The sequence below is a fragment of the Anas acuta genome, chromosome 24 (assembly GCF_963932015.1).
Source record: "Anas acuta chromosome 24, bAnaAcu1.1, whole genome shotgun sequence".
NCBI lineage: Eukaryota > Metazoa > Chordata > Aves > Anseriformes > Anatidae > Anas > Anas acuta.
In genome coordinates, this window is record NC_089002.1 from 4,060,066 (window position 1) to 4,184,624 (window position 124,559).

The 124,559-nt window shown below is 55.1% G+C and overlaps 8 protein-coding genes across 39 annotated transcripts; 6 read left to right on the top strand and 2 right to left on the bottom strand.

Moving 5' to 3' along the window:
- The first annotated feature begins 2,330 nt into the window (after window positions 1–2,330).
- USP49 (ubiquitin specific peptidase 49) lies at window positions 2,331–35,931 on the top strand. Of its 17 annotated transcripts, none has more exons than XM_068659889.1 (10): window positions 2,632–2,720; window positions 11,922–12,005; window positions 17,735–17,787; window positions 18,466–18,511; window positions 19,428–19,572; window positions 20,388–21,798; window positions 23,599–23,803; window positions 25,456–25,564; window positions 26,304–26,509; window positions 27,298–35,931. In XM_068659889.1, exons 6-10 carry the CDS (start codon window positions 20,416–20,418, stop codon window positions 27,486–27,488), a joined length of 2,094 nt encoding a protein of 697 aa, XP_068515990.1. In that variant the 5' UTR covers window positions 2,632–2,720; window positions 11,922–12,005; window positions 17,735–17,787; window positions 18,466–18,511; window positions 19,428–19,572; window positions 20,388–20,415; the 3' UTR covers window positions 27,489–35,931. The 17 variants fall into 17 exon arrangements, with proteins under 17 accessions (XP_068515994.1, XP_068515992.1, XP_068516000.1 ...); XM_068659890.1 differs by lacking the exons at window positions 2,632–2,720; window positions 17,735–17,787 and adding exons at window positions 8,819–8,834; window positions 8,944–9,074; XM_068659893.1 differs by lacking the exons at window positions 2,632–2,720; window positions 17,735–17,787 and adding an exon at window positions 2,331–2,526.
- Window positions 35,932–35,936: 5 nt separating this feature from the next.
- TOMM6 (translocase of outer mitochondrial membrane 6) lies at window positions 35,937–37,130 on the bottom strand. The gene is made up of 3 exons (XM_068659927.1): window positions 36,972–37,130; window positions 36,757–36,858; window positions 35,937–36,272 (listed from the first exon to the last, which is right to left on the bottom strand). The coding sequence occupies exons 1-2, from the start codon at window positions 37,082–37,084 to the stop codon at window positions 36,762–36,764; spliced, it is 210 nt and encodes a 69-aa protein (XP_068516028.1). The 5' UTR covers window positions 37,085–37,130; the 3' UTR covers window positions 35,937–36,272; window positions 36,757–36,761.
- A 1,629-nt stretch (window positions 37,131–38,759) lies between these two features.
- Window positions 38,760–47,972, top strand: LOC137844011 (myristoylated alanine-rich C-kinase substrate-like). Of its 8 annotated transcripts, XM_068659909.1 has the most exons (14): window positions 38,760–39,365; window positions 41,432–41,897; window positions 43,265–43,345; window positions 43,593–43,697; window positions 44,438–44,602; window positions 44,697–44,776; window positions 44,914–45,050; window positions 45,175–45,317; window positions 45,407–45,526; window positions 45,750–45,869; window positions 45,986–46,150; window positions 46,387–46,506; window positions 47,079–47,186; window positions 47,431–47,972. In XM_068659909.1, the coding sequence occupies exons 3-14, from the start codon at window positions 43,295–43,297 to the stop codon at window positions 47,611–47,613; spliced, it is 1,497 nt and encodes a 498-aa protein (XP_068516010.1). In that variant the 5' UTR covers window positions 38,760–39,365; window positions 41,432–41,897; window positions 43,265–43,294; the 3' UTR covers window positions 47,614–47,972. The 8 variants fall into 8 exon arrangements, with proteins under 8 accessions (XP_068516010.1, XP_068516015.1, XP_068516012.1 ...); XM_068659914.1 differs by lacking the exon at window positions 38,760–39,365 and having other exon boundaries at window positions 39,669–41,897; window positions 46,028–46,150; XM_068659911.1 differs by lacking the exon at window positions 38,760–39,365 and having other exon boundaries at window positions 39,670–41,897; window positions 43,225–43,345.
- A 172-nt stretch (window positions 47,973–48,144) lies between these two features.
- PRICKLE4 (prickle planar cell polarity protein 4) lies at window positions 48,145–55,364 on the bottom strand. Of its 3 annotated transcripts, none has more exons than XM_068659904.1 (8): window positions 54,891–55,364; window positions 51,048–51,200; window positions 50,823–50,930; window positions 50,605–50,742; window positions 50,273–50,473; window positions 49,842–50,028; window positions 49,442–49,750; window positions 48,145–49,182 (listed from the first exon to the last, which is right to left on the bottom strand). In XM_068659904.1, the coding sequence occupies exons 2-8, from the start codon at window positions 51,195–51,197 to the stop codon at window positions 48,704–48,706; spliced, it is 1,572 nt and encodes a 523-aa protein (XP_068516005.1). In that variant the 5' UTR covers window positions 51,198–51,200; window positions 54,891–55,364; the 3' UTR covers window positions 48,145–48,703. The 3 variants fall into 3 exon arrangements, with proteins under 3 accessions (XP_068516005.1, XP_068516008.1, XP_068516007.1); XM_068659907.1 differs by lacking the exon at window positions 54,891–55,364 and adding an exon at window positions 54,852–54,862; XM_068659906.1 differs by lacking the exon at window positions 54,891–55,364 and adding an exon at window positions 53,826–54,435.
- A 1,696-nt stretch (window positions 55,365–57,060) lies between these two features.
- Window positions 57,061–70,387, top strand: FRS3 (fibroblast growth factor receptor substrate 3). Of its 3 annotated transcripts, none has more exons than XM_068659774.1 (7): window positions 57,061–57,324; window positions 59,223–59,355; window positions 59,587–59,675; window positions 60,196–60,382; window positions 62,347–62,508; window positions 62,908–63,065; window positions 63,862–70,387. In XM_068659774.1, exons 3-7 carry the CDS (start codon window positions 59,610–59,612, stop codon window positions 64,780–64,782), a joined length of 1,494 nt encoding a protein of 497 aa, XP_068515875.1. In that variant the 5' UTR covers window positions 57,061–57,324; window positions 59,223–59,355; window positions 59,587–59,609; the 3' UTR covers window positions 64,783–70,387. The 3 variants fall into 3 exon arrangements, with proteins under 3 accessions (XP_068515875.1, XP_068515877.1, XP_068515876.1); XM_068659776.1 differs by lacking the exon at window positions 57,061–57,324 and adding an exon at window positions 57,988–58,191; XM_068659775.1 differs by lacking the exon at window positions 57,061–57,324 and adding an exon at window positions 58,696–59,094.
- A 2,078-nt stretch (window positions 70,388–72,465) lies between these two features.
- Window positions 72,466–76,551, top strand: LOC137843952 (gastricsin-like). Its single transcript, XM_068659778.1, has 9 exons — window positions 72,466–72,730; window positions 73,225–73,378; window positions 73,952–74,069; window positions 74,269–74,387; window positions 74,692–74,891; window positions 75,151–75,270; window positions 75,553–75,700; window positions 75,943–76,041; window positions 76,225–76,551. Exons 1-9 carry the CDS (start codon window positions 72,675–72,677, stop codon window positions 76,378–76,380), a joined length of 1,170 nt encoding a protein of 389 aa, XP_068515879.1. The 5' UTR covers window positions 72,466–72,674; the 3' UTR covers window positions 76,381–76,551.
- Window positions 76,552–78,421: 1,870 nt separating this feature from the next.
- Window positions 78,422–82,554, top strand: LOC137843951 (pepsin B-like). Its single transcript, XM_068659777.1, has 9 exons — window positions 78,422–79,099; window positions 79,401–79,554; window positions 79,923–80,040; window positions 80,486–80,604; window positions 80,924–81,123; window positions 81,270–81,392; window positions 81,549–81,693; window positions 81,992–82,090; window positions 82,270–82,554. The coding sequence occupies exons 1-9, from the start codon at window positions 78,915–78,917 to the stop codon at window positions 82,435–82,437; spliced, it is 1,311 nt and encodes a 436-aa protein (XP_068515878.1). The 5' UTR covers window positions 78,422–78,914; the 3' UTR covers window positions 82,438–82,554.
- A 3,389-nt stretch (window positions 82,555–85,943) lies between these two features.
- Window positions 85,944–102,594, top strand: TFEB (transcription factor EB). 5 transcript variants are annotated; one of them, XM_068659841.1, is made up of 10 exons: window positions 86,022–86,104; window positions 96,694–96,909; window positions 96,990–97,237; window positions 97,315–97,569; window positions 97,657–97,737; window positions 98,856–98,976; window positions 99,226–99,282; window positions 99,731–99,806; window positions 99,986–100,133; window positions 100,428–102,594. In XM_068659841.1, the coding sequence occupies exons 3-10, from the start codon at window positions 97,043–97,045 to the stop codon at window positions 100,860–100,862; spliced, it is 1,368 nt and encodes a 455-aa protein (XP_068515942.1). In that variant the 5' UTR covers window positions 86,022–86,104; window positions 96,694–96,909; window positions 96,990–97,042; the 3' UTR covers window positions 100,863–102,594. The 5 variants fall into 5 exon arrangements, with proteins under 5 accessions (XP_068515940.1, XP_068515942.1, XP_068515943.1 ...); XM_068659839.1 differs by lacking the exon at window positions 96,694–96,909 and having other exon boundaries at window positions 85,944–86,104; XM_068659842.1 differs by lacking the exons at window positions 86,022–86,104; window positions 96,694–96,909 and adding an exon at window positions 89,231–89,376.
- The last annotated feature ends 21,965 nt before the right edge of the window (window positions 102,595–124,559 follow it).

A 124,559-nucleotide genomic window follows, 5' to 3' on the forward strand; every position in this document is an offset into this window, starting at 1 on the left:
CCTCTGTCCCTTTTTAAATCTTAAGGTTTAAAAAAAAAAAAATTCCTTTTAATGACCGGATTAGTCACGCTGAACGTTGCTAATGCTTTCCTAATTCCCAAAAGATGGTCTTAAAAATATAAAATGTGTGCTGGAATCTCTGGGGACTTCTGCTCTTATTAATACATTGTACTGTTCCTAGGGTAATAAAACCGGACCCCTTGAGCTACATTCTGCCTTCAATTACACCATTACAGCCATTGACGTCAGCAGGTTTCCACGCGTGTGAGGACGGCGAGGATTTAGCCCGTTATGGCTTAGCAAAAACGCCCATTGCTGGAGCTGCATGCTGTAAACAAGGGGATCAGCTGTCCCACACGAGGGGCTGCCTTTACTCTGGGGCTTTTTACTTTCTCGACAGACAAAATAACTGTGTTTTTCCCCGCCCCCCCCCAATCTTATTAGCTGCAGTAATCCTCCTCGTTCTGCCCCCCCCGCACCAATATGGCAGGTTAACGTGGCTTCGAACACGCTAGTCTGCATCTTAACAAGTCTTCAGGGGGCTTTCAATTGTGTTACATTAATGGATTGAGCCAGTGTAATTGAAAACCACCCTAATTTTGCCTGTCAAGGCATGGTCTGGAAGGTTGTTTTCCTGCTGCTCCCCAGTGTTTTCTCAGTGAATGTAAAATCTGGAGGGAGAGGCTGCCAAGCTCTATTCCCGTAGCCTCGTGGATCCTTTTTTTTTTTTTTTCTGCTTCTGCACCTCTCGAAATCACGGCCAGTGCTGTTGCTTTGAGTCAACTGAAGCCTGACCTGGAGGGGATCGGGGGTCCTGGGGATGTGGGTCTCACCCTTGCGTGCACACAGCCTCTGCCAGGAGGGGGAAAGCTCAGTGATGTTCCCGGGGTCACTGACGCTCCAGCGGTAGAGGCAGAGCCCAAGCCGCAGTGCTGCACTGGGGGTCTGTAGGGTTTTGCTTTGTTTCATGCTGTGGCATTTTTTACGAGGAAGAACTTCCATAGCAGCTGCACCCCGCTAGGCTTTACAAAGGGAGCGAGGACATAAAGGCCTCATTAATCTTCAGTTTTAATTCTTAGCAGGCATTACAGAATAAGGGCTCGTTCCAGCGGAGAGCCGTTGCTCAGAAGTGCGTGACTGTGGATTTCTTCGCAGGTACGGCTCAAAGCAGAGCGGGCACTGCTCAGAAAGGGAAGGTGTTGAGGAAGGATGACAAAAGCTCTGAGGAAGTGGAACTTGTGGGAAGGCTGCCTGGTGAAGGAGCTCACGAGGAGGCCATGGAGCGTCCTTGTGCCATGGCAGAAGGCAGCAGGCTCCCACCTGTCGCCGTAAATTGCAGTGCTTTGCCTCAACACCAACTGGGTTTGGGGAGAATGCTTTGTCTCCATGCAAAGGAATTAATTGCGTTTCATTTTTTTCTGGACTGTCATCCTGATCTTAGCACACAAGAAGGAGCAGCGTCCTCCTGTTGCCATGCCTTGGCAGGGGTTAGGTGTTCTTGCAGCCAAAAGCCTGTTGCAGCAGCTGCTGCACGCATTTCTTGTGACGTGCCTCAGGCGTTCCCTGGGACAATGGTGGCACTGTGACACCGCTGACCTGCGGGTTCCTACCCTCAGGGCCACCTCCAGGACCCCTCGCCTGTAGCCTTGTCCCAGCTCGGTGCTGCCCTCAGACCCTAGGGGTGACCTGCAGGCTCCAAAAAAAAGTGAGTTGTGCCTGTGGGTGACACCGAAGTGTGGCCGTCTCCTGCTGGGGACAGTTTGTGCTCCTGGCTTCAGTGCTGGTGTCCCTGATAAACCAGGTCACCATTCCTTTGGGGACAGAGTGTGCGTTTTGGGGGCCTCTGGGTGACCTCGGGGTAGGGCCAGCGTGGCTTGTTGGGACAACATGTGGGACAACAGGGTCTGTGGGACAAGTGTGTGTGACAACAGTGCTTTATTGTGACAACAGTGCTTTCTGGGTGACAACAGTGCTTTCTGTGGTCCTTCTGTGCTGCCTCACCCCCTGTCCCTGAGGGGGAAGACCCCCCAGAGCCCCCCCATCACCTCAGGACCCTGTCAGCCCCTAGATCCCACTGGGGGGCACCCTCTTGTGCCCCCCCAATCACCTCAGGAGCCATGGCAACCCCTGGAGCTCGTCAGGGGACACCCCCTTGTCCCCCCCCAATCACCTCAGGGTTATTACCCCAATCACCCCCCCACACACACACACACCGCGCTGCCCCTTTAAGAGCCCCTTTGTCTGCGGCACATCCTTATTTACCCTCGCGCGCCTCAACCAAACTGCAGCCCGCGATTCACAAAGCCCGCTACGTCACCGCCCGGGGCCGGGCCTAGGCGCTCCCCGCCCCTTAACGCTGCCCTCCCGCTACGCCACCGTAAGCCATTGAAGGGCTCTCCCTAGCGGCTACGCAACCCGCGTAAGCCCCGCCACAACACCCCGCGGGCTACGCAAACAGCGTCCGGCCGCGCCGTTAGCCCTCCCTACGGCGCTAAGGCTCTTACGGAAGCGGCGTACGCGGCGGTGGTGAATAGGGAAGGGAAGGAGGGAGGGGGAGAGAGAGGGGCAGAGCGCGGTGTGTGGCGTGCCCGCTAGCCAATGGCAGCGCGGGGCGGGGCGGGGCGGGCGGGGCGGGCGGCCAATGGGCGGGGAGGGGGCGTGGCCGGCGGCGGTCGGGGTGTCTCGCGCTGGGTGACAGCTCGCGCGTGCTGATGATGGCGGTAAATAAAGGGGGGGGGGGGCGAGACCCCCCCTGAGGGGGGGGGGGGAAGGGGGAAAGGTCCCCCCCTGGGGGGCTTGGTTCGGGTCCGGGGAGGGGTGGGGGGGGTCCTGAGTCCACCCCCTTTGTAATGGGGGGGTCTTGAAAGGGGAGTGGGGGGGTTTTGGGGGGCATTTTGGGGGGGATTTTGGGGTGGGGGGGGGAGCTGTGAGGGGAAGGGGGTGAGGGGAGTTCGTGGCCCCCCCCCCCTTCTGATGGGGGGGTGTTGGAGGGGAGGGGGCGTATGGGGGGGGCTTTTTTTGGTTGGGGGGGCTTTTTGGGGAGGGTCTTTTTTAGGGGGGGCAGCTGTGAGGAGCTCCTGACCCCCCCCCTCCTTCCAATGGGGGGGGTCCTGAAATGGAGGGGGCTACGTGGGGGGGTCTTGGGGGTGTTGTGAAGGGAGCTGGGGGGGGAAATGTGTGGAGAAAGGGGTGAGGGGGTGCCTGTGCCCCCCCCCCCCCGCATGGGGACACCCGAATATTTTGGGGGGGGGTTCCCCAACCTGCTGGGGGGGGGGCTGAGGGGGGCAGCGCCGCCGTCTTTGTCTGCGAGGGGGAGCCCCCCCGGGGGGGAGAAAAAAGGGGTTGGGGGGGCGGGCTTGAAGAGTCCCTTGGGAAGCCAGGAGTCGGGGGGGGAATGGGGAAAATGGGCAAGAATGGGTGTTTGGCTGAAAAACTGCGATTTTCTGTGCGCCCCCCCCCCCCCCAATCAGACCCTGCTCGTGCCCCCCCACAGGGAGAAAGAGCAGAGGTAAGAGCGACCCCCCTGCTGTGACCCCACAGCTCCCAAAGCCCCATTTTATCACGGTTTGGGGCTATTTCATGCCATTTGGGGCCATTTCATGCTATTTGGGGCCGGGGGGCAGCTGCAGAGCCCCCCCTGAAGTAGAGGAGCTGTGGGGTGCCCGGGATGAGCCCACCCGAGGTTGAACATCCCTGGCTGCACCTCGGGTGGGGGGAGAGACGCCAGGAGGGCACCCCATTATTTTGGGACGAGCCAAAAAATTCCTTCGGAGCTCGGATTTGCAACGAGCGCTCCTTCGAGCTCTTTTTTGGTGTCAAATCTTGCGGGATTTGCTCCTTTTTTACGGAGGAGACTCTCGTGGAGCCCTGACTGCACCCCAGCTAGTGGCAGCCGCTCCTGGGCCGAGCTGAAAAAATAGGGATGGGATTAAAAAAAGGGGTGGCGGGATTAAAAGGGGGAAGGCTGGACCCTAAAAGGGGGTGTGTGGAGGGGGAGAGGGGGCTGCGAGCCCCGAGGGGCTCCTGGAGGAATGGAGGCAAAGCGACCGCGGGGTCTGGAGGGGGGTGAGCACGGGTTGGGGATGGCTGGGGGAAACAAAAGCATTTGGTGGTGGTTTTAATTGCTCTGAGAACAGGAGAGGTGCAAATATTTGGAAGTTGTGAGCGGGGTTTGATATTCCCGAGCCCAGCACGCTTTCGTACACCACGCTGCGAGCTGCAAACGCGGGTTTGTTCTGCCCCTCGTCGCTTTTCCGATTAATAGGAGCGAGTTCGAAGTGAGAAGGGTGGTTGGAAATTGGCAGCTTCTCAGCTCTGGAACAGTCCTCGGGCCTTGCGCAAGTCGGATTTGTCACGAAGAATTTTGTTTTGTGTTTTCTTCAGGAACAATGCTTAGCAATAGGCGCACACACGCGACGGTTTGCAGGGAGGAATGACCACCAGCGAGTTAAAATCGGGGCTTGATTTTAGCTGCCGTGTGTCCGGGGGCTGCTGCTGAAGAACCTGTGGCCGCAGCTGCTGAGGAGGTTTGGGTTTTGCAGCTGACGAGACGTGCTGGAGGCCCCTGAGGATGGAGGAAAGGTGAATGAGCCTCGTGTGCCGTGGCTTGCGAAGCCAAACGCCGCCTGGGCTGCTGGCTGTGTGGCCCGGTGAGCTCCGAGGAGCAGCCAGGGGGTTCCTTGAGGCTCCTCAGAGCTTTCGTTTGCTTGTTTGTGTCTCCTCTGCTCCACCTCAGACCTTCCAGTTTGTTTTCCTCAGTGCTGACTGCGCTTACTGGTTCCTAGTTTCCTTCAAATCATTGTTTGGTTCGCAGCACCTAAGAGTGAGCCACAAGGAGTACTTTGCCCAGCGCTGAAAGTAGCGTAAGGACTACACATTTTAAGACCTTATTTTAACTTTTTTTTCTCCCTCTTGTTAGCTATCGCTCTCCTGAAATTTCTTAGGACTTGTGCTAGGACTCACAAAGCAAAACTTAGCTCAGTCCTCGGCCAGTAGAAGATGTTAGCTGCTAGATTTACACTAGGAAGTGGAAATGCTTCAAAATCCAGCTGCTCTCTTACAAGGTACGTGTGAATTCTTTCACACCCGTTTTTGATTTGCAGAAGTGTAAAAAGGTTTCTGAAGCTGACCTCAGCTCTGAGTCAAAGCAAAACTGAGGTTTTTCTCCTAAAGTTGTTAGAAACAGAGAGGTACGAAGCTCGTTTGCTTGAAAACTTTGCCGGTAACTTCATACAGTAATTCAGATCAAGTGGGAGAAAAGGAAGATTTATTAGCTCTGCAGCAATGGCTCGCTCTGAGCTGTGTTCTCTGACGTGCTGGGAAAGACTGTCCACCTGATGCTTCAATGCCGAGAGCAAATTCGGTGCAAGAATCCTCTCTAGTGGTTGAGACACAAAGTGCAAAACTTTTACTGCAACAACCTTTGTGGTTTTCGTCTTGAATATTTCATCAAGGCTTTTGGTTGTTGTTTTAATTTATTTTTTTTTTTCCCCTGTGGGGAATGAAACCTTCGGAGACGTTCTCGTCTCAGCAGCCTGGCGTTAATTGCTCTGTGGAGAAACACTTCACCTTCCCCAAACCCTTAACCGCAGCGAACAGGCTGCTTGCTTTCGGCATGCTGGACAGAAAGAAGCCCCCGCTGTGCTCACCAGTGTCAGGGACTGGACGACCATCCTCACCGGTGTGAAACCCTGAACGAATTACTGCTCGGGACAGCGTGAGCTGCAATAAGCAAATCCAACAGATTTCTTTACCAGAAGCCAATAGATTTGTAAAATCTAATTTCTAGATGAGAACGTCTTGGTTGCTTGCTCATATTTTTAAGCGTGCCAAGGCTAATGCTCTCCACTTTTCTTTTTATTAGAGTTGAGATCAAAGGGGGCTCGGGCGAGGCTGTTGAATCGTACGTAGCTTGCAAGCCGTGGAATTACAACCCCAGCACGCAGGCTGCGTCCTGCGGTGGGCTTCAGATCTCCAGGGCAGCTCTAGCACGGCGCTGGAACAAAACACCTTGACGAGGGAGTGAGGGGAGAGAGAGCACATAAACACAGGTGTGGTGACGCCGTCCTTTGCCAGCGTCATAGGGAGGTAATTCCTAGATGGTCTAGAGCTAGTCAGGATATCTGCAATAATTTATATCGCAGAATATCACAGAAAATGCAAATCTGTTACCCTACTTCGGGCTGTTTTTGCAGGATATCCCCTCGACTTCTTGCTCCAGTGTTGAGAAGTGATTTATTACTTTGAGCGGCCTTCAGATAGGTAGAAACAAAGTAAACTTGGCTGCTTTGTGCTAAGTGTTAATTAGCTTTCTGTTGCATGATGGTAATGAGCTTACATTAACTATTGCGCCTCCAACACGGTACAAAGATGGGGATGAAATCTCCGAGAAAATGGCAAACTCGTTGGGGCGCAGCTGGAGTGTAAAAGAGATTTTAAAGGAGGCTCGCTAGCTAGCTTCCCCTAATTGGGTAGTTATCGTGTAATTCACTGAGAATTCTGTCTTTTAAGAACTTTACTGAGAAAGCAGAAGAAAACGTAGGCAGGGATTCGAAAGACAGCAGCTCTTTCCTCCCCCCGCTGCATACGAACGTTTGGCTGGGTAATTCAGCCGCCTTTTCAAATGAGGAAGAAAATTGAAATATGTGGATCTGACAGCCCAGAGGTACTGGGAGTGCATTTGAAATGTATCTTTTGTAACGTGTCATTCGTGAGAAATGTACTCTTAAAAAAAAATCTGACTAAGGAGATTTTTTGTCTCCTGTTTTGTACCTTTCCTAACTGGAATGCAGAAGGGTGCTTTAGCCAAAAAAAAAAACAACACATCTTCAGACACAGGAATCCCTGCAGAAGACTGGAGTTACTAAATACCATGCTCTATCTCTGCCTTTAAAAGCAAGTTTGATCTATTAGGGTACACCTCAGTGTGCAGTGTATATATATCACAAAAAACTTTTACGCTCAACCCCTCACCAAGTGTACTGAAAAATAAACTTTGTCTTTTTTCCCTCCGGGTGAACCCAGCGGCGGTTTTGAAAGACCCAATTTAATGGAGAAAAGCTTTAGTGCATTTATGTCCTTTTCAGCCCTTTCAGTCAAACCATGGAAGATCAAGTCAAGAGTTATGGGCCACAGCTGTGTTCCTCCATTGAGACCTTCTATAGGACATCAGCTGAGCTGATTAAGAAATGGTGACCACAGCTACGTTCCCTTATTCGCTTTGAAAGGCAAATCCGTCCACTTGATTGAGAAGCATTGCCTTGCAACCATATTTTCCCATTCGCTTTCAGTGGGCGGCTTAGATTTGATTAAGAAATACTGTCCTATAATTACATTCGGTCTCTCTCTCATGCTATGAAAAGCCTCCGAAGACAATTCAAGGTTTTGAACTTTCAATAAAAATGGTAGGGAAGAGGGATCTTTGCAGCCTGTCTAGGTGGATATGCAGATGAAGCGATAAGTAGCTTTTAGCTTGAAATACTAAAAGAGTATCTTAAGGAGGGCAGTCGGTGCTGGCTTCTGTTTCTGTGCTGCTCCTGCTTTGTTCCCCAGTTTCCTGCAAGGGATCAGTGGCTCTAAGCTTGGTTCCGTTCCAATAAGTTGATGACAAATGTGCTTTCCTCTTATTCAAATAGCAAAACCGTATTTTAGATTAAACCCTTCCATTCTTTTGGTGTGATGGGACCAGGCTCGTCTCCTGCCTGGTGCTGAATCCAACTTTACCAACTCGTTTTAGGTAGTTTAGGATTTCACATTACGTCGTATGTTAAATGTGTTCCAGCTGAATAACGAGTGCCTTGTGTATTAAGAAAATTACATAGATTTGTGGCTGACTTCTAGCTCGAGCATTATCTGCATAAATATTGAACTGTAGTCTATCAGAACAGATAATTTTTTCATACATTGCACTTCAGCAAAAGCAATTTGTCATGAACGCCTTTTTCCCCTCTGCGTGCGGATCCGTATAACTCAGTCAAATGAGGAGCTAATGGCTTTTTTGACTAATTAGGATTTGCGTTTCTCTTCGCTGTGTTTTTTTATAGTTGGCAATAGTTGGTGGGTGGAGGAAGAGGGTTAAGAATTGTTTGAAGCAGACTGCAGGGCTGTGTTTTTGTGTCTATAGATATGCTGCTAGAGCAGGGTGGCACTCTCTGCCTTTGGGTGCTTAGGGTTGTGTTTTTGGGTTGTTTTGTGGTTTTTGTTTTTTTGCTCTACTCAGTAATGAACAGTGACAAATGAGACGTCCTAACTCCGAGATCGTGGCTGCTTTAGCGTGAGCCAGGCGGGTGCTTCATGATGAATTAACCAACAGACAAGCCAAGTTTCGGTTCGACAAAAAGAAAACCCCGTCATCTGTCGGGTTGTAGATCAGCGCTTGGCTGTTGGGGCAGGGAGCCCAAGGTGATCTGGTGTCTGTAGCTCGTCGGGGTGTAACGAGACCATATAATTATGGCATCACGCTCCTGGAGGAGCGATGCCTCCAGGTTTTTCACCCAGTGACCTTCTGTAGTAGTCACAGGGTTGATTTCTTCTTGGTTCTTCGGGGAAACTTTTTCTCTCCTCCCTGTCCCATCTAAATCTCCTGTCCTGGAAGTGTAGAAGGCAAAAGCGATGAGTTCAGGCAGCTCGTTGAACCAAGCTGGCTCCTGTTCTAATTAAACCAAGGGACTGATGGCTAAATATCTCCACCCTCTGCCAGGAAACAAAAGTACGGGGAGGCTGCTCCTCGCCTTCCTTACAGATGTTGCTGGAGGGAACGTCAGGAGGACGAGGAAGCTGAAAGCAAAACCCTGTTTAGATGTTGGCTCAGTTGTTTCTTCTGCCCTGTGTTGTTGGTGTGTAGTGAAACCGTTTGCTGGTGGCATGGAAATCTGAGTTGTCGCATTTGGAGTATTTCACATGAAAATAAGCCCTGCTTCAATACGTGCTTGATTCCTTCGGTAGAGAGGAGTCATTAGCTTGTTGCTGTATGCGAGTGCCTCGCTCCCGGTCTCCGTAGAATTGGCCGTGGCTCCTGCAGCTAGAGGAGTAAACGTGGAGGGAACAAAAGCATCGTGCTGAGTACAAAGGAGCAGGTTGGTCTGGATAGCTCTTTCCCTGAGGAGAACAAAGTTTTTTGTTTTTTTCTGAGCTCAAAAAACACACAAACAGGGAAAATCTGTTTTAATTTTTGGGAGAAGTATTCTAGACTTACAATAGTATTAATTATTCTGGGGGGAAAAAAAAACAAAAAACAAAACATGTAGAGCTCTGCTGTTCTTTTAAAAGCAAAAGCACAAAAGAAATAGTTGAATCAGCTAACTGTTTATTCGCTGGAGTTGTGAGAAAGAGCCCTTAGCTCGGGTTTAATGATGTTTAATCATTCTTTCCAAAATACAAAGGAGGTACTAAAAGCTGTTCAGCTAAGCTTTAAAGAACTAATAGCTATAACTCAGATCCAAAAGTGATTTAGTTCCAGAGGTAAGTCCGTAATCCTACCAGCCACGAGTTAATCTGTCATCAGACTAAGACTGGAAGCAAATCTATTTAACTAAGAATAGTTAATTCACCTGAATGGGAGCGGCGATGAGGATCCTCCTCACAATCGTGACTTTATTTTGGGAGAAAGGAATAGTCGTGACAGAGGTGACATGAACTAGTGGTTTGCGAAGATGGGCTGAAAAATTCTGCTTGAATTTTGTGCCGTGCTTTCTCTCAACTTTTCAGGGGGGTTTGGTAGCGTGGCTCCCAGACCTGTCATTTTGGATGCTAGAAATGAATGAATCCTTGAATAAGAAAAATCATTTCCTGCTTGTTATAAAACGGGAGGGTTTTAGGAACAGCTTTTTGGGACGTAGGACTGTGACATCAGAACCTAGCTCACCTCTCCCGCTTTCCTTTTCCTCTTGTCCTTTTGTTGTTTCATCTCAAGACAAATTGATGTGACGAACCCTGACCTTTCAGTACGATAATTTATTAAAATAACAGATGCTGTCGAATTGGGCCTTGGCGGATCTTCAATTCTTAGGGAAGATTAACAGTCTGATATTTCCCAAAGCAGGTTCCCGCTTCCTACCTTGTTCTGCTCGCTCGGCGTGCTGCGGGGGGGACAATGGCATCACCCCTTACACGCTGCCTGCGACTTCCAGGAGAGGATTGCAGCCAGAACAAGCTTCATAACCTGGCAAATCAGGAATAATTCCTTGAGGAGGGGGGAAAAAAGTGAAACGTTTCCGTATCTACCAGGAAAGAGAGGCTCAGAACTTGTGTGCTTGCTGGTGGGCTGGATGTGTGGAAAAATGAGAGAAAAACCATTTATTTCTTCATTTTGTTGGTTCCTCTCCGTCTCCTTTTGCACACCTAGGAAGGGGCACGCTGCCTGGATAGATTTTTCCAGGCTCATCGGCTGAGGCCGTGCAAATCTCCCCGATTCTTTGTTGACACGAAAACGGAGGAGACCTTGGGTCGAGGCTTGGTCAGGTCGGCAGCTTCTGGAGGCGAGGGGCAGCAGCACCTCCCCTGCCCTGCACCCTGCACGTGGGTGCTGGTGCTTAGTGAGCATCCCGGCCCTAATTTGTTGCTTAGGCAAATGAAAAACGAGCTCAAGTCGTTGCCTTTGGATCAATCGGTCGCTAAGATTTACTCCGCTTCCCAGTGAACAGCATTCCTTAAAATCCATAGCCAATTTTCGAGCTGCTGTTCCCTTTCGCTCACTGGGTTTTCCAAGACTTAATAGTAGTTGATTGGCGAGTGGAGGCAGAGGAAATGATGGAGAGAGGTGTGGGAACCCTTCGTTATTTTTGTCTTGTTTTAACCTCCGCTCTTCAGCCACATCGAGGACACCTTTTGGGCTTAAAACACAGCGAAACGCGCCCGTGGGCTGCAGTACTGATATTTAATACTATTTGCCTATTCATTATGGCTGGGGAGATAATAAGCCCCAGCCTGCTGGGGTTGTCTTGTGCTTTATTGCTTCAGTAGATGGCACTGACATGTTCGTTTGACTGATTGCTTTATGTGTTGTATCAGCTGCGATGTTGTTTTAGATTAGTTAATAGTCTGCCGAAGATTTTGCCAAGATGAATATGAATTGAAATGGGGGAGGAAGAGCAGCGGAGGACTACCCATAACTTACCAAGTATTCACTCCCTGCTATAATCCGTCTTTGTGTCTATCACAAAGAGATTCTCGAAGAGACTGTTAGCCTGCTTCTGAATACGAGGGCTGTTAAATTGATCTCTGCTGCAGCCATCGGTTTTGTGTGCGAGCGGTGCCAGGAGAATTCTCTTGACGTGCTGGAGCTATAAAACTTCGCCTCGTACCTGTGAGATGGAAGGGGTTGGGTTGGGTTTGGGTTGTTAAAATCGCGTGCGTTTTGCTGCAACGGCAGGAAGCAATTAGCAGTTTTTTGCAAAAGATCGGGGGGACGGAGCAAGGCACTCCAGGTCAAAACGTAAGCTCTGACCTTGCTAAAGGAGCTCTTTGCAGGCGGTGGGGAATTGCATTTAATTTTGGTGGTGGTGTTGTGAAGGTGGCTGGGAACTGGGTGGAATTCTCGCTCGAAAAGGTCGAGGGTGGTTGTGAAGTGTTTTTAATATCTGATGCCTGAACTATTGCTGTCAGCCTCAACTCTGAATGCTTTGTTTATGTGGGAATTGGTGATGAATGCGGTGTATACTGAATATGAAAAACAGTGTTTAAGGATTATGGTCAAAAGAAGTAAATGCTGTCTGCATTCTGATGAAAAATCAGCTTTTTGGCTGCATCACAGCAGGCCGTGATTAGAAGGAATGATAAGGTAGGGTAAGTGGGGACGCGAGAGAATGGCTCTTTATCTCCTCTCTTCCTGCTTTGTTAGGCCACGCTGAAATCTAACATGGCTCGTTTTGTTTAACTTGTGCCTTGTTAATTATTCTTAATCTGCCTTGTTCACTTGTGCACAGGTCCTGACCCGGGAATACGTCAGCACGTACTCCATCCATCCCAGCCGCCTCGCTAAACTTGAATACTTGCCGAATTGGTCAGTGGTAAGTGAGAAAGGAAACAAAAAGGCATCGCTTTGGGTACGAATCCTGCCACTTTGGGGCCGGTGGGGAGTACAAACTGTCGCCTGGATTTCCAAATAGTGAAAATGGGTGTAGCTCTGTTCGCTTGGCTTCAGCACCGCTGACTTTACGCCCATTACAGCTCTGGTATTGTCTGCTCTGGCAGAGAGAGAGGGCTTTTTTCATGAGTGATGTTCAGGGGCAAACACGTACCAAACTTTAAAACCCCGTGGCATGCCACTCTGATGTTGTCACAATTATGGAAATAGAATTCATTGTGAATTCATGGATTCTATAAAGCTGCTTGCTTGACTCATAAAGTGAAATTATTATTTTATATTGGGCAGTTAGCATCTCCTTGCAGACTGTTCTAATGCAAAACATTTTTTTCATGTTTTATTCTGATAATTCAAATTGTATGTATTTGCTGTAATTGCTTCAGGCTTATACAGATGTAACTACCAGTGGAAGGGCTGAGCTGACTCTTTCCCTTTTTGACTGTTTCACTAGGACTAAAGGAAACATCGTGAATTGTTTTAATGCAGAGTGCCTCTTTTATACAGTGTATCTGTATCGTGTTTCCCAGCTTATTAACACTTCAAAAAGCCAAACCAAAAATAAAACCTCAGGAGCCCATGGAAAGAAAAGGGAGGGGGGGTTTAATGTGTTGCAATAAATGTAGAAACATTAACTTCCAGAACACCATGAACTAAGAAGTATACAGCATTTTAATAATGCTTTTTAACATCCGCAGCCATTCTGTAGCAAGTTCCCATAGTTTCAGAGAGCTGTAGGACCTGGATCCTTTTTTCCTGTTCATTTTAAGGTGACCCCAAAGAATAAATTACTATCTTAAATCTAGGTTCAAAAGGTGATCATTCTTTTTATTCATCTCTTGTACTTGGACAAGAAACGGCGTGGGTTTGGCTTAATAAGAATATTCATTTTTCATCTTTTTAATATTTCCACTTAAATATTCATCCTTAAAATATTTTAATTTTTAAAAACTTCCAAGCTTCAACTTGTATGGCTGGGGAATTTGAATAGCTGTGCAAATTGGCGAGTTTCTGAGGAGGGCTGTATTAAAACGCTTTGCGAGCTGAAGAAACTCGCCTTGCCTTCGCCCTTTTGTGATTATTTTCAAACCATAAACTGCCAGATATATCCCTAGTGGATGCTGAGCTGTCTCCAGTTTAAGAGAATCTTCATCAGGAAGGAATGTAGATAGAAGACACATGCACATTTGAAACTATTTGTTGGCCTGTGTAAAATGGGAGCGATTGCTCTTCGAGGACACAGGCAGCGTGCGTTCTTCTGGTTTAGCTGTAAATTTCTTCTAGCCCCAGAAAAGCAGTTTGGTCTTTTTCTAACTTTCTGGTTCGAGCCTTTCTGGTAAAGGAAGTTTCTATCTGCAGAAACGGTGGTTGGGCTGGGATGTCCAAAGCAGCTCAGCAAGCACAGCAAGCAAAAAAGGCAGGGGGAGGTTCCTGTAGACTCCAGGCATTGCCTTGCTTTAGGAGCAGGGGCTGGGGGGCTTTGTACTTTCTGTTCAGGCTTCATCAGCTTGTTCACAGAAAATTTCAGTTTATATGAGGCCATAGATTTTAGAATGCCAGTCATGTTTAAAACAGCCTGTGGGACATTAAAACTTTTCCTGGAGTACTCAAAATTCCAGCGTTTTATGGGAAAAAGAAAATGTTTTCCCATCGCTGCTCCTTTCCCAGGGAAGCTCTGAGCACTGGATTGAACGCAGCTTTAACAATTTCTGTGATGCTTGGTGGTTAGATAGAACCTGTAAATGTTAACATTTTCTACAGGTGTGGTCTGTTGGGGAGCTGTATTTGGGGTAAATGTGTCCAGAATGGGTGGGTTCTGCCGCTGCCTGGTGTGGGATGGGTTTAATATCCAGTGTGCTGTGGGACTGGGACCTTAATGCCTCTGGTTTGGAAGTTTTGGGACGCTCACATCCACCAGCTGATGGAAATGCGAGCCAAGAGGTGTCATCCTGGTCAGGTATCCCCCTAAAACTACAGGAACTTCCTAGGGAGGATGGCTGAGCTTCCCCAAGGCGATGAATCCCCAGATTCTGGATTTGAGCCCGCAGCAACGCGTGCGCTCGCAGCAGCAGTTTAACATTGACATAGTTATAATTAACTTAAAGGACTAAGCAGAACTTTCCATGGAATTTGGCAGTGAAGTCCTGTTTTAGTCGAGCTCCCTTGTGGTTACAGCTTCGAACTGGAGCAGGGCTGCATGCGTGGTGCCGTGTGCTGGGCACGCGGTGTCTTTTGCACAAAATCCTCCGGGCTCATGGCAGCACGTGTGGGACACTGGCCACCTCCCAGACGGGGATGTGAGAGCTTCCAGAACTCCAGAAACTTGGGATTCGGATGGAGGAGTTCTTTTTCAGGGCTCTGGGAGGTTGCTGAGCTGCTGCCCTTGCAGCTGATGCTCCAGAGAAATAAAATCCGTGGGGTTTGCAGCTCGGGGCGAGCGCCCATCCTGCTCGTGGTGATCGCAGCCAGGACAGGAGGGAGGTGAGAGCAGCGACTGCTTTTGCTGTCACAGCTGAAGGCTCCTGTCACAGCTAGTCAGAGCCCTTATTTGTCTGCGTGTCTCTTAAGTTGTGGTTTATTCATGTATTCACAGTAGCTATTTAATTCACTGCTTTGCTTGCCTTTTCAAAGAAACCCCGTACACCTAATCATCTGTAAATTTTCCAAGCGTTACTTCTTTTTTTTTTTTTTTTTTTTTGTCAGTTGGGTTAATTTGCCTGTAACTAACTCGATAGTGTGTCATCTTGGATAGAGAGAAGCCAGCCACTGTAGGATATAAAGCTGACAATTTTTAATAAAACATGCTTTCAGTATAATTGAAAAAAAAAAATCTCTAGGGCTGCCGTTAATCTTCGGAGGCGCAATCTGAAAGCCTGAAACCAGCAGGGCTTGGACTGGAGGAGTAAAGGGAGAAACCCAAACCCGTTCTCATTCTGCCAAGTGGATGGCTCTTGGGAGAAGAAGTGGAGGGAGAGCTTGTGGAGTGTTTTCTGCTGTGCTGCCCGAGCTGGTAGCTGTGGACCGTGCCCAACTTCAGAAGGACAGACAAGACCTGCCCAGGTGATGGGGCCACGGAGCTCTTCCTTTTCTCTAAAGAAATACCAATTGCACGATGTTTCGGTGTGCAAGGTGCCATTTCTTGGCTCCCACAGGCTTTGGGAACCGAGCATGGGGTAGGAGTTTTGCTGTGAGCACGTGGAGGGCTTTTGCTGGCGGAGGAACGTGGCTGCCTTCAGCAGGGAGTTTTTTTCCCCAAATCCCGAGCAGCTCAGATGACATGTTTTCATTAGACATCTGGTTGAATAATTGGTTCCTCACAAATGGGTAGGTTAAAATAATCAGAGGAATAAAGTTTTTGAGTAATTGTATGCAATTTTTAGCTATATATTCTCTCTGATAACTCCTTAATTTGCATTTTCGAGTATTTGCAGCAGGCTAGAAGTTCCACTCTGAAGTTGTTTGGAGAAAATTGTTTGGGGGCAGGGGGCCTGGAAGGTTCTTGATTTTTGCACCGAAGATTTTTAAACTTCAGGGGTGAAATGCTGCGTATTTGTGTAGGATACCTAGTTCTGATGGAACCCCAGAATCTCTCAGGATGTTTTTCCTGCGGTGTTTTTAAACAAAACGAGAATCGCAAGAAAGGCAGGCGTGTTTTATTTAATGCGATAGCAATTCCCCGCGGACTGCTGAAATGCTGCTGTGTTTCACTCTTGCCACTCCCGGGAGAGGGATAAATGAATGAAAGAATCATTCAGTCTGAGCTTCCCACCTGTCTTTTAGAGATGACTTCCAGATTGCAGCTGAAGGATTTTTGTGCCGGTATTCCGGGCTCTTATTTGTTCTGGAGCCAAGCCTTGAACAAATGGGAAGCGCACCGAGTTTCCAAGGCTAAGCATCCAGCGCCTTTCCTGATCCATAAACTTTTTTTCTTTAACTTCACAGACATTTAGTTAGAAAAAGAAAGTAGCAAATGTCAACAGATCTGCGCAGATGGCTTTAATCAGTTTCCAAACGTGTAACAATGGTACAAAGGAATATAACAAAGTCATGTGTTTTATTTTAACACTCTCTTAGTGTTAAGATTTTCTGCTGCGTTTGGTTCTTGAAGTCATTGCAGGATCTTGCAATAAGCTTTCCCAGGCTTACGAGCCATACAGGTAAAGAAAGCAGGGTCTGACCCTGTGTTTAAATGTGTTTAAGTTATTTGCAAGGTGAGAATTTTTCAGATTGTCTCTGGAATGTTCCTGGTAGTCCAAGAGGAGCTGGCTAGTTGTAATGCAGCTCCACGCTCTTCGGGTACCACTGCTCCGTGAAAATCAATGAAATTGTTCCTCCTGCCCCCACCTCTTACCTGGAAAAGGTCCAGGCAGGCAGGAAGGGATGGCTCTAGCCATATAGCTTTCTCTTCAAATGAGATCCACCTTGATGGAAGAAATCGTAAAACCAAGAAAAAAAAATACAATTTATTACTATGATGTTATGTTGTGATTGCCAAGAGAGGAGTTCTCGTAGTTTCTTTCCAAGACCTTAAAATGCAAGATGTTAATTCACCATTATTACGCTGCCTGCCTGCTCATGGCTTATCCTAGACTGTCACATCAACCACAGAAACTTGGGATCGCTTTATCTTAAATGGCTCCAACTCTGTAATCTTGGCAGGGTTCCCCCCTCCCTGCCTTGTGCGACTCTGTACAGGTTCTGACTCATCTCTGTGTTTCCCTTTAATCAGGGCTTTTTAATTTCTCCTGCTAGCGCGATGTTTTTTATCCTTTCTAGGAGGTTGTGGCAAGCTGTTTGTTTACCTACATAAAACAGAGGAACAAATTTTGGGCTTAATTGTGTGCATGTGTCTTCCCCTGACTTATTTAGTAATCAGTTTGCGTGTGGGGTGGCAAGGCTGAACCTGCAGACGCTCCAGCTGCCATCAGTACGTGTTGCACAATGCCGGAGAGCCTCTTTTCATTATTTTTTTTTCATGGAAGGAGTCAAAAAACGTGAGTCTAATGTGCATCCGTAACGTGAAGGAGAAAATCTTAAATGTGGAGCGTGGCAGAGGCTCAGCGAGCAGCGCGGTGCTCGGGCAGGCTGCTCTCCCCGCACAGCTCGGGCATTAAAACCACAGCGAGGAGAAGCAGGGGATCTTATCTGACAACAGCCTTGGGAGGGGAAGTGGGAAAGATGCATAATTTGAGTCGTTTGGGTTAAACGAGCAGCGTTTATGTCTAACTCACAGAGCAGCCCAGCGTATGTGGGATTTTTTTTTAATAGGGTTTAGATTTGCGAGGGAAGTGTTTGGAGGTACCTAAAGAGAAACAGGTGGGGAACATCACAGGCAGCATCAAAGATGCTTTTGTCCTGAGAATAACTGAGCGAAGGTGTAACAAAGCTGCCTTGTTAAACCGACCAAAGTTGGTAAAATATCTGTCCTCTTTTCAGACAGGAAATCTTGCTGGCCCACACAGGAAAAGCAAAAGCAGTTGACAAAAGGCTTGTAATTTATATACTGACAGCCCAGTTCATTGTTAAACATGATTCTTTAATGCGCTGTATCTGGTGTGTGATTGATTTCCTTGTAGCCTGTTACCCAGCTGAAACTAGCAACATATCAGCCTTATTTCTTATTTCTTTTTTTTTTTTTTTTGCTTGGAAATTGAGGATAAATCCAGCGCCCTTTGGAAAATATTGTGTCCCGAGACCTTGCAGAGCTGGTGAGTGACTGCGCTGGGCAGCTGCTTCATCCATCTCTAGGAAATAACGTCCAGAAGGCCCATTTTTTGTTAGATGGAACAAATATCGGATATGCCTGCGAGACTCAAGGGTTAAATTCCCAACACTGTCGCATATGGCAGTGAGCAGAATCACAGATGTTGATGATACAACATAATTAGTATTCTTTTATGTAAATGAAGGCTGTCAATGTTACCATAGTGTCTATACTCTTTCAAGCTGGAATCTCTGCCACTTGGTCTCACCAAGGCTAGACGGGATTATTCCACGAATTTCTAGCAAGGCTTGAGCAGGAAAATGAAGAAGAAGGGGGAAAAGAGGTCTGGGAGGAAGGCGAGGGAAAGGTGAGCAGGAACGCATCCAACTTGGAAGGAGGAGACTGGACCCGTCCTTTGTTTGCTGTCTCATTTCCAAAAGTCTCTCCAGGTCCTGGGATTTCTGAGTGAATGAACACCGTCCAAGTGCGAGGTGTAGTGATTTTAACTATTGCAAATAACTGAAAGGGCTATTTAGACACTGGAAAAAAAATCACCGTGTTGAGATGAATTCTGAAGTGGCCACTTGAGCTTCAATCTGAAGACGAGGAGAGTTAAAGAACAGAAAAGCTTTGATTTTATATATATTATTTTATATATATATATTTTTTTTTTCTTTGACAGATTTCATCTTTAGCAGCGATATCAGTGGAAAGAGTTAGCAATTGAGGTAAATTTGCATCATTTTAGGACCATTAAAAATAAGTTTTCTTAGCCTGGTCAGAAAGGTTTTCTGTATGCCATTCAGAGGCAGTTGTTCCATATCTATCCTAAAGCTTTCGGAAGGTGTGCTGTTGCCTTTGTTATGCTAAACTCTGTCCCTTGTAAAGTGATTTTTTAACTAATTATTTTAAATACTTGATCTGACACTGTCTGTGACGTCTGTAACTACTTTGTGCATGTCATCACTGTCCCCTGTATCACTTTGTATTCTGTTGAAGTACTGTAGCCAGATATATATGAGCAAATAAATTAATTCTTTCTTGGATTGTTATACCAGATACATTTTTTTTTTTAGTCTTTTTTGCCTTTGGCAAAATGCAGGTTTTTCCTATTTTTTCTTTCCTCTATTTACTTGCAGTTTACACTTGACAACTAATCTTTTCTTCTTTTTTGTTGTTTGCAAAAAATCATTTAGAAATGAAATTTAATTCAGGACAGATTTTTTTTTAATCTCCTCCCCCCTTTCACCAAGTTATCGAAGCAGCCAAAATTGAAGTGATCCCAGGAGGTGCACGTTTTTACTCATTTTTTTTGCTCGGATTTTTTCCCTGCCATATGTTGGGTCAACCACTACAAAAGACTTAGGATGAAGAGGCTACGTGTGATCAGCAGACTTATAGATTATCAGAAATGAAAGCAGGAAAATGAAATTCCAAGTGCATCTTCCCTGTGATTATTTTTTTTTTAACGTCTAAGTATTTGGGTTCCTAAATGCATTTGTGCTTTGACTTTGAGGTAATTCTGTTCCCTAGAATAAATGTGTTTTCCGCAGTAGCTCTTGCACTGAGGGGACTAATTGCGTTCAAAAGCGACCTTGTTTGCTTTCTTAGTTTATGTGCATCACAAGAATATTTTCTCTCTAGGGTTTTGGAGCTGCGCTGCCTTACAATGAAGACTTAAGTAGTAATTAAATTCTCAAAGAACCACCAAGGCTCCTTTGGATGAAATGAGGATGTTCCAGGCTCTGGACGTCGTGTCGTGAAGGAAAGAATGTTTAGACATGACTCAGTGAGTAATGCGTGCGTGTGGGTGGGCCTGGGTGCTGTTTCAGTGCCCTGATGGCTTTCACTTGTATCAGGACTGCACAAAAGACACCACTGCTGGCACGAGGAGTGGCACTTCAGTTGTTCTCCTTGTACAACTGAATATCTTTTATAAAACACACGGACTCGTGTTCATGCAAACAAGTACGCATGCAGACGTTTCATTAGGTTTACTCTAACAAGATGTTATGCATTTCATTTTTTTCCCCCTGATGATTTTTAAACATTAAAAATGTTTGGGAGGGTGAGGGAGATCGGAGAATTTGAGGGTAGAATGTAAAGCCTGCAGACTTGAGATCGCATATAGACCAGGTCTGGTTATGGCCATTACCTGATATTTTGGTGGCTTCTGTGAAAAGTTGCTAACCTCCGTCTAGTTCCTGATGACATGCATTCCAATTCCAAATTCATTTTGTATGTATCAATTTCAAGAGGGCAGCTAAAGATCAAACGTGTGGACTGAATTAATGTTTTTCTCTCTGGAAGCGAGCCATTCGGGTTGGGTAGGGCACGCTGGCAGATGTCTGGGCCATCCTTAGTAGACGGATAGACAGTTTTGTTCTGCAGAGCTTGTCAATCCAATCTCTGTTGCTGATACTAAAAACTGCTCTTAAAAATATTGTGCACAGAAATAATGTAGTCGGTTGAAGGAAAACTGCAATTGGAATCGATGTGACACGACATCTGTATTTTTATAGGTCTTTACATCTGGTACAAAAAGAGAGTATTTTAAATATGGAAGTGGGTCTAAGATTTTTTTTTTTCTTTTTGCCTTCCAAGGTCAAAGCAGCGAAGACTTCTGTAAGAGATGGATAGATGCAAACATGTTGGGCGGCTACGACTCGCCCAGGACCATTCTATCCTGAACCCGCAGAAGTGGCACTGCATGGACTGCCAGACAACTGAATCTATCTGGGCTTGTCTGAAATGCTCCCATGTAGCCTGTGGGAGGTACATCGAGGAGCATGCACTTAAACACTTTGAAGAAACCCGACATCCATTGGCAATGGAAGTTAATGACCTGTACGTTTTTTGTTACCTTTGTGAAGATTACGTCTTGAATGATAACCCCGAGGGTGATCTGAAACTGCTAAGAAGTTCTCTGTCAGCGATTAAAAGTCAAAAACATGATCCGTCGACGAGAAGTGGCAGGACTTTGCGATCCATGGCTTTGGGAGAGGACATGTGCAACCATCAAAGGACCCTTCAGGGACAGTCTCAGATGCTTACAGCTCTCTGGCACAGGCGCCAGTCCTTGCTTACAAAGGCGCTGCGGACCTGGTTTGAGAAGAGCTCCAGAGGCCAGCAAAAATTACAACAGAAGAAACAAATGGAGGAGCTGGAGAGGAAAAAGGAGGCAGCGAGGCAGCGGCGGCAGGAGATGAAGAGGCAGCTTCTGGAGGAGCTGGCAAACACTCCTCCAAGGAAGAGTGCGAGGCTGTTGTCCCACGTGCACAGAGAGAACTTGATTCCAAGGAAATTCAGGGAGGTGGCGACCGCTTCCCCTACCTCAAGGCAGATGCAGAGCAGCAGATTCAATCAGTTTTATTCCATCCGGCGTAAGCCCCTGATGACTCCCGGGGTGACGGGTCTAAGGAACCTGGGAAACACGTGTTACATGAATTCGATTCTGCAAGTGCTAAGTCACCTCCAGAAATTTCGAGAATGTTTTTTGACGCTTGATCTCTGTGAAACAGAAGAACTCTTAGCCAAAACTGTGAATGGGAAGTCTAGGATGCCTGGCAAATTGGCAAATGGAGCCGCTGCTAATGAGTCAGGGAAGACTGACAAAGTGGGATCATATGGCACGCAGAGCTTGCCAGCTGGCTTAAATGGTGGCTCCTCGATAAGCAGGAGTTTAGAACTGATACAACCCAAGGAACCAAGTTCAAAGCACATCTCCCTCTGTCACGAATTGCACACCCTCTTCAGAGTGATGTGGTCTGGCAAGTGGGCGCTCGTGTCCCCGTTTGCCATGCTGCACTCTGTGTGGAGCCTGATCCCAGCGTTTCGGGGCTACGATCAGCAGGACGCTCAGGAATTTCTATGCGAGTTGTTGGATAAAGTTCAGCAGGAGCTGGAGTCGGAAGGAACGAAGCGCAGGATCCTCATCCCTTTCTCCCAGAGGAAGCTCACCAAGCAGGTCCTGAAGGTGGTGAACACCATTTTTCACGGGCAGTTGCTAAGTCAGGTATGCAGCTGGTGTTTTGCACAGAAATCAGTGGGAGCTGTTAGCAGCGAGAAACAATGGCTTTGTTTCTTGAGGAACCACCAGATACCGAGGAGTAATTGCTTAGGAGTGCCTCCTGAGAATGCAAACTGATTGCTGCTCAGGTTGTCAGTGGTTTCGATGCTTTTCATGTCTATTGTAGATTTAGTGGACGTTTGCCACTTGAGAATGACATCTGCACTAGCACAGAGGTTCTGAGCCCCTACTTTTAAGTTTTTATTGTGTTTTTAAAGCGTCTTTGTAGTTCTCCTCCCTTTATGGTTTTGTTTCTGTGACTAGAAAGAATACGATGAAGGACAGAGAGGGCAGTCAGCCTGCACTATAAAGAATAAGCTGTCTGTGACACTTCTTATTTGCAGGCCTTTGAAAGTCATCTTGAGATGCTGAGCATACTTAACATATGTTTCTGTAGGAGCTGAACGTGCCTGCCCTGTCACGCTGCTTGGTCTTTTATTCCTGTGCTGTTCCCTTGTCTGAAACGCATTACTCCCCACAAGGCTGACCCTGAAAGCACAGCGTGTTTGAAAGTCCTCCGCTGCCTTTGCTGTCCAGGAGAAATGAATGCTCACATAACTTGACACTTCAGGGCTTCCACGATCAGCCCCCGAGGCGTATGATGTGTGTGCATCCCCGGCAGTCTCTACGTGGTCTGTCTCAGTGCCAGCCTTGCTGTGCCTACCACTCCTAAGGACTCCCATGTGCGTTAAATACCAAAAGGTGTATTTTTGGAGCTAAAGCTCTGGATTTCCAGGGAAGGAATGCTTGAAGTCCTGGTTTGTTTGAATTGTCCCTGCATTGCATGAACTTCTTGTGTGCTGCTGAACTGAATGCTCTTTGTCCAGTTGTCTCTTGGCTCTGAAGGTGGTGCTTATGGCTAAGGTCAGTGTGCTAGGTAGGCCTGATACCAGCATGAAGATGTTCACAAATCAGCCTGAGCTATCTGTTGTTACGATATATATTATAACTTGTCAAGGTATTTATTCTCCCTGTGTACCTTGTGTTGAATTTTAAACCTCTCCAAGCACAGAAGACCTCCTTCCCCATCCGCTAGCTACACTGAGTACATCGTGAAGTTACTGGTGCCGTCAGAGGATGGAGGTGGATGGCTGCAAAGCCAGTGCAAAGTTGGGAGCTGGTTTTCTGCTGAGGAGTTTTCACAAGGATGCAAAATCTGGATCTGCTTTCTGGTTTTGTTACCTCCTCATCTTCTTGCTTGCTGCCTCTAAGATTAGTGAAAAACTTTTCTGCTGTTTGTATTTATAATACTCCAGAAAGACAGCAGAAGTGCACTTTAAATTTGTCCTTTCGTGCTCCATTCATGAATTATTTTTATAGAGTTAGCAGATGAAACAGAGGAATTACACACAGCACTTTAGAATGTGCAAGGACAATAGAGAAACGAGGGAAGGAAGATTGTGTGCTAATTGCTAACCCATACTGCTTGTAGTAGAAAACAGAGTGCTCGTTACCCAGCCGTGGAGTGGTGTTACACCTGTAATATCTTCTGAGGAAGTGAATCCCATCAAGGTGAATGTTATCTCCATTTCTGGAAAATTAAGAAAGCAGTCTAAATTATTTGCTGCAGACATTTCTAATCTGAAAAATAAATCTACGAAGGTTTCTCTTGACCTGCTGGCCATTTTTCTGGCTGTGAGGCTGTGCTCCTTGGGCGTAAGCTTGCCATTTAGATGTGAACATAAACGTCTGTCTGCAGGTGTACATGTACCTAACTTCATTTGTGTACCAACATTTCATCCCCAGGTCACCTGCATAACATGCAACTACAAATCCAACACCGTTGAGCCCTTTTGGGATCTTTCCCTGGAATTTCCTGAGCGCTATCACTCCATTGAGAAGGGGATCATCCCCGTTAACCAGACGGAGTGCATGCTGACCGAAATGTTGGCCAAGTTCACAGAGACTGAAGCTCTGGAAGGGAGGATATATGCATGCGACCAATGCAACAGTAAGTCTGCTGCTGTCTCTGCTGATTAGAAGCCCTGGGTTTTTATTTCTGAGAGGTTCCTGATGTATGTTTTGTGCCTGAAAACCTGTTGTGACCGATGCATACTCCTCCCTTGCATTGGAGGGGAAGGGGAAGGAAACTTAGAGCTTGGGGGGGATTGGATTGAGAGTCAAGAGGAGAAAACAATAAGGAATAATGGTCCTTACCTGCTGCATGGCAGGAAAGCTTTTGTAACAAGCTGTCTATCTGCTCTCTGCTCTTGATTGAATCATTTAACCAGAAGTCACAACTGCAGAGTTCTCGTGGTCTGCCACTAGGTTAGAGTTTCTCTCTCTTTGTAGGCGTTTTTGTCAAAATGCAGTGAAGTGACATTATTCTGAGAGTCTCAGGTTAATGTATTACCTGCTATATGAATGCGTGTGTTTTGCTGTGCTCAGCTAGAAGATGACTTCTGTAGCAGGTCTGAGTGTAAGGTCATTATATTTCTGAATGTAATTTTAGCCTCGTGTATAATCATGCAGCTCAGCTACTCTGATAAGCTGTTTGGATTTTCTTTTTTTTCATGTAGGTATTTATGGCAAATGTTTATTCCCTTGGGAGGAAAATGGCAATAATTTGACTTGCATTGCAACGAGGCAGCTGAAATAACAAGTATTTGTAGAGACCTCTTCGCTATCAACTTGTGAATCAGTTACCAAGCATCTTCCCAAAATGTTGGGAAATAACCATTGACTGAGATGTCCTTGAAACAAAGCCAAATATAATTTGGACAGATTCTGATTCACAAATAATGTTCACAAAGCGTCGTTGTGATTGAGCACAGCTTTTATCTTAATTCAGTTTTCTGTGATTTATTTTTTTTTTTGTGGAAGCCCAAATTTTAACAGTTGCTTCAGAGTTAAACAGTTAAAGAAACATTTAACCAGCTGAAAAAAAATCAGGGAAAGGCAAATAAATAGCTTGCATCTAGGTGCCAAAAACTATTGGGGGCAGTGCTTGTCAGACGCGATAGAGGAGGAGCAACCCATCTGTTCTGAGCTGGTGCAGCGAGGTGCAGAAATCTAATTAACAGGTACATTTCTTAGTGGAAACTGAAAGCCACCTGTCTTCCTGGTACGGTGGTGTGTCTGGTGTTCTGGAAAGAGTAATCACTGGGAAGAGGAATGTTTTTTCCCCTCTTCTCCAGTTTCTGTTCAGCCATCCCTTTTGCTTTGTGAGCGAGCAGCACTCCTCCTGGAGGTGGGACCTTGCTGGAAGCATTTTCCTCTAACTTGTATTAATATCCTGGAGCTAAGTTTGCTGGTGTAAGCTTTGTTGTAGTGCTCTAATAAATGGATTGAAGTTTTATTTTAAAAGAACAGAGTGTCAAGTAGTGTTATTTGTATGTTGGCAGCTCATCTGCTGAAACTGCTGCAACCCTAGATGTCAAAAAATACCTGAAGTGTTTTTAAGCATGGTTTTTGATCTTAGGAAGTTGTCTGTGAAGGAATGCATAAGAAGTGTTTACTCGTGTTTCTGTCCTGTGGGTGCATGTGAGATGGACTAGTGCTGCTGGAAGAAAAAGAGAGTTCATAATGGGTTCTCTTTCGCTCTCAATATAATTACACCATGATAATTACACCTTGCCTTGATATTTTATTTCTCTTTGGTAGGCAAACGGCGAAAGTCTTCTCCTAAACCTCTTGTTCTGAGTGAAGCTAAAAAGCAGTTAATGATCTACAGACTACCTCAGGTCCTCCGACTGCACCTTAAACGATTCAGGTGAGCGGGGCACGCTGCGGGGTGTCAGGCAGGTGCCTGCTGGCTTTTGGGAGAGAAGTGCTAAGTGGGGTCCAGCGACTTCTCTCCCTTTCTGGGAAATGCATGTCTATAATTGTTTTACCCACAGCAGGTGTGTAATGCTTGCTTCTAACTCTAAAACCAGTAGCCTGTTTGTAGCGTGTTTTCTGTTACGTGCAATGTAATGTGTTGTGAATTGTACTTAATGATATTTGTCCGATTTTGGAGACAGCTTGAAGCAGTGACTGTGAGATGGCTGAACTGATCTGTTGAGTGAAAGATTTGCTGAAGCTGGAACCCCTGTGATAGTCAAATATATGCATTATGTTAAATAAAACAGCAGGCAAAGTTCAAAATACGAAGTTTCTAAAACGGTTAGCGTAGGCAATTACGAGATGTGAGGTTTTTATATCTATATAGCTGAGCATTTTAGATGGCGTTTGGTTGTCACAGTAGATGTTCTGTTTTCTTTGTTTGGCTGTTACAAATCTCAACAATGCTGGAACTACAGCCAATGGGCATCAGTGACGATTCAGTTTTATGCATAAGATGACTGCAGTAGATTTTAAAGTGAAAACAGAAGGAGAAAATCGTGATGCCCTCTTGAAGGAAAGCTCTTTGAGCTGTTCCGCAGTGGCTATCGAGTGCATCTTCATTCCCACAGCCCTCTGCTGCTGCCCAGAAAGGTCCTGAGCCTTTGATTGTGCCCTTGTGTTTGCAGGTGGTCTGAACGCAATCACCGTGAGAAGATTGGGGTCCATGTCCTCTTTGACCAGGTACTAAACATGGAACCTTACTGCTGCAGGGACTCTCTCTCCTCTCTTGACAAAGAGACCTTTGTCTATGACCTCTCCGCTGTGGTGATGCATCATGGTAAAGGGTTTGGCTCAGGACACTACACAGCATATTGCTACAACACGGAGGGAGGTGCGTGTGCCTTATTTCGGGGGAAACAAATTCAAGAATCTCGGTTTTTATTCCATAGACATAGTGCATAGTAAAGCTTCATGATCGAGGTTGTTTGGAATCAGGTTTCCTGCCATTTGGTAGTTTGTTTCCCAGAATGTATTGCTAGTAGCATGCTTTTTTTTTTCTTTTTCTTTTTCTTTTTTTTTTTTTTTTTGGTGTAAAGACCACAGATTGCTGCTCTTGGCTTTGTGGCACTTCGGGATGCCTTTTATTGCTCACTGTTAACAGCATGAATGCTTCATTTTCTCACGGGATGTAACTCTGTGGAGCTGCTCCAGCTGGGTGTCTTTTCTCGGTATCCTTGGGATGGTGAGATAAACAGAAAGTGTTTTGAAACCGGACAGGGACTATTCATGAATAACATCCGCAGGGTTTTTGTGAATTTCCAGCAGTCTTTCTGCAGCTGAATCAGCATTGATTCTGCCTTTTAACTGATACAGAAAGAGGTACAAATTGTCTGTCTCCAGAGAACTCTTATTTTCCTAATTGAGTTTTTGGGCTATAATATGCAGTTGGTTAAATTATGATTCCATATTTCTAAACTGCGTTAACAGCACAGAAATGGTAAAAACGTTTCCCATTTTAGAAACTTCTTTCCAAGGTATCTGTAGGGCAAAAGGTAAAGATGCCTTTTGTCCTACATGGCCCTTTTTCTCTGTGGATGTCTCCTATGAACAGTTCCAAAATGCAGTCAGAAGAAGTGATGCCTCCCCTACTAATGTCCTCTTTCTCACTTTGATTCCTAGGTTTTTGGGTCCACTGCAATGACTCCAAACTGAATGTATGTAGCGTGGAGGAGGTGTGCAAAACCCAGGCCTACATTCTCTTTTACACTCAAAGAACAGTGCAGGACAAAGCAAGAATCTCAGAAAAACAACTCCAAGCTCAGGTGCTGTCCAAAAATAGTGATAAAGACAGAAGACTGACATTCCCATGATGGGAAGCTCTATAACTCAATCAACGGTCTCAGTTGTTTTTTGGTTTTTTGTTTTGTTTTTTTTTTTTTTTTTAAACCATTGGTGTTCACATCTTTCCTCTTTGTATGAAAAAAGGCTCACTGCAGGAAGGGGATCAGATCGTGGTGCTTGCCACCCAGGGTCTGGAGAAGTGTATCAAGCTGTGCAATTCTGATGCGTAAGATTGTAGTCAGAATCTTGGTTTTTAATGAATATTATTGTTAAATTATGCTCGTAAAACGAAAAGGGAGAGTTTGATGCTTTGTATCATTAGTTTCATATCAAAATAGATTTGAGTAACACGTGTAACATGGCACAACCAGGAAACAAAAGCATTCAACTGGCTTCCAAACACCTTCAGTACCTAGTAATGCTGACAAACCTCTAGAAGGAGCAGGTATCGTACCATCCCCTTTAATTGTCGTTCAGATTTCCAGGGTTTGAATCACACCCAGGTATTTATTTTTATGATTGTCGGATAAATGGTGTTGGCTGCCCTAAAAGCCATTCTTGCTGAAGAAATGTTTGACACTCTTCTACAAGAGAAAATATTCCCCAGACCTCAGCTATTTCTGCGATACTAATTTATTTGCTATCATTTAAGGGCAAACCTTATTCCTAAAAATGGCTTAAATGGCTGGCTATTTTTTTTTTTTCAGTGTTATGGGGGCTGTGTGCACACTTGATGGTTTATTCTCTAGGCTGAACTGAATAGGCAGCTAAATTCACTAGGAATGTGATTCTTGAAACAGTTCTGCTCTGGAGAATGTGTCTTTTGTTTTGTTTTAAACCAAACAAAGAAAACAACAAAAACACCCTGTAATAAGACGGGAATGTACCTGTGTGTGATCAGTCACATCTGTTTACAGTGGAAGCAAAAACGAAGCCTATACTACAGGTTTCTGCTGGCATAACTGTGCTGATCAGGTTATAAAGAATTCAAAGCCCTGACTTGCAGAGCTGTGACAGCAGAAGCAGTTAGAATAGAGGCAACTTACACTGGAAAACTGGCACTTTTTTTTTTTTTCTTGTAACAAGTGTGGCTTGTTTTCCTCAGGGGAACAGGATGAAGGTAATACCACAACAGTAGGAGACAGAGCTAGGTTCTGCTTCTGCTCCTGTAGTGGGAATATTCATGAACTCTGGTGGTTACACAAGGTCCAGAATAACTGAAGGCAGTGGGGTTGCACAGATGTCGTGCTGTCATGAGCAGAATTTAACCTGTGAAGTCTTTATTCCTGCTGGGGCATAAGGGGAAGGAATGTAGTTAACTGTCAAATTACATGTTGAGCTTGAAAGGCTACAATAATGTCTGTATCTTGTAATCATCTTGATTTTAGAATGTAGGGCCCTAGTTGACTTTTTATAGTCACTTCTCAGCCTACGGTTGGACCTCAGGTATTTTTATAATTTGGGGTTTGACTGCTCACGCTTCATGTTTTAAACAAAGCTGAATATGTAACTGCAAAGATACATGACATCTTTCAGTCTTGATGGTTGCTTTATTTTATTTTATTTTTTTGAAACGGTTATAGGTTGCTGTCATCTAAAATATGAGGCTCTTCAAAAAAAAATTGATTTTATTTTCAGGAAGAGAAGTTCTGAAAGCAGGTTTCTCTTCTTCCCTCTTCTACTTTTATCCTTGCCATCGTATGCCCATCAGACATAAATTAATGTACGTTATTCTTAGAGGGGGAGAATCGGAAAATTTCCCAAACACCATTCCTCTTTTTCCACTGCCGCTACTGCAACTTCTAATTTCCTGTCCTATGGGCAAATCGGTCCGTTTTACTTTGGCTGATATGTCACTTTAGCCATGCAGAGATGAGCACAGCAAACATGAACCTCCTCTTTTGTTAGAGCAGTGCCGCATTAGGTCTCCTCTGTCCTTAAAAATTCCCATTTCCTGAACATCTGAGGAACACGTGGCTTTCTGAGCCTACAAAAACTGGGTTTTGCCAATTATTCTGAATTGGGAGTTCACATGCTCATGTGTTTTTTTTGGAGACGAGTCAGTGTGAAACAGTCCTGTGGGAACTAACGGAAAACTTGAACTTCTGTTTCTCTAAATGTAGCATGGTCTGGAAGGATTTCCTATGAATGTCTGTATATCCTCGTATTTACTAGGTAGCATTATTTTTTGTGCTCCTAGTAAATAAAATTAATGCAAATGCAATAGGCCAGGCCGAGATAGAATAAAAGTAAGCGTGACCCCGCTGGATGTGCAGGAAGTTGCTTTGGCTTCAGCACAGGTGGAAGTTGGCATTCCTGAAGGAATGGAAATCACGTGCTCGTGATATTTTCAGATATGGGATACTTTCAGATATGTGATGGATTCTTTTCTGGAGCAAAACGTGCTGTGTGAAGACTACACGTCTTAGAAGGAAAATGAAAGGAAAAGGCGTTTGCCGTTGCCTTCTTAATCTCAGCGGTGGAAGGGAAAGCTGGAGGCTCACAGTTTTACTGTGACTACCAAATACTGTGCTCACCGTCCGAATCCCTTAGCCGTGCTGGCCCTGTTCATACACAGCCTGATTGGTACTGCAGTGAGCCGAGACTTCGCTGTGAATGCTCATCTTTTGACTGAGTGTTTTGCGTTAATATTTGGATTCAGGTAGGAATTGATACAGCTGTCAGCGAATAAGTTGCAGAGGGGGGCTGGGATTGTACCTTTGGGCATTGGTGCACCTGATTGCCCGAGCAGATTTTGTAGCACGTGCTGTTGACATCTTTTGACGTTAGTGGCCTCTCCGTGTGAGCCTCGTTGTGCTGAGACGTGGAGATCCTGCGGTCAGAAAAATGATTGCCCTGATAGGGAAGGAATGAATTATACTTCAAAGTAAACTTTGCTTTTTCCAACACTGTGAGGTTTCTGTAATATTTAGCTTTTATTTGGAAGCGATAGCGTATAGCATTTTTTATGCTGTTTGGTTTATATTTGTCTACTGCAGGCATCTTTGTATAAGCATAGCCCAACGCCCCCATCGTGGTGGACACTGTTTTATAGTGTCCTGCTTGCCAGAAATAATAATTGGCAGCTACTTCTTTACATTAGTAAGACAAACATACAACTTGCAATTACAACGAAGCTCACTTAAGTGAATGCCTGACAAAGTGCAGCCTGTGATGTAAACTTTGTCCCTCCTTTAAAGGTTTGGCTTCGAATCCTGCTAATACGGTGGTACACGTTTAGAAAAATTCCAAATGCAGGCTCTACTTCTGCAAACACCTACGCAAATGATGCAACTTAGCTCAGGTGTGGAGTTCAGCATCCAAAGTTTTGAGTCGCAAGCTGAGTGTAGGATTAGAATCTTTCTTGTGGTCCTGCTGGAAGTGGAATTGGTTTGTGTACGTACAGCGATTCCTGTACCAGGGCTCAGTCCTGTAACAAGGAGCCAGTTGCCTTGAGAGATGCTGAGAGCAAGTGCGGGGTTTGTGGCACCCTGCAGGTTATTTTTGGAGGGCAAAGGAAGCCACTGTCGGGCTCGTGAGCACGCAGCCTTTGGGGCAGGACTGTTCCCAGCACGTCCTTCTTCTGTTCAACTTGTAAGTAAATCGGTGTTTCTTAATTTTATGCTTTCAAGAATGAAGAATCTTAATGTATTCATGGCCAGGTGTGACACAACATCTGCTGTAGTCGTTAGAAAACACTTTATTTTAGCTAACTTCATTCCACTAGCGAGTTAATTGCGCAGATTTGCCTTTATGTTACCCCTTTGCTGCCTGCATGCCCAAGTTAAACTATGCATACCACAAAAACGGTTTCTCTGCAAAGCAGTGAAAAAAACAATTTTTCCCCATTAGTTCTGACCAGAACAATTCTACAATCTGGCTTTGGAGTTGTCAATGGGAGGCAGCAAATGGAAGAATGTGTGTTAAACGCTTGACATCAAACTTTTCTGGGTGGCAGCACCACTCCCATGTACTTAAGGACTTCCAGAAGGTTTTTTGAGCATAGGAATCAAATTGGAAGCAGTAAAAGCAGTAAGTGTGTCCTATGGACTCACTATCAGAAGTTATTTTGGTTTGTAAAAGCAAGGCTTCTAGCAAAAATATTGTCTTGGTGGCAATTTAGACACGCTTATGTTGACTGTGATGGCCCCAGGCCTGAGTATGCTTAATTGCACCTCAATGAGAGAGGCTAATGAACCTTCTGGCTGTTGCCCGATACCCCAGGATAAGCTACAGTGGAAATCAACAGTGCTGCAGAATGAGAGGTACTTCAGGAAGAGACAGTAAGTAGAGGGAGATTAGTTTCACCTGCCAATACAATTTTGTGAACTAATTTTGTATGATTCCTTAGATTTGGTGCCTTGTATCCGATAACGTTTTGCGTGGGACAGAAATGTTGGGAAATCGGTCCTTAATTCCTGACTGAAGCAGCAGATCTGTGTGATTTTTGTAAGTACTCTCAATATCGCTGACGTTTTTACATTTCATATCGGTATGGGAGTGGAAAAGTTTACCAGCAAGCTCAGAAGCTAGCGTTTTACTGTTACGTGTTTGAGATCTCTATTTTTGGAATAATTCAAGGAGCAACTTGTTCAAAGGCAGGTTAGATTTGGCCTCTTAATTTTTCTCATGTCATCTGGGCCCCTTGCAGCCAGGTCAGTGAGATGACATCCACCACATCATGTAACGTGGTGCAGGGAACACACACTCTGGTGGTTGTTTTTGGGTAGAGTAGCTGTAGCTTTGGAAAGGACCTTCTGTTACAAGCAGTGGTAATGGCTGGTTTAGAAAAGAAAGAATATACATGTAGTTCCCCTTGCCATGGCCGTGTTTGCACAGATTTCTTCTTAGCAGCCTAGCAAACATCTCTGCACCTGAGCAGACCTGTCGTGGTAATGCCTGGGTGAGTGAGTTACGCAAGATACCCCTTGTGTAAGGTGGCCAAGTGGCCCTTCTTCAGAGCAAGTGGTAAAACTCAAGCAGCAGCTCTGAATTCTGCCTTTTTGTGTGTTTAATCCCTTCAGCTGGTGTGAGATCAGATAGGATGGACTCAGGCAGAGAATTTATTGCCCGTGGGAAGATAAAACCTCAATTAAGTGTTTTTTTTTTTTTAATGTCTATTACATTAACATTGATACCTGCTTATTGCAGGGAGATAGATGGGAATGTGAAGCATTCTAACAAGCTTTTAAATTTGTAAAATCTACAGCACAAATGAATGATCTTAAGCTATGGATGTGGGTTACCTGTACCAACCTGTGATTGTATTAGTTCATTTAAGGGGTGTGCCTTGGGGCCACTCCTTCCATCGTGCGTATTTTATTTTCTGTGTGAGAGAGAGAATGGGTTCCGCTTGTTTAAAGGATAACTGCATGATGGGCCAAAACACCTCCAAAAGAGTTCTTAGGTCTTAAAAATGCTGTTTGCAATGTACGTTTCCAAAAGGGGGGAGGAAGGAAAAAAAAAAAGACTGGGCCAGTGGGCCCAAGACTGACTTTAACTTTAACCACTGTTCATTATTTATTGTTTTGAAGCATGTGCACGACACGGAGTGCAGTTACAGCAAAGTGCTCTCCCCTTTGGGTTCTTCTTGAACTGCCAGACTACTGATTTTGTGCAGGTTGGGGCAAGGAAAGGGGACGGGAGGAATGAAACAACCAGCAACGATAAAGCCAAGCTGAGTGCAGCAGTGAGCTGTGGTCTGCGTTCAGCAGAGACAGGAAGCATCTGATAAACAGATCTCGTGTGTCAGACGATTGCATATTTTGCAGGTGTAAGCATTAAAATCCAAATACAGTCTCATTAACAGCAAGCTCCCAGTTTTGGGGGCAAAAATTTCTCCTCTCAGTAATCTCACACTGGCAAACAAATGGTGCTTTTCCATTAAAAATTGCAGTTCCTAAGGAACAGTACCCCAAATCCTCAAGTTTTTTTTTTTTTTTTTTTTTTTTTAAAAAAAAGCTACCTGCTTAAAGCCCACAATGTCACTGTAAATGCTTCCATAACTGGAAGTGAGAAAGGAGGTGATGCAGTTGGTGACTGAACACAATTTGGTTTGTTCCATTTAGTCTTGATGCCATACTTTCAGTAGAGATGGCAGGTAGCGAATTTCCCTTTTCTTTCCCCCCCCTGCTAAACCTCCTGTTCTGGGCCCTGACTTGTCAAAGTACAACTAGAAAAGGCCTGCTTCAGTTCCTGCTATACAGACACTTTCCGTGTGAGCATCTCTTCGTGGGAGCGTGAGGCTTTTGAATGTTCCTCCTGCTGAAGAGGCACAGACACCCCTTCAGCACGGGCAGCGTTAAGTGTTACTTAGCCTTATTTCCTTAGATAACCACATCCATGCTGTGGGGATAACTTGTACTGCTACAGCTCCATCAGTAGGGTCAAATCAACGCCCCGTTTGCGGATAGATGAGGTTAAAGAATGTATTCTAATCTGGGCACGCCAGAGCCCTGCAGGTGAGCGATGCCACCACAGGCTTGTGGTGCACTGCTGAATAGGATCTGTAGGTAAGAAGTTGGGATGAGCACCCCTGGGGCTCCTTCTCCTTTCTGCATAGCTCTGTACCTCGGATTTGGGAGTATCTCGTAGCACGTGTCATCTTTGCTCTCCTTACATTTATTAAACGGAGGCACTAGGCCTGGCCCTGGTGGCTGTTTCCTACTGCTACGAGATGAGCTCCGCGTATCCATGTGCAGATCAAGTTTTCGCCTTATTTATCAGACAGTACAGAAACCTAGAGCCCATGTAAAAGAGGTCCTAGTTTTTCCTGCTTAATTTCAGCTTTGGTTAAGCAGTCACACCCTGAGCCACAGCCTCCTCAACATCCACTTAAATAAGCAGTTTGCAGCAAAGGAACAAGTGGCTAAGTTTGTTTCCAGTCCAACTCTTTGACAAATCTGTTTTTCCACAGAACAAACCTGGTTGCAATGTTCAGGATGGTTCCAGCAGCTGCTCAGAGCAGTGCTGAGCTCCTTCAGGTGTGGCAGGCACGGGTGGGATGCTGCCGGGGAGCCCCTGCTTCCACTAATACCCCGGAAGCTCCACTGTTGACTTAAGCAAGGGCAGAATTAATCTTCAGGCCTTTTAAAGTTAATCCTGCTCTAAGTTAAGATCCCTGGAAGGGTGCTGTTGGCAAAGGCTGGGCAGAGCACGAGTGTTTCTCTTTCAGGACGAAATCCCCTTGCAGCCCCTGTGAAAACAAGAGTAAAAAGCTGCCCTGCTTTCTTGGCTAAGGATCAAAGCTGGAGCTTGGGTGGGTTTCCTGATTTCTCAGTGACTTCTGGGGGGGGCTTTAGGTCAGAACAGCCTCAAGTTTCTGCTTCGAGTTTCTGCTGCTTATGTTGCTAATGACTTAAGCCGGTGTACGCCGTGCTGTGCTCATGAATGAGACCGCCTTTGCTTCAAGGACACTCCCAGGCAGCAGCGAGGGACAAGAGAATCCAATTAATGACCGAATGTTTCTGGCGCTCTGTCCAGCTGCCTCACAGCTCAGCGCGAACGCTCGAGGCACTGCTCCTAATCACGGGGTCAGCAGCTTTTATTTTAGTCAAGGTTTAAGACAACATCAAGTAAAAGCCTAATGTACTTAGCTGCATGAGCTCCCCCCTGCCTGAACCCCGGCCTCAGGAGGCGATTAGTGCGTTCTAAATCAAAACTCCGATTAACTAGAAAATGACCTAATGTTCTAATTAATCCCCTTTTCCTTCAGAAACTGTTCCTGCAGAACTCGGATTATCCAGACTTCACAAGTTTGTTTCTTTACAGGATGTAAGAAGTCCTGCTTTGAACGCAGCATTTTGGAACATCTGTGTCAGTAGTGGAAATAATTTTGGGCAGGTTAAAGGGGCAGTTCTCAGCCACAAAGCGCGGGGGCAGTGCTACTTGAAAGGAATGTCTTAAATTAAAAACCCGTGCACAACTGTCCAAAGAATGCGAAGCCATGGTGCAGTCACACTGCTGTAACGCTCAGGGCTGGGAAGTTATTTTGCTCTACGAGCAGCTTCTTGGAGCTGCAGTGTCCCCTGCCTGCTGAAATCACACCTGCAGCTCCCGGCAGCCTCACCTGGGGCTTTCACTGCCCCTTCAACAGCTTCACCACCCCCAGGCAGGAAAGGCAAGCCGTAGTTTCAGGCCACGGAATTAAAATGCTATGCAACACCAAATGGCTTTTTTTTCCCCCCCCAAAAAAAAGAATCCTAATTCTTTTAAACATCCCAGCTTTATCTCAGCCAGACATTACCCATGAAACCTTCCGGTGGTTAGAGTTTACCTAGGGCTTTTTACAGTTTTGTTTTTCCTTTGAATAAGTAGCTGATGGGTCCTGCTTACAGCCCAGGACTGGACTTGTTCCTTTGTCTTTTGGGTGTGAAATATAAATCATGTTTTTATGATTTTTTTGTAAATCTTTACTCTTTTTACACCTTGTTTTTGTAAGCTGAAGTTTCTTATTAAAAAAATGAAATTCCACTGGGTCGTGTCGTTATTCTACATACTTTAATATTAAATTAGGCATCTAGATGGTGATACAGAAGAAAATTCTGCGTGTGAGGGCTTCACATCTTTGAGGAGACTGTTCTCAATTCCTTGCGGAATGAATTGCTCAGGAATTCTCTCTTCCATACTTGAGTTTTTCCCCCTGTTGTCATTGCTTTGAGCAGGACACGTTGGACGTAGGAGTAGGAGCTCTGCAGAGAAGAACGGGAGCCGCTCCCGTGAGCGCATCAGAACTTGTAACTGCTACACACAGCGCCTGCGGTCCTGGCGAACGGGGAGGGTGAACTCCTTGGCTGGGCTGGTCTGATCCTTCCCTAGATGGGTAATTAAGCACAATCAAGGCTGGGTCAGGGTGCTTCACGTGAGTGGGGCTGGCTCAGGGTCCGCTCCTTGCAACTAAGTGCTAACCCAAAGACCTCCTGGCCCCCCTGACTCCCCTGGGATCCCCTTCCCAGCTCCCAGCCCCCTGATCCTCAGCAATCTCCTCCCAACACCCTTCACCCCTTCTCCTGACCACCTACAGCTCCCTCCTGCCTCCTCTTCACCCCCCTGCTGGCCCCGGACCCCTTGCAGCCCCCTCCCAGCCCCCTGACTCCATGCAGCTCCCTGCAGCCTCCTCCCAACCCCTTTAGCCACCCTCTCGACCACCTTCAGCCTCCCCCAGGGCCACCTGTAGCTCCCTCCTGATCCCTTTCAACCCCCAGCCCCCTTGCAGCCCCCTCCCAGCCCCCCCAACCCCATTCGGCCCCATCCCAAACCCCCCCCCCAGCTCCCTACAGCCCCCTCCCAGCCTCTCACCGCCGCTACGCCGCGGGCTGCGGGGCCATGAGGTCGATGTCCGTCAGGTTGCGGGCCACCCAGACGCCGGCGGCGAACAGCCCCAGGTTGAGCAGCAGGTTCCTGTGAGGGACAGCGCACGGGCAGCCCGCGGGGCCTCCTCACGGGGGCCTCCTCACGGGGGCTCTCTCTACCCCCCTCCTCCCCTTCTAAGACCCCCCACGGCCGAAACCAACCTTCGGAAGTCGTTCCTGTCGGCGGCGAAGCGCAGCAGCCCCCTCAGCCACCCGCCCAGGCCCTGCCGAGGGGCCGCCGGGCCGCCCGCCGCCACCGCGCCGCTCGCCGCCATCTTGTCACCGCCACAGCCCCCTCCCTCTGGCGGCGCTTCCGGTGCGCGGGAAGGGCGGGCGGGAGGGCAGGGAGGGGGGTGGAGCATGCGCAATGGCGGCCGCGTGCTGGGGCTTCGAGCAGGTTCTTGGGGGGGGGGGGAGGGGGGGAATGTCTGCGCCTCAGGGCGCTCCTCAGGGGATGTGCCTCGAAGGGCTGCTCCTGCAGCTCCTGCAGGTCCTGCTCAGGCTCCTCAAGGTTTTTTTTTTCCTCAGGGGGACTGAGTCTCATGAGGTGCCTCCTTAGGGGGCTGCTCCTCAGGGGAGGTGCCTCAAAGGGCTGCTCCTGCGCCTCAAGGGCTGCACCTCAGTGGGACTGAGTCTCGGGACATGCCTCAAATGGCTGCTCCTGCTCCTCAGGGGGCTGCTCCTCAAGGGGCTTCTCCTCAGGGGATGTACCGCAAATGTGAGGGGATGTACCTCAAATGCAGGCTGCTCCTGCACCTCACAGGACTGTGCCTCAAGGGGCTGCACATCAAAGGGTTGCACCTCAAGGGGGCTTCTCCTCATGAGACATCCCTCAAGGGGCTGCACCTCACAGGGCTTCTCCTCAGGGGACGTGCTTCAGGGGGCTGTGCCTCCGTGGGACTGAGTTTCAGGGGATGTGCCTCAAAGGGCTGCTCCTGCTCCTCAAGAGGCTGCGCCTCACAGGGCTTTTTATATTTTGGTATTTCTGGGATTACGCAGCACATCCTGGTATGTTCTGCGACTGCGCACTGGTGCTAGGGGGTCGTCTCTGTCCCTCTGGTGGTTGTGAAGATGAAGGCCGTGGTCTTCCTCGGTGTTGTGGTTCAACTTCTTTTCTTTTTTTTTTTTTTTTTGGTCATGTTGGCCCAGCGTGAGACAGGGAGGCAGGACGTTGATACACTAGCTTAGGGACTTATCAGGAGGTGGTTACATGAGCTTTGCAACAGTCTCTTTGAACAAAAGAGGGAACTGAGATGCAGAGAGAGGGAAGGGGAGGGGGTTCTCGTTTTGTTACATTAAGCAAAAGAATTTCATAATGTCTAGCCAAGCATTACACAGCTCCTTATTTCAGCAGGGAGCTTTCGCAGCTCCCGCTGCTCAAACAGAACCCCCCTCCCGTTCCCCTGTATCACAAGAACAAGGAGTTCTGCTCAAAGGGCGAGGGCAGTCAATGAACAAACATTTATTGTGTATGACACAAGGGCTGGTCCTGGAGGTGCTGCACCTCAAGGGATGTGCCTCAAAGGGCTGCTCCTGCGCCTCAAGGGTTGCCCGTCATGGGGCTCCCGTGTTGCTTTGGCAGCCCAGAGCCACCACAGCGTGCCCGGCCCGAGCTCTGCTGCCAGGCTGGGCTCTGCCCTGGTGGCTCTCACCTCCCTCCTGCTGCCCTCAGCTCCGGGGCCGGGGCAGCCGCCCCCCGTGTTCAGCCAGAGTAGAGAAATACTTGCGGGGGGGGCTCTGTTTTGGGTAGATAGTTACCTATTAGAGACATAAGGGGGTGGAGGACGCTGCCACCTGGAGTGCCGTCCCACTAGCAGACCTCTTTATGCATAGATTTTTTCTAATCACAAATTTCTAGTGGTCTTGATGACCACTTCCACCACTAGGCAAAAAAAAAAAAAAAAAAGCCTCGCCCAAGCACGTGTCCTGTTTGTGGCCAGCAAACACGTACCGCTGGGGATCGGGCACATCCACCCCGGCTCTGGCGTGGTGCCGGTGCAGCTGAAAATCAGCGGTGGCCCCAAAAATCAGCGGTGGCCCCGGCCACGCGTTTGTGCTGTGGAAAGTTAGGGCCTGGTGAATGCTGTCACCTCCCAGCTGAGCCAGGACCAGACAATTGAGGTGCCTGGGAAGCAGGTTTGCACGGCGGGTGATAAGGGCAGCCGTGCCGCTGCCCCGGGGCTTGCTGCCTGCAGGATGCGAGATAAGATAAGAGAAAAATGCGTCGAAAGCCGGGAGGGCTGCCTGAAACGCTGCGTGGGCTGGAAATGTGTCTGACTGGGAAATTTCCAGGCATGGCTGCTGTGCTTTGTAACGCGGGCTGCTGTGCTCCAAAGGGCACCGCTCGGCGTGAGCGTGGGCAGGACGGCGTGCCAGCGGTGCTGTTTGGAAAACATCTCTCCCCGTTTCCTCCGTCCCTCCCTGCGGGTTTCTGTTGCTTTGTACAACTTCTCATTCGCTTTGCTGAGCTGCCCAGCTCCCGGCTGCCTGCACACAGCTTCTGCAGGTTATCACCAGCGCCTGAAGTCCCTGAGGCTTCACAGTAGCTGGGCACAGGTTTGTGCAGGCTCCTCTGGCTCCGCCGTGCTGCCAGGCACTTCGTAAAAATTCCCTATTTCTTCTCGATTCCTCCCTGCTCGTTCACTGCTGTCTCAGTTCTGCCTCCTCCCACTCCTCCCTGCTTTCCTTAGCCCCTGGGGTCTGCCCTTTCACGAGCCTGCTCCACCACTCCCGGAGCTGCTGTTTCAGCCCTCGCAGCTGATTTGGAAAACTTTGTTGTCTGCCAGCTCCGCGGGGAACTTTCCCACCTCTGGGGCACTTGCAGTGGCTTTGGGCCATCCTCGTTGCGGGGGACACGAGCAGCCCATGCAGGCGACTGGCACCATTCAGTCTGCTGGGACTGCAAACCTTGTGAATTTGGGTACAGCCAGTTTAGGGCAGAAGCCAAAGGCTCAGCTCGGCAGCCGAAGTCACACAGCTACGGACAGAAGGATGGCCACGGAGGACAGAGGGAAAGGCACGACGTGCGGTGCTGAATTTGGGGATTTTTGCCTGCCTGGAGCAAACAGGGAGCAGTAGGATCAGCACTGCACCAGGGATTTGTGCCCTGCCCCGGCTCAGCCAAGCCGCAGCACAGCCTGGCACAGTCATGGTGCCCTCGGCAGGACCAGGAGGATATTGCAGCGCAGCACCCTCCTGCTCTCAGGAGGTGAGAAATCCTCTCAGCACATCTAATGATCTGCCACCACAGAACTGCCACTATTTTCCTTCCAAAGGCATCAGTTTTGGTGTTTCTGCAGTGCCCACGGTGTTCGCAGCCACCCGGGTTTCTTGTACGACCCTGGCACTGTCACTGAGCTCGCTGTAACTGCAGGCACCCCTGCTGCAATCTGCGGGCTCCTTCCTCGTTGACAGCAGGTTATAAACTTCCCAGGTAATGAAGATAGCCAAATACTATCAATAAACTCCTAATCTGATAAAGAGACCTGAGATTCTCCACAGAAAGATCCTGAGGATGAACAGGTACATCTCAACCTTTGATAAGAACTTGGAAGATGGCAAAACACATGGAGGGTCAGAAAGAGCATGCGCAGAGAAGAAAGGTGAATAGTTCAACCGAGAGGAAGACTTTTTACTTCAGCATGAAGACCACCAGGAAGACCACCAGATGGTGCTGCGCATGTGCAAGTAGGGAGGAGTCAAGGGAGGAGTCATTGAGGCTGATGCTGCAACTCGAAATGAATATGTATGAATTTATGTATCTCCAAGAATATAAATTTGCGGTCGGGATGTGATGGGATTTGAAGCCAGATTTGGGCACCTGCCCCTGGTTTCCAGCACTGAATAAATCACCTTCCTATAATCATGTTGTGGTTATGTGTCTGCTACGCTAACACCATGACTGACGGCTGTCGGCAGGGCAGGACGTTCACAGCCCAAACTGGGACGAGGTGAGCGCATCGAGCCCCAGCTTGAACCTGCTCCGGTCTTCCCAGTCCTCCCCTTCCACATCGCTCAGTGAGAAAGACGGAAAATGGCCACGAAGAAGCCTTGGGGGCTCTGCAAGGGATCGGACAAGCAACAGGAATCCTGAGCTGAATTTTGTGGTGCTCATCCTGGCTGAGGCAGCCTGCTCTTCGAGGGGACACCATCCCCATGGGCCCCAGGAGCTATTTATTTATCCTCCTCTTCGGGGACACCTGGGTGACCAGGAGGAGGACCTGGCTCTGGTGGGGAGACATGCACCAACCAAGGAGCTGCCGTTTCCCCTCCTGAGGGTGATGTGCTGCCCACAATTTGTCCACACGGCTGTACTCTTTTTCCCAAACCCCCGAGAGCTAATTGATCCACCCAGTTAGTTAATTGATTTATAGCTATTAGAGACTATAATTAACCGACCAGCTGTGCGTTATCTGCCCGGTGGGAGCAGCGCTGAGAGGCAGCCAGCTCCGATGGGCCACGAGCTGCCCCATCCCTGTTAGCAGCCCTGCTCCTTTGGCATCCCTGAAGGATTTTGCTCTGTTTCGGGCTTGGGGCTTTTCCATTTATCTCCTCCTTCCCTAACGTTTGGCTCAGCCGGCTCTCTCTGACTCTCCCTACTCCCCCGTATCTCCTCCTACAAGGTCACAAACTCGGATTTACGCTCGGAGTTCGCATGGCTGGGCAGACCAGTTTGGACCAGCTCGTTATCAACGCGTTCCCAGCCCCCAGCCAGAGCCACGGCTACGGGCAGAGCGGAGACGAAGCAGATGGTCGTTAAGCATCGGGAAAACCATGCGTCGGCCCGCGCCTGGCCCAGGTGCCTGCGCCTAGCACGGACAGATCTGCCTGGTGCTAACAACCTCGGGGACGCCACTCCCGGTGGAAATGCAGCCGGAGGGGGCTGAGGAGAGGCTGTAGGCTCCCCGGCGGAGCTGCTTTGTGCCTGGTAAAACCTCGGATCGCTGCCTGGTGCTGCGTGGGGGGCTGGCCATGCTGCCAGCAGACCCCAAACCCAGCGGCGGTGCCGGGAGGTGAGCAGTCCCCCGGTGCCACGGCGTCCCTGAGCGGCTCTCGGTGAACCTCTCGCTGCTCCCGGTGTCCTCAGAGGTGGGTGCGATGGCCCAGAGCCTCCTCTCGCCCTTCCCTTTCGCCTCCTCGGGCTGCACCGGAGCAGCCGTGCTGCTGGGGTTGCTCTGCTCCCCCCAAATCCCCCTGGCACAAGGCTGGGGGCATCCTGGGGACGGCGTGGCCCTGACCAAGCCAGCTGGAGGCAGGCGCTGGGGATGGGGAGGGGGTCTCGTGGTGGCTCTGTGCCCCCCGCAGGACCCCCAGAGATGGGGACGGGGCAGGAACGGGGGCTGCAGCGGGGGCTGGCGTGGCGATTTGTAAGGTTTTGCACCAAACCGTGCTGCGTTTGGTGAGGGAGAGGAGGGAAAGCGAGGAAATTGCCCGTCTCTGGTTATCAGAGGCCGGTTTGAGGACTGTTATGTGGGGGCTGTGCAGTCCTCAGGACATTTTGGGGGGGGGGGCTCTGCTGGTCCTGCTGAGCACCCCCTGCTGCTGGCTGTTTGTTCGCACCGGCAGCCGAGGGAAGCGCTCCGCAAACAGCAGAAGCTCCTGCAGGGCATCAGGCTGGCGTGTGGCCCCTCCCAGGAAATAAATGGTCAGGAGGGGGCCAAAGGAGGCTTCCTGGGGGAAAATCAGCACCCAGCTGCTGCGTGCTCAGCAAGGGGAGCTGCGGAGATCCCCCAGGGGAGGGAAGGGGGAGCACAAGCAGGGGGTCTCGGCTCCGCTGCCTCCGCTGCCCGCTGGCGCTGTGCTTCCAGGTGGTGAGCTCCCTTCTAGGGCCAGGTAAAACCTCAGTCTGGGGACAAAAGCATTATTTTATTGATTTCACTCTCCCTCCTCTCCTCGCTTGCTCCCTGGGATCGAGGGATCGGGGTCCGTGTCTTCGGTGACTCCTGACGTGAGGCTGCCTGCGTCCCCTGCGAGCCGGCTGCTTGGGGTCACGCCGGCTGCTGTAGGGTCAGAGCTGGCCCCTGCTCGCTCCGACGGCGTCCCGTGGGATAAACACCAAGCAGCCGCTGCTGCCTGCTGGGGGGGGGGGAAGCCTCAAACGCTGTTCCCAGTCTGCAGAGTGCCCGGCTGCACCCGCGAGCCTGAAGGAACAATAGTGGGGTGGTGCCACCGGGCGCCCTGACCCCTGCGCTTGGCACGGGGTGATGGAAACCTCGCCGCGAGCAGACAGAGCCCAGGCAGGGCAGGGCAAGCAGGGAGCGGAGCTGTGTGGTGCCAGGGAGCACTGCTGGCATGGGGGGCACCCGCGTCCCCTCCTGGGACGAGGAGCAGCCTCGCCCCAGCAGGAAGCTGTCCCCAAGCCGATGGTGACGTCCGTCCTGTGGGATGTGTTCCCCAAAAAGCTCTCCCTCCACAGCTGAGCGCCGCTGACCCTCCAGAGGGTCTTCTCCTTGCAGGGGCAGAGGCCAGGCCGACGTCCCAGCACGATGTTCTCCAACAGGTTCCACAGGAGGGGGTTCCAGGATGCTCCCTGGGAGGTAGGTGGTGGTGGTGGTTGTGGTGGGAGTGGAGGGGCTCCGTGGGGCTCCTCTCCGGGGTGCTGAGGGTGGCTGCGTGCTGCTCCAGCCTTTGGGATGCTGAGGAGCTGAGGGAGCATCACCACAGCCTGCGGGGGGGAACTGGGAAGACTGGGAATGGGCTGGGACCTCGGCTGGGTGGGCTCTGGGTTCAGCATCCCTCTGGTTTGGGGAGGGTCTCATCCTGCTCTCTGTGTCCTCTCTGCAGGAGGGGCCATGGCAGCCCAAACCCTACGGTGCCGGCCCCCAGGACAACCGGTACAAGCCGTCCTGGGAGCACCAGCCCTGGAGAGGCAGGCACAACAGGCACCCGGTAAGGGGTTTTCTTGGGGTTTGTGGGGTGCTCTTGGGGTTTGTGGGGTGCGGCTCCCCCCGAGCAATCACAGCGCAGTTTTCCATAGGTTGTAACCATCTGCCCTGATAGGGGCACAGGGCAGGGAGAGGGCCTCGTGAAGGCAGGGCAGTGTCTCTCCCAGACCCCAAGAACTACCCCCAGACTCATTTCTGGAGCATTTCCCAATATGACCCATTCCTGCCCGGGAAAGGGCTGCGCAGGACGCCTGAACCTGCCCAAAGAGGTGGGGGCTGAGCTTTAAAAACCCTGACACGAAAGCATCCGGGTGTGTGCCCACCACCTGAGAGCCTGAAGAGGCCAACTCGATACGGGATCCACAGCTGGTGATGTCTCTCTCTACTCCTCAACCCCTATATTTATTTATTTTTCCTTTATTTGGAACGTTTGTGCTTTTGCCCAGCATCTAATATTTCCTCGGCAAATTATCAGGCAAAGTTTAACCCTGTTGAAACCTCGAAAGACTCGGAACGTCTTGCCCTCCAACCCAGAGATTCAAACAAACTTATTTCCTCCCCGGCCAAGCAGGACGGGACAGGGTTCCCCTACAAATAGGGGGTGACCAAATTGAGGGAGCATGAGAAAGAAAGCTTGGGGCCATGGTGGGAAGGGGGAACCGGGGTAAAACCAAAACTCCTGCTGGAAAGCCCACGGCTACACGGCTGCCCCTGGTCCTCACCAGCAGTGTTTTGCCTTGGCAGCCCGGTCCCTGGAAGCCCTGGCCTTTCCCCGGCCCCGCCAACTTCTATAGGATGGATGGGGACAGGAGATGGAAACCCCAGGACAGTCCCCGTCCGCCACCCCCCTGGGACTACAGAGAGGAGCACCAAAGACAGGAGGAAAACTTCACCGAGGACTCGTACCCGGTGAGGGGAGGCGAGCAGAGGAGGGTTGGTGGGGCCGTGGCTGTGCCAGGCGTGGTGCCCCGGGATCCGTGCCTAAATCTGCCTCTCCCCACAGGTGCAGCCGCTGTTTGCCCCGGATTCCTTCACCTGGTCGGAGTTCCCCGGCAACGAGCACCCCTCCGCCGACTTCTCGTGGTGGGTGCCCGCACCGAGGGCAGGGGCTGGAGAAGGGGACGGATCTCACAGCAGGCTGCGGGGCCGGGTGGGAGGTTGCACCAGAGATCCCCGCCAGCCTAAATTCCCCCCCCCGGGGGCTGTGTTGAATCCTGCAGGGAGCAAGGGGCCTTCCAGGAAAGCTGCCCGCCCTGGCGTCCTCGTGGCCCAAGCCACAGACGCTGCCGTTACATTCGCCGTGTCCAGCAGGAGACGTTGGTGTACCACAGCCCGGCCCCTCCCCAGCTCCCCAAAGGTTCGTGCTGCCACCGTGGTGCCTGCCCGGGGATGCCCAGGACGCTGCCACGGTGCCAGCAGCATCTCCATGGTAAGGGTGAGGATTTGGTGAATTCCACCCCGTTGTCCTTCTTGCTCCGCAGGGAAGCAGGCATCCTCCAAATCCTCCCAGTCCTGCCCCCAGGAGAGCCAGCCAGGAGGCAAGGGAGATGCGCAGAGCCTTGCTGCTCCCCAGCCAGCTAGTGCTGGCAAGGACGGCATGCAAAGCGGGGAGAAGGTGGCTGAGGTGGGTTTTTACCTCCAGCACGCCCGTGTTTCACGGCCACGTGGCTCTCGTGGTGCTGCCGTGTCCCTGAGCAAGGTGATTTCCCCCAGGGCCTGCCGGCAGCCAGCGGAGAGGTGCTGGAGCCCTCCGGGCCAGCAGCCTCCCCGCAGAAGAGCCCAGCCGCTGATCCTCAGGCTGTGGAGCAGGAGCCAGCAGCAGGAGCAAAGCTGGTAGGAGTACGGGGCTGCTTGCACCCTCAGAGGATCCCTTCATCCCGTGTAACACCCCGCTTCTCTCACCCAGCCCTTTCTGCCTCGCTGGCTCTGACAGAACGTGGGAGGTTTTCCTGGCTTCTCTGGGGCTGCAAAGCTTTCCTTGGAGTTTTAGCACCCTGCCTGTCCCCTTCCCCGGGAGGGATGAACGTCCCTGCCTCACGCCATTCCCTGCACCCAGGTTGAGCCAGAAGACAGGCAGAAAGCTGCAGGCAGCCAGAGCCCGGGCCCCTCTGCTTTGAAAACGGAGCCAGCCCTGCCAGAGAACACCTGTACCAGGACGGAGGAGGACTTGGAGCAGGTACGAGCTGCTGCATCCATCTCCTCTTTCTGCCCTGCTGCAGTGCCATGGAGGGGGTGGGATTTTTGCGGTCCTCTCCACAAACCTTTTCCTATTTGCCTGGGCCATACTGACAGCCCTCTGTGGACTCTGAAGCGCACCTGAAACGCTTTGTGCAGGTAGAGCCGTGCAGCCAAAGCATCCCCGAGGCCGCAGCGGGTGCTGAGTCCCCACCCCACAGCACCTCAGCCCCTCAGGAGCCTGTGGAAACGGCCGGTGCTGCAGCGAGCCCAGGTGTGGAGGTACGTGCAGGGCTCTGCCCGCTCTCCTGGGCACGGCAGCAGCCTCCCGTGGTGGGACGGGTTTCAGGCCGTGGCTGCACTGCTCCGCAGCGTTTCCTCCTGCTGAGCTTTCCCTTCCTGAAGGCAGCAGCGTTTGCTTGGCTCCCGCTGCTCTCGCACAGCTGCTGCCTCCCTCCCCTGGGTGCTTTCTCTCCCGAGGGCTTCTCGGTGGACTTCATCCCTCTGAAAACTTGCAGGTCTCACCAGGAGCTGCTGAGGAGCCCGATGCACAGCAAAGCCAAGCCAGCTCCAACGTCTGCAGCGAGCCAGCAGCATCACCCAGGACAGGACACCCTCCTGGGGATGGGACGGAGCTGGTACGTGCGCAGCCCTGCCTTCTGTGCAGGAACGGTGCCCTCGTGTCCCTGGGAACCACCCGCAGTGAGGCTCAGGAGCACGGAGCTAACCCAGGAGCCCCAGGGGGAATTTTCTCGCTGGCCTTGCCAGCCCCAGGATTACGTGCTGGGGTTAAAGCGCCGCTTTGTCTGGGTGCAGCGCCCGTATCAGCCCCGCTGTCGGCCGTGCAGGAGACACCGATAAATCGGAGACGGTTTGGAGACGGGCCAAAAAAATAACTCGGGGATTGGGAGTGTGCTGGAGCGTGACCGACCCCAGGACTGGAGCTTTAACGAAGCAAATGAGTGTGGCAGAGTGGCTTAATTACTGCCTAATGGGGAAGAGAAATCAGCTGGAGGGGGCCCTTGGGTCTCAGAGGTGCTGCTGCCAGTGCTGTGCTGGGAGGGAAGGGGGTGACGAGGTGCCGGGGGTGCCCTCGTAGGGTGGCTGGTCCCCAGCAGCCCCAATTCGGTCCCAACCCCGCTCCTGTTCCGTTGCTCTCTCCTTTTCCCTTTCAAAGCATGCGACCTTCCCTCGTTTTTCCCCTGCGCAGGCTGCAGGCTGCCAGCCCTTGCTCTGCTCCATGCTCCCCGTGCCCTCCCCGGCCAGCACAGACCTGCGCTCCGCCGCTGTCCTTGCCAGGAAAGAGGAGATTGAGCTGGTGAGTCCTGGCAGGCACACGTGGGGTTTGGGGCTAGCCGAGGAGATGGGGACACCCCCGAGGTTCAAAATCCATGGGGAATGAGGTGACACCGGGTGCTGGGCAAACCATGGGGCAGCCCCGGGTGCTGTGGGAAGGGGCTGTCACCCCCGGGGGGGAAAAAGAACCTCCCCGAGAGGGCTTCGTGCAGCTTAGGGAGAGGTTTTGGGGTGCCCCCTGCTGCCCCTTTTGCCTCTTCCCGCAGTCGTACCAGCAGTTCAGCCTGACCATCGCCGTGGTGGCCACGATGCTGCTGCAGAAGGAGCCCTCCATGGAGGCAGCGCTGGGGCTGGCACTGAGGGCCAACCTGCGCCAGGTGCGCACCCACCACCTCCAGGAGCTGGAGGATTTCATCAACAGCTACGACTCCGGCACCCCCAGCCCCTAAACAGGGGGGAGAAGGTGTGGAGCCCCCCATGTCGGGGTTGGTGAGGTCCCTCCGTCCCTCCTGGAGGTGGAAAGGGGGTGTGGAGGTCAGGGGCCAGCCAGAAATTGGGGTTTGCAGGCAGGGAACAGGGTCGTGGGCAGGTTGTCCCCACCCCGAGCTGAATTTTCAAGAAAAGAGGGTTTTACTGAAGGGTGGCGGGAGGGAGAGCAGATGGGGCAGGGGGGACGGGAGGGCTCCCCCCTTCTCAGAGCTCCTTGCTCTCTTCTTGTGTTTTTTTGCTGCTCTGTTAAACCCTGGGCTTTGGTTTTGTTTTTTTTTTTATAAAAAAAATAATAAAAAAATGAGCTTTGATCCTTGCACCGCTGTTGTTCTGCTCCTGCTCTGCCGGGGTCAGTGTGCAGGGATTTGTGGTGGCCCCCCCAGCCTGACCCCACCCTGGGGACCCTCTCCTGGGGTCCGTGGTTCTCCAGCGGCACAGCCAACGCTGCCAAAACCTGGTGTGGGAAGGGAATCAGGCCAGGCACCATCGGCTCTCCTGCGTTCAGGTCTCAGCTGAGCTTTATTGGAGCACCGTCCCCTCCCCGTGGTGGCAGCACCCTACGGGACAGCATCAGCACCCCTCCAAAGAGTCCCTGCGGGTGAGAGACCCCCACCCGGCGTCAGGATCTGACCCCAGGGGCCAAATAAATCCCTCCTGTCCGAGTCAGGCAGAAGCCCCTGCCCTCATCCTAAGCCCCCAGCCGCCCTCCCGGCTGCGTTGCTGCTCTCCGAGGCTGCCAGCTTGGCTGGGACGGGAGCTGGCGAGCGCGCCCCGGTGCGGGCTGCTGCCTCCCTGCTCCCTACTCGCTTTACCTGTTCCTAATTGCGGGAGAGGCCGGCAGGAAGGGCAGGCTGTGCTTCGCCTGCGGCTACCGGTGAAAGGATCCCGGCGGCTTCTCCCCACCGGCTTTGGGCCGTGTCCAAAACGCGCTTGGAATGCACGGAGACCACGGCAGGGGGACGAGGACCCCCCCCTCCTCCCCTTCTTCCAGCTGCTGTCCTCCTGCTTAAATACCGTGCAAAGTGCTTCCCCCGGCGAGGCGCGGGGGCCCTAGGACACGCTGCAGTGCTTGCTGCTGCCCCGCGGCTTCGCCGTCCTGCCCCTGGCCTGCTCCGGGAGCTCCCTGCCCAGGGAGCTCATCCCGGGCTTGGGAATGGGCTTCCCGAAGAAGAAGCCTTCCTCTTCCGAGTCCGAGTCCGAAGATGAGGAGCATGTGGGGCACCAGGAGTCGTCCTCTTCCGTGATGTCCTGCAGGTCGGTGTCCTCCGGCCGTGGGCTGTGTAGGGCAGGGGACAGCCCCGCTTGGAGGGCTGGGTTTCCGTCACCTGCTGGTGTTCGGGCACCAGGATCCCCCGAAATTGGGGGGGCTGGGGCTCCGAGCCCCTTGGGCCCCTCTGTGCTGGGCTGGGGGCTGCTCCCTGACCCCTGCATCCTTGCGTGCGCCGCGTCCCGGCTCCTCTCCGTGGCTGCTTCGTGGTCCTGGAGGCTCCTGAAGGCAGGATGCAGGGAGGCCTGATCTGGAGACACCTCTGCAAGAAGGAAAAGCGAGGAAGGGTGAGGAAGGAGGGAGCCGAGCCCACCCTGGTTCAGCAGCGAGGGCTGCTCGGGGTGCAAGACAAGGCTGCTGCAACCCACCCGCAGCTCCCACTGCTGCTGCGGCCCCGATCGGTGCAGTGCTCACACCACGCGCCCCAAAAGCACCCCAGGGCTCTGCAGCAGCCGAGCAGAGCCTGGCTTTGCTTCCACCTCCCTCCCACCACCCTGAAAACGCCGCGCTCGGATCCCTACCGCCGCCTTCCACCCGTTTCCACTCGCTTCCACTCGAGGCGCTCCCCGGCGCGGGCCTGGCTGCGTGGCCGGCTCGGGAGAGGGGCGTCGAGTCGGGGGACGGGGCCGAGACGAAGGCCGAATCGGAGGAGTCGGAGGCGCTGGAGACCGCGTCCAGCCCCAGGCTGCAGCTCTCGGAGCAGAAGAGGCGCCCGTGGCGAGCGGTGAGGGGCTGCCCCCGCAGCGGCTTTCGGCACAGGCTGCAGCAGAAGCAGGGGGCTCGGGCGTGCCAGTGGAGCCCCTGGTGCGTGGCCTCCTCGCTGTCGACACCTGAGGGGTGGCCGCGGGTGAGCGAGGGGCTCTCCCCGCCACCACCTCCCCCCCCCAAAAAAAAAATCCATCAACCCCACCCTGCTCGTACCGATGGGGTCCCCGCAGGCCTGGCAGGGCTCGGCGAAGAGGCTGTCGAAGCAGCCGCGGCAGCAGGGCCGCCCGCTCCTCATCACGTAGCGCTGCCCGCACAGCGGCGCCTCGCACTCCAGGCAGCAGAAATGCTCCGGGTGCCAGCGCCGACCCTCTGCCTCGATGCACTCCTCCATGAAAATCAGCTGCAGGGGGAAAAAACCCGATCCTGTAGCAGCCGGACACAAAACCCGCTGCCCACTGCTTGCTTTTTGGGGGCTGAAGGACTTTGGGGCAGGCGTGGGGCTCCGCGCAGGGCTCGGGAAGGAATCCTTCTTCCTGCCCTGCAGCTCCTGGCCAAGCACGGAGCACTGGATGATGGAAAACAAAACAAAACAAAACAAAAAAACTAAAAAGGGAACTAAAAGCATCCTCCCCGCTGGCACCCACCTGGTCGCAGGAGGCGCAGCGGGGTCGGAAGAGCTCGGCGTGGTGCCGGCCGCAGTAAATCCTCCCGTCCTGCTGGAAGTAGATGAGATCCACCAGGGGCTGGCGGCAGAAGTGGCAGGAGAAGCAGGACGGGTGCCAGAAGTGGTCTCCCAGCCGGGACGCCGAAATCCCGGGGTCGCCTTTGTTCAGCCTCCGGCCGCACTGCAAGGTACGGAGAGGAGGAGGAGGGGGGACTCGGGGTCAGGCAGGATTTTTTTGGGGGGCTGGGGGTCAGGATTGCTTTTTGGGGGACGGTTTGGTGGCGTGCAGCCCCCCGGGGGACGACACCTCACCTCCTTGCAGGGACAGCCGTGGCAGGGACCTGGCACGGGACATTCCTGCCCCTGCCCCAGCGCCTCCCGTCTGCGGCGGGCGCTGAAGGCTCGGAGCTGCTTCCTCTCCTCCTCGGCGAGCCCGGGGCAGTACCGCTCCTGCACGGGGTAAAAGAGGTGAGGGACAGCGAGGAAATAAAACCCCGGGGAGGGCAGCAGCGAATAAATCCGTCTCTTACATCGCAGTCCTGAGGAGGCAGCTGCTGCAGGAGGGCTTTGACGCGGAGCCGGCTCCGGTCAGCGGGAGAGGCAGGATCCAGCGAGCGGCTCTCAAAGCACGCGGGGACCTGGGGACACGGCGCGGGGACACAAACGGGGGGATGATTGGGGGGGATGAAGCGGTTTCGCCCCTTTGGGGCAGAGCAGGAGCAAAGGGAGCCCCGCGAGGGCCAGGCGCTGCCCACCTTGGGGGGCGCGGGGTCTGCGGGGGGCTCCAGGTACTCTTCCAGGGCACAGCCGGAGTCGCTGTCGGACGAGGCTGGGGGGAGGCCGGTGGCGGTGCCGCAGGGGGGGGGCTCGTCCGGCTGGGGCCATGCGGGGCTCGGCAGGGACATGAGCTGTGGAGAGAGAGGAGAGGAGTTGGGGGAGACCCGCGGCACGGCGGGGAGAAGGGGGCTGGGTGGCCCCAGGAGGGGTCATCAAAGAGACCTCGAGACCCTTTGCTGAATGTCCACAGAGGGGCAAGGGCTTTGGGGGGGTCGTTCCCTTCTCGGCAAGGGTGAGAAACAAACCCACACCGAGGTGCTCACTGGTCTGGGGCTGTTGGTGTTGGGGTGAAGCTGCACAAGGGGGAGACTCTGGGTGTTTGTGCTCAGCCTGGAAGAGGTTTCGGGAAGCCCCGCTGCCTGTTTGCTCACCCACAGCAGGAGATTTTCCCTGGCTGCCCCCAGCCCTGTGCTGATCCCACGGCCGATCCCTGGTTTAGTGGCCTGTCCCCAAGCGGAGCAGTGGGAGGAGACCGAGGTCTAGCCCAATTCAGTGGAAAATAATTTATTCCCCCTGGGCTGCTATTGTTCTGCCCCAAGCTGCTGTTCCTGCCCGGGCAGCCGGCTCGCCCAGCCGCCACCGCCTGCCTGGCTAATGGGTCCGGGGTGGAAACCCGGCCGTCCCCATCCGTCCCCTCCTCCCCACGCGCCACTTGTCACCGCTCGCTTCCTTCCTGCCTCGGCTTTCCAAAACCAAGCGAGGCGCCGAGGCCGTGGCTCCATGCGTGCTCTGCAGGGCATCCCACGAGGGGGGGAGGTGGGAGGGATGGGGCCACGCTGCGCCCCTCTGCACCCCGAGTCCCCAACCGTGCCATCGCCACCTCGCTCGGGCACCCAGCAGGGACCTGCTTTCCGTGAGCTGGAGCTGTGCTTTGGTGACCCTCAAGCCACGCGGCCATGTGCTGGCAGGTGGCTCCAGGTCTCCTCGTGCCACAAAACCCAGCTCGTTCCTCCGCAGCGAGGTGGCACGTCCCTGCTGGGCGCTCCGGGACAGAAGCAGCGACCCCATTGCTGCTGCTCCCATAAAACAGCTTCAACACCCCCAGCTCTCAGCGCCTTCCTCCACGCAGCAGCTCAGGGCACCCAAAGGTGGCCGGCTCCGAGCTTCTGCTCCGGGCTCCAGCTGGGAGCTGGGGGGATCAGCCGGGTTGCTCAGGTTGCCTTGGTGCACAGCTCAATGATTAACGCGGCATCGGCCGGCCGATGCGATGGAACAGACGGGCTGCACCGAGGGCGAAGACGGTGTCTGAGCCAATTCTGCGTATTTACAGCCCAAAGAGAGCCCTGCCTTGGTGAGGACCTCTCTACGAGGGCTGCTGGTGGTGGATCAGGGAACAACCTGGTCTCTGGAGCTGCGATGGGGGATGGCCCCTGTCCCTGGGGTGCTGGCTAAGGACACCCGTGGGTCCAGCGTCCTGGATCTGCTGCTGCTTGGTCCCCGTTGGCAACACAGCCCTGCTCTCCCCATGAGACGTGGATGGCCATCTCAGGCTTTGCTTGGGTCATTAAGACTCCAAGCTGCCTTTGTCTAATCTCTTGGGGCTTTGTTGTCACCGGCCCCCTTTGATGCCCCGTGGAGGCAGCAGGGCGCATGGGGCTCCCCGTCCCGGGGCTGGCAGCGGGGTAAGGCTGGGGAGAACGGAGCGGGCAGGGCCGTGAATCAATGGGGCCGTGCTGGGGGAGCCCAGCCCAGCCCGGTTTGATGTGATTACGCCGGCTGGCAGCCGTCTGGGCTGCGAACGAGTCCCTGTAATTAGCCCCAGACGGTGACAGCGCTGCGCGCCTCCCATGCTAAGGAGCCAGGCAGCCCCGACAGGTCCGGCTCCTCTGCTCTGCTCCCGTCCCCTCTTCCTTCCTCGCCGCCGGCGGGCAGTCCTGCTATCGCCCTGCCCTGCCGGCCCGTGGAAGGATGCGGGATGCTCCCGGCGGGGCCACCAGCCCTGGCGTCAGGGGAGGTGGCAGGAGGGCGCGTTGGGGACCTGCTCCTCCCCGCCGGCACGGCGCGTCCCCCCAGCAGGGCCACGCGAGGGACCAGTCGGACGGGCTGAGAGCCGCCCCGTGGAGCTTCCACGGGCTTCAAAAGCCTCTGGTCCTGCCCCAGGAGTTCCTCCAGCCTGCACCCGCTCTAAAGGATGGGCGCTGTCCTTGCCATGCTCCCCTGCCTGCTCGGTGCCTTTTGGTGCCGGCACCGCCTGGCTCGGTGGCCCCGCAGCGCTCCCCGTCCTGCTCCAAGTCCATTTCTGTGCTCTTTGGGAAGCGCTTGCAGCTCCCTGGCTAAAAGAGGCTGAAACCCAGGGGAATTTTAATCCCCTTTGGGAGCAGCCCCAGTCCCCGGCTGGCCGTGGGAGTGCGTGTGGGCTGCCAGCCCTCTCCTGCCAAGGTCGCAGCGTTACCGTGCGGCGCAGCCACCCCGGCCCATTCGCATTCAGCGCAGCCTCCCGCTTCCCTGCCCGGCCAGGGGCTGCTCTGCATCCCTGCCACAGCCCTCGTTTTTTTCTGAAGCACTGCTCCCTTTTCCCCGACCCGCTTTCAGCCACCTCCGTCCTATTTTCCACCAAACACTCCCCGGCTCCCCAGCCCTGAGGAAAAGCATCTGCTGGCCATCACCAAAATAAAAAATAAAAAATAAAGGCCGGATCCCCTTTCAAGCGCCCCAACGCCCTGGCACGGCTCGGTGCGCCTCACCCCCACCATAACCTGTTTGTGCTTCTGCTCCCGTCAACACAGCTGCAGCGGAGGTGCGTGGCGATGGAGCTGCAGAGATGCGCTCGGGCTGAGATAAGCTGAGCTCTGGCCAGGCGAGCCGGAGCAGCTCGTCCTGCAGAGCAACCAAAACCAGGCTGCCCCAACCTGGTCCCCAAATCCCTCAGGAGCAGGATCGGTGCCTGGGTGCCTGGCACAGCCGTCCCCAGGGCTGGCAGCGAGGAGGGACAGAGACAGCGCACAGCCCAGGTGCTGTGGCACAGATCCCAGGGACCTCTCCTGCCCCGCCACCCGGCACGGTGCCATCCAAGTGACCGCAGGGGACCCCCGGTGTGTGGCTTGTTTGCTCGCAGGAGGAAGTGCTGCTGCTGCAGGGGGGTTTTAGGGATTTTTTTCCCCGTCCCAGCTCGGCAGGGAGCAGTGAGTAACCCATTAACCCGCTGCAATGCTCTCGCTCCTGTGTCCGCGGGGACGAACCGAACCCGGCTCCGCGCTCCCTGCCCCAGGTGGGTTTCATCCACCAGCAGAAAGCTCCACGGCCAGCCCCAAAACACCCCGCTCCCTCCAAGCCAGAGCAGAAGACATCAAAACCCCCCGTGGGGACCCTCAGCGGGTTCGGTGCCGGCAGACCCAGTGCCCCCCCAGCTCCTCGGGGCGAGCCCCCAGCCCCCTGCACCTGCGGGCTCCAGCCTGGGGACGGCGGCGCCTTGGTGGCTCCATCGCCACCGTCCCCTGCTCTCGGGGGGCTCTGCAGGGCTGTTTTCCCCAAAGACAAAGACCTCAGGGGTGGAGAGAGCTCCCTGCTCCCCGCCGCCTGTTTTTCCCGGAGAGGAACCAGCCAAAAAACCCCCCTCCCTCTCCTCTCCCGGCTCTCCCACCTTGCCTTTCCCCGCGCAACAATTCCCGGATGGGGAAATCGTCCCATTTCCCCTCGGTCCCGAAGCTTTTCTCCTCCAGCCCCGGCTCCCTCAGCCCCCGTATGGGGAAGAACCGCCCCGAGGGACCCCCTCGCCCACCCACCTGCCCCTTCCCCACCCCAGGGGACCCCTGCCCACCTACCTGCCCCTTCCCCACCGTGCTGGGCTCCGCCGTCCCGTCCAGCCCCGAGCACCCGAGCGGCTCCGACGCAGGCGAGGGAAGGGAGCCTGGGCTGGGCAAACTTCGCAAAGCGAAAGGAAAACATCCAAGCCGAGCGAGGGAAACTAATTTTTTTTCTTTTTTTTTTTCCTTTTTTTTTTTTTTTTTTTAATCTGCCTGCCCAGGAAACTGGATCTGTGTCAGCTGGGGTCCTAATTACAGGCTTTTTAGCCTAAACCTACAGAGGCAGCCAATGGCAGGGAATCGGAGCAGCGGGCGGGGAGGGGAAGAGCAAAGGCTTGGAGAAATGGGGGGAGGGAGGGAGGAGGTTTAACCCTACAGGGCAGCGAGCCGCGGATGACATCTGTTTTTCTCGCCACCTCTCATTTTCCGAGCGTCCGCGCCCTTCCCGCGGCTCGCTTCAGCCCGGGTTGCCGTCGGGGCGCCTTTCATGCGCGGTGATTTGGGTTTTCCTGCCTACATCAGAAAGAGCCGGAGCTTCATGAAAGAGGGCGAGCGGCGTGACGGCCCCAATTTGGGAGGCGTAACCCACACCTCCCAATTTTCTTCTCCCCTGACCCTCTCCAAAAGCCGCTCGCGTGGCTTCGGCTGCGCCCGTGGCACCCGGGCAAAGAGCGGGGCGAATTTGTAAAAATTGAAAAATTGATGGAAAATGCCCCGGAGATGGGGCCAGGCTCCATGGCACACATGGTGGTGTCGGTGTGGGGTTTTGGCGCTGTCCCACAGCATTTTGGGGTTTTTGGGGCTCCGTGAAATCCCCCCGGGGATGGGAAAGCAGCGGGGAAAAGGGAACGGGGTCAGAGGGGACGCGGGGAGGTCGATGTGCTGCTTGGGGCCACCTCGCTCGTGGCCTTATCGCACCCGTTGGTGGACTTTGCACACTGGGGGGGCCCCCGCGGCTGCCCCCGCCTGCCCCCTCCGCGCTAACGAGCAAAGTCCTCGTTAGCAGCGCAAGGGGGCCGCGACCTCGGCTCCGGCTCCAGCCAGGCCCTGGCCCTGGCAGCGCCACGAGGTGCCCCTGGGTTTGGGGTGTGCCGGGGGCTGTGGGGTCTGGTGGGGGAGTCACTGTGTGGGGCACTGCCCGGTGCTCCCACTGACCCCCCCAAACCCTCTCCTGCCCTACTGTCCCCATAAACCCCTAATGACCCTTATAAGCCACTATTATGCCCCCCAAGCCCCTATTGCCCCCCATAAGCCCCTATTGCACCCCTATTGCCCCTTATAAGCCTCTGTTATGTCCCCATCAGACCCTATTGCCTCCTTACAACACCTATTACCCTCCTACAGGCCCTTTTGCCCCCTAACTTACTATTGCCCCCTATAAGCACCCATTGCCCCCCAACTCACTATTGCCCCCCTATTACCCTCTCCATAAGCCCCTATTAACCCCCATAAGCCCCCATTGCCCCCCTACAACCCTCCATAAACCCCTATTATGCCCCCAGAAGACCCTATTGCCCCCATATAACCCCTATTGTCCCCTATAACTCCCTATTGCCCCATATAAGCCCCTGTTACCCCCATAAACCCCCATTACCCCCTCCATAAGCCCCTATTAACCCCCTATAAGCCCCTATTGCCCCCCATTACCCTCTCCATAAGCCCCTACTGCCCCCTTATAACCCCTATTGTCCCCCTATAAGCCCCCATTGCCCCCCTATAAGCACCCATAAACCCCTATTACCCCCTCCATAAGCCCCTATTAACCCCCATAAGTCCCGATTGCCCTCCTACAACCCTCCATAAGCCCCTTTTGCCCCCTATAGGCCCCTTTTCCCCCCCGATAAGCCCCCATCGCCCCCCTATTACCCCCAAAAACCCCTATCACCCCCTCCATAGGCCCCTATTATGCCCCCATAAGCCCCTATTGCCCCCCTACAACTCCCTATTGCCCCCAATAAGCCCACATAAACCCCCATTACCCCCTCCATAAGCCCCTATTAACCCCCCTATCACCCCCATTGCCCCCTCAGGCCCCTCAATTCCCCTCACACCCCCTCCCCTCCCCCCTCCCCTCCCCATAGCCCCGCCCCCTCCCCTTTAGCCCCGCCCCTCCCGCAGCGCCGCGTCCCTCGCGCGCCCCCCAGCGGCCTCTCCCCCCCCCCCCTTCCCACCCCCTCCCATCTTTGGTCCTCCCAGCGGGCGACGCTCTAGGCGGCGGCCGCTCAACTCGCTGCTCCCGGAGGACCCCGGCCCGGGCCTGGCGGTGGGGGGGGAGCGGAGGCGGTGGCGGGGCCCGGCCCGGTCCCGGTCCGCAGCCAAGGCCCGGGGGGGGGCCGGGCAGGGGCCGGGCCGGGCCGGGGGGAGTGCGGCAGGAGGCAGCGGGGAGCGGCGCCGAGCTCCGGGCGCGGGCCTCGCCTCGGCTCCCGGACGGCGGAACCGGGCAGCGCCTCAGGTAGAGAGCGGCTCCGTGAGGCGCTGGGGGAGGCCCCCAGGGGGTCTTGGGCCTACCCCGGGGGTCCCGAGACCACTCTGGGGGCCTGAATCCCCCCCCCGGGGGACCTAAGCCCATCCCGGGGGTCTTGAGCCCATCTTGGGGTCCTGAATCCTTCCCCCTGGGGGTCTTTCCCACCCCCCCAGGGGTCCTGAGACCACCCTGGGGATCCTGAGCCCATCCCGGGGGTCCTGAGCCCCCTCACCCCGGGGTCCTACGCCCTTCCCGGGGGTCTAGAGCCCCCCCCGGTGGTCCTGAGCCGCCCCCAGAGTCTTGAGCCCGTCCCTGGGGTCCTGAATCCCTCCCTGGGGGTCTTTCCCACACCCCCCCAGGGGTCCTGACACCACCCTGGGGGTCCTGAGCCCCCTTCCCCCGGGATCCTGCGCTCCCCCTCATAAGTCTTGGCCCCCCCCTAGGGTTCCTGAGCCGCCCCCCCTAGCCCTCCACCCCCTCCCCTCCATGCTGCCCCTGCACTGCCCCTTGCCCCCCTCCCCAACTCCCCAGTTTCCCCCTTGCCCCCCCAGTTGGGGGCTTCATGGGCTGGGGGCAGGTGCATTGTCCCCAGGCTGGGGTCTGCCCGAGGGCTGGGGAGGGTTTGGGGTCGGCAGCTGGGACCTCCTTGGAGGTCTGACAATTAATTTTTGTTCGTTATCAGGCCCCCAGCCAGGAGCCCCTGTAGGAAAGAGAGCTGGGTGTTGGGGGAACTGGAGGGGAATGGAGAAGAAGGAGGCAAAAATAACTCGTTTTCTACAGGATTTTATTTTTTTTTACTGATGATATGGGAGGAGGAGAGCAGAGGCTGTAGAGGACGAGGCCCCCGCTGACCGGGTTAGACGGAGCAGAGAGGAACCTGCTGCTAAATTATTGCTCAAATCTGGTGCTAAATTATTGCTCAAACCCTGGGGTCAGTCCCCGCTGGGTGCAGGGCTCGAGGTGCTGCTGCTCCTGGGGTGCCCGCAGGCAGCGAGGGGCAGGAGGCAGCCGCTGGGTTGGTGCCCGAGCTCCTCCTGCACACCCAAACCGTGGCCCTGCTGCCCCTCCGCAGGGTTTTGCGGGGTCTGGGTGCAGCAGGGAGCTCCCGAGGTGTTGGGGCTGAGGCAAAGTGACCCGGAGCTGCCCGGGAAGATCGCCCAGGTTGTGTTTTGGTGTCAAAACACAACCTGGGTCCGTTCAAATTGCACCAAAATTCCCGTTTTTTTTCCTCACTGCTAGGCGTGTCATTCCTGCGTGCTTCACGCTTGCACTTACTGTTAGCAGATAGCGGAGTTTTGGGGCATTTGTTGCTTTTTTTAGTCCAAAACAGACCCGCTGCTGTGTTTACTTGCTTTTAAGGCCACTTGTTCTCAGACCCTTGAGGGCTTCCCATCGGACGAAGACGCCTTCATGCTCCTAAGCAGCAGATGTGTGTGATCCCTCGTGTCCTCACCTCTCCTGCTTAGGGTCCCAAAGCCAAGAAGGAAAACGTCTCATTTTTAGGTTTTCTAGCTGGTATTTCTTCAGAAGTTCTGCGTTGAAAGCACTCGCTGCTCTCTGCCCGTTGGGATGTCGTCGAGCCTAGTGTCTGTGCTGAGTTCTTGATAAGTTTGTTAGAAAATTGGCACAGCTAGCAGAGCAGGATGATGTACACTCACCGTGCAAAGTGTGTTTGAACATCTGATGCCTGCTCTAAGCCTGCTGTGCATTTTAGGAGCAGCGAGTGCTGAGTTATTCCCCGTATTCATTCAAGTGCAGGTAGCTATTAAAAAACCAACACGTGCCTTCCTTTCCTCGGGATATTTGAGGATAAATTCAGTGACGCTTTCCTCCGTGCTTATTGTCCCCTGGTTTACTGATCTCCTTCACTTTAATTTCCTTTCCAGGGGGAAGATGGGGCAGTTTCCCTCGTGCTCTAGGTGACTGACACCTCCTTGCCATGAAGTCCCGAAGGAGATAGAGGGACAGTAGTGGGAATTTCTTCTCACCCTCCAAAAGCACCCAAACAGTTGCCTAATGGTAAGCAAGCTGCTGTTATTATTATTAGGCTTTTATTAGGCTTGTGTTACGTGGTGTCTAGTAATCGAGGAACACAAAGCTCTCAAAGCACCAACGTTTGAGATCCAGACATACCGAGCTGTGTGAAGAGGGGGGGAGGAAGACACAGGCTGTGAATGCTGCTTGTTGGGAGGGGGTGGGAGGAGTTGGCTTGGAAATGTGATTGTCTTCTGGTTTGTGGCCTTTCCCCAGGGATTACCTCTCCTGCTGACGTCATGGGGAGCTGCTGCAGTTGTCTGTGCAGAGACAGCATCCCAGACAACCACCCCAGCAAATTTAAGGTAGGTTTTGGACCCCAGCCCCATTGCAGAATCTGGCAGGGCTGGCTGCTAGCAAAGCCCAGCGTGGGTCGGGCTCCAGGCATGAAAGTAACGAAAAACTCTGCTCCTGCAGATAAGTCTTTCAGCTGATAAGATTTGCAAACATGCTGCTGATTTATTTTATTATTATTAAGCATCCTCTGCTGCAAATCCCTTTGTGTTTGCAGCAGAAATTTCCCCTGCGCTGAGACTCAGCCTGAGCAAGGAAATGGAGAGCTGGAGAGAAACCTTTTATTGCTCAGGGCTGTGTTCCAGTGGCTTTGTTGAGGCACATCAGCTGAACTGCCAAGCGCACAGTCTCCAGGGCTGCCGCCTTGGCGCCTGGTGCCAGCGATGAATTCATGCTCTCGGCCGAGATAAAGTCATCTCGGGAGCTGGAGGGGAATCCATGGGAATCAGAGGATCTTTGTGGGTGGCCATTTGCTTTTTAATGCTTGTCAACACCCTGAGCTTCCTGCTGAGCAGTGCCTGGCCTCCGCAGGTAACGAACGTGGACGATGAAGGCAACGAGCTGGGGTCTGGGATCATGGAGCTGACGCAGACGGAGCTCATCTTGCACACTCACAAGCGGGACGCGGTCCGGTGGCCCTACCTCTGCCTGCGCCGCTACGGCTACGACTCCAACCTCTTCTCCTTCGAGAGCGGCCGCCGCTGCCAGACGGGGCAGGGTGAGTGCTCGTCTCCTGGGGGAAGGAGCTCCAAGGTTTCTGCTCCCTGGCAGCCAGGCTGAGCCGATGCTCCCAAATTCCCCCATCTAACAAATCCACAGGTCCTTCTGCAGCCTCTGTTCCCCCAGAACACGACTGGGCATGCACATGCAGTCGATCCTCCCAATTAAAACACTTAATGAGAGCTCTGGTCATGGTCATAAATCTCATGGTCTCATTTTGCTAGTGTGCTTGCACTCGAGGTAATTAGTGAAACAGGACTGAACTCAAGCTTCCCTCGGATGGAACACATTTAATATCAAGGAGAGTATTAGTTACCCGGTCAGTTCCAAAGGATGCACAGCCGTGGTAGGAGGGGCTGCTGGACATGTTTCAGTGCTGGGAAGTGCTTTCTGCAAGACTAAAGCTTTGCCAAGCATCTTTTAGCTCTGGGACATCAGCTGCACCTTTCTCCAGCCCCCTCTTAGTACCCGATTATTTCACAGCGCTCTCAAGCGCCCCTCAGTAGCAGCAGTTGTTTAAACGCCGTTTGCTTTTCACCACAATCTCTCTGCTTTGGCGAGCGCTGTTCCTCCTGACTGCTTTGTATTTTGTGTCTGGCAGCGCTCCGTAATGTAGAGGGGAAGGGACTGGTGCGTTTTGCTGATTTTATGCACGGGGATGCTGTGCATAGAAGAGGGAAGTGAGTCACCCAGGACTGTGTGCCAAGTCATCAGCACCGGGCGCAGACTCCAGTTTTACTCTGGTGCCTCCGAGTTCCCCCACCAGTCTGTCTCTTGCTTTTAAAGAGCTGAGCGTTTTCCTGGCATATGCATCCCAGGAGGGGAGGGGAAAAAAAAAAGTTTGTTTCCTCGTTCTATTAACGTGTTGGTAAACTCCTTATCCACAAGGACTCTGCACGACTGTTCGTGTTTGGTGTCTGTGGAGCACTGCACAAATCTGTAGTGCCGTATGCTCCTTCAGATTTATGGAAGTGGAGCTTTCCTCCCCTGGCATCGCGTGCCAGCCATGGGAACTGCTTGTCTGTGGTCGTCTGTTTTGCCTTTTCCAGCATCAGGGATTAGAATTCTGCTGTCGGTGCTTTTGGGTTTTATTTAGAGCGGTGATAAAGCTGTTTGCTCTTCGTATCCTAGGACGTTTTTAGCAGACACACACTTACTCATCGGTCTGAATGCAGCCAGAAGTGAGAGGGATGGCACTGTGCTGTGATGAGTTCTCCCTTCCTTGTAGGATTTCTTCTGCTGCATTAATTTTATTTGGAGGATTGCTTCCTGGTGCCGCTTCCCATCTTATATAAGGCAGAAATTGCTGTTTTTTTGTGTTTTTTTTTGTTGTTTTTTTTTTTGGCCAGAATGTTTTAAACATTATTCTTTGGAGTAGCAGCAGCTGTTGCCATGCCGTCCTCGTTGCTATGGCTTCTGTGCGTGCGTGTGCGTGCCAGCTTGGGATTGGCTTGCTCTGCACACACCAGCTCTGGTTTGGGCTGCTCGTTTGGGGAGACACTTCTCAATTTGATGCATTTCTGAAATGTGACGTGCTCGGCCCTCCCTCCTGCACACACCCCACAGGGCCCAGCTCAGCCTCGACCAGTCACTGGACAGACTTTCCCATGGCAGTGAGAATTGGCCAGGGTGCCAAGCGAGTTAAAATAGAAGATGAGAGCTGAAACAAGAGTGGTTAGCCGTCCCTTTTCACACCTCTGCTCATCTAGGGTTGGGTGCCATAAGATAATTGAAGCACTCGTTGTTTTTCTTGTAAGAACGCACCATTTGGTGCGATGATGCTTTAATTCAACGAGTTACCAGTAGGTCTCCCGTGAGTGGTGAGTTGCAGGGGTTGATTCTGTCAAACTCAGCAAAAGAAACCCAAATTTCCCCTTCGTTTAGAGTGCAGAATTATGTCTTCTCTGATTAAAGCAGGATTGCTTTCTTCCTTTTCTGACCCTCCTCCTCGCTACTCCGCAGGGATTTTTGCCTTCAAGTGTTCCAGAGCGGAGGAGATCTTTAACCTGCTCCAGGACCTGATGCAGTGTAACAGCATCAACGTCGTGGAGGAGCCGGTTGTCATCACCAGGAACACTCACCCCACCGAGCGGGAGCTCTCCCGGACCCCCCAGGCACCCAGCAGTAAGGCTCCTTCGGGCTGCGGGGAGAAGCGGGCGCAGAGACGCGGGTGATGGCTGAAATGGCTCGTGCCAAAGTGCCCCTGGCAGGGCACGGAGATCTCTCGAGCGCTGCCTCACTGCTGGCCTGTGTCTTTGTGCCCGTGTGCGCCCCGTGTAGTGGGTTTATTTTAAGGCCCCACTTGTCTGCAATGTGGTGTTTTGTTCCCAGGGAAATGGCAACAAAAAAACAAACCCCTTGGGTAGTCAGCCAGGTTGTCACCCTTTGGTTGGTTTTTGTCTTCCCCAGACCAGCTGATTCTGATTTAGAGAGTGCAGTGCAGAGGCCAGCTTGCTGTGAGAACACAGTCAACTCATTTTTTTTTGTATCAAACTGATGCTCTATGTCTTTGTTCTTCCCCAGGTCTGGGTTACACCGTCCCAGGATTTCCCAATGGATTTCACAGCTTCTCTGGAGAACCCCTGTCCTACTCAGCAGCCCGCCACCCCTCCGTGAGCAGCCTGAGGCATTCCTCCGTGGGTGAAGACTCCACTCATGCCCTCATTGGGCCTGACGAGCAGGTAAACACAGATGCCCTAAATTCTGCTGTTTGCGAGCAATGAGCTCGATTTGCTTCTAGTCCTGTGCAATTCTTGGTTTCTCTTATTCCTGCTCAAGGTCCTTACTCAAGGGCCCTCAGGGGTCCTTGTCTCTTCGCCATCCTTTTTCTCTTTTGCTTCATTTTGGTCTCAGAGACTTCTGCTCTGATGCTTCATTAAAACAGGCACTCCACTGAGGTGGGCTGATGGGCTTCCTTGTTCCCCATCTGTTCACTACTTGACAATTATTTAACAGCAGCACTTAGCTTGTGAGTCTCATATTTCCTTATCCACCAGCTATCGCTGCAACCCCTAAACCGATCTGTAAATGTGTGCCTGAGTTCAGGTTTGTTTATTTTTTGACGCTCAGCTCTTTATTCTCAGCTTTAGAAATTATGATTTTCCCTCCGTAATTTATCTTGTCTCAGCCACTCTCAGAGAAGCCTGTGTAGGGCTGAGTGCTGCCGTATATCCCGTGTAAGGAGCTGAAGGAAACGTTTTTCAGGTGGCTTTGTTTCTTGTTCTGTACCATGTGCATCCAGTGTGAAATAGATGATGTGTATCTGCTGCAGTCGGACTCCTTTTTTTTCTCTCCCTCGGCGCACAAATCCAGAAATGACTTATGCTTTTCTTCCCCAAATCTTTCCAATATCTGATTTATTTTTTTTTCATCTCCTTCATCATCACTTTTTCCCATCGCTTTCTCAGCTCCTGGCAGCTGCTTCGCCCTCGCCTCTTCTCTTCTCCTTTCACTGTCCCTCTGCTTCTCTCCTTGCAGTCCCACACCTACGTGAACACGGCCAATGGTGATCAGGAGCCGAGGGGCCGACACTGTATGCACTCCTTGCCTGAAGCCCACCCTCCTTTCCCTCATAGGAACCGCAGCTGCTCCCTCGAAGACCGCAACCCCCAGGTCTTTCTGCAGCCAGGGGAGGTGAAATTCGTCTTGGGCCCCGCGCCCAACTACAGGCGCATCTCTCGGCACCCCCAGGAGTGCAGGACCCACTTCTGCGCCCCCAACAACAACAACAACGAGTGCGAGGGTGAGTGTCCCTCACCCCAGTGCGTCTACGAAAACGTCAACGGCTTGCTGCCCCCCGCCACCTCGTCCCTCTGCCGGGCCGGCCGCTTGAAAGTCCCCCGGGAGGACGCGGGCTCGGCCGGCTGCTCGCAGCGCAGAGCTGCCTTGCTGCACTACGAGAACTTGCCCTCGCTGCCTCCGGTGTGGGAGTGCCAGCCGCTCCGGCGGGGCGAGGAGGACGCCGGGGACGTGCTGACGCCTTCCCCTAACGGCTACCCCGAGGCTGGCGAGGAGGATCCCCTGCAGAACTACATGAACTCGGAGAGCGCCGCGCTGCACGGGGGCAGCAGCCTGCGGCGAGGCAGCTTCTTACCCAAACCCCGTCGGGGCTGCGTGCCCAACGTCTTCAGCTTCGATTTCCCCCGGCCCCGGCTGGAGCAGCCGCGGCAGCTCAACTACATCCAGGTGGAGCTGGAGGCTGAGCCTCGAAAAGGGCATGCGAAGCCCCCAGCCCCCTGTGCCGCGCCTCCCGCTGCCCACGAAGCCCGCCGGACGGACTCGTACGCCATCATTGACCTCAAAAAGACAGCAGCCATGTCCAATTTGCAAAGGGCCCTGCCGAGGGACGACGGGACTTCACGCAAAACCCGACATAACAGCACTGACCTGCCTCTGTGAGGGGGGCTGCCGAGCGCTGTGTTGTGGCTTTGGTCCCTGCCCTTCGGTGTGGCTTCCATTCGCCATCGCCCTCTGCTTCCCCGTTACCCCGTTTCCTGGTGTCATGGGATGGGTCCTACAGCTGATGTCAAGGCTAGTTTGTCCGTCCGTCTTCCCCTCCCCGTCTCTCCCGTGTAGTTTGTTTTCTAAAGCCTTACGGGATGTGGGAAGCTGCTGTTGGAGGTGAACGGAGGGGCAGGAGGTGGCAGCAGGAGGTGCTGTGCGGGCACCACCTTGGGCAGGGCTAACTCTGACCTCCCGGCAGCTCCGTGGGCAGTGCAGGTGGTCCCAAAAACGAGGTGCTGGGGGAGCTCCACAGCAAATCAAGCTCATCTCCCGTGGATTTCACACCTTGCAGCTCCGGGGGCAGCAAGCTCTGTGGTCAGGCCACTCCAGAGTTGGTTCTTGCCTTGTGCTTTCCATGGTCCCCGACACCATGGGAGCTCACGCTGCAGTCTTTCCCCCCTCACCTTGCTCCTTCCTCCCTCTGCACTGTTTCCTTGAAGCTCGCAGAAGCTTCTCATCCTTCTGGCCCTTTCCCAGATTCGATTTAAATTGGGCGACTCTAGAAATTAGTAGAGGAGGAGACACAGCCATGGACACAGACACTGTGATCACACAAACCTCATTTCCTGAAGACACCCTGCTTAAAAAGAGGAGGGGAAGACTGCAAGGATGAGAGATTGCAGGTTTGCGATAGAAGCCTTCAACTGTACCGTACACTGTTTTGATTTTTAAGGGTTCTTTTTTGGTGGCTGTTCAGAAGTGCTGTTGACTTGCCGATTAATTTATTCGTTTATTTATTTATTTATTAAATGCTCTTTTGCCTTCCCAGTGGTAAATTGCCAAAAACCGGTGCCAATACAAACCGTACTTGCTCCACGCGCTGTGCCTGGGGTCTCTGATGAGAGCTGGTGGCTTTGCTGAGCTGTGGCCGGGGAAAAGAGCAGTCAGGAATCTTTTTTTTTATTATTATTTTTTAAATTTTATATTTTTTAACTGGGATTTGCTGCCGCAGGGTGGGTGGGTGGGAGGGAAGCAGTGGGGGAGACGTGGGAGCGCGAGCAGAGCTGCGAGGCAGCCGAGCTTGGAGTCGTATCAAAGACGTTTCCACCACCCACGTGCCTGGCTGGGCCCATGAGAAATATTTGATCTGCGTTTCCAGCGAGCGTGCCGCGCGTTTCCTCCAACTGCAGCCTTGGGAAGGGCTAAGTTTCAGCTCTCGGGTAAACTCGTGGCCTTTGATGTTGGGTTTTTCTGTTGACGCCGGGGCTGAGCTCGAGCTGAGCTGTCAGGCCGCCCTTTGAGGTCCCGTGTAGGGTCTGTGCTCCTCTCTGGGTGGGGACGTGCCACCGCCCCTCTGCGTGGCGACCTGCTGCAGCTCAGTCCCTCCCCGGGTCACTTTGTCATTGCGAGCTGCTTCTAAGCACTTGGGGTTGCTTTGCAGGCCCACGTTTCTGCTCTCTGCATTCATCTTCTTCCTTGGGATGTGAGCTGAGGGGTGGAGTGCTTGTTTGCTGAGCCTCGCCGTGTCCTTGTTCCTAAAGCTTTTTGATTTGAAGTCAGAGAGCCTCTGGTGTGAAAGGGGCCAGGACCTGGTCAGCCAGCCATATAACCTGCAAGGTCCACGGGCTCAATTTCCATACTTCTGAAGCTCAGCCTGGTTTTCGTGCTGCAATGTCATGCCGAAACGGGACCCTTTTGGAATCAGAAAGGCATCAAATGCCGGGCGGTGCCGTGCCTGCGTCTGCACAGCACGGATTCCTCAACTTCTTCATTGCACTAGAGATTCAAAGTGCACCACATGCTTCAATTCAGTGATTTTTCCTTTTTTTTGGGAGGTTCTCATGCTTGTTGTATGCTCTTTTCTCCACCCCAACCCTCGAGTGATTTATAACCGAAAGGAAACCCAAGTCATATATTTTTATACGTATGCCAAGTGACTTTATGTGGAGGGAAAAGGACAAGTAATGTATTCCCCTAAACCTATCAAACTTCCATTTGAGGAAGTGAGAGAAGAAATTGTTTCACTCGATGTATTAAAGTTAACTGCATTAAGCCTTAACCAAACTACTTAAATAATTCTAATTATTTTTCTAATTTCTACATGAGAAGTGTCTAACCTGTCAGCGTCGCCCCCGGGACAGCTCCAGCGGCTCTGACCCCGCAGCGCGGTGCTCTGGGAGCCTCCACATGAACCTGCCTTCACAGCATCACTGCCCGGCTGGGAAATACAAAATACTCCCCGATTTCACCCAGAAAGGTTAAAAAGGATGAAATGCTTCACATTTATGCGGAGCACGGTGGCAGGGCCAGGTTTGCAGGCTGGGTGTGCGCTGTTGGGTGAGAGCTCATGTGTGGCTCAGCCTTGGGGCACCTGCTGGTGGCACCTCCTGCTCCCTGTGGTGTCCCCTGACCTGGCTGCGTGTCCCCAATGGCTGGGACGTGCCTGGAGGTGTCGGGACGAGCACGGCTGCGTTGCTGGGGGCTCCTCGCCGCGGTCCCCCGAAGGGCCGGGCTGCTGTTTACGTGGCTCGAATTAGCTTCGGATTGGGGAAAGCTGCCCTTGCTGTTTGGGTTGCTGCCATTCACATCCTCCTGATGAGCTGTGCTGTCTGCCCTGTGCCTCCTGCCCTCCTCCAGCAATCCCCAAGCTCCCCTACCTCATGAGGACATCAGAAGCAGCGAGGAGAGCCTTGGGCAGCAGCTGAGTGCGTGCGCAGCACACCCCTTACCGCCGGTCCCCGCCAGCATCCCGCACCCCCTTTACAGCTGCACCTATTTCGAGGAGGAAGGAAAAAAGAGCTGCATTTTCTCATCGTTAAGGAAGACCTGATGCTGGCTGCTCTCAGAGAATCGTAACCCAGTGGGCACCTCGCTTCTCCATCCTCTGCTTCACGCTGCGCTATCGCCACCTCCCCGGAAAGCCTCGGGGATGAAAAGCTGCTCGCAGCCCGTTTGCAGGGGGTTGTTTAATGTTTAAGCAACTCGGTAGGAAACTTCATGTGGGCAACCAGGAAACCGGTCGTTCATGGCTTTCAGGGTGTGCATCAGGTCCGCGTGCAACTCATTTTTCTCATTTTTCTTCGCTTTTGTGGAAAACTTCACCAGAGCAATATCTGCGTTAAGTGACCCAGACCCTTTCGTAACTTAAACCTCAATTTTGCAGGCGGTGTGGAGGTGCGAGAACAGACCAGAATTGTTTGAACACTGAGGCAGAAGTTCTAGGGGCACTGGGAGCAGAAATGTCACTGGTTTGGGTTTCTCCCTGGGATTTCCACCTGTGTGGAGCTCTCCAGTGTCGCAGCTTCCTCTAGTGGTCAGACCTGAAACGGTTGCAGAGTTAAAATCGGTACGAGGTCGGAAGGCTGGGGCGTTTGGTGTTTTTTTTTCATTCCTTCAGTTTGATTTGAGCATTGGGCAGTAGGGATCCCTCCTGAGAGCCCTTTGGAGTCATTCCTCCTTACGGTTTTCTTTTGGTTGAAAATTCTGAAATGTGCTGTCTCTTTATTTTGCAAGGATGGATCTTGCAGGTCTTGCTTTGAGCCTTACGTGCGAGTTCGCTGCGCTTTCCCAAGGAGTGCACGGACACGTGCGTGCTCACCTGGATGGGAAACAAACCAGGGATTGCCAACGACTCCTCCTGTCCCACCAGCCATGGTTCTCCCCCCGCAGGGAAGATGTTCTCCGCGGAGCAGAACTCCTCACCCTTTGTGGTTGCGTCCCCAGATCTGGATTTAAGATTGCATGATCCATTCTGCGCGCTGTGCCTCCAGCTGGTGCTGCCGAGTTGTCTGAAAGGAAAGGAACAAGCAGGTGTACGGCTGAAGCCTTCTCCAGCACCGGACCCTGAAGCTGAGCGAAGCCCTGAGATTGTTTAATTCCCAGCTTGGTTCTGCAAAGATCCCTCGCCTGGTGCCCCTCGTGCCCGGCTGTTCCATCCGTGGATGGGAACCTGGAAAAGGGGCGGTGTGCAGGCAGCTCCTGGGTTTGCTGAGACTTTCTTTGGTTCCTCAGAGGAGGTTTAGGCAACCAAACGCAGCTGGTGTGGCTCCTGCTGGAGGCTGCGGTGCTGCTTTGCTGTCTTCTTGCGTGTAGGATCGAGGTCCAGGGGACGGCTGTGGAAGCAGCTGTCTGCTGTGCAGCGATGATTTGACTGACTTAACCTTTATAAGTGATTCTTGTTTGAGCTCTGAGTTAATCAACCAGAGTTTCTCCCCTGATATTTCTTCCCCGGTGACTGCATAAAGAGCTCTTCTACCCTTCCCTTTCCCAGGAACCTGCTGGGAGGTGTGTAGCTTCCCATGGCTCCCAGTTGTTTATTGTGGGAGGGTTTTTCGTTTTCTTTTCTAATTTTAACCCGTTTTATGTGCCTGCTTTCCCCTTGAGAAAAGGTGGCCTGATTATTTGTGAGCTGGATCTGCCTTACAGGGAGGGGGGGTGGCGAAGGAGAGGCTGGCTTGTGAGGGTTAAGGGATCAATATTTCTGCAGATTTTGATTGTCTCAGTACTAAGTGTCACTTTTCTTACCTAAGCCATGCTGTCCTCCGGGACAAAACCCAAACCCAGCTTCAGCTCCTGCTGTCTTTCTTTCCAGCGAGCGATTACCGACCAAATACCTCCGATCCCCAGGACCCTGTCTCGCACCAGCAGGGCTCCCACCTCGGGTTCTGCCCCGCGTTTCCTTTCCCCGTGCCTCAGTTTCACCGTGGCAAAACGGGGAAGGCGGCGGCGACCTCCTTGGTGTGCTGATGCCTGTGAGATCCGAGGGAGAGCGTTGCGGCAGGGCTTGGTACTCCAGCTGTATGTTCTCTTAGCCATTTTCTCCCCAAATCCTTCCCCTGTCCCTCCACGTTACGCTGCTCAGCCCTCGTGGGTCGTTATTTTGACTGTGAAATAACATTAACGAGCGATTGTTAATGAACGTTGTTGCCTCATCGTGGTCCAAATTCAGCTTCCAGGGGGCTGCAGCCAGTCTTGCTGGGAAGTTTCTCTTTCCCCCAAACGTGGCTCCTGGTGAAATGCTGCGCGCAGGTAGCAGAACAGGTTCAGATTCCTGTTACCAAACAGGACCAAAGGTTGAATACATTAGGGGAAATCCCGAGAGCTTTGAAGTTGCCAATTACGAGCCGGGGTGTAGAAAAAAGTTAATTCTTCAGAAGGGGCCTGATTTGTTTTCTCTTCCCTAAGTGAATGTGATTTTTCAAGTTGAAAGACCCAGATGCATCCGTGTTATCTCGAGCTCTTCTCCCACGTGGCTCTCCGTGTTGTTCCTTGTTACTGCTGTCTCTGATACCGAACATTTTCGATGCGGCAGAAAAACGAAGGTGCTCCGGGGCTCCGGCCACCGGGGCCTGGGTGGATCTTAGCGGAGGGGTTGATCCCGCTGTGTAATTGCTTCTTCGGGTTATTCCTATGGGCATCCATTCGGTCCCTCTTTATATTTCATCCGGGTGTAACCGTAAAGGCGAAGAACAGTAGCAGTGCTGTGTGACCCGAGGAGTGCTCATGTCTTACCTTAACGTGCACTACGAATGTATACAGAATAAACAGAATATGACGATTAGCCGCTGGTTGTGTCCTTTTTATTTAACATCGACTGCTTGGAGGGGGGACGGGATGGATGAAGTCAACCTTCTCCTGCCCGTGGCCTCTCCAAGCCCACCTCGTGTCCTGCAATTTGCCCTTTTCACCCTTTTTGGGCCCGCAGCATGGCTGTGGCACGCCCAATGTCTTCAGGACCAGTTGTCCTGGTGCAGCTCAATCCAGGCTTCTGGCAGCGTTTGCTTTCCAGGTCTCCTTCCCGTGATGGAATTACCTCAGCGCTGCTTTTACCTTAAGCATCTCTTCTGCTGTCTCCCAATTTTTTTGGCTTTGGACACCTCACCAGCTGCGGAGCAGAGCGGAGCAGGCTGAAACTCTGCATGACCCATGTGTAACCTGGGATGTGCCACCAGGATCGCACAAAAAGGCAATCCCCCCACCCCCAAACACAATTTTATGAACTCCAATTTTAAAAGGCTGGGAGTTTTCCATCCAAATTCTGCTTTTTGAGCCTTCAGGGCGCTCGCTTTTGAGTTTTGCAGATAGACGTAGGTGTTCAACCTGTTTTTTGTTTTTTTTGGGAGCTTGATCTTTGAGAAGAAAGGAACAAAGCAGCTATTTCGACCTAAAAGCGGCTATAATGAACTCGGTCACGGTTCTAAGAGGGAAATTACCCACCTCTGAGCGATTCCTGTCGGTGGTAACCCACCCCCAGCCAACCTCTTCACTAAAACCACATTTTTTAAAGGTGACCGTAAATGATGCATCTCCCATCGTCACCAGGCACAGCCGGGTGCCTTGTCCCTGCTCTTGTGGACTCCAAAGGTGAGACGCAGGTTGAATAAAAGAGCAATTAGCTCCCCGTGGAAGGTTTGGTCACCTCATGTCGCCGGTCAGTCGTGTCCTTTTTGTCCCCCTGTTTTTTTGGCCAGGGGGAGAACAGTTGCTGCTGTTTGTGCCAATCCTCGGTGATAAGATAATGTTTGAGTTAAAAGATATTTTGTCCTTCTGATAATAAGCCAGAACACGAAATATTTGGCACGTGATGTGTTCCTAAACTGAACTGCTGAGGGGGAGAGGGCTGATGGTGCAGACAGCTCCCCATGACCCTATTCTTTCTCCTTTTGCCCCAACACCTCTCCTGCCCCGGGGGGGGTAAATGTGTGTCCCAGGGTGGAGCAGCTCCTGCTTACTGCTGCTGGTGGTCAAAAACATCCTCTCGGACAGCTTGAAGAAACTAGAAAGGAAGCAATTCAGAGTGGCCTTTAGGAACAGGAAAAAAAAATAGGGCAAAATGCAATAAATTTGGGAAATAAAATGAGAAACTTGTGCCCAGGCAGAATCCTTTATCCTAACCTCTGCTGGCTGGTGGCCAGGGGTTCCCCCTGTGGGATAACTCCAGAGCTTCACGTTTGTTTGAGCAGGGGACTGAGCTCGGTGCAGAAATGTTTGGCCGAGGCTCCGAAACCACCGAGTCTTCTGCGGGATCTTTTTTTTTAGGGCACAGCCATCGCTGGCGGGTCCTCGTGGACCTGGCTTCCATCGAGACAAGCGTCAGGAGGAAAGCACGAAGGTGCCTTGGGTTCTGCCACCGCTTGGTGCAGGGCGGGTTTGTCCAAATTATAGCAAAGAAGAGAGAGTTGTGGGGTAACGTGCACAGCTTAACCCCTCGGTGCATGGAAATCCCTCCTGAAAGCTCTTCCCCAGCAGGAGCCCAGTTAAAAACCACTAATGGGGCCCTCTGTGTCGTCCTAAGAGCGCAATCCTTCGTGCATGGAGTCTCCTCTGCAAGCCCGTGGGTTTCTCTCGTCCAGGGTCATTTTGGGACTTTGTAAAGTACTAGAGGTAAGAGCGGGAATGGAAACAGGAGATAACACAACTGCTGATAACCCATGTTAATCTTTCCAGCCTCTTCCTGGAAACCCTTTTTCATTTCTCTTTCAAGGAAGTCTTTGATAGCCCTATCGAATCCAAAAGGAGTTGAGTAGCCGCGAACTGGACTCTTGCAGGTTTGGATTATTCCCAAGAAGTTGTTCTTATCGGCTTTTTTTTCTTTTTTTTCACCATTGTTTTTCAAAAAATAGCTTGTAGGTACAATGGCAGTAGCCACTGGTGTTTGACTTCAGAGTTTTCAAAATATTCCTTAGCGCTATGGGAAAGTCTCATGCAAATATTTTGGGTGCGCTGATAAACCTCAGGCATGCGTGGGACCCTGATGCAGGGAGATAGCGAGCGTTTGGGGGTATATAAGGGTGTGCTGTGGGGCTTCAAAGGTCTCCTCGGAAGCTGCCAGCAAGGGGAAGATCACCATGAAGTGGCTGCTCCTTGCCCTGGTGTGCCTGCACCTCTCCGAGGGGCTGCTGAGGTGAGCGCAGAGGAAACTCGGTCGTGGTTCAGGATCAGGGTCGTAATAGGATGGGGGCAAAGTCAGGAAGGGCGGCGGTGGGAAATCTGTTGGGGGTCTTAGGTTTTATCTGGGGCCAGCGCTTAGTATTGTGGAGAACTCCTTAGACCATGGTCATATTGGGTTGGCTTTCACATTAAAAAATAATCGTAAATTGTATTTCACAGTGCAGCTCGCTGTATCCCAAGAAGTCATGGCCAAGGCAGGCCTGATGGCAAACTCATTTTTCATTAGTTGAAGGGATCAGGATCCAAAGGCCAGGACTCTTCCCGTGGCCAGGACTGGGTCACCTCCCTCCAGGGATGTGCTGATCAGAGCAAATCTGCCCGTGGGAGATGGGGCAGGCAGGGGATGGAGGCAGAAAAGATGGATAGAGGAATAAAATTGAAGGAGCTGGAGAGGTGGAGGCTTGTTTTGCCCCACACTGACCTGGTGATTTTGCTCCTTGCGTGCAGGATTCCTCTGAAGAAAGGCAAGTCCATACGGGAAGCCATGAAGGAGAAGGGGGTGCTCCACGAGTACCTGCAGCAGCACCGCTACCACGACCCTGCCTACAAGTTCTTCAGCAGCTTCTCCAGCATCTACGAGCCCCTGTCCAACAGCATGGAGGTGAGCATCCACTCATTGCTTAAATTAAGGGAGAGGAGAGACGGGAAAACCGAAATGAGAAAAGAGACGTTTGGGAAGTTCCTCGTAGGACCTTGAAGCTCAATATTTATTTCGGCAGCTGCTCTTGTGGCTGTGTAGGGAAGGAGGAAACATTTCTGTTAGTGCGCATGGAGCTGCTCAGCTGTGTGCTGATTTCTGTTTTGGAAACACACCCAGAGCAGCTCGTGGGGCACTGAGAGAAGGCTCCGTGCGCCCTGAGCAGCTCCCAAACACAGCTGCTGCCACCGCCTCTGTGCCACCGGGAGCTGTGCTTGGGGGGAGAGCCCGAGCCAAGAGCGATGCTGTGCTCCGGGCTAAATGTGCGCGGCTGTTTTAACCCCCCCTTGCTGGGAGCGAGGCGGTGTCAATGGTCAGGGGAGCAGAGCACTGACCCTGGCAGACCCTCCAGCCCCATGGAGCGGTGCTGGAAACCCCTGTCCCAAAATGCCAGCGGGGCTGAGTTTTATCAAGCGCACCTCATGGTGCTGTTTGTTGGCTGAGGATGGGATGCAAGGAGTGTCCCCTTTCCTCCAGATGTCCTACTACGGGGAGATCAGCATCGGGACCCCTCCCCAGAACTTCCTGGTGCTCTTCGACACCGGCTCCTCCAACCTCTGGGTGCCCTCCACCCTGTGCCAGAGCCAGGCCTGCAGTGAGTAGCTCCTGGGTGGTAAAAAAATAAGGCTGAGGGTGGGCGATCCCTTTGGATCCTAGACTTCAGAGGTCCTAGCCAAGTCAGGGGGATGCTTCTTTTGGCCACTGTTGTATTTAGGGCTTGCCTTACTGCTTGTTTTATCAAAAGCAGCCCCTGGCTGGAGCCGTCACCCTTCTGCTTTGCTCTCCCAATCCAGCCAACCACAACCTGTTCAACCCCAACGAGTCCTCCACGTTTTCAACCCAGGACGAGTACTTCTCCCTGCAGTACGGGACGGGCAGCCTCACCGGCATCTTCGGCTACGACACGGTCACAGTGAGTGACACCGCGGCGGGGGGGGGGAACGAGGGGCGCCCCAGTTCCCCGTGCGCCCTTGGGATGAGAGTGCGGACCCGGAAAAAAAGCAGGTTGATTGCTTCTGGGGTTTTCCCTCGGGAGCAAAAAGGGGAAAATTTATGGCTTGGCTCTAACAGTCTCTTATTGTGCGTAACACATGGTATTTGTACTGCTTTTGGCTCGCCGCCCCGCTGCGTAGCCCAGTGTCCTGCTGCCTCCTGGGGTCCCGCTGCCCTGGGCTGTGCTCTCAGGTGAGCTCTGCCCCTTTTCTCTCCCCCCCTAGATCCAAGGCCTGTCCATCACCAACCAGGAGTTCGGCCTGAGTGAGACCGAGCCTGGCACCAACTTTGTGTACGCCCCGTTCGATGGCATCCTGGGGCTGGCCTTCCCTTCCCTTTCTGCCGGCGGTGCCACCACGGTGATGCAGGGCATGCTGCAGCAAAGCCTGCTGGATTCCCCCGTCTTCAGCTTCTACCTGAGCGGGTAAGGATGCACCCCTTCCCCTTTTTTCCTTCCATTTTGTGCAGCCTTCGTGCCCTCCAGGAATATTCCCTTTATTTTTGTTGTTGCAAATCTCATGAAACCTTCAGGGGGGGCTGGAAATCCGCGCTTTGTTCCTGCTCTCCTCCCTGTTCAACCTTTTCCCCTCCCTGTTCCTCTTGCTGGCACGCACCAGGCTAGCAGAAGGTGGCCACCGATGGCTGCAAACACCCGAATGTGTCCCTGTGCCTTCCTCCCGCAGGCAGGAGGGCAGCCAGGGCGGAGAGCTCGTCTTCGGAGGCGTCGACCCCAACCTGTACACGGGGCAGATCACCTGGACCCCCGTCACCCAGGCCGGCTACTGGCAGATCGGGATCGAAGAGTAAGATGCTGCTTTCTCCAGCTTCCTCTTGCTTCTCTTAGATCTGCAGCCACCAGGGGAACCTTTCTGCCATCGCTGGTGGCTTCGAAGATTTCAGCTTTTGGGCGTTTTGGGGCTCTGGGGTCTCATCTTCACTCTGCTTATGTGTAACCAGAGAAAAACATCCTTTAATGGTGCAGGTTGTGGAGGCAGAATTCAATCATTTCTCGTGCTCCTGTCCTGTGTCCATCCTGCAGCAGGTCAGGGCGCATTTCACGAGCACTTTGCCTTCTCCTCCCGCAGCTTCTCCATCGGTGGGCAGAGCAGCGGGTGGTGTAGCCAGGGCTGCCAGGGAATCGTCGACACGGGAACCTCGCTCCTCACCGTCCCCACTCAGGTCTTCACCCAGCTGATGCAGTACATCGGGGCTCAGGCTGACGGCGATGGCCAGGTGAGAGCAGGCTGGGCAACAGGAGGGCTGGATAAGTTGGGTGCATCTGGCACAAGCAGGCAGTTGGGTTGGAGGGGCATCGGAAATCCCGTTTTACCTCTAATTTTGGTGGAGGAAATGATGGATCTGATAAAATCTGCCTTCCTGGGTTTGGGGGTAGCAGCTTGTGCCTGTCAGCCGTGTCCCAGCAGATGCACGGAGCCCCCCGGCTACAAACCAGCCCTGGTTTTCTCTTTCCCTAGTACGTGGCGAGCTGCAGCAACATCGGGAGCATGCCCACCCTCACCTTTGTCATCAGCGGCACCAGCTTCCCCCTGCCTCCCTCCGCCTACATGCTCCAGGTACAGCATCCTAAACCCCATCCTAAACCCCAGTGCTGCTCCCGGTGGGCTCTGAGCCCCAAGGGATGAGGCAGAGCAGGGGGCTGGAGGGGGGCACGGTGGTCACAGCCTTGCTGAGAGACCCCCGTGGGTAGGGAGAGCTCGGAGCTGGCGTTTTCCAGCACGGATCTTTCCTCCCACCAGAGCAACAGCGGCTACTGCACCGTCGGGATCGAGTCCACCTACCTGCCCTCCCAGAACGGGCAGCCGCTGTGGATTCTCGGCGACGTCTTCCTGAGGTCCTACTACTCCATCTACGACATGGGCAACAACCAAGTGGGCTTCGCCACTGCTGTGTGAGCGGCCCCGGGGCCACCGCTGACCCCGTTGCTGCTCGCCCTGGCCCCACGTCCCAGCTCCTCGCGCCTCCATGTGCTGGAGCATCTCCTTCCCTGCAAAACCCCCTTAGACGTCTCTGTTGGAAATTGCTTTCTTTCCAAAGGGCACTACAAAGAAATAAAAGTCCGTAAAAGTAAGATAAAGCACGTGTGCTTTTCTTTTTTATTATTTTTTATTTTTTTTTTCTCATAATGTGTATTTTCCTGTTCTTGGTACAAACGAGCCTGAGAATATTCTCATATTCATATGAGAATATGAGAATATGAATATGAACTCTCATATTCAATGAGAGCAGATGAAAACAACCAACTGCTGCAGGCAGACTCCACGTTAAACCAAGCACAAGGGCACGAGGGCCCTTGTTATTTAGCTACAAGAATCTTAGGAAGCGGCCAGGCGTTAGGCAAACGAACATCTCAGGCTTGAAATGCTTGGGGTGGCCAGGACACCTGCTGATGGCTCCTCTCTTGCTGTTCTTGCACTGTCAGGGCTGTGGATTTCTGCTGTCTGCTCTGCAAGGAGCTGGCAGGGCTCGTGGCTGAGCTGGGATGTTACACCTGCGCTTTTGGAAAGGAAACCAGAAGTGAGAAGAGGGACGTGGTCAGATCCTGCTGAGAGGAGATGCCCCGTGCCCAGCAGTGCAGGTGAGAGCTGCCCCGTGCAAGGACACACGGCCACCGATGTCAGAAGCTGCAACCCCCTGATTTGCCTAAATCCCTCAGCAAACAAACCCCATCTAACACTTTTGGGGTCAAAAAGTGCCAAAAGCAGAATGTTTGTGCGTGCTGTAGAGGGCACCTTATTCCTTTGTCTGGTGGCAAGCCCGAGTCCCCGTGGGGACCTGCAGATAACACTCGGTATATTGACGTTTTGATAACCGATCTTTGCTTTCAGCCAGAATTTGCCTTTTATCCAATCTTAATAAGTTGATCTTTCTATCAATCCTGCTGGCAAACAAGATAATTGCTTTACTACAGTCTCAATATCCAGCAAAGGACACGCGCTTCCCTGTGCTCCCGGGAGAGTGAAATACGTGCACAGCACCGACACAGGATGAGCGCCGCGGCAGATAACGGAGGGCAGCGAGGAGCCGGGCTGCTCGGCGCAGGGTCCTGGGGGGGCACGGGGTGCTGAGCTGTGGGGTCATCCCCTCCAGGCTGGGTTTGTCTTGGCCAGGCCCTGCTGTGGCTCCTGGAGGGGTCCTGGTGCTGCAGGCGAGTCTGCAGGATGGCACAGGGGCAGGGCGAGGATGTGAGTTGTGTTCAGATGGAACCTGCTCAACACAAATTGTTTTTTTTTTAGCAGGGGGGGATGCTGGATGTCACGGAGAGTGGTTATGTAGCTGCGGGATTCCCCACCTGGTTATCCCCCAGGATGCTTTAATGGGGTAAAGCATCGTGCTCAGCAGCTGCCCGCATGCTTCTGGGCAGAGTCACAAAAAGACGCAGGGTTCAGCTGCCCCCATGGGGACCGACTGCCCTGGGGTGACATTCCGGTGTCACCCGGTCACGTACCGCCACCCGTGCTCCTGTAGGAAGTCCCATAGGTGCGGCTTTATCCAAAACTTCTCAGCTTTCCCGCTGCTAGAAAATATTTAGGTGAAAACCCCAAACGCTTCGGTCCATTTGCTCTGGTTGTTGGCCGTTTGGGAGATCCGTGTTTGCGGGTCTCTTTTTTCACAGGAAAAAAAAATAACAATTAAAAAAAAAAAAGCAAACCAGCAATTTCCTGACCTTCAGTGCCGGGGTGAGGACCCCACGTGTGAAGCTGCATCTTCATGCCCCGGAGCTCTCCCTCCGCAGGGTGTTAGCTGTCCCCGAGGCAGGTAGCACAGCACCTGCTTTTCAACCCAGGATGAAGCCCATCCATTGTTCCTTATATATATATCTATATAATTTTTTAAGTGATTTTTGTCCTAACCAGTGTGAAAGTGGATGGAAACCGGCTGGACTTGGGCAGTGGAGGACTCTGAAGCTGCTGAAGGAGCGGAGAAGGACGGAGCAGGAGGCAGAAGGGCGCTGAGGCCACCTAGGAGGGGGCAGGAGAAGGAACCTGGTGGGCTCACCGAGCCCCTGGGTGGGCAGCAGAGCAGCACAGGTCTGCGACCAGCTCTGGAAAAGCCTCGGCTCCAGCACCCGCTGCTCCTCCACGCCAGAAGCTCCTCGTGGCAGAGCCGGGTCTGCCGGGGTGGCTGAAAGGGAGGCAAAAGAGCCCCGAGGTTCCTCCCCGCGCTGCGAGCTGTGAGCGCCTTTGTTTTGGGCAAGGTGGAACAGGTTTGAGAGAAAACGGCTCCAGCGTGCTGACTTTTTGATAACTCCTCTCCCCGCTGCGATAAGAAGTGGCCCCTTAACCGCTGGCGATGCTTTGATGTGGCCACTGAAGGCGCGAGTCGCTCTGTTCTCATCTGGGCGCCTCGCTAAGGACACAAAATTCCCCAGCTCCTCGTGGCCCCAAATACAAAGAAACCCTTCAAGCCGGGGTTACGGGTTCTGCTAATGGAAAACAGAGGTCAGCAGATAAGGGGGGGGGTCACTGCTGGCTGTTATAAAGCCGGGGAGCCCGGGTGGCTCACCCAGCTGCTGCAGCCTGCGGAGGGGATGCGCGGAGCCGGGGGTGCCCGCACCATGAAGTGGCTCGTCCTGGCCGTGCTGTGCCTCCAGCTCTCGGAGGGGGTGGTGAGGTGGGTCTGGGGGAGCGGGAAGAGCTCAGCAAGCAGAGCCCGGCTGGGTTTGTAGCCCCCGTGTGCTGTGCTACCCGAGGATAAGGTGTTTTCGTGCACATCTGGCCTCGTGCCTCGCCGTAAGCCATCGTCCTGCACCAGCACCAGCCCAGGATGCGCCCCTGGCTAGGAGGGGACCCTGGAGAAGCACCCAGCAGCCGAGCAGAGGGCTCACGGCTCCTGGAGGAGGCATCACCTGAAAATGCCCAGCCTCCTGATTTCCTGCTTTTTAATTTATTTTTTAATTTCTCCCTCTGTGCAGGATCCAGCTGAGGAAATACAAGTCCGCACGGGAGTTGATGAGGGAGGCGGGCGTGCTGAAGGACTACCTGAAGAAAATGAAGCATGACCCAGCCAGGAGATACCACTTCGGTCGGAGCTACCTCGTGCACGAGCCCATGGCCAGCCATCTGGATGTGAGTACAGGTTCCCCCTTCGCTTCCAGCTGTCGGAGCAAGCTGTCTGCCCGAGGGCCTCCAGGGCCGTGAGATTTCTTTGTCTCGCTCCTTTTTAAGCTTCTACGTGAGATTTTAGACAAGTTTTCTCCCAGCCGAGTCAGCAGCCCGAAAATCTCCGCTTTTCTCTCTGCACCAAAAGAAATATTTCATGTCACTTTATCTGGGAGCAAAAGCAGGGTGGGCGTTCAGTCCCTCCCTCCTACCGTGCTGCTGTAAGGCTGAGCCTGGGTTTTCCAGCATCCCTGACAAGTGTTGGGTCCCAACACGGGGCTGGGAGGTGAAAACCTGTCCCGGGGCCGTGGGGACATCGTGCCTCTCATCCGCAGTCTTCCTTCTTCGGGGAGATCAGCCTCGGGACCCCCCCGCAGAGCTTCCTGGTGCTCTTTGACACCGGCTCCTCCAACCTCTGGGTGCCCTCCACCCTGTGCCAGACGGCGGCTTGCAGTGAGTACCAGCAGGGGCGATGCTTGCCTTGCACAAAGCCCCCCCACGGAGCACAGCACAGTCCCGGCACACGGGAAAAATCACGGCTGCCCCAAAAGCATCCCCGGTGCCTTTCTGGGGCTTTCTGAGGACACGGAGCCTGTTCCTTTATGTGGCTGGCTAATGACGGTGTCCAAATCTCTGTGGGTGTCCTCAGGGTGCTGAAATCACAGCGCTGGTGCTTGGCTCTCCGTGGATGAGCTCACACTGGGAACCTGACAGGGTTATGGTCATTCCCTCGAGGGGATGCAGACAAAGCAGGGATGCAAAACTCCTGCCTTAGAAACAGCCGCAGGGCAGATCCCCAGCCCGCCCTGCTCCCTCCCTGGGCATCATCCTGTGCCCCCCCGGTGTGATATCGGGCGGTGGCATCCCCAGGAGCTCCCTCACCTCCTCTCTCACACAGAAAATCACGCCACGTTCGACCCCAGAGCCTCCTCCACCTTCATCAACAACGGCCGGACCTACACCCTGAGCTACGGCAGCGGCTCGCTGACAGTGCAGCTGGGCTACGACACGCTGAAGGTGGGCACAGCCCTGCTCCGGCTGAGTTCCCTGATGGAAAGAGCCTGGGGGGTGGCTTTCGGGCAGGTCTCGTGTCTCCTGTAGACAAGATTTGCACAAACCAGGTCCTGAGATGGGTAGGAGCAGCATAAAGGGGTTATTGAGCCCTTTAGTTACCCAGCTGGGGTTCTATCTTTTTTTTTTTTTAGCATGATTCCTAGTGGTTTTTCCAGGTGCCCGGTGCTATTTCCACCAGCTGTGAGCTTGCCGTGTGCTCTCCGGGCTTGCACTCTTTGGCTTTGCACCACCACGGCTGACGTGGCACCCCATTCCCCTCCAGATCCAGAACATCAAGGTCAAACACCAGGAGTTCGGGCTGAGCAAGAACGAGCCCTCCGAGCCCTTTTACTATGCCCAGTTCGACGGGATCATGGGCATGGCTTACCCCTCGCTGGCCGTGGGAGGGACGCCCACCGTGCTGCAGGGCATGCTGCAGCAGAACCAGCTCACCCAGCCCATCTTCAGCTTCTACTTCTCCCGGTAAAACCCTCCTGCAGGTCCCACGTGTGTGCGTGTGTCCCTCCGATTGCCCCCACGCTGCTCCCTCAGGAATTTATCCCTCTGATCCGTGCGCATCGCGGCTTTCTGGATCTCCTTGTGCCGCCCTAACCCCGCTGTTTTCACAGCCACCCCACCTACAACTACGGGGGGGAGCTCATCCTCGGGGGAGTGGACAAGAGGCTGTACACCGGGGAGATCGTGTGGGCGCCGGTGACCCAGAAGCTGTACTGGCAGGTGGCGATTAACGAGTGAGTTGCGTTCGTCCCCGCCGGGCATCACCCGCTTGGGAAACCCAGCCTTGAGTTTTGCATCTTGGATGCTCCCAGGCTTTCAGACCCAGCCGGGACGGGCTGTGCTGCCCGTGGGTGTTTAAAGCGACTTCTTTCTTCCTTTTCTCCCCCCAGGTTTGCCATCGGAGGGTCGCCCACGGGCTGGTGCAGCCGGGGCTGCCAGGCCATCGTGGACACGGGGACGTTCCTGCTCACGGTGCCCCAGCAGTACCTGAACAGATTCCTGCAGGCCGTGGGCGCCCAGGAGACCAGCTACGGGGTAAGTGCAGGGCTGGCTTTGGAGGCAGGCACAGAGCAGGGGACGGTTGTGAGGAAGCCAGAAGCTCTGGGTTTGAACAGATCCTGCAAAAAAAAACCACGGTGTCTGCAGAGCACTGTGCTGGAGGCAGCCTGGTGCACGGCCAGGGCTCTGCGCACCTCTTGTGGTCGGTGCTGCTCCAGCCCTAAGCTCTCCATCACCCTGAGCTCCCCATCACCCCAAGCTCCCCATCACCCTGAGCTCCCCATCACCCTGAGCTCCCCGTCACCCTGAGCTCCCTGCCACCCTCTCTCCCCAGTACGCCGTTGAATGCAGCCAGATCCACAGCTTGCCCACCATCACCTTCGTCATCAACGGCACGGCGCTCCCGCTGCGCCCCTCTGCCTACGTCCTCAACGTACGTATCAGCCAGCAGCCTCACCCTGCTGGGTCCCGAAGGGAAAGGACCTGGTGTTGTTTTTTTTTTGGGGGGGGGGGGACGGCGATGCTCTCCCTCCCTGTACGAGCAGACCCCACCCCGCTGCAGGGTGCTGGTGCTTTCCTAGGCCCTGACTCCCCGTTATTCCCCCTTTGCAGAGCAATGGTTACTGCACCCTTGGCATCGAGGCCACCTACCTGGGCTCCCAGTACGGGCAGCCGCTCTGGATTTTGGGTGACGTCTTCCTAAAGGAGTATTACACCGTCTTCGACATGGCGAAAAACCGCGTCGGCTTCGCCCCATCGGCGGAGAGGAGGAGGCAGTGAAATCCAGCGAGCCTTGCTGGAGTGCTGTGGGGTCCCTACGGGGCTTTTTGACCCCTTTCGTGCCCTCTGCCTCTCCAAGGTTTCTGTGTGAGGTTGTTCTCTGTCTCCCGTTGCCAATAAACCACAGCACCTGCAAGTGCCTCTGCGCTGCGTTTGCTGGGCACCAGCCGAGGGCTCGTGTGTCTCCGACAGCAAGCAAAGCGCCGTGCCACGCTGCTGGGCAGCTTTCTGCAAAGTCAGCACGGGGAGAGCAGCAGGAGAGCTGTCCCTGTTCAAACCCAGCGCTTCCAGCGTGCTGCCTGCCCCCAGCAGCTGCTGGGACAGTCTCAGCCTTTATCCGTAGGGAATTCCTGAGCTCCTGCTTGGAGGCCGTGCTGCCGAGCGCCTGGGTGCAAGGGTGCCCAGCCTCTCCGTGAGGTTTTGCAGCTCAGCTGGGGGGTCTCAAACACAGGTGGTGTTGGTGTCAAACAGCAAACACAGCCCCAGGGAGAGGGGTTCCCCGAGGGGTTCCCCAAAGCCAGCTCTGCTCCGTACTGGTGCAGCTGTGTGCGCGTGTGAGCAACTGGGGACCAAAGAGCCGAGCCCCAGCAGCAGGGCCAGGCGCTCCCCACCTCCGTGCCTCTTGCTCTGGGCATCGAAAACCTCCCCAGGGTCTTGTGTGGGGAGTGAGCAACCTCCTGTGCCTCTGGATATGGCTTAGAAAACACCCGTGGTGAGGTCAGAGTGGGATACGAGCCCAGCTGAGGTTAGCCATGCTGTCCAAATGACCCTAAATCCTGTTTGATCAGGTAAGGCAACAGCCAGAGCGCTGGGAGGCGTGGGCTGGGGCAAGAAGGAGCCGGTCTTGGCACCTGGGAGCCGGCAGCGTCTTCTGCAGCAAGAGGAGAGCAGCCGGAGGCTCGGGTAACACCGCTTTCCTGGGATCCAGACTTGTTTCTTAGAAGCTCTTTATCACCGGGGCTCGTTATCAGATATATTAATAGCTCTGTCATCTCAGCAGAGAAAGGACACAAACTCCTCCGTGCTTTGTGTCAAAATATTGACACAGGCTGAGCGCAGCGATATGGAGATGAGGCAGGAGCAGATCGCAGGGAAGGGCATTTCTGCGCCGCGCAACAAAGCGTGGAGGGCTCGGGGAGCCGCAGCTGCTCCGGCAGCACAGCCCCGTGTGCTGGCCCTAAAAGGCTTAGGGCTCGTCCCAAAAAGAAGGATACAAAATCTGCACCACTGCCCGTGCAGATGAGGCTGCTGGGGACATGGGGACAGTCATTGTGGGGACCCATCGTCCCTAACACACCTGAGCATCCTTGGGGTAACGGCTAACGAGCTGCTGGGGATAATCTTTGGTCTTTTGGGGCTGGTTGAGTGGTTGGAGCTGGGTGGGTAAAATGCCTTCCAGGGCTGCTCTGCTGAGCGATTTCTAGCTCCACTCTTGCTTTCCTCAGGGGGCATTGGCAGGGTTATAGGGCACCGAGGGGCAGAAGGGGCAGAAAGGACAAATGCCAGGGAAGGGAGATGTTTTGGGGCCACGCGCTGCTGCCCAGGAGGCTCAGAATGGTGCCGAAACCCACCCCTACTGCTTGGTGCCAGCTGTAGGATGTAAAACATGCCGGGGGCTTGCACAGGAGAAATATTGCAGGCTGTGGCACCGCTTCACTAAATTTTGGCTGCGTGGAGAGGTTGAAGGAAGGTCGGCAGTGTCGGGAATTTCCATGTGATACGAAGGCACACATCGCCTTTGTTTCCTGGAAAGACTGAGCTAGTGGAAAGAGAAAATACCTTAGCCTCTGGAAAACAACAGAATCGTGCTTCTTATCGGCTGTCCTGTATTTGATTTCCGTACCAAACTGGCCGGCCTGGTAGCACCCAGGCGCCCGAGTAAGGTGGCAAACCGTGGCGAGAAGTGCGTGGGAAGCGCCGGCACCGGCTGGGCGCATTGGGGACGTGGTGGAGGCTGCTGCTGGCCCTGCTCTGCCTGCAGCCCGGGGAAGGGAAGGTGAGGCGAGCCTACAGGGATGGGGACGGCCATCCCCGTGCCCTGCAGCACCCCCCCGAGGAAGGGTGGATCTGTATGGGAGCGAGCGGGGTGCCGGAGGGGGCCCCGGAGCACCTCCAAGCGGAGCTGGGCAGGAAATACCAGCTCCAACGTGCCATGGCTGATGAACTACCTGGATGTAAGTGTGAAAGTTTCCTTTCTTCTTTTTTTTTTTTTTTTTTTTTTTTTTTTTCCTTCCTTCCTTCCTTTCTAGCTTCCTTCCCCCAGCTCTGGTGTTTTGGGACCGCTGCCTGCTCCGTGCTCTGGCAGCCTGGCGGCTCTGCTCCCATCCGTGCCATGCGTGCTGGGTGATGCTGGAAAACGAGGGCAGGAAGCAAGCCCGTCCCTACCCCAATCTGCTTTCCCTTGGACGAAGCTGAGTTTGATGGTTATGGGGCAGGTCTGAGTGCCACGGACTCAGGGTACGGCTCCTGGCCTCGCCGATGATTTTTGATGAGCTGTCACCAAGGCCTTGCTGTGCTGTAGCTGCCCTGGGTGCTCGCTGAGGCTGTGAGCCCATCCTACAACCCCATAACTGGGTTCTCAGCGACAATCAGGATTAATTTGGGCTGTGCCAGGCGCTCAGCCACGTCTCGGGGACCCCGAGGTCACCGGAGCTGTCGGGAACCTGCGAGGAGCGGGACGAGCAGAGGTGGGGAGCTGCAGGACCCTGGTGCCAGGAGCTGCACAACCCAGTGCAAGGTGCTGCACGAATCCTAGTGCGAGGAGCTGCAGGACCCCGGCACAAGGAGCTGCACGACCCCTGAGCAAGGAGCTGCACGACCCTGGTGCAAGGAGCTGTGTGATTCAGTGCAAGGAGTTGCATCAGCCTGGTGCAGGGAGTTGCACAACCCTGGTGCGAGGAGCTGCACAGTCCTCGTGCAAGGAAATTCACGACCCTGGTGCAGGGAGCTGCATGGTCCCGGTGCGAGGAGCTGCACGACCCCTGTGCAAGGAGCTGCATGACCCTGGTGCAGGGAGTTGCAGGACCTCAGTGCAAGGAGATGCATGACCCTGGTGCAAGGAAATACAGAACCCTGGTGTGAGGAGCTGCATAATCCCTGTGCGAGGAGCTGCACAACCCTGGTGCAGGGAGTTGCACGACCTCAGTGCAAGAAGCTGCACGACCCTGGTGCAGGGAGCTGCAGAGCCCTGGTGCAAGAAAACACACAACCCTAGTGCAAGGAGCTGCACGACCCTGGTACAAGGAAATGCACAACCCTGGTATGAGGAGCTGCATAATCCCTGTGCAAGGAGCTGCACAACCCTGGTGCAGGGAGTTGCATGACCCTAGTGCAAGTAAACAGATAACCCTAGTGCAAGGAAATTCACAACCCTGGTGCAAGGAGCCGCTCAGCCCCAACCCAATCCTCACCCTGAGCCCAGCCGGGCCCGGCCCTGCCTCCCCGCTTTCATCTCCCCCCAGGGGATAAAACCTCCCGGAGCCGGGGGAAGGAGGGGGCCGGGACTACAACTCCCGGCAGGCGCGGGCAGCCCTGCCCCGGGCGGCCTCCAGCTCCCGGCGTGCCGAGCCCGAGCCGAGCCGAGCCGGGCAGTGCCGGGCGGTGCTGCCCTCCCTCGGTGCAGCACCAGCGGGACCGAGCCGAGCCGGGCCGGGCCGGGCCGAGCCGGGTGAGTGCCTCTTGGGGTAAGGGTTTGGGGGTGTTTTTTTTTGGGGGGGTTCCTTCCTCGCCCCGAGCTCGCGGCCGCTTTTTTTTGCTTGTTTTTCCCCCCTTTTAATTTTTTTTCCCTCTTCTTTGCGCTGTTTTCCTGCTGTGTTTTTTTAGCTTCTTTTTTCCTCCCCCCCCCCGTTTTTTTTTTTTTTTCCTCCTTTCTCTTACCCGATAACCCCCCCCCCTCTGCCCCTAAGCCGAAAAGTGGGGGTGGTGCGCACCCCCCCACCACCCCGTCTCCATTAAGTTCGCTTTTTTTTTGGGTTTAAGGGGTGCCCCCCCCCCCGTGCACACACACAGGGAAACTGAGGCACGGATGCTCAGCCCCCGGTGCCCCCCCCCCAAGCTGCACCCCCACGACAGGGGGCGACCCCCCCCGGCTTTGGGGAGGCGCAAAGGAGACCCCCAAAATCCCCCCCCAGGGTCTCAACGAGGCTGTTTTGGGCTTTGCGAGAGGCCTCCCCCCCTCCAAAACAACTTTTTTTGGGATCCCCGAGTGCAGGGAGGGGGGGCACGGAGGGGGTTGGGGGGGGGGGGTTTGCTGTTAAACCTCCCGGCGCCCCTTAATTATTCCGGCGAATTTAATTGCGAAGAAGCCGGAGCGATTACGCCAGCCCCCGCGCCCCGTGTCCTCTAAAAGCCTGGGTGAGTCAGACGATGGGGAAATTTCCTTTAAAAAAAAACAAAAAATAAAAAATAAAAAAAAAAGAGAGAGAGGGAGGGAGAGAGAGAGAGGAAAAAAAAATAAATATGGAGGTTATTGTTGGGCGCTCCCCGGATAAATAAATAAGCCCGCGGGCGCGCAGGGCCTGCTTCCAGCAATCCCAGCCCTTCTGCCGCCTCCCCTGCCCTTGAGGCACCGGGGGGGGCTTGCAGGGGGGTTATTTTATCCCGATGTATCAGCATTGGGTGGAGGTTGTGGGGTTTGGGGGGTTTCCCCCCTCCCCACCACTCGCTCCCCTTTTGCTTTTCGCCGCCGCCGTTGCGCACGGCTGCGCCGTCCCCGCTTCCCTTTGGGTGCTGGGGGGGGGCTGAGCCCACCCTGACCCCCCCCCCCCACACACACCCCTCCAGAGAGGGTCTTGGGGGTGAGACCCTGCTGGGGGGGGGTCAGCACTGGGGGGCTCGGTTATCTCCAGCTGTGGTGGTGCCACCGGGAAGCGGCACGTGGTGACCCCACGGCGCAGGGGGGGCGGCGTGTTTTGGGGAGGATGCCGGCTGCGCCCCCCCCCCCCCCCCTCCATCACCACCACCCTTATCAGTAGGAAACCGCTCGGGGTGGGGCTGGGTGCAGCGGGGCGACTCCAGCATCCGGGCTTTTGGGACGCGGCCGCCCTTTCCAGCTCGTTCTTTTTATTTTTTTTTATTTTTTTATTTTTTTTTTCCCCCGTGCGGGCCGGCGGCACGTGTGTGCACGGCCCCACGGCTCAGCCGCTGCTCCTGCGATGTTCCTGGGGGTGGGGAGGGCACCCCAGGCCCGCGAGCTGCTGAGCTACAAGGGGTTTGGGTTTTTTTGGGGTGTTTCCAGCTGGGGAAATGGGGAAAATGGTTGGGGAAGAGGAGGTGGCGTTGGTAAAGGCACGGCGAGGAGGGTGCCGGGAAAGCGGGGGCACCGAGGGCAGCAGTGTGCCCCCCCCGGCTCCCTGCAGCCCTCCTGGTGTTTTGGGGGTGCTGGGGGCCTGGTGTGGTGAGGGCATGGATCAAAGCTCTGTGTATGTGTTTCTCTATCCTTTTTTTGGGGGGGGCAGTAGATGGGATGGAAGATTTCCTGGTGCTGAGCACGGCACAGCCGCCTTCTCCATCCCCTCTGCAGCCGGTTCCCACCAGGCCCCATCCCCGAATTTCCCCAATTAATCATTTTTTCATAATCACTTGGAGTTGGTGCTTTGTGTTTTTTTTTTGTGGGGGGGCACCTCGAGCTGTGCCACGCTGTCACCACTGCCCGGATCTGGTGCACGTCGATCCGAGAGGAAAGGGACCGGGGCCGGCCACTTATTGGGGTCAGCTCAGCACATCCACGTCCCCAAATCATCCCCCGGGGAGTCCCGGTGGCCACGGGCCCCGACGCTGCCCGTGGTGGCCGAGTCCCCGTTCGTTTTGGGGATTCGGAGGCTGAAGCGTGGCCAAGACGGTGGTGCTGCGATGCGCAGGGGTGAAGCATCAGGAAATATTTGCATGGCTTCTCCTTGCCCTGGTGCTGCAGGAGGAGCCCAGTGGGTGCCGGTGACTCGTCGTGGTTGGGTTTTGGCACAATTTGGGGGGGTTTGCGCCCTCGCCAGCCGGGGCTGCAGCCCGGAGCTGCCTGGCCGTGGGATGCAGGAGGCTGAGCCCCGAGCTCCAGAAGCTGTCGGGGATCCGGAGCAAACTCCGGTTCTGCTCCTTCCCCTCCAGTGAGACCCGAGGGAGGTGGAGGCGATGAGAAATTGGGAAGGAAAACTCAGAGGATGGGCACGGGGCTGCCCCCGGTGCCCACACCGCCGCTTCTGCCAACCCCTTCCACCCGCCTTGGTGCTGGGCGGGCAGCGGAGCAAAGCTGTAAATATGAAATGGCAAAAAGGCGAGAAAGAAAGGGGGAAAAAACAAAACAAAACAAAAAAAAACACAACCAAGCCACACGGTTTCCCCGGGGCTGGAAGGAGAGACCCTGAGAGAGGCCTTGCTCCTGGAGAGAGGCAGCGATGGTCCTGGGGGGCCGGGTCCTGAGCCCCCACTTGGTGCCGGAGGATGGTGGGACCTGGGCAGGGTGCTCCGGAGGCGTTTTGGGCAGGTTGGCGTTACAGGGAGGGGGCTGAGCTCGTCCCGCCCGCCCCCAGGCTCTGCCCCGATGCGGTGCTTTGGGTCTGGGATGGAGGAGCCCGGGGGCTGCTCGTGAGGCCGGAGGCTCCCCACGGAGCTTAAATAATGCTCTGCTTTACTTAAACCCATGCAACTTTCTCACCGGATAAACCTGAAACGCCCAAACAACATCTTTCCCTGCCGGCTAACTCGCTCTTGTTTTTTTTTTTTTTTCCTTTCCTCGCCGTACGTGCATGCAATTAATGGAAGCGATTTAATTCTCGTCTAAACAGCTGGGAAGCTGAAGGCGGTGCCGTCGGTGAAGAGCCGTTTGCCATCCCGTGCCTGCTTTCCCACCGCTCCGTCCTGCCCGGCTCCGGCTCGGTTGTAAATTCTCCTTTCAGCGCGGGGCCGAACCTCGAGCGCAGTTTGTGCAGCTGCTGCCCCGGCGCCCAGGTGCCAAAATTCGCAGGGGTGTGAGGGCACCCGGCCTGGGTCCCTTGGCTGCCCGGTGGGGCGAGCCCACCTGTAGCACTGGGAGCCCGCACAGGGCTTGGAGGGGGGGTCCCTGGTGCGGGATTTGTGCTGTCCCCGATGCGCCCCCACCCCTGGTGGCAGCGTGTGCTCGGGGACAGGCGTGTCCCCAAGCAGCTCTGGCTGCCCCCAGGCTGATTTGGAGGAATCGCACGGGGCCGGGAGGTTTTAGGAGGAAAGGATGGGGGCGAGGAAGGTGCTGGGGAGGTTTTTCAGCCGGGGGGGGTCCGGCCGGGCTGGTTGGGCAGAGCGGGGGCTGCGTTTCCTTGGCTCGTGGGCAGAGGGTCGGGTGCCAGCGGGCTCGTCGCTGACAGCAGCTCCTGCCTTATCTGCAGCAGGGTGGGTGCCTATCGCAGCCCCAGCGCCGCGCCAGCTCCTCTGGGGCCAAATCTTCTCCCATGCCCCGGGGCGGGGGGCTTGGTGCCCTTCGCGCCCCTCTCCAGGCGAACCCCTCGCCCGGATCAATCCCAACCCGCTCGGGCAAAACCTCTCGGCTCCGGCGTGCTCAAACCAGCGCAACGCGTGGCACGGGACCCGAGCAAGCAGGGCGAACACCCCCGGCCTCGTGCACCCTCCTCGCTGTGGGGCAGGGGCTGGCTTTGCACCGGGGGGCTCCCGGCGTCCGCCCTTGACCTTGGCGAGCGGCGCGGAGAGGAGAAAGGTCCCTGCCACCGGTAAGGTGCCGCCACCAGCCGCTCACCGGGGCTGGTGGCAGGGAGAGGACATGGCACCGGCTGTCCCAGAGTTGTTTATGAGCATGGGGGGGGGCCTGGGGAACAGCTGCAGCTCCTGGGGCCGGGGCGGGCGCGGGGCCGGGGCGGGCGGCCGCGGTACGGTTACATGAAATCCACCTTGCGAGCGGGCGGGCGGCGGCGTATTTATAAATATTACCTCCCCGCAGCAGCACGGCACGGGGGGGAGGACGGCCGGGGGCGGCGCTGGCAGCACCCCCAGCTCGGGTCGCAGGTGGCTGCTGGCACCCAGTGCCGGCTGCAGTGTCCGGATAGGGGCTGGGGGCTTGGTTGTGCTGGGTGTCCCCCCCTAGGGACCCCCCTGGCAGGGTTTTTGGGGAGCACCGTGGTGCGCTGCGCCCCAAGCTGGGGGAATGCGGAGAGAGGCGCGCTTCCAATTTCCCTTCTTTATGCATTTTAAAGGAAAAATACCATCAAACCCAGCACCCGAGTGGTGCGGGGTGACCTCAGGGTGGGGTTTTGCCCTCTTGCTCCTGTTTTTATCCTTTCTCTGGGGGGGACACACGGTGAGGCCGTGCGTCCTTCCCCGCCGGCACGGCTGGGGCCTCCCCAAGGTCACTGCGCTCTCCTGCTCCTCGCCGCACGGCCGCCACGGTCCGGGCCCGATTAATCACAGCCCGGGGTGGTGCTGGGCCTCCACGGCCCTTCCCGGCCCCTGTGCGGCCGTTGGCTCGTCCTGGCCCCAGGAACGTCCTTCTGCCTGTTAACACTTTTATTTTTAATTGCCTGCCTCTCCGGGAGGGGAGGGCGGCAACTTGTCGGCTCTGGCTGTTTGTGCTCGCGGCGGTCGGTCCGACAGTGATGTTTCAATCGGGGGCCCCCGCGCAGCCCCGGCGGCTTTCCTGCTGCAGGAAGGGATTTGGCTCCGTTTCGGGGCCCTCTGTAGGGGCAGGATCTGGCCCTACAGCGGCGAGGTCCCGGTCTCTGCCTGCTGAGCCCACCTGGGGTGGCACCATGGCCATCCCTGTGCCATGGCAGGCGTTTTGGGGCAAAGGAGCGAGGCTTTGTGTTACTGACCCCATAAAGGTGGCCACAAAAAGTGGGAACCTGGCTCCTGGGGATGTCCTTGGTGCCTCCAGAACCAGAGGCTCACCCTGGTTATCCTGCTCCAGGGGTGCCGCTGTGACAGGGGACGCTCAGGGTGGCTCTCGGTGACCGTGCCCTGACGCTTTTTGGGTCCCGAGAGCTCCCCATCAGGTCCCTGATTCTCTCGGGGTCCTGCTGCCACCCGCACCGAGCGTTAATGTTTTCACTGTGCTAAACGTCTGGGCCGCTTCCAAGAGCAGCATTTAACGCATGGCAGGGAAAACATTTGGCCTTTGACCCAAGCGCCTGTTAACAGCGCCGTGGTCCACGTTTCTCAAATGCCGGGGCTAAAAACAGGCCCGGTGACTCAGGCGCTCGCTGGCGCTGTCAACTGACTCCTGCTGGGATTTGCCAAGTTCCCCCCCCCTCCGCCTTCTCCTTCTCCCTTTCAGGGCTGCGTGCTGGTGGCGCAGGGAAGGTGCCTCGGGCACCTCCAGCAGATGCAGCCTCGGAAGCCTCTGGCCCAGCCCCAAGCGGAGCCATTGGATGGGGATGCTCAGGGCTGAGCCTGGGTTGAGCCTTGGGTGTCCCCAAGGATGGAGGGGACCCCGCTGCCGGGCTTTGGCCACCCTCGTGGGGAGGAATTCCTTCCTCCCACCCCGGGTCCGACCCTGCCCCGCTGCCCCGTGCGCCAAAAAGGAGCCGCGTGCCGATGAAGATGAAGGACCCCGACCTTCCTCCCGCTGGGTGCCAGCGTCACCCGACCCCTGACACCGCGGGGACGCTGGCACGGCGTAAATCCCCCCCCCCACTGCCAAGTCGGGGTCGGGGTGAGGGGAGGCTGTGGGGCCGGGCCCAGCTGCGCGGCACCGGCCGGGTGCCAGCCCGCGGCGCTGGCAGGGTGGCACAGTGCCTGGCCTGGGGGGGCTTTCTCGGGGGCTCACCCATGGGGTGAGCATCGTCCCACAGGGAGGATGCAGGAGGTGACAATGGGGACGCAGCTGCCCTCGTGGTGGGACCCCAGCCCCGTGGGTGTCCCCAGCACAGGCGCAAAATGGAGAGGGTGCGAGGAGGCTCTGCACAAGGAGGATGTGTGCGGGGTCCCCGGCACCGTGCCAGCCCTTTAGGGCATCACACTGGTGTCCTTGTTGTCCCCCAGACTTGCTGCCACCATCCTGGTGGTGCCCAGCACCGGCATCCCCATCCCCAGCGGTGGGCACTGCTGGGGGTGCCGGAGGGACCCCGCTGAGCTGCGCCCCTCATCCCACGCGGGGCCGGATCCAGCTCTCCGGGCACACCGAGGGCTTGGGATCCCATCCCTTGGAGGGACGAGGAGCAGCCCCTGCCCCTCCATCACTGCTTTTAGGGCAGGATGTCACCACCAGCAGCTCTTTCCCGGTGGCCCCGAGGGGCCGCGATGGGGCAGACCCCACCGGGGGGGGGGGGGACTCTGGCACCCCGGAGAGCCCGGCAGCGGGTGGCGGTGGCCGGGGCTATTTTTGTCCCTCTCTTTTCCCCGGCCCCAGCGCTGCCTCCCGTGCTGCAGCGAGACGAGCCAGCAGGTTGGGAGGCTTTTTTGCAACTTCCTCCGCCCGCGCCCGCTGCGGCTGCTGCTGCGTTAAAAGCAGGGCCCGAAAAATGAGGAAACGCGGGGCCGGCGCAGGAGCCGGGCAGGGCGGTGAGGAGCACAGAGGAGCTGCGAGAGGCCAGCTTCAGCGCCCGGAGACCCCCCCTTGTCCCCCGCCACCCCCTGCCCAGGTAACGCGTGTCCCCCTTCCTCCCTGTCCACGGGTGGCTTTGCTGGGGACACCCCGTGGGGTGGTTTTGGGGTGCCCCGGTGGTGTCAGGGGCAGCCGGGTGCCTTTTTTGCCGCTTGGCACCCAGAGCTGGGGTGAAACAGAGCCGCGGGGGGGGGAGCAGGAGGCGCTGGGTGCCCTTGGAGGAAATCTCAGCGTGGGCTGAGCATCGCCACCACCGCGTGTCCTGGCCAGGCCAGGGGGCTGCCCTGCACCCAGGGGGCTGCTGCATCCCCAAAACGGCCGCGGGTGCTTCGCCAGAACCGGGCTGGGGCGCACGGGGGTGTCCTCGCTCGCTGCCCCTGTGCCCCCCCCCACCACTCCCTGCCTTTGAAAAACAAAAACCAGGAAGGAAGGCTCGGCGGGCGCTCGCTGCCCGTAGCAAGAAGCGGAGCTATTTTCACTTCTTTCTTCCCCGTTTCCTTTTCTCAGCCCTCGTGCTTCTCAATGAAGCAGCACAGGACCTGGGGGGGGGGGGGTGGAGGGGCGGCACGGTCACCAGCCCCCCCTCCCCAGCTCCCTAAGGCCGGGGCAGGCTCAAGCTGCCGACTGATTTTTCCATTTGTGATGCCCACGAGCGACTGGCGGGGGGTGGCCGCGGAGCTTCCCGGTGTGCCGGTGATGGGGTGGGGTGGGGGACTCGGCCCCAATGCCACGAAACCCTGGGGCAGTGCCCCCCCCCCCCTTCTCCTCCCAGGTTGGAGGTGGTGCACTCGCTGGGTGCTGCTGGGAGGGTAACGCGATCCTGCTGGGGCTGTGTCCAGGGACTGGCTCCGGGCAGGTTTTATTTTTAACCCCAACTTCTTATTTTTTTCTTTTTATTTTTTGCCTTCCAGCCGCATCCGCGCTCGGAGGTGCGCTTGGGGGCGAGGCGGTGGGGGGCCGTGTGTGTGGGGACGGGGACAGCACCAGGAGCGGGGTGCCCTTGGCTGCCGACCCCACTGCCTGAGCAGCTCTGGGGACACGTCTGCTCCTTGTTGGGGCCGCTGGCCTTGTGTGGGGACAGCGGGTGGCTGTGGGGCCGTGCAGAGCCCCGTGGAGCAGCGCTGGGGTCGGTGCCGTGGGGGCAGCTCCGGCTGTGCTTATTCCCGAGCGCAGCCGGGGCACGGGAGGATCTGCCTGATGAAATAACACCCCCAGAGGAAAGGCAGGAAAGGTCCCGAAATAACCGTGCGGCTCGGTGGCACCGGGGGTGTTCTGAAGGGAGACGAATTCCTTGGCTCCGGCCTCGCACGGTGTCCGGGGGGGCACCGGCTGCACGCGACCGGGAGGGACGCTGTCCTGGAGAGCCAACGATTTTTGCTCACACCGGGAGTTTTTCTCCCTAAAAGCTGCTGGGATTTTAGGGTGCGATGCTGCAGTGATGCGGGGATTTGCTTTTTCTCCCCCGAGGACCCAGGGGCAGGTCTGCGGCGTTCCCAGCACTCGCAGCACCGGGGGTTTCCTCCGGGAAATCCGTGCCGTCCTCTGTGCACCTCATGGGGCAGCTTGGGCTCCCCGGCCTCTTTCCCTTTTTCCCTTCTGCCTTCTCACCCTGTGGCCTGTTCCCACTCCGTCCCCTTCCCATTGCCTCCCACCACCCCACTCCATCCCTGGATCCGCTCGGTGACCTCCGGGGACATCGCCCTGAGCAGGTGCCCTGGCAGCACCCAGGGGGTAACCCAGCGCATCCTGACCCACCGGGGTCCCCTCCAGGTGAGGACCGGGTCCGGGCGAGCCGCTGGATGTGCTTTGCTCTGGCTGCGAACGCCTTTCTCCTTCCCAGGAACAGCAGGAATCCCAAACGTGGTCCTGTCCACCCTACAGGTGCAGGATGTGTCCCCTGGAGGGGGACGGGACGTGTCCCCTGGGGTGCCTCCCCGCTCCCCGGCCCTCTCCCTCCTGGTGGGGCTGAGTCAGAGCGAAAGCAGAAGCTGCTGGGCACTCCGGGGGGGGCGCAGCCGAGCAGAACCGAGCGGGTTATTTTAAACCTGACCCAATTTCCCCCTCTGCTTATCGCTTGCTCGAGGCCGGGCCCTGCTCTGACCACCCTTCCCCATCTCGCCCTCGGTGGCTCCCCTTCTCCGTGGCTTCGAGCAGGGGTTTCCCTGGGGGGGGTGGGGTGGGAAAAGCAGCGTTTTCTTCTCCCCCCCGCCCCCGTTTCCTATACAGGGGCTGAGGGAAAGATCCTGCAGCCGGGCTGGTTTAGGGGGGACGGGGATGACGGGTGCTGTGCTGTGGGTGGTTGCGCTCCGGCACGCTTCCCGTGACACCTTCCCGCCCCGTGCCCTTTCTGAAAAGTGTCCCTGGGAGCCCCCAAATCACCCCCCCGGCTCTGCGGCTCCATCCTCGCCCTCCAAACTGGGTTTCCCCAGCGCTGGAGGTGCCGGTCCCTCTTGTTTCACCTTCCCCCTGCTCCCCTCCTTGTCCTCTCCCTGTGCCCACCCAGCCTGGCCGCGCAGCCCCCTCGGGGTGGCTTGTGGTGCCTGGAGCTGCTGGCTTGGAACCAGGGCGGGCGATCCCACAGGGTCCCACGCAGGGCTTGAAATCCCTTCCTGCCATCCCCTTGTGCTGGAAGCAGCCCAGAAAACACCACTTTTTGGGGCTGGCTGCTTTTCCCCCTCCGTGCCCCGGCTGTGCCTCGCTGTGCCCACTCTGTTCCATGGCACCGGGAGGGCTCATTGCATGTCCCAGCTGCTCTTGGAGGCTTTTCCTCTCACCTTGCGCTCTGTATTTGGGGTTATTATCCCAATAAGCTGTGATTTCTCCCCCTTCAGCCCTGTTTTATTCCTTACAGGCTGTCCCCTGGCAGCTCAGCTGTTGCTCATCTCCAGCATCCTCCAAGGCCGTTTGCGCCGGCTGTCCCAGGCCCGTCTCCTCCCTGCCCCCTTCAGATGGGCCACCATGCCTAATTAATTACCTTCCCCTTGCTGTTCAATAGCTGGCTCTTGAGCCATGTAATCGTATTTCTGTCCACGCTGCTTTGATTTAATTTCCCCCTTAGGATACGGCGTGGCACCGTGCGTCGGACACCTCGCCAACCCCCTGCATCCCCCCGCGTCCCCTTTGTCTGCGATTACACATTGTGTTTAAACAGCAAAACCCTCTCCATTTCTCTGGGTGTGCTGCCCCAGGGCTGCCCTACAAGAGGGGACGGGGGCTTTGCAGAGCCCTGATCCCACATCCCCATCCCATCCCCGTGCGGCAAAACATCTCCGCGGTTCCCAGCCGAGCTTCGTGCCCCGTGCCGGGCAGCTCATACGGCCGTCCCCTGGCCCCGTGGCTGTCCCCTTGTCCCTGCAGCCTCCCCTGCCCTCCTCGGGCCACCGTCCCCTTTTGTACGGGGGAACAAGGGCAGCTCTGTGCGCTGTGGGGCCACGCACGCCTCTCCCCGCCGCCGCGCTCGCGTGCCGGCCCGGCACAAAGCCGCGTTGTTCGCCCGTGCCGTGGTGGAGGTTTGGTCGTGGCCCGCCTGCGGCGCCTGGCACGGGGCTGCCTTTTCTTCCCGGCCTTCCCTTGCTTTCTCTTTCTCTTTTGGGCTGCTCTGGCTTTTTGCTGCCCCTATTTTCGGAGCTTGGTGGCTCCAGAGCGTGCTCTGATTCTGTGCCCCTCGCCATCCCCATCTCCCCCAGGGTGTCCCCCGAGTCCCGCTGTGCCCTGTCCTCTCCTCCCCTCGTTGTCCCCAGGGCCAGCGGTGCCGTCACAGGGATCTGTGGGCAGACCCGTCCGTCCATCTGTATGTCATTAGGGCTGTCCTTTCTCACCCATCCACGTTGGGGCAGAGCCCAGCTGCCCCGGCGCGACGCTCGGTGCGCGGCTCAATGATGGCAGCACCCGAATCGGAGCCAAAATCTGAGCCACGGCTTCGCGGCACGGTTGGCTCCTCGACGTAGCGACATCAGGTGCAGGATCAGCAGGACGTCCCCTCCCCGTGCCTCAGTTTCGATGCAGGCTCTTATTCCTGACTCCTTTCTCCTCTTAGGTTCACCTCCGTGCCTGGTGGGCGCCCGTGGCCCCCCGCCCCCCCGCTGCACCATGGCGTCCCGCATCGGGCTGCGGATGGAGCTGATGAAGCAGCAGGCGCAGCAGGAGGCGGAGAGGGAGCGCATGCAGCAGCAGATGATGATGAATTACATGCAGCAGCAGCGGATGCCGGTGGCCTCCAGCCCGGCCATCAACACCCCCGTCCACTACCAGTCCCCGCCACCCGTGCCCGGAGAGGTCCTCAAGGTAACGGGGTTGGAGAGGGTGGAGATTTGGGGGATCCCTCATCGACGCAGGGGTCCTGACGGGTTATTTCCACGCAGGTGCAGTCCTATTTAGAGAACCCCACCACCTACCACCTGCAGAAGTCGCGGGATAAGAAGGTGCAGGCGTACCTCTCCGAGACCTACGGGAACAAATTCGCCGCCCACGTCAGCCCCGCCAGCCACTCGCCAAAACCCCCTCCGGCTGCGTCCCCCGGCGTGCGGCCCGGCCACGTCCTCTCCTCCTCGGCGGGCAACAGCGCGCCCAACAGCCCCATGGCCATGCTCAACATCGGCTCCAACCCCGAGAGGGAGGTGAGGAGGGGGCGGCCGGGCTGCTGGGTGGGCACGGGGACCCTCGGCACGGCCTGGAGAGTGACCCCGTATGGCTTTCTCTTGCAGTTCGATGAGGTCATCGATGACATCATGCGCCTGGATGATGTTTTAGGGTATATGAACCCCGAAGTCCACATGCCCAACACGGTGAGTCTTGATTGAGGGAGGGTGGCCGGGGGGGGTGCCGTGGAGGGGGGACAACACCGGGCAGAGCTGGCTCGGACCCGAGGGGGGGACGGAGAACAGTTTGGGGAGGCCTGGGGCTGGGGAAGGGGGGCAGCGAGATGGCCCTGCCAGGGCTTCAGCTTCTTGTGCTGTTTAATGACAGTCCGGAACCCTAAAAAAATGCACGAGCAATGGGACAGGGGCATGGGGGGTGTGGAGGTGTGGCATGGGGAGACATGCCTAACCCTAACACTAACCCTAACCCCTAAACCCTTACCCTAATCCAAACCCCTAACCCTAAATATAAACCCAACCCTAACCCTTAACCCCTAGGCACTAGCTCTAACCCTAACCGTAACCCTAACCCCTAACCCTTAACCCCTAACCCTAACCCTAATCCTAACCCTGCCCCGAACCCCTAACCCCAACCCTAACCCTAACGCTAAAACTAATGACGGATCAACCATAAAACTAACCCCTAACCCCACACCCTAAGCCTAACCCCTAACCCTAACCGTAACGACAGATCTAACCCTAACCCTAACCCCTAACCCTAACTCTAATCCCTACTGTAACCCCAACCCCTAACTCTAACCCTAATCGTAACCCGGAACCCTTTACCCTGACCCTAATCCTAACCCCTAACCCTAACCTCTAACCCCGAATGCTACCTGTATCCGTAACCCCTAACCCTAACCCTAACCTTTAACCTTTAATCATAACCCTAACCCCAACCTCTAACCCTAACCCTATCCCCTCCCAGGAGCTCTCCCAGCTCAGCGCCGCCTCCCGGGGCCGGGTCCGTGGGTTGGTTTGAGCCTTGCAGCGGGATTCATCCTGCCAGGCCCTTTTGGGATGTGATTCACCTGCCCTATTTTAGATGCTGGCCGTGGGAGGGGATCAGCTGCGCCCTTTGAAGTCCTGTTTTCTTGGCGACTCTGATTATAGCTGCTTTAAGGGCCCGGGAAGACAATTATACCTGCCCAGTCTGCGCACTCGCGTCCTGGAGGCCAAGGAGCTGATCTTAAACCCCGATCCCATTGCCGAGCCTCTCTCCCGGCCCCGGATGGAGCTGATCCTCCTGTCCCTTTGCTTTCCAGCTGCCCATGTCCAGCAGTCACATGAATGTGTACAGCGGGGACCCCCAGGTGACCGCCTCGCTCGTCGGGGTCACCAGCAGCTCCTGCCCCGCCGACCTCACCCAGAAGAGAGAGCTGACAGGTACGTCCCCAGCCCCACAGCGTGTCCCCAACCCCACAGCATGTCCCCAGCCCCACAGCACGTTCCCAGCCCCAAAGCATGTCCCCAGCCCCACAGCATGTCCCCAGCTCCCAGGGGTTGGAGCCCGCGGTGACAGCGAGGAGCGGGGCTGGCCGGGGTTCCCCTGTCCCAAGGATGGCTCTGGGGGAGGCTGTAGGGTCGAGACGCAGCCTCAGCCTCTCGGGGTGATGCTGTGGGTCTCCGTTGCAGATGCCGAGAGCCGAGCCCTGGCAAAGGAGCGCCAGAAGAAAGACAATCACAACCTGAGTGAGTTGGGGGCGGCACGGCGATCCCTCTCCCACCCCAGCACCCTCCGTCCTCCTTCCCTCTCTGTCTGAGCCGGGTCCCCTTCCCCTCCCGTCTCACCCTAGGGGGAATACCCCCACGGCCACCCCTTCCCCAGCTCTGCAAAACACCCGTGGGGCCGAAAACACCCGCTTGTTGTTCCCATCAGCACCGGGGGAAGGTCAGAGCTGCGGGGGCGATGGGTGGGGGTGGGACCAGAGGTCACCCCTGAGCCCCGGGGAGCTCAGTGCCCCGAGGAGCTCTGCCTCCCCTATTTCAGCTCCCAGCTTTCCTTACACCCCGCTGGTTTTTCACCCTGAGCTCCCCGAATCCAGAGGGTCCCATAGGGGCACGACAACGTCCCCACTCCCCACGAACTGAGGAGCTCCCCCCCACCTCCTCACCTCTCCCCTCTCTTCTCGCCCTGCAGTTGAGAGGCGGCGAAGGTTCAACATCAACGACCGCATCAAGGAGCTGGGGATGCTGATCCCCAAAGCCAACGACCTGTAGGTATCCCCGGCATCTGTGGGGCTGGGACACCTGCGGCTCTCGTGGGCTTGCTCCACGCCGTGCGCGGCCCCGTGGCAGGAGATCCTTGGAGAGGGGCTTTTTTGGGGAGCGGGTGCAGGCAGCAATCCTTTGGTGTTTGTTTTTTTTTTCTTTTTTTTTCCATCCTGCACCCCAGGGACGTGCGCTGGAACAAAGGGACGATCCTGAAGGCTTCGGTGGACTACATCAAGAGGATGCAGAAGGACTTGCAGAGGTCGCGGGACCTGGAGAACCACTCGCGGCGGCTGGAGATGACGAACAAGCAGCTGCTGCTCCGCATCCAGGTGAGCTTCCCCGTCCTCTGCCCTGCTCTGCAGCTGCCAGCACACCTCCCACCAGCGGGGCAGAGCCTCCCTCCCTCTTTTTTAGGGCTGCCAACTCACCGGGAACACCGTGGGTTGAGGCCACCGCGGTGAGCTCTGCGTGGGTCACCGCTCCTGTCCGTCCCCATGAGTTTCCTGGTCCTTTTGTCCCATTTTCCCTTCCATTTCTGTGCCTCCCTTCTGCCCTCCTGCCTCGGTGCGCCCTGTCCCCGTGTCCCCATGTCCCCACCGAGTTTTCCTACACTCTCTCGGCAGGAGCTGGAGATGCAGGCGCGCGTCCACGGGCTGCCCACCTCCTCGCCCTCGGGTGTCAACGTGGCTGAGCTGGCCCAGCAGGTGGTGAAGCAAGAAGCCGGCGGGGACGAGGGGACGCTGGAGCCGCTGCTGCCCCCCCAGGACCCCGAATCGCAGCCGACGCTGCCTGCGCCGCCGCAGTCTCCCTACCACCAGCTGGACTTTACCCACAGCCTGAGCTTCGACGACGGCTCCCGGGGCTTCCCGGATAGCCTGGAGCCCGGCCACGGCGCTTCCTTCCCTTCGCTCTCCAAGAAGGAGCTGGACTTGATGCTGATGCAGGACACCATGCTGCCCCTGGCCTCCGACCCCTTGTTCTCGGCCATGTCCCCGGAGGCCTCCAAGGCCAGCAGTCGCCGCAGCAGCTTCAGCATGGAGGACGCGGACATGCTGTGACCAGGAGCTGCGCCCGCGCTGGGGGGCGAGGACTGAGGGCCTTCGAGTTTGGTTGCTGAAGTCACGGCGAGCTCTTCCTCCCCTCCCCGGAGGAGGAGGAGCCCGTCCCGCCGAGCACTTGAATCTACGTAGGAGTACATTTTCTCTATGCAATGGGGTGGGGGTGGGAGGGGGCTCGCTTCAAGGCTCGCCGGGTACCGCCACGTCTTTTTGCAAGCTTTTTATTTTATTTTATTATTTTATTTTCACCCGGAGCTGGAGCCGACCTTCTTGGCTTGCCATGGCATTGGCCTGACTGCAGCTTTCCCAGCCCCTCGGCTGCTTTTCGCCTTGCAGCAAAACCCTCTGGGACCTCGCTCCTTCCCCGGGGCTTGGAGGGGAGCGAGGAGCCCCCCAGTCCCCGGAGGGAGAGGATGCTCAGAGCTTTTTGCCTTGCCGCCCCCTCGCCCCCCTCCCAGCTCCAGTGGTCCCACAGATGCCATCGGTGGCTGTGTCACACTGCCACCTCCCCGCGGGGGCTTCTCCTTCCCTGCTGGGGGGGCAGGAGCGGTGCTGCCCACCCCCACCAACCTCCTCCTCTGGGTGGTGGGGAGAGCAAATTAATTCACGAGGCACGGGAGGGGTCCTGTGAATTTTGTTGCTTGGTGTCCCGGGGTTTGTTCGGGTGTGCAGCTCCTCCACAGCTCGTGCAAACCCTTGGAGGGGGGGTCTGGCAGCACCCCAAACCCCGCTGTCACCTGGGCACCGGTGACATTCACCGGGAGCTGGGGCCAGGGGGGTGAGCTGCTCAACGCGAAAACGCTGCTCTGATTTGGGGGGAAGCCTAAAGCGGGGTGCAGGGGAAGGCTGGAGAGAGGAGACCCCTTTGCCAAACCCCATTAGAGCACGGCGTTACCCCCCCCCCCGGGCTGCGGGAGGTTGGGTGTTGGAGACGGTGGGTGCACGGCCAGGAGCTCGTATGGGGACGGGGGTCACGTTGTGCACCGAGGACGGGGAATGTCGTGGCTGGCGGGGTCAGGACGCGATGGGAAAGCGGGATGGAGAAGGAGCAACGAGGTGGGGGCGCGGGGTGGCACGTGGGGTGGCCCCAGCGCCCCCCGGAGAAGCTCCCATGGGACGTGGAGGGCGCGGGGAAGTGCGGGGACGAGAGGAGGGAAGGGGCAGAGAGGTGCTGGCGGTGCCGGGCAGGGGCAGGCGAGCAAGGGGAGGGGGGGACACACCGGCTGGGTGGGATGCACGCCGGCGGGTTTGGGGCCGTTTCACCCCAAAATCTTCACAGGAGGCCTTGGCGTCCTTGGTGCGCTGCCGTTAGTGCCTGTAAAGAGACTGATCCTGGCGGGCGGTGCCCCCGCGCTGCGCCACCACCAAGCCCTGTGGGATTTACCGTGGCCATAAAACGGTTGCACCAAGCCCCCCCGTGCTGCTATATGGCACGTGGGGGGCTGGCTGGGGCCCCCACCGGTGGTCGTCCGCTGCTCAGCGCCGTACAGGGCATCCCCCCCACCCCCCAGGCCGTGAGTTAGCAGTTGTGGATTATTATTATTATTATTATTATTTTTTAATCTTTTTGGGGTTTTTGTTTGTCTTTTTTTTTTTTTTTTTTTTTTTTAATGCACTGTGCTCTGATTAAAAAATTTTACTACTGTTTTATAAAGAAATGTATAAAAGAATGAACTGGAATGGAAGAAGAATCATTAAAATATATTTATTTACAACACGCCGGAGCGTCGCAGCGTGGCCTTGGTTCTTCTCTACCCGGAGGAGGGAGGTGGGGGGCACCCAGAGCCCTGTCCCCCCCCGTGGTGCTGGGGCATAATCCCCATTTCTCCCAGGGCTGAGCTTGGGGGCTGCCCTTTTGGTGCTTTTTTAATTTATTTTTTTTCCAGAAATCCCAGGTTGGTTGGAAGGGGGAGCGCTGGTGCTGCTCTGACTCAGCCCCCCCAGAATGGTTTGGGGTTTTTTTTTGGGGGGGGATGCTGCTCCGCAGCTCCGGTGGTGCTGACCCAGCTGCTGATTGCTTAATGGGAACCAGGCCCCCTAATTAATAAATAGTTGTGAGGCCCCAGGGAAGCAGGGCTGGGAGGAACCGAGTCCCTGGAGCTGAGCAGCTTCGTGGTGGCCCTGCCTGACCCTTGTGGGGCCGTCCCAGGAGCTCAGGTGGGTCTCCTGTTTTTGGGGTCACCTCTGGATTAGGCCTGGGGTGCTGTGGTGTCCCTATGCAGGGTGCCCGGACCCCCACCTCACGGGGCACGGTGGTCCCACTGCCTCCACACCGTGCCCCCACAGCCCTGGGGGAGCTGGGCAGCCACACACCCTGCAATTAGCATCCAGCTGGTTAATTAAACCCTGGGAGGAGGGGTGTGCATGGTCTATCAGGGACTTGGTGGTCCCTGAGAGCTGGTGGGCTGGGCAGGGGGCTGAGCCCCCACCTGGGGAAGCTCGTCCCACCCCATCCAGGTCCCTGCTGCCCCTCGGCCATGGCATTAAACACACATAGAAGAGAGAAAACAAAAAAAGAAAAAAAAAAAAAAAGAAAAAAAAAAGAAAAAAAAAAAGAAAAAAACAAGATTCGGCCTTAAAATAGACTTCCCAGGCTGGAAAATCGCAGGGGCTAATCTCGGAAACTTTATTAAAAGCAAAAGGGGAGAAATAAGAGAGAGAGGAGGCTTGGGGGGGAGAGAGGGAGTAAGTGGTTTCAGCCACTCGAAGGAAAAAAAAAAAATCCTGATTTGATTTATCTGGGGAGTGTGAACACTAAATAGAGAACAACGCCTGAAGTGTGAATTATTTCCTATATTAACACAGAGAAAAACTGATAGCCTTTTCATGTCAAGAGAATAGCGCGGAGGGGAGGGGGGGGGGCTGACATTGTTCAATCTCTGGGTTTGCTCACTCTTTATCAGGCTGAGATCAAAATTTATTCCCAGGATGAGGCCTGCGGCCCGGCTGAGGCCCTAGAGATTTTTAAGGGCCTAATTAAGAAAACAGGATGAAAATGGCGAAATAAGAGGGCAATTTACTTCTTGCAGAATAGGGAGATCAAATCAACTTATGAGCAATTAATGTGCACAAGGAGAGAATAAAGGGATGCCGGGATATGGTAGAGGGCCTCATTTTAATGACATGCTCTGGTGTTGGCATAGAGGATTACTCTGAAGGTCAGATGTAGATTGAAACGACCTTGCAGATTCTTAACCCTCCTTCCAATTAACAGAACCAACTCAGAAATGCAAAAGAGCCTGGCTTGGAGCACTGTCATCCCTTTATGTTCAGAAGGGAGGAGGGAAGAAAAAAAAAAAAAAATTATAAAGGAGAGAGAGGACGAAAGGGGGTTTCCTTCGCCTCGACAACAGCTGCTGGAGACGGGGAGAGAAGGGCTCTTAATTACAGCGTGCGAGCCACCCGCAGAAAGAAAAACCGGTGTCGGGGCTGCGAGTGGGATGGAAAGGGAAGGAGGGAGGGGATGGAGGGATGGAGCCAGCCGGGCTGCGATGAGCTGCAAAGGGGCTCTGCGCATGGGCTGGGTGGGATGGATGGATGGACGGACGGACGGACGGACGGATGGGTGGACAGGCTGGCAGAGCAGTGGGGATGGGCTGCGGGGCTGCTGCTGCTCCTGGTGCTGCCCGTTTGGGTGTAGCCAAATTTATTTCTGATTTATTTAGCCAAATGTTCGGGTGTAGCCGAAGCTGTGTCAGCACACGCTGGGTGTCCTTGAGCCCTTTGGTACTCATTCCCGGTGGTACCGCTGGCTTTGCACTCTTTGGGACTGTTTTCCATCACCCCACGCAATATCCCAAGGTGTTTTTTTGGGGATAGGAGGGAGGGCAGGCTGCAAATAGCCCCAGCAGTGCTGTGCCCCCCTTGTGTTTCCCATGGGCATCGCCTGGGTCCTTTGGGGACAGCCACGTCCCCCAGCTCCAAAGGGGCTCTCAACATGGGGCTCATCCCCTGGTTACCCTAAAAAGAGAGAAGAGGAGAGGTGATCCCTCATCCCCAGGTTCAGGGCAGGTTCAGGAGCATCTGAGAACACCCATGGGGGCTCGCAGGGCTGGGGGACGAGGGCTGCGTTTGGGGGGACGTGGTGCTGGTGGCTGGGCAGGAGCAGGAAGGCTGCACAGGGCCTGAGCAGCCACAAGAGAGAGCCAGACTGTTGCTGGAGAGCCCCAGCTCCTTGCCGAGCCCAGCTCTGCCTCCAGGTTTGGCTGGGGAGGGAGCCCAAAAAAGCATCCCTGGCTCCCCAGGCTGGGGTGCACCTGGAGGTGCTCAGGGGTGGCAGCACATCCCCGGCTCTCCGTCCCCGTGAGGCATCCACCCAGCAGTGAATCCTCTCCTCCCCTCTCTGGGATGCTTTGGGGCTGCAGAGGGACCCGGCAGGACGAGGCACAGCCGGTGGTGAGCCACGGTCCTGGCCCAGGATGTGCCACCCCGGGTGCCACCGCTGCTGCCACCAGCGCCCTGTGCCAAGGCCTCCCTGCAGGTCCCTCAGCGCTGCCAACAAACTTGCCCGGTTTTTAAAGTCCCTTGAAGCTGCAAATGTGACTTTTTGAGAGCCTAAAGCCCTTTTACCTCTGGGCTGAGCCACAAACTGAGCTGCAGCAGCTCTGTGGGCAGCCAGGACAGGATAAAACCCCCCTGCGAGGCTGAGCTGTGGGCACCGAGCCCCACGGGAGGACGTGTCCGTGTCCTCCCTGCTCTGCTCCGTGGGCAGGGGGCTAGGGCTGGGGGGGGGGCTCTGCTGGGTTTTGGCTAAGCTGGGTTTGTCTGAGAGCAGCAAGGTTCCTCGTCCAGAGCCCTGTGACTTCCCCAGCACCACCCTTCACGTGCAGCTGGCCAGGCGTGCGTCCAGGTCCCCTCGCCAGTAGTGCTGGGAGGTTCCCAAGTCCCAAGGAATTTTCCTAAAAAAGTTTGCTCGAAGAAGGGCGGGAGGGGGGGAAACTTTAATAAAACAGAAGGTTGGCTTGCTCCTGGCCCCAGCCCCGAGCAGGGCAGCCCTTCCCCAGGATGGAAGCAGAAGAGCAGCAAGGAGCCTGCGATGGGAGCTTTGGGGTGGGCGGTCGGGGGTTTTCCCTGCTCCACCCCAAATCTCAGCCTCTATGGGATGGGTGTGGGGCTCGGCAGCAAGCCTGGCATGGGCCCAGCTGGCCCTGCAGTCTGGAAGCCATCCCCTGTCTCGCTGCTGGGCTGGTGCTGAGTTTTCCTTCCCCCCTCCCCATCTCCTTTCATTTCCTTTCTGGCTCTCGCCGAGCTCCTCCCGTGCTCCGAGCTCCTGGGGCTGCTCCTGCGCCTCCGTCCCCACCTGGAGCCCGAGCCGGTGACGTGCTTCGGCCGGGGGTGGTTGTGGCAACGGTTGGGATGAGCTCAGAAGGAAGGGCTGGCTTTTTTTTTTCAGGTGGGGGAATAGGCAGCTTGGCTTCGAGAACCCCATACAGCTCTTTGCAAGCGAATCTGTGCGCGCAATAAAGGGTGGGAGAGGGGGAAAGCTGTGATGTCCATCCAGGAACCGCATCCAAGGGGAGGGGGCGAGGTTGGTCCCTGCTTCTGAAGGGTTACCCTGGATGTGTTTGGCCTGTTGTTTTTCCTCCAGCAACTTTTTAGAGCTGCGGGGAGCCCTTGCAGAGGGTGGGATCGCTGCTGGGATGCCTGGTGCCTCGGCGGGAGCAGCCGTGTGCCATAAGCCAAGGGGCAGGAGAAGCTGGGCAGAAGGACAGGGGCTGGCTGGGCGAAGCACTGCAGGGGAAAAAAAACCTTGGCAAGACATAAATGAGGTGCAGGAGGCAGATTGCAACTTGTGGGGAAGGCCACAGCGTGCCTCAGTTTCCCTGCAGCCAGGCTGGTGATGCAGAGGCTGACACGGGGGCGATGCCACGGCTCTCGCTGCGGTGCAGAAGGCAGCTCAGGTTGGTTTGGGGGTGCAAAACCTCCAGGCTTGAGCCCTGCAGAGCAAAAACCCAAGCCCCCGGTCATGTACAGCCCCATATGCTGCATTGAGTTGAGAGGAGCTGGGCTCCCCCTCCCTGGTGAGGAGCAGAGCAGCAGGAATTTGTCCCCCCCCCAGGTCTCCACTGCAGCCAAGTGGCCCTGCTCCAGAGGCAGAGTTGGCGCAGGATCCCCAGTGGGCTCAGGAGCAGCAGCCCAGCTGGATTTTCCATGCCTGACGCTGAATTTACAGCACTGGATGCTGGAGACGTTGTGGGCTGGCTGGTGGCTCGAGCGCAGTGTCCCTGAGACAGCAGCAGAGCCCGGTCCCTGCGCCCAGAGCTTGGCACAGCGTGGCCCCAAAATGGGGAAGGTGGGGAAGGGGCAGCGGCTGCAGGAGGGGTGGTTCAAGCCGTGGAGGTGTCGGGATCCAAGGGGCTGGGACCAGCTGCACCCCGTTTGTCCCAGCGTTTAGAAACCCCCTTGGAAACCCAGTCCCCTTGTGCAATTCCTGCAACCCCCACCCCCCGAAGTGACCACCACGGGCACGCGGGGTGCCCCTCTTCCAACAAACCCAACCCCAAAGCCTTTGGCAGCCTGCTTTTCCCAAGGATGCTCTGTTTGGGATTCCACTGGATCCTGCCCTTGGATTCCTGGGCTTTGGGCTGTGGGGACCTTGGAAATTGGGAATTCCTCGTCCCGAGCCCCTTTGGGGTCCTGCTTTGGGTTCGTGCATCTCTCAGGCCACTGCGGAGTTCTGCCTCTTCCCCCGTGCTCCGAGCTGGTTTAATCAGCTCACAGTTTTCATTTCGTGCCTTTCTCTCTCTCCTTTTTTTGAGGGGGCAGTGAAATTTATACAATATTTAAGCAGCATAGTAGAGTCCTGGAAGATATTATTAATGTAAAAGGGACAGGCTGGAAATGCACTTGAACCTGGTTACAATTAGAGGGTGATTTTTCTAAAGGTCAATGAATTCAGATAATATCCACAGGGGGGAAAAGAAATTTAATACCTTTTTAGTGAATTAATTAATTATAATATTATATCGGCTTGGGGTTCTTTTCCAGAGTGATTAAGGGAACGATCTGTCTTCGGAGAGGCTGGGGGAAGTCAGCGAGCAAACCAAAGACTGACAGAGGGGAAGGGAGAGGGGGAGAGCCGGGGAGAGTTTAATGGGAGAATAATGGAGCCTTTTCTTCCCTTTCAAAACTTACTGTATTTCCAGGCCACATGATCCCTGCCTGCTGGGTCCAGACCCTTTCCTCGCAGCCTCTCCGAAGGCCGTCCGAGGGATTATTTTGTAGTTTTATCTTTCCAGAGTGGGTTTGGATGCTTCAGTTGCATTAAGTCTCGGAAGACGTACGTGGCACCCCTGTCCCTCGTGCCACCACCTCCATGTCCCTCAGAGGGGGGTCTCGGTGGGTCCGTGCCGGGGACACGAGGTCCCCCGGAGCTCCCCAAAGCTGTGGCCGCAGCGTGGGGCTGCTCCCAGCAGGGCTGGTTTATCCGCAGCCCGAGCCGAGGCTGGAATTTACACTCAGCTAATCCAGCCAGCCCCAGAAATTAATTACAGTCTTGTACATTAAAAATTAACATAACCTTTCTGGATATATGTTCTTAGAGCACAGGAGCGGGCCAGAGTCCCTCAGCCGCCTGTAATTGGAGCTGCTTTCCTTCTCGTTCTTTTTTTTCGCCCCCCTGTTTTTTTTTTTTTTTTTTTAAAGATGTGGACATTTCGAGTCATTAATCACGGAGCCTGGTGGCTGGTAAAGTTGAAGAGGTTTGTAATTGCGTTGTGTCCTGGCTGCGGGAAGGGGCGGGAGGGAAGAGGGGCGCGCCTGCCCTCGGAGGGGCAACCCTGGGCATGTGGAGGTGCCAAAATCCGGCATCCGGCCCCAGGAGATGCAGTTTGGGGTAGGAGTGAAGCTGGGGGGTGATGGATTCGGGGGCTGAGCACCAGCAGGATGCGCCCCCATCGCTCCTCTCACAGCTCTGTTTGCGCATGGTGTGGTGGTGGGGGTGTTTAGGATGGTTTGTGCCTATCTTTAATGCGCTTCCAAGCACGGTGTGTGATAAGGGCCAGCAGGGCATCCCCGCAGGGGATTTGCTCTCACGCAGCAGCAACGCGTGCACGAGGCTCTGCTCTCCTCCACACCGCCCTTGACCAACATCCCCCTTACTGGCCGAGACCTCCAGGAAAACCCAACCCAAACCCAAGCATCATTCAGCCCTCAGCCAGTTCCATCCCCTCCAACGGGGCAAAGCTCCTGCCAGGCCCTTGGGCATGTTTTCTCTCCTCTTTCCCCACCTCAAACCCCCCTCATCCTCTTTCCCCATCACCTCAAACTCCCCTCACCCTCTCCCAAACCATCCCTTTCCCTTCCTCCCCCCCCATAACATCACCACCACCACCACCTCCCTCAGCCAGCCCGCCACTGCCGGGAGAGCCGGCTGGCTCCCATTGTGCTATCTTTGGGTCCTAAATTAAAATTTATGACATCTTGAAATGAGCAGTGAGGGTAATTTTGCTTCTGAGCGAAGATGCTAATGAGTCCCCTTAATGGCGTGAATAAGGAGTTGACGGGTCGTGTGTCACTTTGCGCAGCCCGTGCTGGTGGTGTAATGGCCGCAGTAAGTGTCTGTAATTATACCCTGTCTCGCTGTATTTTGGCAGCCGTTGTGGGAGAGCAGGCGGCTCGGCGGTGTGCGAGGCTGGGGGCAGGGAGAAGGGAAAAAATCCCAGCCCCTCCCGAGCTCGTCCCCTCTGCCTGGGGGCTTCGATGGGCACAGCTCCGGGGGGGTGTGAGTGCTCCTGCATCGTCTTTTCCCTTGGGAAACAAGGGCACGGTCCTACGTGTCCCCATCCTCATCTCCAGGGCTGCAGCAAGGTGCTGGGATGGTGACAACCTGTTGGACCCAAGCGTGGGACAACCCTGCTCAAAGCCATGGGGTGACGCAGGGTTTATTCTCACCTACCCCAAAATGCAGGGGTCTGGGGCATTCCCTCCACTGAGACCCCCGGGTGCTCGGTGCTGCCCTGCTCTTTGCTTCCCGGCTGAGGTCTGATTTCATCCCTGGGGTTGTTTGGGGTGATTGGCCTGACCCTGCTTTAGTTCCTCGGGCACATTTGGTTCTTCCACGTACTTCTGAAAGCCTCCCGTGGAGATGCAATTCTTGTAGGGACAATAAATTGGCTCCTGTTGCTCTAGGGGGTATAAAACCACCCGCGTTCCCCTGGGCAGAAGCAGAGCGAGGGAGGGCTCCACCTCCTAGGGATGCTCTGCACCCTCTGCCCTGCTCCAGCCCTGTCCTGTGGCCTGGCAGAGATGCTGCCTCTGTCTCTCACTCTCAAAACTCCCCGAGACAACAAAACCTTCCAGTCCACAGCCGAGTTTATCATTTCATGGTGATATCTGCTTGGGAAGGGGTTGGCTGGTGGGGTCCTTGGGTGCGCTGCTCCCATGGGCTGGGCTTTTTTGGGACCGGCTAGTGCCTGCTGCAACACCGTGGGCTGCAACCAAGCCAAGCATTGCCTGGCGCATTAAATCAACGGGCAAGACCCCAAGCACAAAGCAGTCGGCTTCCCAAGCCAGCCAGGCTTTAATTTGCTGGCTGCACAGCTGGAAACATTGGCACCGGGGAAGTGCGCACCTTTGGATATGTTTGGAAGCCCCGTGGGGGGTGTGTGCATGCTCGGAGGGTGGACTTGCACTGGAGAAAGTGCCCCCAGCAAGGAGGGAAAGATTTTGCTGGCCCGGAGGAGAACAGGACGGGGAGCAGCTCCGGGGAGGCCAGCTGCCAGGTTCGGGAGCTGCTTCCCCTCCCAGCTGCCGCGCTGACACATCGGAGCTTGTGCGCCACAAGCGCACCTTTGAGACGGGGCGAGCTGAGAAATCGCGAGCAGCTGGCTCTGTTCCTCGCGTCTCTGGGCTCGTCAGCCTTCGAGCTGCTTGCTCGGGGATGATTTACAAGCTGCAGACTTTCCCTGGTTTGTTTCTCTAGGCGGGTTTTTGTTTGTGTGCCTCCTGGAGCCCTGAGAGCCCTGGACGTATTTCTTCCTCTCCTCCCCCTGCCTCATCCCACACCTCCCCTGGCGTGAGGAATCCCGGGGCAATCCCAGCCCTCGGATGGGGGCACTGGGGGCAGAAAATGGGACCCCTCACTGGGGGGGACACGGCTGCTGCTGCTGTGGGTGGTGGGGATGGGAATTATTCGCCCCCCATCTCCCCATTCCTCCTTTATGTCTCTGTTCTGCTGTGCCATCACCAGGCACCCCCTTTTGGCTCCCCAGGACTTTTGGGGACCCCATGCCATCCAGGACATTTGGGGACTCTTTGCTGTCCCCTCCTTGTGGCAGGGGGGAATTGGAGCTCAGAGAAATGACCAAAGCTGCCCCAAGGTGTCCCATGGGGACACGGGGGGTGCCCAGAGGGAAGCACAGGTCCACCAGTCTGGAAGGACGTGGGTTCAGCTCCGGCACCGATGTGGCCGTAAGCAAGTCACCGCCGTCTTCAGGCACAAGAGGAAGGGTTATGAGAATTAAAGCACTTGGGAACACAAATTACTGCAGCTGCGGGGGCTGCGTGCTTGCTTTAAAGGAACTGGGAGCTCCTGGCAGGCGAGGAGGCTGTGCGGGGGTGCCGGTGATGCCCAAAGCCAGGAGGGCAGCGGGGACCCTGCACCGCGCAGCCACGGCAAGGGGGCTTCGGCACCCCCCGGGGGAAGCCGAGCTGTGCCACGTCACCGCCTGCAGCATCCAGAAACGTGCCTGGTCCGGGGCTCTGAGCGGCGGCGGTGGATTAAAGGACGATATCAATAAACCCCGGTGAGCTGTGAGCAGGCTCCGACGAGGGCTGCTGGCAAGCTGGCTGCTTCCCCGCGCCGGGGAGAGATCATGACCACTGAAATATTGAAGTACTTGCATATAAACTGCGCTTTCAAGTATTTTTGACAAGGGTACTAATTAAATCTTAATTGACACTGCACTAATTAGCTTCTTAATTACATGGAACCACATAATTAGCAGCACACTCTGTGCTAATTGTTAATTAGGAAAACCAGGCTTCCCCCTATGTCCCCCCCTCCCCTCCCAATCCCTCCCCTCCTGTTGTCGCTTTTAACTAAAGGGCCTCTGGTGGGAGGAAGAGGAGGAGGAGGAGGAAGGGGGGAGGCTGTGCCCCCAGCACCCGGGTGCTGGGACTGGGATTGGGACTGGGACTGGGACGCGTGGCTCCAGGTGGAGCTTGGGCAGGGGCTGGGGCCGTGCCCAGCCAGGGGTGAGAGGGCACCGAGTGCTCGTTAGGGGTTGTTAATGATCAGGCACGAGTGATGTGCCATGACCACACTGGGGATGTCCCCAGGAGGTGCTGTGCAAGCCACGTTCCTGCCCCTTGCTCCTGGCATCCTTCCCCCAAGAGGCAACTTTTCCCTTTTGGCAAGTCTGTCCCCTTGCTCCCTTCATTCCCGTTGTTTTTTCTCCTTTTCCTTCCTTGCTCCACCTCTCCCTGCCAGGCACCAGTGGTTGCTTGCCTGTTATCACAGGGGCAGCGACGCTTTGCCTCAAGCAGACCTTTCTCAGCCCAAAATCCCCCTGAGCTCAGCTGGCCGCTTGCTTTGGGGATGCTTCAAGCAGCACGCTTCCCTGCTGCGTGCCCATGTCAGCTGTGGTGGCTTTGATCCCCTGGAGGATTTTCATTTTTTTGGCTGCTCTGTGTCCCTCTGGCGTGCAGGGGCAGGGTTTGTGTGTGCCTTAGGGCCAGGCTGGGCACCGTGATGAAGCTCCCTGCTTTTTTTGGGAGAGGGATTGTTCTGTATCTGGTTGTGCCACTGCCACTGGACGATGCTCTGCAAAATTTCGCTGCTCCAGAGCCCGCTGCACCTTGCCGTGCTTGTGCCCCTGCCCAGCTGCTCCCCAAACCCCTTTGGCCACCCGGGGATTGCAGCCATGAGGCGATGCCCTGAACCCCAGTTTGCCATGCCCCAAATCTGCTGCCTTTGACTCATCTCCCTGCCCTAAAACAGCACCACTGCCCTAAAACAGCCTCACCCACCAGCACCCATCCTCACGGCCAGAGCGAAGCCCAAACCCCCAGGCTGCAGTTTTGCCAGGTCTCTCCCTCTCTCTTGTTTAATATATAGTTTTTTTTAATTTATTTTTTTTTTAATAGTGCAGTTTTCCAGGAATTTTTAAAGCGGCTTAACACCTGCCGTGGAGTTCGTCTTTCACGAGAGCCCAGAGGAGCGCGGTGCAGCTGGGAGGGCACAGCCCCCTGTTTATGGGGAGAGAGGCGGAGGGGAAAGGAAAATATCTGTGTTTTCACCAGGGAAAAAGAAGAGGAAAAGGGAAAAAAAAAAATGAAGAGGTGAGAAAATTGCTCACATTTGACAAATCTTTCTAATTAGGGGCCAATTATGTCCTCAGATTCCTAATTGGGATTCCGGCAGGTTTTCAGGCTTGTAGGGTAATTACAGGCTCGTAATTCTATTAAGATGGAAATTTGGGAGAAATACCTTATCATAACATTTAGATTTTGCCATCTGTGTTGACGGGCGGGAAGGGGGGTGCTCGCACTCTGCGTTTGGGAGCCCGATCCCGCACTGCTGCCTGCCAGTGCTGCCAGGGGCTGAGCCTGGCTCTGGGGGACAAAACCAAATGGGGCAGAGGGGGCTCAGCATCACCTCGGTGCTTTGGGGGCTTGCTGGGCTCTGCAGGGTGCTGAGAGCGTGGATTTAAGCACAGATCCTTGGGGTTGTGCTGGGACGAATGGGATGAATGTGCTGAGACCCATCCCTGTCTCATCCATCTCCACCACCCTTGTCTCTGAGCATCGCCTGGGTGTTTCTAAACAGAAATAACCGCGATGATCCCCCTGCCTCCTTCCCCATCTGGAGAAGAAAAGGGCTCAATTAGTCCCCAGGCAGTCCCGATTTTCATTTGCACTGATGTTCACTTGGCTGGTGGGACTGCAGCTTTAACCCATCCCCACACAGGGCTGGTGCCTCCTGGAGCATCACCAGCCTGGGGGCTGGCAGCCCAAACCTGGAAAATGCTTTAAAAAAAAATTCTTTATTTAAAATAAAAAATTATGACCACTGACATATTTTAACAACTGCAATATTTCCCTTTTTTTTCCCTGCTGTATTATTTGCAGGAGCTGTGTGACCTGGCTCAGGCTCACCAATGGTTAGGGTTGCTGTGCCAGCACCTGATCTCCGTGGGGAATTAGGGGGCAGGGGCACAGGATGCAGGGTGAGGTGCCAGGGATTGATGCCCATGGCACGGACAAGTGCCTGGAGCCCTTGGGACCCCGTGTGCAGCCCCAAATCCAAAATACGCCAGAAAATCCAAGTTTCTCAGTGGGAAATTCCCTCCTCTCTCCCGGAGCGGTGGCCGGGCTGGCGCTGAAGCTGCATTTTCTGGCTGGTGCTGTTGCAAACCGGGGGACTCCTGCTCCGTAGGGGGAAATACCGAAGGTGGGAGCTTCAGGGTGGAAGCAGGAGCCTTTTGCTCCATCAGTGGGAGCAGCAGCCCCGGCGGAGAGGACAAAGACCCGAATTGTTTTCTGCCCTGATTTGGAGAGGTGCAGCTGCACGTGCCATGGAGCCGTGCCCAGGTGGGTGATGGGGACGTGGGACAGGGGTAAAAGATTTCACCCAGCTGCTGGGACACCTCTGCCACCCACCCTGCTGCAGGGCTGGGGGCATTCGGTGCCAGCCGGGGCTGCCAGGTCCCCACGAGGGCACAGCTGCAGTTTGGGGCTCCCTGCGCTGCGGCGCTGCTATTTCTTTCCTCTTGGCTCGTGAAGCCAGCTGTGGGTAATTATTTTAATCTGTGTTACTGGGCGGGAACGCAGCTTCTTCTGGATCTGCGAATTTATACTAACACTAAAAAAAAAAAAAAAAAAAAGAGAGAAAAAGAAAGAAAGAAGAGAAGAAAACCCTCCTCTCCGTAAGAGCCTTGCTTGCTTTGATCTTTTGTCTAAGGCCTCTTATCGGGACGAGAGTAGGTTTACACGCTGGAAGATAGGGGAATAATACTCAGCAGAGATAAGCTGCAGCCCTGGCTCGCCTTTGTGTGGCAAATTTGATAGTACTGGGAAAATGTTTACTGGGAGACTCTGGGAGAGAATTAGTCCCTGGTGCAGCTGAGCAAAATAATTGCTTTGCATTGTAATTAACGGGTTTGGGCTCTGCCCCCTGCCCCCAGCTGGGGTTGCGGGGAGGCGTTGCTTTGCAGGGAACCCCTTGGATGTGTCAGGGTGCCCCCACCGCTGTGGGGACACAGCCAAAAATCCTACAGAATGGCTGGAGGGGGCTGCAGCCCCTCAGGGCATCCCTGGTGCTCAGCGGGACCACCTGCAGCTCTGCTCCGTGGGCACGGGGAGATGGATGCGTTGGGTTATTTTGGTAAGGATGAATGGGGAAAGGGAAATGTTGGCATCTAGATACAATCCCTGGAGCGTTGTCACCAGCTCCAGGGTTGCAGCAGGAGCCACGTGTCGGAGCAAGGCTTGAGGTTTCCCTTTGGCCGCGTGCAGCCCCGCTGGAGCATCCCCAGCAGCTCCCAAACATCCACAGAAAAATCCGGAGATGAGGGAGGAGGAAAGAAAACCCTGCTGAATTTCTGCTGTCCCCTCTGAAGAGAGTTTCCCAACTCTTACAGGTGCCAGGAGGAGTTTCCAGCTGGCTCCATCAGCATCTCCAGGCATTGCCTGGCAAGGACATCATCCCCCCAGGGCTGGGGGCTCAAGGGGATGCCCAGGGGTCACCGAGGAATGGTCCCCCCCTGCCCGCCACCACGTAATCGGTTCCCTATTAATCTGGCATTTTATTATTATTATTATTGTTATTATTATTAAACATCTCTCTTCTCCCAAATCATCTCATAGCTGTGGCGAGGTCCCTGGTAATAGCTCCATAAATTTCAGCCATAAAAAGTAATGGAGGGAGACAAATGAGATAATTAGGAATAAATCTTGGCGAGGTCTCTATTCATCAACATCCCCCAGAACCGGCCAATATTCCAAATCATTAGCAAAGCCCGTAATTAACAAAGAGCCAAGGCTTCCAACGTTAATAAAGCTCTCTCAACTCTATATTATCAGGTAGCGGCTGACGAATCAGCCCTGTTAATATTATGGCCTTTGTTAAGGATCTTCTTTCTTTCTCCCTCTTTTTTTTAAAGCTAAAAACTGTGTCTTTTTTTATTATTGTTATTCTGCTAAATTTTAATTAGATTTTGCATGTGCATCTGTAGTGGGGAAGCGAGGGGACAAAAGGACAGGGTTTTTTTTTGTTTTCTGTTTGGGGATAGCAGCAAAAGGACTTGATAGATTATTTTTTCCCCCCATCTTACCACTTTTATCCATTGCTCTGCACCCCCACCCTTCTGCAGGGAGGAGTCCTCATGGTAACAGCCAACTTTTTTCCATTCAAGCTGGCACCAGATGCCCAGAAACCCCCCAAACCATCTCCAGGAGGGATAGCTGCAGAGCAGCAGCACGAGGACAAGTCCCTCTTTAACCCCCCTCTTTAAAAATGCTGCTGGGTTTGTGCCCCATCAGCATTTTTATTTTATTAACCAGAGTGCTGCTGTGCTTACGAAAATGGCAACAGGAAAAGGGAGAGGAGTGGGGAGGGAGGGTGGCTTCGTGCTTCAGGCTTGCACAGGGGAGCACAGCAGTGCAGGTGAGGATGGGGCTGTAGGAAATGCTCCTCCCCGCCCTCCAGCCTTCCCCTCATGCCTGGACGAGCTCTTTTTAAGAGCTGGTGAACCCTGAGGTTGCCCCTGGGAAAGGAGAGGGCTGTTCTTAGGGGTTTTGGTGCTCCCCCAACACCGCTGCAGCTACGTTTGTCCCTTTTGCTTGGTTTGGTGGGATGATGCAGAGGGGGCTGCCTCGTGCTGTCTGAAAGCCACAGAGGGAAAGAAGAAAGTGAGAAAACGCGGTACATGTCCTGGCAAAACTCTTCATAGGACAAAAGTCTGAAACCCCCAGATCTGGAAAAAGCAGCAGCAAGGAGCTGAGCCAGCCCCCAGCCAGCCCCTGGGGCGCAGGGCACCCCCATCTCAAAAGCCAAAGCCCCGAGGTGTTACGTGCTCTGAGAGCATTTCTTACCTCTCCGCAGGGGGGTTTATTAAGTGAGAATTTATCAGGGGCTTTTTTTTTTTTTGTACTTTGTGCAACCGTATCGGGAACGGGCGTTTCGTTACGTTCCTGCCCTTTTTACAGCACCAGATCGAGCCACTGCCAACAGCAGCCTCTGTTGAACATGAAATAGTCGGGACAATAAAAAAAAAAAACTTTATTGAAAATAATTCAATGTAAACATAAAACCAAGGGGACATAAAGCACAGCCTGGAACAGAGCAAGCTTTACAGGGCGTTACCGTGTTATGCACGCCCAGCAAACCCCAAACAGGGCTCAAAGGGGCCAAGGGGCACCCAGCAGGGACAGTCCCAGATCCCAGCACGTTCTGCTTTGTGCCCAGCGAGTCCTTGAAGAGGCCACGGTGATCCCTGGAGCAAGTCAGCCCCTGTTAGAGTAGGGGTATTAAGCATGAGAGGTGTTCGTGTCCCCCCTGGAAGGAAGGGGTATCGATATTCCTCCCAGGAGGGGGGGTTCGGAGGTGCTTATGGGCAGCACAGAGGAGCATTGACCCAAAAATGGTCCCTGGGGGGGTCCGAGCCAGGATGTGCCCTGCCAGGCAGCCAGGGCTGCTGCTGGGCTGCTCAAAAACTGTAAGTAGGAAAATAATCAAAGGGCTATTTATGTGCCGTGGCCACAACAGCTTCCCCTTTACAGCCAGGAAATACTGCCTGGGATGTAAATGTTCACCTCCCTTATTTGCTTCCTTTCTCCCATGGGCGAGTGTTTGCTCTCAATTAGGAGGCTGTAGGAGAGCCAAAGGCTGGTCTGGCAGAAGGATTATGGGACTGGGGCACTGAGAGGGGTTTTGGGGAAAGGTTTCCTCCTGGCACAGCTCAGGGTCAGCCCTGCACAGCCTGGAGCAGGGCGGCCACAGAGGGGCTACCCTGTGCTGGGTGCTCTGCAGGGCCTGGATGCCAACACCGATATTTGCAATTAAAGGAGGTTGGGTGGGAAGAGGAGAGGGGTTTTCGGTCCTACTTGGTGCCTGAACGAGGTGAAAGGAGCTGGCTCTGCTGCCTGCCATTCGGAGCTGTGCCCACAAGGCCAGCCTTGCTCTGCGCTCCAGGACGTGGGGATAACGGTGGCTGGAGCATGCACGGAGCTCCTCTCACTGCAGGCTTGGAAAGCACCATGTAAATAAAAAAAAACTCTGAAACAGCCCCACTACAGGCAGCGGTGGCTGTGTGGTTGCTACAGAGGTGCTCAGTCCCCAGGTACAAGACACGGGGATGGAGGATGCAGAGCTGGGGGCTGTGGGCACCTGGTGCCGTCCTGCACACCAGCCAGGTGAGGAGAGCCCCAGATCTCTCCTGCTTTGGAAACAGCCCTGGGGACAAGCTAGTTGGGCAAAACAGCCCACGAGCAGACCTGTAACAGGCACTCGGGGAACCCCAGGTCCTTCCAGAGGCTGAAGTTTTCCAGGAGAACAGAGCCACGGGGCACCACAGGAACCTGCGTGCGCCCCCAGCCACCCTCCCCTGCTTTACAGCTCACCTTGGCCGCTCACTGCAGTCCACCCCACTGACCCCAGCAAAGAGAGCTTTGCCTTGCCGAGACCCTTTTATACCCCAGCCCCTGGGCAGGCGGTTCCCCATCACCACTGGGATTCGCTGCTGGGAGATTTCTGCTTCCATTTCCATCAGCACGCTAACACCCCGCACCTGGCTGGTCCCTGGCCTGGGGCTAAGCGAGACCTCTGAGCCCCCAGAATTTTGTGGGGCTGAGCACACGGAGATCAGAGCCGACCAGCCCTTCAGCTGCCAATGCAGCCTCCAACATCTCTTTTAATGTCTCTTACAAGGATTTCCCCCAGCAAGGGAATTGTCTTTTGGGCTAGAGGCTGCTTCAGATCAAAATCTGTGAAGTCTTGGCTGAGCCGATGGATGGCACCGAGTGGGGCAGATGCTGAGCAGTAAAAATGGGATGCTCGTGCCCTGATTTCCCTCACGAGGAACCGACCAGAGTCCGGGCAACTGGGCCCAGTTTGAGTGTGACTGGGAGCAGAGGCCAGCCCTTCACTAGAGGGCAGCAGCATGCCAATAACTTCAGCTCCAAATCCGTGCGATTGGGGATTAAACAGGTGGGAGCGCCCAAGGAACTTCACACCTTGGTCAAGCTGGCATCGAAAGGCAGCGGCTCGGGTGGAAGAGGCCAGGTTTGGGATGCCCAAAAAGCCCAGCTGTGATCTCAGAGCGTGGCTGAGCCCGTGCTGAGTGTGTGGGGCAGCCTCTTGCTTTGGGGCTGAGCCCTGGAGCAACGTGGTCCGGTTGCTCACGACATCTGGAAACCATCTCGGAGCAGCCGATGTGCAGCGAGGGGCGAGCGGCGCGATGCTCGTGCAGCCGGCGGAGGCTGAGCACAAATGAAAGGCAGCGCGGCGATGGCCGGGGTTGGATTTATTGCAAAGCAAAAAAAAAAAAAAAAAAGAAAAAAGGCGGCTTGGAGGCGTGAGGTTACTCGGGTAATCGCCAGCACAGGCTGCTCACCCAGCAGCGTGTGCGTGTTATGAGAGTTCCCTTCGTGCTGCCAAAGTCTTGAGTAAAATGACTACAATGAGCAGCAGCAAGATGCCTTTCTGCCCAAAAAGTGGCACAAAGTGCACAGCCTCAAGCAGCACCCGGACACCCGGCGGTGCTGAGCACGCAGGCATGCTGAAACCCTGATCCTTAAATACAAAATATTTTGTGGTCCATAGTCTGGAAGAGGCGTAGGCACTGAAGAGCTTGAGAATCAGCAGGGCTTGGGTGGAAATGGAGCTTGGAGCCACCAGTCCCATCTGCCTCCAGCACCAGCAGTGCTGGCAAATAATTAACACCGAACCTCGGATTGCTGAGGGGCTGCTGAGCCCTGGTAATTGCAAACGAGAGGGCAAAGGGGACGTCTCCAGCACGGGGAGGGGAAAGCAAACAAGGCTGGGGCATCCCAGTGCTCGGGAAAGCCACCCAGAGCCAGATGAAATCCAGAGCCTGCTGCTGGGGCGAAGCCTCCAACAGCAAGATAACGCGGATAGCAGCACCAGGAGGGCGCGTAAAAATGTGCACGAGCAGATGAATGCATAAAAATATCTCTGCGTGTATATATTTGTGTGTTTGGCTATATATATATGCAGAAAGGGATAAATATATAAATACGTGTCTGTCTGTATATACACACACCCCTGCCAGACTCTCTGGCATCTCGCTGGGTCCGTCTCACGCACACACACGAATGGACGGAGGAGGCAGGGGGCTCGGCTCGCCCCCCCCCACATCTGTGCACACAGGGAAGTGCAGTGGGTGTGAGTGGGAGCCCACACGAGGCCGAGCACGTAAAGAGGAGCGAATTTAATGCGTGGGAGGCGCCCGGCTGCCTCCTGCTCTGTCACGCACGTGTGCGCAGCGTGTGCCAACTTTCCCTGCGCTGGGAGGGACGAGCGCTTTGGTCTCAAAAAAAAAAAAAATAAAAAAAAATAAAAAAACGGTGCCGCTTTTTTCACTCTATAACTCACCGCAGCCGTTCGGTGCGTTTCGGTGTGGGGTTAAAGGTAGGGCTGGATTTTCCTCCCCAGATATTCCCGTTAATGGCTTTCAAATGTTGGCATCCCCGGCGGGTGCCTGCGCATGTGTGTGTGTGTGTTGGCTGCCGGCGCTGTCTCCCGGCACGGCGAGCTCCCCAGCTCCCAGATATTTCAGCTAACTCCGTCTCCTCTCCGGTTTCAGCTGCGTTTTTAAAGAAAACAACTCCCACCGACTGCAGCAGGAAATCACTATTTGGGTTTATGAGGCACCTCTTCCTGACGGGCTGCGTGGAGACGGCTCTGCTGGCTCTGCGAGGTCGGTCCCCGGCCCGGCAGTGTCGCACGCGGACCCTCAGCATCGGAGAGGGACAAGGGGACACGGGGAAGCCACTCCTGCAAGGGCTGCAGCTTTGCCAGCAGGAAAGAAGGAGATGCTTGAGCTGATGGAGCTTGCGTCGGCTCCTCAGGTGAAATAGGGGAGAGGAGAGGCACAGGGGTGCCTTTGGTGCACAGAGCTGTGTGCATCGAGGCACTGAAGGTGTGAGAAACGTTAGTCAAACGAAAATAAACTCACTCTGGATTTTGTTGGCCACATTTTCCCTGCTCTGCACTTACAGAGGACCCAGGACGTGGCTCTTAGGTAGGGACCTGGGGGATGCAACCAGCCCGGGACAGGACGTGCAGCAGCAGCGCTGTTGGGGCAGGATCCAGCCACCCCACGGCTGCTCCCCGGGTGCCTGTGCCCATGGGCACGTGTCTATAACCCCTGGGGACCTTGGTCCGGCTGTGCTGCACACCCTGCCTTCATCCCATGGTGTGTCCCTGGGGTCTCGGTGTTTTTTTGGGGGGGCAAAACCCTGTCCTGCCCTTCCTGCTGGGTGTCTAGCAGCGTGTGAGAGGCTCGTGGGGCTGCTCGGCTCCGCTCCGCTCCTCCGCAGGCACCCAGCAGAGGGTTAACACAACCCCTCCTGCATTTTCCTTCTCCAACTTGGTAGCAAGGCAGAACGTGGAGATATATGGTCTCCGCTTGGGTCCCGGCCCCCGAGGCTGGCTGGAGGAGGCAGTGCTTGCAGGCAGCTCGCTCTTTGGCAGCGAAACCCTCCAGTGGTGGCCAATTCTGCACTGCTGCACATATCGCCGAGCTCAGACAGCTTCTGCACCCCCCTACCCCAGGGAAAAGAGACATTTCTGGGTAATCCCTGCTGGCAACAGCAGCGTGGGGCTGTCACACCCCGCTCCCAAAACCCACCGCCATGTGGAGCAACAGGGCTGGCACCCCAGGAACCGGCACCGAGCATCCCCCCTTGGCACGGGTACGTGCACAGCACCAGGACACCGAGCAGTGATGGTGAACACAGGCTCCTGGGGGGGGGTCACTGTCCAATAAACCCTTTCCAGCACCTTGCACTCATGCAGGATGGCAGTGCTTAGCCATCACTGAAGGTCCTGGGATTTTTCCTCCGTCGGATGCTCGCACTCCTTGCAGGTTTGGGATCAAAGGCGAAAGCAGCGCCGAGCAGCTCCCGCGGGACGCCAGGGATCTTGGAGAGCGGGGAAAAAGTGATGCTGTCAGGCCCGCGGCCTCAAGCTGCTTTTTTGGGGAAGGGTGAAAGCGAGGAGAGGAGCTGGTGGACCTGCAAAGCTAATTCCTTCCAGCTGTTGTCAGTCTGGCAGGCTCTCAAAGGAAGTTTAATAGACTGCAGTCGGCTCCCCTCGGCCCGTCCCCCCATCACCGCGCTGCGAAGGCAGCCCAGCAGAATTGGGGATTACACGAGCTGCTGCATCTTCCAGAGCCCTAGTTCTAGGGTGTTTTTTTTTTTGTTTTTGGCTCTGGCAGGGTTTTCGTGTGTGTGTGTGTGTGTGTGCACATGCACACATGCGATGCTGTCCTCTCGCTTCCTGCCAAACCTGCCCCTGTGGTTGCGGTGTGTTGGATGGGGCAGGGATTGCACGGGGCCGGGATGGGGAGCGTGGAGCAGGGGTGGGAGCAGGAGCAAGATCAGGAGCAGGGGTGGGAGCAGGAACAGGAGCGGGAGCAGGAGTGGGAGCAGGGACGGGACCGGTGGTGAGGAGGAAGGAGGAGACGGCTCCGCGGGCCTCCTTGCTGGAGCGCGCCCCAGTCCGCCGTGTGAACAGGGAGGAAACAGGATGAAGAAAGTATTTGGAGTGGAAAAATAAAAACCCTCTCACTTGCTTTATTGATTGTGATTGTAGACAGAAATAGCCTGGGCTGCTGAAAGCAATCACCAGTGAAGGAGCAGAGGCGCATCCGCATCCCCCCCCAGCATCCTCCTGCTGCCCTCAGCGATGGGGCCAGAGGGGTTCGGCCGTATCCTGATGGGTGCTGCGTCCCTACACAGCGTGCTGCCCGCTGACAACGCTCGATAATAAACTCCCATGAGTAACACATTTGATGCCCCAGCCATAATAAATTGCCCCTCAGAGAGAGGAAAACAAAAGCCCTGAAGGCAACGAGTGTTGCGGCTCTCCCTGCCCTGGGTGAGGTTTTGGGGAGACGCTTTGGGTTATCAGGGAGCAGGGGGGCAGGGGTTACCCCAGCAGCACAGCCCCATATGGGATGAACAATACGCCCACCACGTACATCCCCATCCTGGGCAAACAGACCCAAGTCACTTTGGGAGCCGGTCACCGAGCTTTAACAGAGTGAAGCTATTGCAGGCGCTCAATAGTTTAATGAATTTTAGCCCATTTCATTGAATTCCTTCGGTGAGGACCCCATTTGGGCTGGGGGGAGGACACGGATGAGCCCGGGCACCCAGCACAGCCCAGTCCGCAGGGCCAGCACCTGCCTGGGCACGGTGTGACGGCGCCCAGCTCCCAGCAGCTTGCAAGGGAAGCGTGAAAACCAAGTGCTGGCAGGAGAGTAATTAGTTAAAAACTGAGCACATCTGCTGTTAATTAATTCCCAGGCAGGAGGGTTAACCCCTGCCTCCCCCCGGTGCTTTGCAAGGTGCACGGCCAGCAGCAGCTCGCATCCAGAGGAAGGTTTGCGCTTTGCTTCCCGAGCCCTTGCCAGGCGCTTGGGCAGCTCGGCTCCCTCATTGCCACATCCCAGTGCCCCCGAGCCAATTTTCAGGAGCAGCTGGGGTACGAGCAGAGCAGCCAGCGCTGCCCAGGGTAGCACATGCTTTTTTTTTCCAAACCCAGGCTTGGAAAAAAAAGGGTTTAAAATAAAAATCTGGCCGTGCCCCTGCCAGTGCCCAATAAAGCCAGCGGACGTCGGCCTCCTGGGGGCAGAGCATCACTTGGCAGGGCTGAGCTGCGCCTTTGGGTAGGCCTGCGGAGGCACCGGGTGCTCTTTTATTTGCATTTTTTTGGAAGCAGCCCTCACTAAAGTACATTTGTAGGCGTGAATATCACATACACTCAGCAGCACATCATGCTCCGCGCAGAGCCCGGCGCTGCTCCCCCCCTCCAGCGGTTGAGGACCTGCTCCTTGGGGGCAGCGTGGAATCGCTCCCAGTTCCAAAGGGCTTTTGGAACTGGGGAAACTGGGTGCGTGGGGTGCGTGGGGTGCCACCCTCCCCACAGGGAAGGGAGGATCTGGGACAAAAGCGTGCACGGCACCACCAGCCACGGGGCCGTCCCGCACCGGGGAATCTGTTCCCCATTAAGCGGCTCCGGCAGCAGCGCTCGTTACCGCGGCTGGTGGGGTGCTGCCAGCTCCAACCTCCCTAATTAGCACCACGAGTGAGGCCAGGCTGGGGAAGGCCGGCGCCTCCATCCCTCCTTGCCAAGGATGCGAACGGCTTGGAGCCGAGCCGCAGCCAGAGCCTGTGGCAAAGCTCCCACCGGCTCCACGATGGGGCCCCGCTCCCATCCGCGTCCTGGAGCAGGCAGCGAAGTGCAGCCCCCCCAGTTCTTCATCCCAGGGCTCAGCTGAATTTTGGGAAGGGTTTGAGGCTGGATTTGCCACCCCGAGTCCCATGGGTGGGGTGGAGGAAGGCTGCTCTCACCGTCTTCTTCCCCTCCATGCACTTGCCCTGCGCTGGGCTCCGGCCGCCTTGCGCTCACCACTAAAAATAGGTTTCATGGCTGAGCCGCAGCCCCGGAGGGCAGGCAGCCCAGATCCCAAACCAGCCTGTGTCACTGTGACCAACTGACCCATTTGG

Bases quoted from the DNA above. Each gene is read 5' to 3' on its own strand.
- USP49 (XM_068659893.1), top strand. From the start codon at position 20,416: ATGGATAGATGCAAACATGTTGGGCGGCTACGACTCGCCCAGGACCAT. The intron at 21,799-23,598 runs GTATGCAGCTGG...TTTCATCCCCAG, and splicing joins ACGGGCAGTTGCTAAGTCAG to GTCACCTGCATAACATGCAA. The intron at 25,565-26,303 runs GTGAGCGGGGCA...TTGTGTTTGCAG, and splicing joins CTGCACCTTAAACGATTCAG to GTGGTCTGAACGCAATCACC.
- TOMM6 (XM_068659927.1), bottom strand. From the start codon at position 37,084: ATGGCGGCGAGCGGCGCGGTGGCGGCGGGCGGCCCGGCGGCCCCTCGG. The intron at 36,859-36,971 runs GTTGGTTTCGGC...TGTCCCTCACAG, and splicing joins GACAGGAACGACTTCCGAAG to GAACCTGCTGCTCAACCTGG.
- LOC137844011 (XM_068659909.1), top strand. From the start codon at position 43,295: ATGTTCTCCAACAGGTTCCACAGGAGGGGGTTCCAGGATGCTCCCTGG. The intron at 43,698-44,437 runs GTAAGGGGTTTT...TTGCCTTGGCAG, and splicing joins GCAGGCACAACAGGCACCCG to CCCGGTCCCTGGAAGCCCTG. The intron at 44,603-44,696 runs GTGAGGGGAGGC...CTCTCCCCACAG, and splicing joins TCACCGAGGACTCGTACCCG to GTGCAGCCGCTGTTTGCCCC.
- PRICKLE4 (XM_068659904.1), bottom strand. From the start codon at position 51,197: ATGTCCCTGCCGAGCCCCGCATGGCCCCAGCCGGACGAGCCCCCCCCC. The intron at 50,029-50,272 runs GTGGGTGCCAGC...TTCCCCCTGCAG, and splicing joins GCTGCGCCTCCTGCGACCAG to CTGATTTTCATGGAGGAGTG. The intron at 49,751-49,841 runs GTACGAGCAGGG...GCCACCCCTCAG, and splicing joins GGCCTGCGGGGACCCCATCG to GTGTCGACAGCGAGGAGGCC.
- FRS3 (XM_068659774.1), top strand. From the start codon at position 59,610: ATGGGGAGCTGCTGCAGTTGTCTGTGCAGAGACAGCATCCCAGACAAC. The intron at 60,383-62,346 runs GTGAGTGCTCGT...GCTACTCCGCAG, and splicing joins CCGCTGCCAGACGGGGCAGG to GGATTTTTGCCTTCAAGTGT. The intron at 63,066-63,861 runs GTAAACACAGAT...CTCTCCTTGCAG, and splicing joins TCATTGGGCCTGACGAGCAG to TCCCACACCTACGTGAACAC.
- LOC137843952 (XM_068659778.1), top strand. From the start codon at position 72,675: ATGAAGTGGCTGCTCCTTGCCCTGGTGTGCCTGCACCTCTCCGAGGGG. The intron at 72,731-73,224 runs GTGAGCGCAGAG...CCTTGCGTGCAG, and splicing joins CTCTCCGAGGGGCTGCTGAG to GATTCCTCTGAAGAAAGGCA. The intron at 74,892-75,150 runs GTAAGGATGCAC...TTCCTCCCGCAG, and splicing joins TTCAGCTTCTACCTGAGCGG to GCAGGAGGGCAGCCAGGGCG.
- LOC137843951 (XM_068659777.1), top strand. From the start codon at position 78,915: ATGGAAAACAGAGGTCAGCAGATAAGGGGGGGGGTCACTGCTGGCTGT. The intron at 79,555-79,922 runs GTGAGTACAGGT...TCTCATCCGCAG, and splicing joins CCATGGCCAGCCATCTGGAT to TCTTCCTTCTTCGGGGAGAT. The intron at 81,393-81,548 runs GTGAGTTGCGTT...TTCTCCCCCCAG, and splicing joins TGGCAGGTGGCGATTAACGA to GTTTGCCATCGGAGGGTCGC.
- TFEB (XM_068659839.1), top strand. From the start codon at position 97,043: ATGGCGTCCCGCATCGGGCTGCGGATGGAGCTGATGAAGCAGCAGGCG. The intron at 97,738-98,855 runs GTGAGTCTTGAT...TTTGCTTTCCAG, and splicing joins AAGTCCACATGCCCAACACG to CTGCCCATGTCCAGCAGTCA. The intron at 100,134-100,427 runs GTGAGCTTCCCC...CTCTCTCGGCAG, and splicing joins AGCTGCTGCTCCGCATCCAG to GAGCTGGAGATGCAGGCGCG.